General features: G+C 41.4%; 1 protein-coding gene across 7 annotated transcripts; it reads right to left on the bottom strand.

Moving 5' to 3' along the window:
* Positions 1-12,323: 12,323 nt before the first annotated feature.
* SCAF8 (SR-related CTD associated factor 8) lies at positions 12,324-109,610 on the bottom strand. Of its 7 annotated transcripts, none has more exons than XM_063124515.1 (21): positions 109,349-109,610; positions 84,286-84,369; positions 82,639-82,683; positions 81,535-81,696; positions 80,525-80,681; positions 75,618-75,748; positions 75,129-75,305; positions 73,881-73,963; positions 71,255-71,369; positions 68,432-68,563; positions 65,933-66,045; positions 65,636-65,829; positions 63,424-63,524; positions 62,973-63,086; positions 61,173-61,329; positions 60,295-60,428; positions 58,504-58,648; positions 58,052-58,105; positions 56,392-56,604; positions 53,753-55,409; positions 12,324-14,373 (listed from the first exon to the last, which is right to left on the bottom strand). In XM_063124515.1, exons 1-20 carry the CDS (start codon positions 109,376-109,378, stop codon positions 53,767-53,769), a joined length of 3,984 nt encoding a protein of 1,327 aa, XP_062980585.1. In that variant the 5' UTR covers positions 109,379-109,610; the 3' UTR covers positions 12,324-14,373; positions 53,753-53,766. The 7 variants fall into 7 exon arrangements, with proteins under 7 accessions (XP_062980585.1, XP_062980586.1, XP_062980587.1 ...); XM_063124516.1 differs by lacking the exon at positions 12,324-14,373 and adding an exon at positions 36,537-37,365; XM_063124517.1 differs by lacking the exon at positions 12,324-14,373 and having other exon boundaries at positions 52,800-55,409; positions 73,881-73,960.
* Between the last annotated feature and the right edge of the window lie 34,569 nt (positions 109,611-144,179).

Below are 144,179 nucleotides of genomic sequence, written 5' to 3' on the forward strand. Positions count from 1 at the left end.
GGGCTAACTCTTCTCCACCGCAAGTAGCAGCAGGAGGGTGAGAGCTGCAGGAAGAAGCACTGGTAGGAGGACGAGTGCTTAAACTGCACCCACCCAGACACCCACCATATCCCCTTAGCAGCCCCCCAACTGTTCTCCTCCTACTTAGGTTTACATATATTAACAGTTTTAATCAAGCAATATTCTCTTAAAATCCTGAAGAGTGATTAGTTCCCTATCCTGACTTTTAGAATTACCTCTATTACAGGAGGGCAGAACCTCTTTCAGCCCGAGGCATGAATTTATTTACTTATTGCATTTATATCCCACCTTTTTTCCTCCAAGGAACCCAAGGCGGTTCTCCTCTCCATTTTTATCCTTATCCTCACAACAACAACCCTGTGAGGTAGGTTGGGCTGATAGTTTGTGACTGGCCCAAAGTCACCCAGTGAGCTTCTGTGACTGAGTGGGGACTAGGACCCGGATCTCCCGACTCCCAGACCAACATTACAGCACACTGGTTCTCAATTCCATCTGGGCGGTTTTGTGAACCTCCCAGAAAGCTTCGGCTATTGGGCAGTATAAAAATGCAATAAATAAATAAGTAATCCTATTTTGGAGAAGAAGCTTTTGGGGAGCACATTCCACTGCTAGATGAGGCTGAAAGTAAAGGATGTAGGGCAAAAGGCAAAATGAGCGAGGCCTCACGCACACACGCATACACCCAGCATATATTAGCTTAAAGCTCTTGCTGCCAGTAACTAAACCTTAGGAGAGGCATTTTATTATATTCAGTGGTATGCAAACGTCACAAATAAATAAATAAATGTCAACCTTTTGGAACGGGGGAAAAAGTGCACAAAAGCTGGAAACCACCAAATGATCAGTTCTTGGGGGGGAAAGGAAAAAGGCCAATTGAGGAAGGCCAGAAGGTTTGACCCCCTGGGCTGGCCCTTCGGTGCCCCTGCCTTTGGCATCTGAACATGCTGACGTAGTGGAGAACTTGTAGGATGTGGAGAGGAAAAGGGTGAGGAGAGACAGGTTCAGGGCCCCAGATTTGGAAGATGAGCTCTTGCTTCCTTGCCTGCATCTGTTATCCTCCTGTCCCTCATCTTTAGCTAGCTGGTACCCCCTGCATCTTCACAAGGTCGCTGGCCACTCCCCCTCCCTGGTGCCATGGGCCATGGCAGCAGGAGTAAAAACTGCACTGAGGCACCAAGGCACTGGGCAGAGGTCAGGTGTCACGGATTTCATCTCCGCTGCGTGTGGTCAAGCACTAGCTCTAGTATTTAGGAAGCCCTTGTCTATGAGTAAGCTGTCAATGCCAATTTATACACTTCTGACAAAACGTACACCAGAAATTGCTGCACGTTAGGTTCAATCTTGATTTTGTACAAACAAGCATTAGTACGTGGGAACATCTTTAGATCCATTTTCAAATTTTATTAAAGAATCTAAATATCGTCGATAAAACATGACATCAAAATACAGCCATGAAGTCTAAAATAATAGCTCTTCACACATAAGAAATGCAAAAGATTCCCAGATCTTAATAGTTTAAAAGAAGAGAGTGTTTCCCAACATTCCTTGCCATCCAGGTTTTAAAAGGAGAGTTTTAATCTCTAGGTTCCATGTGTCTGACCCTGAATAGGTTTCGAGCTGGTAGATATGCATTGCAGACCTAGTGAACTTCTGAGATGTTCGAGAAGGTGATGTGCTCCCAAAATCAAAACATGTTTCTACATTTTCTACAACATTACTTCATTGTTTACTATCCCATACATTTTCACTCAGTCTTAACTCCTCAAAAAATTTCAGTGAGATTTAAACGCACAAAAAGAGGCTTATATCTTCTAACATATATCTTTCAGGCTAGACAAGATTGATTCTGAATCCTGGCACTTAGAAAGCAACTCCCATCTCAAAATGTAATACTTAAAGCCTAGTTGTCTAAACTTCCCCAAACATCTATATATCAATTTATATAACATTTACTGTTTATACCCTATGCGATATTTATTGACCATTAACTGATAAGCAAAGCACAGCTTTGACCTTGAGTAATTAAGTAATAAATTTTTTACATCCCAACAGATTTCAGATCAACATGGACAACAAACATTAAGCTTTACAGCTCTTTATTCCTCCATTGGCCCTTGCCCCCGAGTGATGGGGCATGAGCAGCATAAGTCCTTAGATATGATCCAGACCACTTTGCCAATTAGTTCTTGATAACAGTTCCTCAAAGTTCCTAATGGCCCTGCTTGTGCCTTTGTGCGTCTCCTCTTTAATACGACCACTATTTGTGCTAGTTTTAAGCGCTCCATCATGCCAGCATTTTATCACACTTTCGTCCTGCCTTGTTTACCGTTTTGCCCTGCGACCCTCACACAACGTCATCCCTGTCTTGCAGTCATCTTACCTCTTCCCCTCCATTATTCATGTTTTTGTGGGCTGGGGAAAGTGTAGTATTTTGTCTCCATGCAGGATAAAACTGCCCTTCCGTCCCCATGTATTGCCATCCTTGTGCTATGTTGGCTGCCTATACGTTCCCGAGCCCAATTCAAGGTGCTGGTTTTAATCTATAAAGCCTTACACGGCTTGGGACCACAATACCTGACGGAACTCCTCTCCCGACATGAACCTACCCATACACTGCCCTCAACATCTAAGGTCCTCCTCTGAGTGCCTACTCTGAGGGAAGCTTGGAGGATGGCAACAAGGGAGAGGGCCTTTTCAGTGGTGGCCCCCCAATTATGGAATGATCTCCTTGATGAGGCTCGCCTGGCGCCAACATTGTTATCTTTTCAGCACCAGGTCAAGACTTTCCTCTTCTCCCAGGCATTTAACAGCATTTAACAACATATGCTAAGGTTTTTTTTTAATGGACCCCAGAACTGTCGTCGTTTAAAATGGATACTGTTTTACACTGTTGTTTGTTTATTTATTTATTTATTTATTTATTTATTGCATTTTTATACCACCCAATAGCCGAAGCTCCTTGGGCGGTTCACAAAAACTAAAACCATTCAAAGTATAAAACAAACAGTATAAAAAACATGATATAAAATACACATTAAAAACTGATTTAAAAACATACCATACATCATTAAAACATCTTTAAAACATCCTTAAAACATCCTTTATATTTTTGATGGTTTAAAATTTGTATACTTTTTAATGTTCACTGTTTTAACTTTTGTAAACTGCCCAGAGAGCTTTGGCTATGGGGCAGTATATAAAATTTAAATAAATAAATAAATAAATAAATAAATAAATGAATGTTGCAGAATGACCCTTCTTGGGAGTGTGTGCATTGAAGAGCAGTCTTGATGATGAAAGAGGAGGGCAGTTCTCCTCCAGTCTGTAGAACTGCTCAACTGGGAAGGGGGAGGGAGGGTGTGCGAAGACTCCACACAGAAGGGAGCATCATCACACCTGTAAAAGCGGAAATGGCACCCAGCCGATGAAACGCTGAATCGCTAAAATGCTAGACAACCAAACTGGGGGGGGGGGGGGGAAGAGGCCACGCCCATCACAGTGTCCATCAACCACAAGAACCAATGAACTGGAGGGGGAATGAGAAGGGGATGAGGTGGGGCAGGTGCAATAGCGCAAGAGCAAATGAGTGAAAAGAGATTTTGCCAATACAATGGTGATACCAGGAAGGCACGTGAAAAGGACCAGCGCTTGATATGCTAATGAAACAGAGGTGGAAACCGCAGATTGTACCTGGGGAAAAAAGTAGGTGTGAGGGACTCCTCAATCTCCAAGCAGTGGTGGCTGGTGGCTCTGATTTCGGTGAGACTGTGAATGCATTCTTTGTCTGTGGCACCAGAAGGAAATCTCCAGTATCCTCTGGCTCCTCCAATGCCATCTAGGGGCCAATAGGTTTGCTCTCAAGGTATCATGAAGCATTTTCTTTTCCTCTTCACGTGACATTTTTTAAAGAAGACATTGCGGGTTAGCAGTTTTTTGAGCAGCCTTCCCAGAAATTCCAATGAAACTAATATCAGCTATTTTCTAGAAATATGTCGTGCTGGATAGAGCCACATTGCTGCAAATGGCAGGAGGAAATGAACTGTTCCTAAACAGTGGTGCAACCAGGTAATTTTAGACTCTGGAGATAGTACGTGAAGTGGTAAATATTATCCTCTTAGCTTAGATGGTAATATGCACCACTTCACTTACTACAAAATGTGAGAGGCCACCTCTGCTGCATTGGGGGGCTCTTTGGCTTAGTGAGGCCCTTAATCTCTCCCTGCCCCCCCCCCCCGCAAGTCCTGCTTTAGTGGCACCAGTGGTCCGAGACTATAACCTATTCCGTTTCAAGGGAAAATGTAGTATTTACTGGGTGTGTTTGTTTTTTCCTCCCTTGAAAGCTGCTACTTTCAGAGGGACAACATGAAGTTTTTCTGCACAACTAGGGTGACCATATGGAAAGGAGGACAGGGCTCCTGTATATTTAACAGTTGTATAGAAAATGGATTTTCAGCAGGTGTCATTTGTACGCATGCAGTACCTGGTGAAATGCCCTCTTCATCCCAACAGTTAAAGCTGCAGATCCAAAAGTGGGCAGGGCTCCTGCAGCTTTGTTGGAATGAAGAGGACATTTCACCAGGTGCTGCATGCAAATGACACTGGCTGAAATTCCCTTTTCTATACAACATTTAAAGATACAGGAGCCCTGTCCCCCTTTCCATATGGTCACCTAAGGAAATCCTGCTATTCCATTGTTGTCCCTTCACAGTGACAGTTCTAGAATTCACTTCTCTGTCCTCGCAATCTGTCTTTCACTTTGCCGGATTGAAATGGGATGGTATGTGCTTTCACCTCACCCCTGTTTCCTTGTCTCAAAGCATAGAGAGAGAAGCTAAGTAGTCTGCCATGACCCCCTCTCCTTTATCTGCGCCTATCCAAGCATGGCCTTTTACTTCACTGTTCACATTTACTTTTGTGCTTTGTCCCCGCATATCTCCACTTCCCAGTGTCTTCTCAAGCATATAAATTAAGTGCTGTAAGGCAAATCCCAGCATTATGGCTAGAACCGCTTTTCTGAGTATTGTGGACTTTCTTTTACTCCATTTCATGCCAACAGGTGGTGGTGGGCCTACTTAGTCGGCAGACCTCCTCTCTTTGTGGCTCATTGTCCAGCAGGAGCTAGAGAATAGAAACTCTTTGCAAATATACTACCAGCGAGAAACAGTAGAATACCGCGTTTGCAGGGTTTACTTTACTTGAGTTCCTTGTGCTGTGCAAGCACCACACCCCTGTGTAAGTGATCTGACAGGACTAAAGATCGTGGTGAAGAGCTCAGAACAATCATCCATGCAGTGCACTGAGCTGCACTTTGTACTGTATGTGGCCTATGTGTTACTGTTCTGCTATAGACAAAGGAAGTCACACCTATTTGGGCTCAAGAACTGGTTTCCTGAATCAATACTGGACGCACAAAGTTGTGATAATGGCCTGCTCCACACCCATATTTGCCGTCTTTGGATATGTCTTTTTTTTTTATAACTAGAAGCAGCCTGGTGTGATGAAAAAGCAAACGTCGCCAGTACGATCTTCAGCCTTGCAGTCAAACAGCTTGACTATTCAGCCGTTCCACGAGTAATAAAAGGAACAGCTTTTCCATGGCTTTGAATTCAGCCGCTTTGGAGAGGGCTGTAGCAGGGTAACCAAAGTACCAGTCGGGCTTCCAAATGTGTGACCTTTTACAAATCCGTCTTCATTACACTGGTGTTATTAACGCCCTATTCTAACTATTTGGATGGACGAGCAGTACCACAGCAGTTACAAGCAACAGCAATAACTAGCAAGGGACTGGAGGATTTATACACATAAAGAGGACCTCAAAAATTGAGAGACATGTGAGAGGACATATAAACCACCAGAAAAAAAGAAAACGCCAGCCATTGAATGAATTTCCACAGACAAGAAGAGCCAGGGAGAATTCACACTGTCAAGTCCTCTCTGAGATCTTGCATGTGGGCTACACTGTCACGGGGAGAAAGATTAGTTTGTACAAATGGGAAGCCAGCAGCCATTTTCTTCCCTGATTATGGATATCCCCCCCACAGCTGCCATCATGGAGGTAGCCCTCATATTTATTATTTATTTATTATTTTTAGTCTTCCCAATAACAAAAATTCTCTGGGTGGATTACATGATACTAAAAGAATAAAAGCACAATACATAACAAATAACCAATAATAAGTTGTTTTTATTCAAGCAGACCTTTGGTATCTAAACTGGTCTGTTGAACTGGGCTGTTTATTTTACGGATATGTTTTTAAAATTGTGTTACTAATGTATTTGTTTTATGATTGTTTAAACTACGTTTTGCTTAGAATTTTGTTTCCTATCATTGTTAGTCACCTCGAGAGTCACTTTCTTGGTGGAAAGGTGGGCTGTGCATGAAATAAATAAATAAATAAATAAATATCAGCTCAGAAGATAGAAGTACAATCTATCTATAATAATGAAAGAAGGTCTGTCTGTCTGTCTTTCTGTCAGTGCCATAGGCACTTGAAACTGGGCAGGCATATTAAGGGGACCCTAGGGGGTCTGCACTTCAGCGTTATTTGGTTTACACTAATTTAAACATGTCTCTGTGTTTGAAGCATGCAGTACCATCTTCAGTCACTAAGTGGCAGATTTCCCTAACCAGCAAATAGCTCTGCAGTCGAATTTGAAACTGGCCGAGTAGTCTAAGGGGCAGAGTTATATGACTGCCCCCTCCGCCTTCGTGTGGGACAGCCCACAACAAAGGAATTCAGTGGACAGAGCAGTCATCATAAGAATGTAAGAAGAGCCATGTTGGAGCAGAGCAAGGGCCCATATAGTCTAGCATGATGCTCACACAGTGGCCAACCAGCTGTTGACCAGGAACCCATGAGCAGCACCTTCCTACCCATGTTCCCCAGCCACTGGTGCACACAGGCTTACTGCTTCCTCTAATACAGGAGGTAGCAAATAGCAATCAGGACTAGTAGCCATTGATAGCCTTTTTCTCCAGGAATTTATCCAACCCCCTTTTAAAGCCATCCAAATTGGTAGCTATCACCACATTTTGAATTCCGTAGTTTAACTCTGTGCTATGTGAAGAATAGTTCCTTTTATCTGTCCTGAATCTCCCATCAATCAGCTTTATGGGATGACCCTGGGTTCTAGTATTATGAGAGAGGGAGAAAAACGTTCCCTATCCACATTCTCTATCATGTCTCTCCTTAGCCTCTCCTTAACCTCAGCTAAACAATCCCAGCTGTTGTAACCTTCCCTCATAGGGAAGATGCTCCAGTCCCTTGATCAGTTTAGTTGCCCTTTTCTGCACCTTTTCCAGCTCTTTAGGTATGGTGACCATAACTGTAAACATTATTCTAAGTGTGGTCGCACCATAGATTTGTATAAAAGCAGTATGATACTGGCAGTTTTATTTTCAATTCCTTTTCTAATTATGTCTAACATGGAGTTTGCCTTCTTTACAGCTGTCGTACACTGGGTTGACATTTTCATTGAGCTGTCCACCACAATCCCAATATCTCTTTCTTGGTCGGTCACCGCACAGTCTTTCTTCAGCACACAAATTCACTCCGGTGTGCCCCAGGCTTCCTTCATTTCAGCAGTATCATTTAGGGCAGGAGTCATTTCATTTCTGCTATTCCTAGATGAGCAAGGACTCAAGATGAGTCCTTGCTCATCTACTTCAGATGACCCAAAGACCTACCAGTTGATCTAGACCTCCGTTCTGTTCACTTCTACTGTAGTTTTCAATTAGCTGTGATTACAGTGCCAGGAGACACACTTAAGGCACAATCATATATGCATGTTTAGATAGAAAAAGTCCTACAACTTCCATATTCCACAGTGGAAAAAAGTTTTACAACTCCTAGCAGTGCTGGCTGGAGAATGCTAGAAGTTGTAGGACTTTTTTCTGTCTAAACATGCATATGGGATGGAGCCCTTATAAACCTAACTGAATCCTCGGTTGTATGAATTCAAGCCCAAAAGCTATAAACTGTTTTAAAACCATTTAAAAACTGTTTCATCTTTAAGGAGCAGGCGGCGCCTTCCTATAGATTCCTTCCATTCCTCTGAGTCAGATTCTGATCTGCATTTGGACAACGCGTCAAATAGTTTTAAGCTTAAATAACAACACTTGGATTTTGTCATCGTTCTTTTCTGGCATGTTTGGAACACAAGGATTGAGTGTGCCCAGGCCTTGTGAGGAAGATTCGAGTGGTATGATTAGAATAATCATCTTGCTTTGCAGGGCTGCAATTCACTAATTGAAAGGAAGAGCTCTTTGCCCTATTTGTATCTCAAACATCAACTAAAAGCTGATCATACAAGCAAATTCAAAGAAAACCAGTCAGCTGAGTTTATAGATATTCAAATGTCAACCATGAAAAATCCTCTGAGCTTTGGAAAGGACATTGGAAACAACTGGAAAAAGATTAACTGCATTGTACACATGGGTCGTGTGCTTTTCTTTCCTCTGTTGCAGCAGTGGGTAACTTGCGGCTCTCCAGATGTTTTGGCCTACAACATCCATCACCCATGACCATTGGCCAGGCTGGCTGGGATGAATGGGAATTGTAATCCCAAACATCTGGTGGGCACCAGGTTGGGGAAGGTGACAAATATTCTGCAGCAGTCCTGTGTAAAAGACAGGACGTGTGGGGACTGGACTTGTGCAAGGGATAAGGTTGGAGAAGGGCTCCCCTTGGTGGTAACAGAAGGAATCTCAATGGCACACAATGAAGAGAACTTTGGTAGGTTGCTGAGTGGTGCATAGAAGAAACGTCAGCCAGCTTCATAGAGAACAGGTCTAGCTGCAACAGCTGTTAGTCATGACTGTTAAACAGAGCTTCTGTGTTCAGAAGCAGTCTATCTCAAAGTCAGTGGCGGTTGGGGCCTCTGGTTTCAGTGCAGCTGTGATCCCATTCTGAGTTTCAGTCAGAACTCTAAAAGAACTATCCAAGGTGCTGAACCCTAACTCCCAAATTGGTTCAGGACCAGGAATAGTTCCTTTAGAGTTCTGGCTATTTCTGACTGAAACCCAGAGCGCATTGGATTTCTGACTAAAATCAGAGCCAGCAGCCTTCACTGGTCAGCATGATAAATGCAACAAGCAATGGCCATCAGCTTCATACCTTGCTGGTGAGCTTTTCTCCTGAGCCACACACATGTCTGTCCCCCAGCATCTTGCTATTGCTTCCTACACTCCCCTCTCCAACATCTGCTGTGTGAGTTCATCGCTTCACTCTGCCTAATGGTAGGACTGCCCCTAATACCTCTTGAGGCACTAGGACCCTGAACAGGCAGAGTATTATTGAGAGGAAAATGTGTACATTAACCTTAATTGAGTGACAAACTACTTAAACTAAGCTTATGGGGTACATTATACTAATTTGTACCTTTAAAAAAACAAACACCACCCATATTTTTATTTTATTTTCCCAGGCTTTTTAGTCTTTACTTTTTAAAAATGATTTTTTATATCTTTGCACTGCTGTTGGCCTTTATCTTGGTTCTATTATGTTCTAAGCTCATGATTTCTATCTTATGTTTTACTATGGCATTTTATTGTATAGTTTTAGGTTTTGTTTTGTGAACCGCCCAGAGAGCTTTGGTTAATGGGTGTTATAGAAATGAAATGGAACAAAGAAATAAGTAACTATGTAAGGGGGAGGGAAGGTCTAAACTATGATCAGAAAAAAATGTTTCAAAGCCACAACCAAGCAACACCTTTATTAGGGCCAAACAAAATATCATGAAGATGGGAGCAGGCTTTCAAGTTCTGCAGAACTCTTTAGCAGGTTGGATGTGAAACAAATTGCTGTGGAGAGAGAAAGAAAGTTGGGCTGCTGTTGTTGCCCCAGAGTCTGCCATTTCTAGCAGTCTACCTTCAGCTTTGCTAATTCAAGGACTATCATGTTTCTCTTTACAGAACTGACCACTCTAGCCTACAACCGTGGAGGTAAAATTAACCATGGTGGCTCATTCTCCCACCATAATGGCAGAGGGTAGAATAGCCCCAAATTGGATGGAGGTCTGCCCAATTTGGGACAATTCCCTCCTTCCTACCACTATTATTTGGGAGTGCTTCCTGATCCTCCAGAAAGGTATTGTTTTGCGGGCGCAGCCAGCCAGCAGGGGAGAGGAATGAATTAAACATTTTCCTTCTGTGAACTGCCTTTGCCCACTTATTTAGGATCCAAGTCAATGTCCACTCTGCCACCAGTGTAAGTAATGTGGCCTGAGTCCAATGTACTGACACAAACTGTTTTTTGAAGTTACTGACCATCAGGATTTAAGAATGGGAAGGCTTGAAATATATGTTTTTAGGTTTGGCTGACAGCTTATAGTTGTTTATATTTGTTTTTCGATGGATGCTTTTGTGTATACTGTATGTGTTGATGGTTTAAAATTTTGCATTATCATTTTAAACTGCTTTTAATCTTATGCAAACTGCCCAGAGAGCTTTGGCTATGGGGTGGTATAATAATAATAATAATAATAATAATAATAATAATAATAATAATAATATAGAGTACTCAGAATAAGAGTGTGCTTGGAAGCTTCCAGTTCAAGTTGGACCTCAGCCATGAGTTTGCTGAGAACACTCAGTATGGCTTTGAACACTTGGAAGGCTCTTGAAAGGCTAAGGGGTGTGTGTGTGTGTGTGTACACATGTATGTAAAACTCTATACAATTGATAGCCTGTACTTTATGAAAGTTTGGATTTGCCTCTTTGCTCCCCATGGTCTAATAATGTGGATTAGTCTAGTTCTTTATGGCCACTAGTTTTAACAACAAAATAGCCATGACATATGGCTGAGCACTAATCAATGCTATTCGAATTAATCCTAATAAAAATTAAAATTCACTGTCAGCACTGTTGAGCTCTCGCGAGTGAAATCTACATGTGTGAAGGTATGTTTTGTTCCAGCACTATCAGGTGTCAGTCCTGACTTCATCTTTGCACTTGTCAATCAATGTGAAAGCAGTGGATTGGATTTTTATCTCTAAAGTTCTAGCTGTAACCTTGAAGGCTCATTGGACTTTGAGGTACAACATATTTAACATCTAAATGATTCTGAATTGAAAAGGCTGCCTTAATTCAGATCGAGTCCAAAATTATGTCAAAGCAGATGTTCTTTTTTTTCTGGAGGGGGGGACTGCTCATTAAAGAACTGATCAAAAACCACCCATCTGATTTGAATGTGAACATAATATTGTTCTAATTGTGTAAGTACTGAATTGCTTCAACTTGTCAAAGTCAGCTAATATTATGTAGGAAGCCAGCCCTGCCTTGCATCAAAATGTCTGAGGTCCCCAGAGGACAATGACATTTGAAATCTTGCCTTTGAAACTTTGGGAAGGGAGAGCAGGAGGGTAGACATTGTAAATATTCATGCACATTCACAAAGACAGGCTTGTCCAGATGCTGAGGAGCGACAGCTTTTGCAAAGCAGATTTATACAAAGGACAAAAATGTCCAACCTAGGCCTTTCTTAGAATGCCATGGGATTTTCTCTCTCTCTCTCTGCAAATGATTTCTTCAACAGATGGGGCCTTGCTTTTGCAGCTACAGAGAATCACCTCCTGTTGAACACTATGACTTACAGGGTAGCCACAGCAAGAAATGGCACAAATATCAATAATATTAAAAAGAGAACTTTTTTTTTTAATGTCAGCTAATTTAAGCACTTTTAAGTCCTTTTGATTAAGTTCATGCTTGGTGTTTAAGAGTGCAATCCTATGCATGTTTAGATGAAAAACAAAATCTACAATTCCCAGCAATGCTGGGAGTTATAAGACTCCCCCCCCCCCATTCAAACATACATAGGATTGCATCTTAAGCCTCTCCGAAAACACTTAACTTTGGCTGGAGTTTGAACTATGTTGTTTGCTGAAAAGGGATTTCTATGGTGCTATTGGCATGTTTCTCTGCCATTTTTATGATTAAATAATGCCTAGGATTCTATTCCATGCTTGCTTCACTAGTTCCGTTTGTGAAGTTTCACCTTTTTGCTTATGGAAAGCCCACAAGCAGCACATGAGTGCAATAGTACCCCATCCCCCGCCCCACGCTCGTGTTCCCCAGCACCTGATATTGAATGGCAAATTGCCTCTGATACTGAATATATAGCCATTATAGAAGTATTGATAGCCTTATCCTCCATGACTCTGTCTAATCCCCCTTTAGATCCATCCAAGTTGGTGCTCCTAACTACAGGTAACAAGACATCATGTTCTCCAAATATTGTTAATAGACTCTTGAAAACAATGCAAACCAATTTAATTGACTTTTGCTACTGCTTTGTTCAGCCACACAAAACTATTATGTCAGATGGACAGCATTTTAATAGCATATCTACACAGATACAACTTAGAAAATTCAAATTGCACTCAACATAAGAGGTCACAAGTAAAATGACATGAATATAATCAGAAATCAGATCCCAATAAATGACAGCACGGTGTATAAAGTCAGGCACAGACAGTTTCAGTGATTTTCTTCACCAAAATATTAGTTGTACATTCTTTTCCTTAAAGAACTTAAAACAAACAACAGAATGCAGTGAAGATAGTTGGTCCTAACTTTGCTTTGGGAATACCCACAATAAGGCGATATCATTGTTAAGACCGACTAAAATGTCACAAAATACTGAGCAAGCTTACTCATTCTTCAGGGACATTTTAGTTGGCCCCCATTAATGGTCTTCCCATGCCGTAGATAACAGGAGAATGGCTATTGCGGTGTCACGTATCCCCTGCCAGGGAAATGTAGTGCAGTGCTACTGTGGTTGTGCTTACAAGCGCTCCGTTTCCTGGCCTTAACATGCTACTGGCCCTGCTACTAGAAGTTGGATAGTGATACATAGGCAAACAGAAAGCTATGACTGTAGCGACCGCAGGACTGAAAATAACAGGGAAACAGCACGGTGCTATGGTTGCACGGGCATAGGCAGGCGATATTTGGCCCATGACGGTTCACCCATGGGGAGTTGCAACTCGCCCTAGTTGAGCATGTTGTTTTGGAAGGCTAAATAAAGCCACACAACAAAAGGCATACTTTACAAGTCAAAGGAACTGAGGAAAAAAACAGAACTATGCATCTAAGCTTTTTTGTTTTGTTTTCATTTATTGTTAATACAGGTCTAAAGCTGTGGTCACCACCATGCAGGTACAGCATAAGGGGAATGATCTTGCTGAACGGTTCTGACTTCAAAAGATCATAAAGCACAGCATTCCAAGTGACTGGCCCTTTACTTCTGGCAGAACAAAACATAAATAGCAGGTAGACAAAAATGCCCTTTTCACATATGACGTATGTCCACACTCTTCTCTCCCTCTCCTTTTTCCTTCATAGTTGATCAGTAAACTAAGCCCGCATGTTTGAACCTGAAATGTAGAGTTTTTCTTTGGGAGCTTAGAGAGAACATTGCCTAATTAAGAGTATGCAAACTCTTGTCTGCTGAGTGCATTTTAAAATTAATTGATTATAATTTTCTATCTCATCATCACTTCCCTTTGCCACTCAGCTATGTAGGCATGAATAGGCAGTCAAAGGATGGATTTGACCAAATATTGGCCCAGAGATTTTAATTTCTAATTCTTCTGAAACTCTAAACATGGTGGGGTTCATCAACCTGAAAATGTTCAGGTCTTTTCTGGGCCTTGCAACCCAATCCCAAGACCGCCTGTGCCACAATTTAAGTGCTTAAGAAGAAGTGGTGTACTGACAGATCACAAAACATGATGTTGCTTTGGCATTGCACCTCTGACAGCGCAAATGTCTAGAACTAAGGGCACCAGTCACAACTCAAGGTCTACACAACAACAGCACATGTGGGGTTACATCAAATAGAGCTTCCTAAGGACACATTTTGAAATGACTGAAAGGGAAAGGAAATAGCTTTTTTTGTCCTTTTCTTGCAACCTCTCCTTTGATTACTGATATTAGAAGATACGAGTGGGTTTTAGTTATAATTTACAGTCCAGTGTTATCTTCTGGTCCTGCAGAAGAGCTTCTCTCTGTACTGGATGCAAAAACTGTTCATTTGAGCAGATCATCCTTGAAAACACACACACAAAAAAGGTATTTTAAAAAAAACTCATAGAGTTTATTGCTTTCAATTTATAAAATTAAGCCTGCTCCAGACAGGTAATACTGGTAGGTATGTTTGTAATCCCTGGTTTTTATCAGAAAGTGTGTACTGACACACAGTGCCACCTCAAAATGCAATGCCAGGTTCCTTCCTTCTAATACTTCACAATCAAGATCCGATGTGATGCCCATTAGAACACTGAGGTACTTCTTATTTAACTCTGTCGAGCCCAGCACACGGTAAGTTGCCACAACATCCTTCATCATATTGCCTGTTGACAAAAGGAATAATTACTAATCGTCACTGGAAAACAAATTCCCGAAAGATAAAGATGTCAACATTCAAAAAACAAACAAATCTAGATTACTTCTAGGTTAACAGTCAACTTTTTAGCATGCTAATAAGAAATTATGGAGCCTAATGATTAATACTATTTGTCTCCTTTGAGCTAGCCAGGCTAAATGGAGTAGCTATCTCTTCTTGGTGAAATGACCTGCTGATATTTAACTTCATTTTCAGCTACTGGTCACAGCTACTAGACTGCCAGCCATTTTCTACATTTTTCAGTCATATTTCTAAGAGCATAGATTAATATATATATATATATATATATATATATATATATATATATATATATAATGTTAATTCAGTTAAGAGCAGTGCATTTTTATAAAGACCATGTGATCAAGAAATACATTTTAACAGAGCTTGTAAACTTTCCTAATATCAATGTTCCTATCAATTGTGCTGATCACCTCATTACACATGAATGCCTTACCTGAGAAACTTAAATATTGCATCATTAACTCATTATAAAACACTCTCTCTCTCTCTCTCTCTCTCTCTCTCTCTCTCTCTCTCTCTCTCTCAAATGCTTTGTTTTCTCTATAGACAGAAAACATCTTTTAACATTGAACAAGAGCCCTGTGCATTTTATCTGGCTTGGAATTAATAACTGGTGGAGAGGCCTGTGATAGTGGAGTTACGTGGGACACAAATGCTGGGACTTTGACTACGGTTATAGTACTCTGGCAGAACAATCCTATACATATCTACTCTGAAATAAGTCCCACTGACTTCAGTAGGGCTTACTCCCAAGTAAATGATTATAGGATTGCAGCCTAAGTCCACTGTGGCGTCTATGATCAAACCTCTCCTTCTCTGCCACCCCTCTGTTCTTCATCTTCTAAAAGAATGAGGGAATAATAAACCTTTGTGTGTGCGTGTGCATTGTCCACCTGAAGTAACGCATATGACTGAGCAGATGTGGTTGTTAAAATAAAAATAAAGTTTATTCATATAGAAAAATGATTTTAAAAGACACTTTAAGATTATTCTACTTTATCCACATACATCTACCTCCCTCAACCTCCCAGGGAATACTAACCGCCTCCAAATCCTATAACCCCACATTCCTAATACTATCCTGAAACAAACCTCTACTAAACCCCATTCACTCCTACCCTCACTAGCTCCTTAACCCTGACTCTTCTAACTCTAACTCACTCTTCTAATTGCCTAAAAACTCCTTAACTGTCTCTCACTCCCCCTCCTCTCTCTTCATTCAAATCAACCAACCAATCAGATGACACCATTCACACTGCTCACTCTTCTAACTCCCCCCTCCCACTTACCATTTCTTGAAAATAAAAGAATTGGCCACAGCAAATCCAAACCTGAACCAAACACTTAAATGTACACATATAAACCAAAACAAATTATCATTTTGTCACACCCACATTTAGGGTGAGGACTGCAATGTATTTATCTAGCACATTCAAACCTGGCAAAGTATAATGTGCATGTGGCACAACTCCCAGTGGTCCACTGGAAACCTATGTGTCAGGCCACTGGAAGCGTGGACGGAACCATGCAGGTACGACAAAAAACTCCTACCCTAGATGATGAGAAAAGGAGTGCAGGATGGGTGGGAGTATTTAAAAAAGGAAATTTTAAAGGCACAGTTACAAACAATTCCAACAAGGAGAAAAGATAGAAGACAACAGAGGAAACCAATGTGGCTCCACAAAAAGCTTAGAGATGACCTGAAAACAAAAAAGGATACATATAGGAAGTGGAAGGAAGGCCAGGCTACAAAAGAAGAGTACAGACAGGTGGCGCAGAAGTGCTGAAATGGCGTCAGGAAGGCTAAAGCTGAGAATGAGCTGAGGTTAGCGAGGGATGCTAAAAGCAATAAAAAGGCTTTCTTCAGATACGTGAGTAGTAAAAGACAGAGGAAAGAAATGGTGGTTCAATTGCTTAATGAGGATGGCAAATTGATAACAGATGACAAAGAAAAGGCTGAAGTGCTCAATTCCTACTTTGCCTCAGTCTTCTCCCAAAAGTGGGTCTATGACCCCCCTGGAGAAAGTGAAGCAGAAGTTGAGGGGGCAGGATTGCAATTTGAAATTGATAAACAAATGGTCAAAGAACACCTAATTTCCTTGAATGAGTTCAAATCCCCAGGCCCCGATGAACTGCATCCTAGAGTAATGAAGGAGCTAGCGGAAGAACTCTCAGAACCTTTGTCTATTATCTTTGCAAAATCATGGAAGACGGGTGAGGTGCCGGACGACTGGAGGAGGGCTAATGTTGTCCCTATCTTCAAAAAGGGCAAAAAGGAGGAACCTGGGAACTACAGACCAGTCAGTCTGACATCCATCCCTGGGAGAATTCTGGAGCAGATTATAAAGAAGTCCATCTGTAAACACCTTGAAATCAATGCGGTGATCACTAGAAGCCAACATGGATTTGTCAGGAACAAGTCCTGTCAGACTAATTTGATCTCATTTTTTGATCGGGTAACCTCCCTTGTGGACTGTGGGAATGCTGTGGATGTCATATATCTTGACTTCAGCAAAGCTTTTGACAAAGTGCCCCATAATATTCTGATTAATGAACTACCTAAAAGTGGGCTAGATGGAACAACTATTAGGTGGATTCACAGTTGGCTACAGAATCGGACTCAAAGAGTACTTATCAATTTCTATACCTCCCAATAGCCGGAGCTCTCTGGGCGGTTCACAAAAATTAAAAACATTCAAAGTATAAAACAACAGTATAAAACCATAGTATAAAATACAATATAAAAGCTCAACCAGATAAAAACAGCAGCAATTACAAATTTAAAACACCAAGTTAAAATTTATTTATAGACTGTTAAAATGCTGGGAGAATAAAAAGGTCTTCACCTGGCGTCTAAAAGCATATAATGTAGGTGCCAAGCGAACCTCCTTAGGGAGCTCATTCCACAGCCGGGGAGCCACAGCAGAGAAGGCCCTCCTCCTGGTAGCCACCTGCCTCACTTCCTTTGGCAGGGGCTCGTGGAGAAGGACCCCTGAAGATGACCTTAGGGTCTGGGCAGGTACATATGGGAGGAGGCGTTACTTCAGATAACCTGGCTCCAAGCCGTTTAGGGCTTTAAATGTTAATACCAGCACTTTGAATCGGGCCCGGACCTGGACTGGCAGCCAATGAAGCTGGAAAAGGACTGGCGTAATGTGGTCTCGTCGGCCAGTCCCGGACCGTTTTCAAAGGCAGCCCCACGTATAATGCATTGCAGTAATCCAAACGAGAGGTTATCAGAGCATGGGTAACTGTAGCTAGGCTATCCCCATCCAGATAAGGGTGCAGCTGGTATATCAGCCTAAGCTGATAAAAGGTGCTCTTTGCCACTGAGTTCACCTGTGCCTCAAGTGACAGTTCTGGATCCGAGAGCACCCCCAAACTATGGACCCGATTCTTCAGAGGGAGTGCAACCCCATCCAGGACAGGGCAAACATCACCTCGCCGGACAGATGAACCACCCGCTAACAGTACCTCCGTCTAGTCTGGATTGAGTTTCAGTTTGTTAGCCCTCATCCAGTCCATTACCGTGCCCAGGCACTGGTTCAGAACAGCCACTGCCTCACCTGGGTTTGATGAAAAGGAAATGTAGAGCTGGGTATCATACGCATATTGATGACACCTCAGTCCACATCTCCGGATAACCTCCCCCAGCGGCTTCATGTATATGTTAAACAGCATAGGGGATAGGATAGAGCCCTGTGGAACCCCATGGCTTAGGAGCCACGGCACAGAGCAGTAATCCCCCAGCACCACCTTCTGGAATTGGCCATCCAAGTAGGAGCGGAACCACTGCAACGCAGTACCTCCAACTCCCAGCTCAGACAACCTATCCAGAAGGATACCATGGTCGATGGTATTGAAGGCCGCTGAGAGGTCCAGGAGAACCAACAGGGTCACACTCCCCCTGTCTCTCTCCTGACAGAGGTCATCCCACAGGGTGACCAAGGCAGTTTCCGTTCCAAAACCAGGCCTGAAACCCGATTGAAATGGATCTAGATAATCCGTTTCATTCAAGAGTGCCTGGAGTTGTCCTGCAACTACTTGCTCAAGCACTTTGCCCAGGAAAGGGATATTAGCCACCGACCTGTAGTTGTTAACATCCTCCGGGTCCAGGTTAGGCTTCTTCAGGAGTGGTCTAATTACCGCCTCTTTTAAAGAGGCTGGCACCACTCCCTCTCTCAAGGAGGCATTTACAACCTCCTGGACCCAGCCGGCGATCCCCTCCTTATTTGATGTAATGAGCCAAGAGGGGCAAGGGTCAAGCACACAGGTGGTCGACCGGACTTGGCCAAGCACCTTGTCCACATCCTCGGGCCTCAATAACTGAAACTCATCCAATAAAGCTGAACCGGACGGCGCTCTGATAGCCTCTACTAGTGGAGCTGCATTAAGTGTGGTGTCCAATTCATGACGAATCTGAGCGACTTTATCTTCAAAGTGCTTTGCAAACTCGTCACAGCGTGCTACCGAGGGTTCAACTATCTCACGCTCTGGCCCAGAGTGTAACAGGCCGCAAACCACCCGGAAAAGCTCAGCAGGACGACACTGAGAAGATGCAATGCTGGTGGAAAAGAACTGTCTCTTTGCCACCCTCACCGCCACAGAGTAGGCTCGATAGTGAGCTCTAACACCATGCATAGAATGTCCCATGTGAGCAAGGGCCACTGCACATAAATCTGATTACAAGAAGGATCCACCCACACCTATATTTCAGATGGACAGATAAATGTGATCAAGACAATATACAAATAAACAAATGTAAACTCTGGTTCCTACAGGCCAATCTAGATACATTGGCCTGGTTCGCAAGACACAACAGCCCACCACTGCTTAATTTACCCACAGGGGCTGTTGCATCCTGTGGGCACCATTTTTGCTTGGCACCCATGAGTACCCAGCTTGCTGTGGTTTGTCGTGTCATGTGAACCCAGGTGGCAGAGTTTGTTTGAGGGTTAGACAGCCCTCAAATAACCCCTGGCTTGTTTTATGGCTATCTGAGGGCTGCCTAACCCTAAAACAATCCCTACTGCCTGAGTTTGCACAACACGAAGAGCCATGACAAGCCAGGCACCTGTGTACCCATGCAGTGTGACAGTCCCAGAGGGCAAATTAATCTATGGTAGGTTGTTGGGTCATGCGAACTCGGTCAGTGTGTGTGTGCACGTGTGTGTGTGTGCATGTTGAAGGGTTAGGGTTAACAGGTTGCTACAAGAAAAGAAACACAACTATAAAAGCGCAGACCTAAATTGGAAAAAATAGCATTAACTCCTATGAGGTAGCAAGCCCGTTCATGATTGTGCCACTTCAGACTGAAAGCTTGGGCTCATATGAGTTGTTCTCCAAGGAAGGAAGGAAGGAAGGAAGGAAGGAAGGAAGGAAGGAAGGAGAGAGAGAGAGAAGTGTCTGGGTATCCTTCTCCCTGATATACCAGGTGGGATTGTGTCCAGCACAAGCTGAAACCTCTCAGCCCTCAGTTCCCTTTGAACGATCCAGTCTACAATTCTGATAGGCTGCAAAATTTGTGCTTCAGAAGCCATCTTTTCAGATATAATCTGAACTCAGCCCTCAGAACCAGGTGGAGTAACTCCCCCCACTCCACTAATACACATGTATTCAAGGAGCTAGCACTAATTTTATGAAGAGATACTCAAAAGAAACTCAAAAGGCATTAGACTGCAGTGTAAAACAGCCAAGGAAGCATTTCACAGAACTGCTACAAAACTGGTCAAGAATAAACAGCGGGAATAATTCCCTCGGAAAGTTTTAACTATATGAAACATAATCTGAAGAATATGTTTAAACAAATAGCAATCTTCCAACTCTCAGATGAAAATTAAGATCCATTAAAAACAAAACAAAACCATGCACTTAAAATACTGAAAAGCAATGCTGCCCAGCACATTAAAATATTTGGGTTAATTTCCTGTTCAGCAAAATTGCTCCATAATGACAGCTTATGGTCTTGCTTGACTCAATAAACACAGCTCCACAGTGCTTGTGTCAGCCCCTTTATTTCTGCATACTTCTGTATGTATGCAGTTGCTATTTTTACCAGAGCACACCTACTAACATTATATCCTCCCTCTTCTTTGTACCAAGGTTAAAAAGTTCTTGTGGTGGTCTTCTTGGGCATCACTGCTGAAGACAGCTGACCCAGCCCACCTGTGGTCCAAGGTCAGTGCCCAGGTAATTTAGAGGAGCTGAATGCCATATGTTTGTGTTTTCAAGTGCTCAAATTTCTTAGGGATTTCTAATGAGCTGGTCTGAAAGCTCAACTTGGACCCCAAATACGCAGCTAGAATGTTTATTCCATACACATGAGTTAGATTCTCATTAACATTTGTTGTTCTCAAACTTAATAATTGGCAGCTGGATGGCAAGTCCCACTCCTATCCGCCTCATCTGTGTATGTTCTTATGTTACATAAGAACATAAACAGAGCCATGCTGGATCAGATCAAGAGTCCATCTAGTACAGTGTTCTGTTCACACAGTGGCCAACTAGCAGTTGACCAGAAAACCACAAGCAGAACATGAGTGCAACAGCACCCTCCCGCCCATGTTCCCCAGCAACTGGTGTATATAAGCTTACTGCCTCCGATACTGGAGGTAGCACATAACCATCAAGACTAGTAGCCATTGATAGCCTTCTCCTCCATTTAGAACATCATGTGCATCAGAGCCTTCACATCATGAGTTTTCTTGCCCATGGCTTCAAACACTGGGTTGTTCATCCCTCAACAATCCAGAGTTCTGGGTTTGGACATCACAATAAACAACCCAGGGAATGAGTGTCCCTGGGTTGTTTATTGCAGGGGGAGTGGACAGGCACCTGGAAACCAGCAGACATGCTAGTTTCTACTGCATTTTCAACAACCATGTTTAACAAACCATCAGTTGTTGGTGACATGTGAACTGGATCAGTATTTTTTTAACTGGAAATCCTGGGAGTTTCAACCTGGAACCTTCTACATGCAAAGTATGTTCTCTGCTTGTGAAGGAGATTCCCAAAGATAGTATAGTACTTTCAAAGCAACTTTTCTCATTATAGGACAATAATAAAGATGCTTGGATAGGCAGAAGGTCTAGAATATACATATTCATTGATGGTGCAATCCTATGAATGCTTACTCAGATGTCAGTCCCAGCATGCTCTGGAGCTCCTGGGTAAGTATGTTTATGATTGCAGCCTTAAATTCCAATTCATTACACCTACTGGACACTTCCATTTAGTACAAAATAACCTTGTATCTTTAAGTATTTCCATTCATATTATTAGAAGTATGCAAGGTTTCCCCCCCCCCCCAAAGATGCCTTTTGTGAATTACTTTCTTTACATGTGCTCAACTACCAAATATTTTCCTACTAAACACACACAAGCAGTATACGGTATGTGTCAATGGGCCCCAATGGTTGTCAGTGCACTTCAATTCCACTGTGAAGCAGTAGTGTGGCTCCTGCCTTTTTTATACCACTTTCATGCTGCTTTCATAGTGCAATATCCTGCATGGTGTAGATTAGGACACACACACAAGCTGCCTTTGAGTACTTTAATGAGAATAGTTAATGGCCTTCTGAGTTTGTCATAGTTAAATCCATTCTATTTTAAATATAAGAAACAGAACTAGTATATGATCATCATCAATACAATATAGAAATCTCAGAATATGGAATCCCACCAAAAGAAAAACCAAGAAAAGGATTATTGCTTCTTCTAAATAACACCAAGCTTGTATCAACCAATAGGGATATGGTAATCTTGAAGCTTGACTACTGCAGTGAGGTCTATACAGAACTCCCATTGAAAACTGTTTGGAGGATACATCAAATGCAGAGGTGTGCATCCAGTTGAGAGGACATTACATCCTTCTGGTCACAATTCAAGGTACAGCACTCAACTTGTAAATTCAAAGGTTGAGGACACGTAGTGAGACATTCTTGATTGTTACTCCTGCTTTTAGAATTCACTTCCTCCAGAGGTTCTGCAAGACATGATTTTGTGCATCTGCTAGAAGGGATGAGGACTATTGTGTGTGTGGTGGTGGTGGTGAGCCTTTACCTAGCAGCAATAAGCAGGACATTCCTTTAATAGAGGCTTACTTTTCATGTATGTGTTCTATGTGACTGTTTTAAAATGTAGTTCTATTCATCACTGTTGGGAGTTGATGGTGCCTGTGTAAATAGCTGCGTGAAGCTATACATACTTTTGTTGGGCTTCATATTGCTCTCACCGGACCAGAGCATGATCAGGAGGTGAGAGGAACTGGTATTCTGCTTGATCATGCTTTAACTGATGGGGAACTCAGTTTAGGGGCAGCATGATTAAGCTCTACAAATAGGACTTGTGGTACAAATACATGAGTTGAAGTTTAAAACCTGTAAGATAGCTGAACTATGTGCTTGAAAACAAAGGTGGTGAACCTGCATGTGGGAGTCTGCCCACTTTTGGTTCTGAGCCTGCTGGAGTGTGGATCTTTATAACTTCAACTGAGGTTGTACAAACCTCAACATGGAAAAGATTCCCCACCCCAGATGTAAAGGCTCCATTAAACTAAGTGGGGTGTACTCCTAGGTGTTATATGCTCCCACCTTCTGGTTCCACATTGACAGCGGGGAGTAGGTCTGAGCACTTAACACTGATTCTGGCCCACTTGCACTGTGTGCCTGTATGTTTCCAAGCCAAATCAAGATGCTGGTTTTGACCTAGAAAGCCTTACATGGCTCGATGCTGCAATGGCTGATGGAGCACCTCTCACAGTATGAACCTACCTGTACCCTGTGATTAACATCCAAGACCCTGTTCTGAGTACCTCCTCTGAGGAAGGGTTGGAGGATGGCAACAAGGGAGAGGACCTTCTTGGTAGTGGTCATCTGATTGTGGAATACTCTTCCCAGTGAGGTCCACCTGGTGCCAACACTGACATGTTTTCAGCACCAGACTTTCCTTTACTCCCAGGCATTTGATGGCATATGATGAGGCTTTTAATATTAGTTTTCTACTATTGTGGTAGTTTTTTTGTTAAATGTTTTCAACTGTTTCAAATTGTATGTTAAAGGTTTTCTATTATGTTTTATCATGTTGTGAACCACACAGAGAGCTTTGGCTTTCAGGTGGTATAAATGCAATGAATGAATGAAATGAACTGTGCAATCCTATCCATGTCTACTCAGAAGAAAGCCCAGGTAACTGAGCATAGGATTGCAGCCTCAGACACAAAATTTGGTTATTTCAGAGTTCCAGCTCTGTGGAACTATTGTGGAAGATGACCAGTGTTGGAGGGAACTGATAACAGCTACTTCATTGTATTACAATGCAGCCCATATGGCTAATCTGAGAAGTAAACCCTACTAAGTTCACTGGGATGTATATGTACAGGCTTGAGCTGTATTGATTAATTCTGTGGCCCATCAAAAAGGTTTCTGTTACCTTTTCTGGGGCAGTATGGACTGTCATTTGCCCATTTAGCTGTGGGGCTTCTGAGTGGGAGGGAAGGAGGCTGGGCCACATATAGGAAACTGCTTAACACAGCTTCCCCAGTCTTCTCTCCTCCCATGGGAACACTACCTTTGCCCCATCTCCACGTTGTGTTTCTGAGCGTGGAGTTGTAGCCAGCACAGAGAGAACTGACTGGCTATGAGGGGGAGGGGGGAGCGCAGTTTCTAGGCTCCAAGGTTGGAGTCCTGGTAGTGACCTTGGATCCCAGAAACCGAATGATCATATGTCCCCCAGACGCTGCCTAGGGGATATAGGATTGTTCCCTGCATGACTTTCTGATCACCTTCAGTCCTACATTTTTGTAACAGACACGTTCTTCATATGAAAACTATGATGGTGGAATCTCAGGCTTAATATCAGATTTGCATTGCCTAGGTCTCTTTGAGCCTAGGATGAGCTGGGATATAATATTTGTTTGGCATGTATTTTCTTCTACTAAACATGGAAGCAATATAATGTGATCCCTTTTGAGTTTAGAATTAAGAATAATTGTTTTAAGATACCAGAGGACAAACATGTGTTAAATAATCCTGGATAAAATTGTAGCAAGGATGCTCTTCTCAGCAGACAAGGCCTTGAGGATGCTGAAAAGAACTAGCTGTGTGAATCCATCCATTGCCTCTTCAAAATAAAGCAGCCTGGATGGTAGCTCATGGGAAGTATCCAATGGGGACACTGCATATGCAACCTCTAGTGCAGCGCTAATAGTGCAAGCTGGCATTTTCCTGGTGTAAGGTCAACTGCGTAAGTGCAGTGGCTTCACTGGATACTGCCCACTGGCATTCTTACTTTACATGATCAGAAGGACTCAGGTTTAAGTTCCCTTAGCATCTCCGGGTAGGGCTGGAAAGACCCCTGTCTGAGAGCTGCTGCCAGTCAGTGTAAACCAAAGAGGTAGGCAATCAGTGCTCTCCAGCTGTGTTGGCCTACAGCTCCCATAATCCCTGACTCTTGGTCATGCTGGCTGGAAGATTGTACTTCAAAGCAATTGGAGGGCCTACCCCTAATGTAGACAATACTAAGCTAGATGGACCTATATGATATAAGGCAGTTTCCATTATTGCTAAATGCTTGCCATCAAGTTAATTTCTCTATACATGGCACATAGAATCATAGAACAGTAGAGTTGGAAGGGGCCTGTAAGGCCATCGAGTTCAACCCCCCATATTTGGCATGTGCCAAAATGTCCTCTACAGCAGATGCCAGTCAGAGCATACTGTGAGTGGTTGAAAAACAACTCATCAGCTTATGTCAGAAAATACATGTAAACCATACGTTTGAAAATTTCTTAAGCAATAACTTATTTATTTGTTTATTACATTTCTATATAGCCCAATAGCTGAAGGTCTTTTGGGTGGTTCACAACAGTAAATGGAATTCCTTGCTTTTACAGAAGACCCTGCAACACCTATCCCCAATGAAATAATTTTATTAGTATTATTCCTAATGATCATTTGTACTGTTAGAAATAAGAAACTAAAGACACAATCCTACACATGTTCAGACAAAGAAAGTCCTACATCTCTAAGCATTTCCCAGCCAGCCATGCTAGCTGAGGATGCTGAGAGTTGTAGGACTTTTTCTGTCTAAATATGCGTAGGATTGTGCCATCATATTGTCACTATCAGGATTGTGACAACTGCCTGTCTGAAAAAGATATTAGAACTGCAAGTTAGTACCGAGAAGGCTGGGAAAGTGACTGCTGGGATCCCAGCAATGAAACACTTTTTTATTTTTACAATAAAGGAAGTGACTAAGAGGTGATATAGCAGATCATAAAGAAGGAGCAAGTGCAGGACTTTGTTTATTTTTCCTAAAATGAAAGTGTTAGGAGATGTCCAATTAATTGATGACAGGCAAGTTTGAAAGAAAGCAATGTACTTTTTCATGGCATGAATATCTAACTTGTTTAAATTTAATCCTAGGGAATTATTAAGAGAAATAGAATATGGAGAAAAATTAAATTAAGTTAAGCTCTGGCAATGGTTACCAGATGATGATGAGGAAATGTCTCCTCCTCCTCAATGTATCCTTATACTCTCTAATCAAAGAGGATAACTGAAAGACAAGCAATGCCACATTCTAGCATTTTCAAACTACCTTCAGGGAATCCATTGCACGTGGATTTGTCTGAAATGGAACCCCTGTGAGTTGTAGGGGATCTTGTGGTGTGGTCCAGAGTGCATCCTCACTTTGCCTGTAGAGTTTGAGAGGAGACCATAGCATGTTCATTGCCAGAGAACACAGTAATTTCAGACAAGCAGTATTTCTGACATTACACATCCTCTCACTGAAGGGTCATGGGGCTGTATCCAACCCTGGGTACCTGCCAACTTCCCTCCAACTCCATGAATCTGTTCCCACTTCAGTGCCTCTCAACAGATATTTGAATCTGGTTTCTTGTACTTCTTCTTATACGCTGCCTAGTTATTTTAAGGTGTCTAATTAGAATCAACAACAATGGTGACAAAAACAGCAGCCCAACCCCATTGGATTCAATATTCCCATGCAATGCACCAGTCTTACACACACATACTTCTGCATTGAGACGATGGGATTCAACAACATCTCAACATATCCCTATACTCCTTTTTGATAGGAAATGGATTTACCTGGCAGAGCAACACCTGCCAGTGTAACACAGTGAGGTTCCCTTTCTTGAAGCAGCAAAAGCTGTTTATATGGACAGAGAACCATAGGAGTTGGTTGTAGGCCATTTATTCCTGTGCCTTCCACTTTGTGCAAGGAATTCAGAGTTAGAGCATGGTGGCCCAGTCTCTCTTTGAAGGCCTCTAACCAAAAGCAGTTTTGGGGCCTTGCTAGACCATGCTGGATAAGCTGGCAGGGAGGCGGGGCGACGGCACGCTAACTTTAGCGCACGCCGCCCCGCCTCCTACATGCACGATGCGCAGGGACTCTGGAAGCCCTGTAGCGCCGGCCATTTTTTTTTTTGTTGTTGTTAAAGGGGCCATGTGCGCCCCGAAGCCACTGGACAAGGTAAGTGCCTTTTTTAAAAAATTAAGCCCGCCCCGCTCCTGATCCCCCCCTGCCATCCCCGATGCCTCCCTGCCCACTCTTTCCCCGCCTGCCCTCCCTCTCTCCGATGCCATACCGGTGCCTGGCCTTCTACCCCCCCTCTCCTGCCCTAACCCCTAACCCTAACCGTTCCCCCCCCCGGCCCGATGGGTACAGCGCTCGTATGAGCGCTGTGCCCAGTCCGTGGCTTTTCCCGGCTAGTCACGAGTAAGCGAGTAGCCGCAAAAAGCCACGGACCTTGCTAGACGTTCTGCAGCCCTGGCCTCAGGCCAGGGCTGTGGAAAAGGCACGCCACAAGCGAATTCACTTATGGCGCGTTAAGGGAGGTTTCAGCGTGGCCTGACCCCGGATTCCCCTGTGCGTCATCTGCACGCACAGCAGGGAAACCGGGCCTCACAGCGCTCTAAGACCTCGTCTAGCAAGGCCCTTGGAGTATCAAGAATGAAACCCCAAACAAGCTCACAGCCACACAGTGGGAATTGCAATCTATCTTGCCATTGGCTTCCAACTGCCATGTAAAACAGAACAGGAGAGCAAGGGAGGATCAGCTAAGCAAAGAAGTCCTTAGAGCCTCCTCCAGCTGGACTATCCCCTTTCCCACACAAGGCCAATGGATACCAACTGTATGGCGGGAAGTAACACGAGGACATGCCTTTCCCCGTTGTTTGACTGAGATTTTATTAATGTAGTTTGATTTTACTTGCAAGCTGCCTTGGAAGGATTATTTATACATTTGATTTACACTTCACCTTTCCAACAAACAATAAATAAAAATGGTGCTCAAGATTAAAACATAGTTTTTGTACCCTTAAAGGCGAGAATATAAATAATTATAATCAATCCATCAATAAGGCCTGTGTCAAATGAAGAGGTCATCCATGTCTTGGATAGCTCAGTTTTATTAAGCCTGCATATACATACATATCCATTTTATAATATATTCGTGGCTAGAGAGCAGAAACACTTTCGTTTCTGGGCTAGCCAGACAATCCCTCCCAAGTAGAATTTTGTCAAGTATTGTACTAAAATCAGTCCTAGTGTAGCCATAATAGCACACCATCCTGTGTTCATAAAAGGGATGTAGTGTAAGCTTGCTGCAGGGGTGATGGTGTGCTTTAGGGGTGCCGGGGGTGGGTGGGGTGGAGATAGTTACTGCTTCTTATTTATTACACAGGAGGGATGGGTGCTTCAGTGCTGGAGAGAGCAAGCACGGGATTAAAAGAGACTAAAGCAGAAGCATTGCTGGGAAAAAAGAGGTGCACGTTGTTCACTCCTTGGCAGGATCTACACTACAGCTTTAAAATGGTTTATAACAGTACTGGCAGCTGTTGAAGCCCAGGACACACCCCATATAGAGTTTTCAAACCGTTTTCAAAGTGTCCTCTCCTGCTTGGTGTAGTTCTGGCCCTGGTTATTGTTTTTAAAGGTCTGCAGGAATTCCCCTTTAAAGCCTCTCTGTGTAAAGACTGTTTATTGCTGTTTTTATTTGGTTTCTGCTCTTTTTACCGTGTTTTTATTGCTTTTTAAGACTGTATTTTCTCAGCAACAAAACATCATGGATTCAATGGTGAGTAAGTAAAACTGTGGCACTATGTTTTAGGAAAGTTGTTTGGATCCCTGAGTGACAACACCTGACTGACAACAACTGGGTATTTACAGCTCAGGAAAACTGATTATCTGGGAAAGCCATTGGAGCCTAAACCTAAGGCAGAAATATTAATCAATTAAAATCTACACCTTTGCCAAAAAGTCCTGTAATTCTCACAGAGTACAAAAGAGTCCACTGAAAAAGACATTTAGTGAATGGTATGTTATAGGTTTACATGTATCTGTATATAATGAGTATTATTTATTTCACAGGACATAGAAACCCACTAAGTAATATATGTATCACATTTAAGGGTAAGAAATGTGTAGAGAGCAAATGAAGGTATGCTGGTTATCATGCTGCACATTTTTTTTAATAGCAAGGGTAAGGACAGTGCATACGGAGGATTTCCCACCCAAACACTTTCTCTTAACTCTAGAACAGTGGTCTTTAACCGGTGGGTCGTGACCCAAAAGTGGGTTGCAAGATCAGTCCAGATGGGTCACGGCAAAGCTATTGCCGCCATGTTGGGCAATTGTTAAATTGTGGAAGTGGGCCCATGTTGCAAATTGGGCATCCGAGGTGGGTCTTAGGTCTGGACCAGTTGAAGACCACTGCTCTAGAAAGTTCCAAATGTTGCTCTGTGCAGTCACAGAACCATATGGTGGATTATGCAGACACCGTGAAGGAACTTTTCAGTGGGACTTGCCTCTGGGGTCATGGCTCACAGCAGGGCATGCACTTTACCCTCAAATTCCATCTGTGGCAATACCAGTCAAGGAGCAGGTTAGGGAGAGCTGCTTCCACTCATAGTTGACAGTACTGATCCAGGTGAACCAAATGTTTAACTCAGTATCAGGCAGACAAAGCAAAAAGCCAGCCCTGAAAAGTCTCCTTTCATCTGAAGGACTCTGAAATGGCACATTGATCCCCTGAACTAGATTGGTGTTGAAGCATCCTACGAAAGATGCATACAATGCTAAGGCAACTTGGCTACAAACTCTAGCTAATCAAGGTTAACTATAACAGGGCATAACAACTAAGTAGGATTGAAACAAATAACCCAATAGTCTCAGACTTGATTTCTTGAACAATTTGTTGAGTGTTGTGGATGGGCTGTATTAAGGTGAAACAAAACAGCAATGGCATTGGGAGCAGCCCAATAGTACTACATTGGGTGGTATTCAACCCTGAGCATCCACGAGCAGAATGTCCCCCCCCCACACACACACAACTGCCCTTGCCTCTCCCAATCTGTTCTGGAGGTTTGGGCATAAAATCTCCTGAACAGATTTGAAAGGCACAGGGTGCCGCAGGAAAGCGAGCAAGGGGAAGTCCTGTTGTGTGAGTTGAAGCCTATTCGCATGACATTGGATTGGTATGTGGCTGCACTTCCCTAAAGAATAAAGTTTACAGCTTGGAATGCTTTTAGATCAAGTCCCTGCATCCCCCCTACCCATGGATGCCCATATGGCATCCATGGGTCAAAACGCTTTTCAGCGACTTCTACCGATATGCCAGCTGTGATGTCTTCTGAAGAAATACCATCTTGTCAGAGTTATCCAAACCTTAGTAACATCCAGATAGAACTAGTGTTTAAGTTGTATAAAGGCTGCCTATGAAAAGTCTATGAATATTGAAATTGGTTCAGAGCATGGTGGCCAGATTAACTGGTACCTACCATAGAGATCACAGTTAACCAGTGTTTGAAAGTTCCTCACTGGGCTTCTGGTTTGTTTCGGGAGGCAATTGGGAATGCTTATAGATAGAGAGAGAGATCTTCTGCTGAGGCCCAGAGGTTACCTGCTCTTATTTACATGTTAGTTTTTTTCCAGGCTCCAGATTTAGAAATTGTTCAAGTTTTTTTTTTAATTAAAATCAACAACCAAAAACAGAACCTTATCTTCTGCTGATCCATTACTAGCTTTTACATAGGAATGTATTCGCCTAGAAGAGTCTTGAGTCTGACATCAGGTGGAATACCATGGGGTCAAATGGCATTATTATATGTTTAAATGTCAGACTGGTCTTCAGTTGGCATTGCGTTCCTTGAGGTAACTTTATGCCCTTTAAAATGAATCAAAAGTATTTACAACAAAATAAATTGGTCTGCAAGTTATAGTAGCACTGAAAATACTCACAGAATGGCCTCCAAAATAATCATGTTGTGTGAACCAAGACAAAGGACAAAACCTCGGCCCGGGTGGGGTGGGGATTATTAAGATATAAAACATTACCTTGCAGGGTCTGCTAACTTGATTCTGAACAGTTCAATATATTTATAAAACTATAAGCCAAAGGGCAACAACACATATGATCAAATGTGAGGGTTCCAGTGCTGGCAAGAGGGCATGACTGATGGTGTAACAGTAGTGTTGGGCCCAAGCCCCTGCCTGGCGCACCGGATCTACACAAGACCCATAATATCATAAGGCCAGAAGGGATGGGTGTTCCTTACAGCTAGATTAGACAATGTCCCTTGGGCATTCGGAACATGCCAGTTTTTATAATGAACGATAGGCATTTGGTAGCAAGGTGGGCAACCTCTATCACCTTTGTTTTTCTCATCAAATAGGATCAGGGCTTTTCCTTCTGAAGTGTAAGCCACTCCTTGCACCTTTCCAGGTAACACTGATCGATATATTGGTTTATAAATGTTCGATGTTTTTAATCTTTGTAAACTGCCAGAGAGCTTCGGCTATGAAGTGGTATATAAATGTAAATCATCATCATCATCATCATCATCATCATCATCATCATCATCATCTAGCGGGGAAAGTTTACTGAATAGCTACAGCCATGATTGAAGTTGAATCTATCCCCACCCCACTGAAACAATTAAAGTGTGGTAGTTAATAGCCGTGTGTTATTCAAAAATGGGTTGCTCTACTATACAACACACACATTTTTAGGGTAACCTTATTCACTGCTCCATTCTAAAAGTTGGCCTAAAATGTGCATATTTTAGGATCAATAGGAAGCATATTTACCTGTACTGTGTGTGATAAAATGAGTCTAACACCCCATCCTGAATATGTATGATGTTGCATCTGCCTGTAGTTTCCAGCATAATGTTGCTGAACACTGGCATAACATCACATTTTTTTGGTATTCCATTGTTATAGCTGTTGGTTGACCCCATCCAAAGCACTTCTTGCACTGGATTGAGTAGACGGTATCATTAATCTTCCAATTCTATATATGCATAGCCTAGGAATGAACATCATTAGACATTGAACAAAGAAGTACTTTCTTAAGGGTACGCCTGCATAAGAGTAAGTCTGCACAGGTTGGCAATTCTTAGCATACAAATTTACGAATAAATCCCAGAGGAATCAGTGAGCAGAACAGCTCCATCTATGCATATTTCCTCAGAAGTAAGTCACACTTTGTTCAACAGTTTTCCTTCCCAAAGAAGTATGCATAGCATTAACTTCTGAGGGTTATTAGGATCAGGTTGCTAAGATAAAAGCCCCTAACAGATGGTTGGTGCTAGACAAAAGTTTCAGAGTGATGGGCAATTAATGGCTACTTTTTTCAATTCTGTGTTAGGAGCAGAATTTTTCAAGAGCAAAATTTGAAATGGTATTCATAGGGTACAAAAGAAAAGATGATCTCTTCCAACATTCAAAGTCTAGTTTATTGAGACAATGCACTGGCGTATGGCATTAAAACTTTTATTTGAGGCACCATGTAGAATACAGATGTTTTACAGAATTAAATAATACAGTTTCAAAGTTAATGTAAAATGAAAGCAGATGAGATATAGATGCAATGGGTTTTTAAAAGATATATACAAAGTAACTCTTACGGTGTTTTTTATTTTATTTTAAAGTCCACAAAACTGTGTCTCAAAAACTATAGATTTCATCTAGGTCAACTGTAATTTATTCTGAATCGTAATAGCATTGGGACAAAGGTCCTGCTTCAAGGCCAATTAAATTTACATTTTAAAACCTACAAAGATCATAGCATGCAGGTGGAAGAAAGACAAGCTGTTAGGCCAACTATCTAAAACAAACCCAGGAGAGCTGCTTGTTGTGTTGATTTCACAATGAAATCTCAATTGTCTAATATATGTGGAGGATAAAGTGAGTAGGATTTTGCAGCCAGACATTGGACTAGGTAACACTCTGAGCTATTTTCAGCTGTTCTCCAGTCTCCATTAAAATATAATCCAAATCACACCAAGGTCAGTGGGAGTCCCTCTCTTATATGGAATGAAAGAAAACAATAACACCCCATATTTATATACCCCCTCAAGCTTTTTCTAAGCTAGGGTGACCATATGGAAAGGAGGACAGGGCTCCTGTATCTTTAACAGTGGTATTGAAAAGGGAATTTCAGCAGGTGTCATTTGTATATATGGTGAACCTGGTGAAATTTCCTCTTCATCACAACAACAGTTAAAGCTGCAGGTGCCTTGCCCTCTTTTAAATCTGGTCACAGTATAGCTGCAGTATAGCTCCTATACTTCATCCTGTTGTGCTGAAGAAGGAATTTCACCAGATGCGACATGCATACAAATCACACCTGCTGAAATTCCCTTTTCTATGCAACTGTTAAAGGCAACTCCTTTTCATATAGTCACCCTAAGCTAGACTAATATTATTATCACCATATGGCAGTTAAGGTACTCTGAGTGTGGGGGAGGTGCTTGGACAACACCACCTATGGCGGGGTAGGCAATTTGTGGCTCTCAAGATATCACAAAATGGAAGCCATTTTGAAAATGGGCAAGCAACACCCATGGCAGCCATTTTGTGAGAGTGTCTATGACACACATTCAAAATTCCAAATGTGATCCAAAAAGTTTGGGGACTACCATTTGATACTCTTTCATAACACCCAAAATCTGCTGCATGAAGCAGCCACCTGGCTCTGCCTAATGGTGGGGCCAGCCTTATAGACCTGGATCTCCCATAGACCACCCAAAAAACAGATGTGCAAAGAATCTTGAAACTCATGAATGAACGCATGCATAAAGCTCATTTTGGTGGAAAAATATAGGTGGTGGTGGTGTTTTTTAGTCAAGATGTATAGAAAATCTACCCACTACTAGTCACTATTACTACCTATATGGTCTAGCAGATAGAATGCTGAATTAAGAGCAGCAAGATGCAGTTTCAAATCCCTGCTCTGCTTTGAAACTTGCTAATTGCATTTCAGCTAGTCACCATCTCTTAGATTAACCTAGCTCAACAGGATTGTTGTTAGCGTAACAGGAGGGGGTGTGTATACCACCCTAAGTTCCTTGGAGGCAGAGTAAAATAAAAAATGGAAGTAGATAAATATTTATTAACACTGAATCAGAGACTACATTCAAAGAATAGCATACGTTTTATTTTACAAGCATTTTTTTTTGTACTTTGGTTTGCTATTTAAGACGCATTTCACACTTGCATAAAGTATTGCAAAACTTTTGCATCTGCACATGGTTGTGTGGTATATTTTTCACCCACACATGGTCATCAATTCGTCTCATAATGGTATAAGGCACTGGTGTGTGTGTGTATGTGCACAAGACACCACCCACTTCTTCCCAACTGTAATCCAGCAGATTCAGCATTGTGTAGTCATGATCCAACAATAAAGCAACACTAACAAAACAGCGGATAATAAAACTATGCTAAAACCAGCAGCAAGGGGGGAAAATAGTGCAGTACATAATCAAACTAAAGACAAACAAGCAGAAAAATAAATCAGTCCACTACGTCAATTGTTAAAAAGACTGGGAGAATATAAAGGTCTTTACCCAACACTCTCTAAAACATCATGTAGGTATCAGGCGACCCTCCGGACATTCCACAGGCAGGGTGCCACCTCTCTCTTGTAGCTACCGGCATTCTCTTGTTTAGCAGAGGCAGCCAGAGGAGGGAATAGGACGATGATCTTATGGTCCAGGTAGCTAAGCATGTGAGGGTTTGCTTCTATATGTAACCTCTAAGGGCTTTAGAGGTTTAAACTAGCACTTTAGCCTGGAAGTGCCTGGACCATCAACAACCACTTTCTGAAGCATGTTGCCCAGGAAGGGGATGCTTGCAACCATCTTATAGTTGTTTTCATCTTCTGGGTCCAGGTTAGGTTTCTTCAAGAACAGCTTGATAATAATCTCTTTTAAAAAGGCTGGTACCATCCTTTCTCTCAAAGAGGAATTTACAACCTCTTGAAAACAGCTGGAATCACCTCCCTGTTAGATATCATAAGCCATGAGGGTCAGTGGTCAAGCATCCAAGTGGTTGGCTTCACATGACCAAGCACCTTAGTCATGTCAAGCACCTTGTCCATATTCTCAGGACTCGGTGACTGAAACTCATCCATAACAACCAGAACAGAAAGTGTTCTGGATACGTACATAACTGGAATCGCACTAACTGTGGAGTCTAAGTTGTGGCAGATGCAAACAACTTTATCTTCGAAGTGTTTTGCAAACCTGTCACAGAGTGCCACTGATGGTACATCTCTCTCTCTCTCTCTCTCTCTCTCTCTCTCTCTCTCTCTGGGCCAGGTTCTAACAGGCGCCTCATCACCCAGAAAAGGTCTAATGGATGGCACTGTGGAGATGCAATGGAGGTAAAAAGTAATTCTTCTTGCCATCATCACCACCATATAACTTGTGTTCAGTCAAATTGGTACCAAACATGCAGCAAAAATTGCACAGGCTTAAAATGTCTCACACAATTTGGAAAGAAAGATGCCCTATCATAAAAAGTCACTAAAAATGTTGAAAGGTATCTGCTGAGGTTGTGGACTAGCTTCCCCCAACCTGATGCTGGCTGAGGCTGATGGGAGTTAGAGTCCCAAACTACTGGATGGTACCATAATGGAAAAGGCTGGCATGGACGGTATCTGCAAAAGCGAACACTTTTGAAGAGCTAAGGACTGTTGAGCACAGACAGTTGAACACATCTCTTGATCTGCCACCAACCTCCATCTCCATCACAGTTCCCATCCAAAAAGCACCCAGCATTTTCAGAGAGTAAATCACCCTTTTGGAGCATGATGACCGAACAATTCTGAATCCACTGGGAAGAAATGTATGGTGTTTTGTAAAACCCCCCCCCCAAGAATTGATGATTATGTGTGGGTGCAAAACATACCACACAACTATGTGCAAATACAAGAGTTTCTGTGATTTGCTGTACTTTATGCAAGTGTGAAAAGCTGTGTCACAATAAGTCTTGAATAGCAAACCGAAGTACAATTTACTTGCTAGATCACTCGGGTGGAAATGGTGAGCAGTAATACCCATCTTAACTAAAACAAAACCCACTCCTCCATATTGCCACCCAAATTAGCTTTCTCCATGCATTTGTTCACGAGCCGTTGCATATCCCAATTCATGTGTCAGCCATCTTGGAAAATGGCAGCTACAGAGCACATGCACCAGAATGGGCTTGTCTACCAAAGTTAAATGTGTTCCTACATGAGTCTGATATGCATACAAACATCAAGATTCTCTGCACATCTATTCTTTTGGTGGTGTGTGTGTGTGTCTATAGCAGGTCCTGAACTACTAGCACTATGCAACTTATTTTGAAACAGAAATGTAACATAAAGCTAGAGATAAGTGCACCTCTCAGCAGAAATCTCTCTTTACTGAATTCAGAACAAAGTGATACCTTTTCTTTCCCAATCCCAGCAAAGGGTATAGAATTTCTGAGGAACATAGTGTGCATAATGTGACGACTTCCCTCTCCTATGGCTAAAGAATGTACCAGCTCCCTATATTTGTAGCGAAGTTGGTATTATATAAAGGCACAATCATATGCATGTTTAGACAGGGGGGAAATCCTACAGCACGGCTGGCTTGGAAACGCTGAGAGTTGTAGGACTTCTTTTCTGTCTAAAAATGCATAGGATTGTGTCCTAAAAAAATCAGTCACATTATGATGCAGGCGATCAATAAATGCCACCTATTCTCTACAAGTACAGAACACTTAGACGGGCTCTACAGAAATGTATAAGTAAATAAATAATAATACAGCTGCTTCATCTTTTTAGACTTGTAATGTGTACTCCAAAAACTGTAAACACACATATGCAATAAATACATGTATAGTTAACTCTGGGATGCAGCAGTGAGGACATGTGATAGAGAACACTTGCCACAGGAATTGCAGGGTAACTTGTTATGGATCTGACTACAGATTCCTTTTTCCAACATTATTTAAGGATGATATTTCAAATTTTATGCTTTGACTTGCTTTCCTCTGTCGGATCCTGAGGCTGCAATCCAGGGTTCACATACTGCAATCCAGACTTTAAGCTGGAGCCAAAGCAATGTGCTTGAGAAAGAAGTATAGGATTTTAAAATACACACAAGGCTAATCATTCCTCAGTTGGAACTGAAGTGTGCAACAAAATGAGGAACCATTACAGAACTATCTGTAGCTGCTTTTCAATTTCATTTTCCAAACCTGACATAAGTTATGGGTTGATTCAGAGGAGATTTGTGAGCCTTTTCGGCTGAAAGCCAAAAAGCTGGAAATCAGTGAAATCAGTGAATTACAGCAAATAATGTACATATTTTCTTTTCATATGGTATATCCTCTACTCAACCTGGAACGTTCATGAGCTCCAGGTGATGCAAAAGCTGCAGTCAGCTGCGAATTAGCCTTACATGTACAGTGTGTAAAAGCTATCCAACCATTCAAAAATTGTACCAGGTGACCCAGGCATCAGAATTTCACAACATCCATCTCACTACACGCCCAACACTTTGTCTTGTTTTAGTTCTTGCTTCTTTCCTTCTTCTTCATTGGCTCCAGTCTCAATTGTGGTATGCTTCAGAGTCTTGGTAAGATGATGGGGAATAAAGAGAAGGATCCCAAGTCATTAAATCAATTTTGCAGTTAGCCATTTGCTGGGTGGTAGTGGCGGCGAGAAAAATAATTACTTCCAGTTGAAAAGCTAGCCAAATGCTCTCAGTCAAGCTACCATGTGTATTTGCGTGTGTGCATTAACCTGTATCTGTTCCTGTAGTTATTTATAAGCTGTTTGAAATATGTGAGAAATGACATTTTATTATGAAATAAATTTCACTGTGTTAAACAACCGTAATCCTTACAAACTGTTTAGTAATCAAAGAAGATCGAGCAAATCCCCACATGGCAGCTGTTAGATGCTCCAATTCAGTGTGCCTGACACTCATGTGCTCATCTGAAAATAGTGTAAGTTGTTGAAGGCTCAGGGCAGCAACACTTTGTTAAGAGTCCTGGTTAAACCTCCCATAATTTCATTTTTGTGCCCAGTTTCTCCACTCTCATTTTGTGCAACACCTGCAGCTGAAGACGCATCGGAGATTCACGTTGCCACCAAGCTGCCCAGGTTCCCCCCACTTGATCCCACCCCCCTACCCAAACACAAAGACATGAGAATGAGCTCCCAAGTCCTCAGCACTGTACTGAGGAAGTGGAGGTGTCCAATCAGGCCTGACACAGCAAACAAGAGGAGCGGAACAGGTATGCTCCTGTCACGTGGTGGGGCTGGGAAGAAAGGCATCATGCAACAAACCATGGAGAGTCAACAATGACAAAGGAAGCCTAGGTTCTAAACCTTAGACAAAATTAGGCACGGGAATCCCAGACCTAAGGGAGCTAACAGTTCAAGCTGAGGAATACATTCTAAGAAACCAGGAAGGTTGAGTTCAGGAAGGGCTAATAGGTCAAATGCTGGATTAACAAGATGTTGGGGCTGCTAGTGCAGCCTTAAAATGATGAACTGGAATGAGGTGAGTCATTTGGAGGCCTTAAGTAAGACTGGTCTGTCCCATTAAGTAAGGGGAGTCTACATTCTTTGAGAAGAGGAAAATGCTGCTCTCCACCTGCAGTAGACAAAAATACTTGACCTTCAGCACCCTCTCACCGAAATCCAAGGTACTACCACCTCTACTGTGAGGGCGCCTTAATTTCAATGGAGGACCTTCCTCCAGTCATGGTAAAAAGATAAAAGCTCCAAATTGCTGGAAATAATCATTAATCATTAAAGGTTGATCCGGTAGACATTGTTTACTTTGACTTTCAAAAGGCTTTTGACAAAGTCCCTCCCCAAAGTCTCCAGAGCACATTTACCAGTCATGGAATAAGAGAGGTCCTCTTATAGATCAGTAACTTGTTAAAGAACACTATTGACATCTCAATGTGGGATGTAAATAGTGGGGTCCCACAGGGATCTGTATTGGGACCAATGCTTTTCAATTTGTTCATAAATGATCTGAAATTAGGAGTGTGCAGTGAAGTGGCCAAGTTTGCTGATGACAATTATTTAGGGTGGTTAAAATAAAAAGGAATTGTGAGGAGCTCCAACAGGATCTCTCCAAAATGGGAAAATGGGCATCCAAATGGCAAAAGTGGATCAATGTAAGCAAGTGTAAAGTGATGCACGCTGGGACAAAAAAAACCAACTTGAAGTATAGCCTGATGGGATCTGAGCTAGCGGTGACCAACCAAGAAAGAGATCTTTGGTTGTGGTAGACAGCTCAATGAAAATGTCAACCCAGTGTGCGGCAGCTGAAAAGAAGGCAAACTCCATGTTAGACATAATTAGAAAAGGAATTGAGAATAAAACTGCCAATTTCATACTGCTTTTATACAAATCTATGGTGCGACCACACTTAGGCCTTAGCTAGACCTAAGGATAATTCCAGGTAAATGGAGAGGTCATCCCTGCCTGCTCCTGGGATCCCCTGTGTGTCATTTGGATACACAATGATGATCCCGGGACGATCCCAGGATATAGTCCTAGTCTAGTTATGGCCTTAGAAAACAATGTACTGATTTGGTAACTACACCTAAAAAAAGATACTGTAGAGCTGGAAACAGTGCAGTAAAGGGTAACTAAAATGATCAAGGGGCTGGAGCATCTCCCCTGAGAGGGAAGATTACAACAGCTAGGATTTATTAGCATGGGAAAAGGGAGACTCAATATACAAAATTATGCAAGGTGCGGAGAATATGGATAGGGAGACATTTCGCTCCCTCTCCCATAATACTAGAATCTGGTGTCATCCCATGAAGCTAATTGGTTGTAAATTCAGGAGGTAAAAAGAAGTACTTCTTGACACAGTACATAGTTAATTAATTTTGCTACCACAAGATGTAGTGATGGCCAGCAATTCTGATGGCTTTAAAAGGGGGTTAAAAAAATTCCTGGAGGAGAAGACTATCAATGACTACTAATCTTGATGTCAGTATCAGAAGCTATATGCCTATGTATACCAGTTGCTGGGGAACATGGGTGGGAGGATGCTGTTGTATTTGTGTCTTGCTTGGGGTTCCCGGTCGACAGCTGGTTGGGCATTGTGTGAACAGAATGCTGGACTAGATGGACCCTTGGTCTGATTTAGCAAGGCTATCCTTATGTTCTTAATCAAGGAGTTACAAATTCTATGCATGTTTTTGGACTGAGTATGTACATAAGAAAAAATTTAGTATTTTTCTAACGTTTCCGGTAAATGAGTGTAATCTGTGAAGATCCCAGACTTCTGGTGGGATGTTGTGTGACAGACTGCAGCCCCAGGGATAAAAACTGAGGGAACAGGAAAGAGGCTGGATGCACTGCACTTCAATGACTATGAACGCCTGTATTTTTATATTATTGGTGGTGGTACAGTTGTTGTTGTTGCTATTACTATGCACATAACACCTTACAGAGTTACACTGGCAACATAGATAGGTCCCTGCTACCAAAGAGCTTACAATCTAAAGTGGACAGTGGAGTAACTGTGGACTACTTGGGAGGGAGTGTCAAGGGTGGAAGGATACAGTGTAAGGAACTGTTATTCATTATATATACGTAACATTGAAGTAAGCCCCAATCAAAACAGTAGTCTTACTACTGAGCAGACATGCACAGTGTTGTGCTGTAAAGGTTGGCTACCAGTATGAATATGTGCAAGACATATCACACACATTTATGTGTGAAGTTGGCAATGGAGAATATATTATTTATGGTTTGGAGAAGCATGGAACTCTTTTAACTAATCTTGTTACTCTTAAGTAAAATGGGACTTTTGTCCAGTGTATCATACGTTTCTGCACAACAAATGTCATACACAACAAATTTGTAGTAATGAGAGGTAGCAACAAGGCACCAAACTGCCCGGCAGAATATATTTAAAAAGCAAATAATGAAACTATGGTAGCAACACCTAAGCCATTAAGGGCACAATCCTATATGATCTGCCCTGGGTACTCAGAAGACCCCGAATTCCGAGGCTTACGAGTATCCTCTGCATAGTGGCAGGTGCACTGCGCCTGCTTCTCTGCATTTAAGCTAGACGAGCAATTTCACCTGTTTAGCAGAGACTTTGGGGATTAGGAAAGGAGTCTGAAGAGGTCACAGGATTCCTCATATGGCCAATGCTCCAGTCTGCTCCCCTCCCAGCCCATGGGAACACCTCCTTTTGCCATATTTGCACTCCGTTTCTGAGCGCAGAGATGTAGCTGGAGAGAACCGCACCTGCTCTGAAGGGTAGCAGGAGGAGGGGGGCATTGGCCATATGAGGAATCCCTGAACGTTGGCCATGCTGGCTGTGGCTGATGGGAGTTGTACTCCAAAGAAACTGGAGGGCTTCCCCTTCATGTAGACCAGTTTTCCCCAGCATGGTGCCTTCCACATGTGTTGGATGACAACTCTCATCTTCCCCCAGCCAGGATTATGCTTCATCACATCTGCTGCAAAATAGGTTATGTGAGTATCTAATATATGAAACTGTGGTCAGTCTTTTTTCTATATGAAGGATATCAGCATCAGAAAATTGTTTAAAGCAGTTTTAATGCTTGCTGTTGACTCACTGTAGTTGCCATTAAGAATTGGAAAAATGTTATGTCTGAGTTCTATCATGTCACAATAAGCTCAACTGCAGTTTTTTGTTTAAATTAGATATTGTTACACCATTTTTGAGTAGGACTTCAAGACCTAAGATATTAAGGAACACAGCTATGATGCTCAATTTCTTCTTTAAAGTAACACACACAATTTTAGAACATGTTTCTTCAATGGAGCAGAAATTGTATGATAGAACAAAGTATTTATATGTACACTTAAATCTCTCTTGATACAAAAGATCCCATTTTTTCTGCAACTGAACTTAAGTGTATCTCTCTGTTCCTCATTTTTTTTTTAAAAAAAATTATAAACTCCCGCTTCTCATTTATTATTGGGAGGTGAATTCTATTTTAACAGACAGAAAATTATTTCATAAAAAAATAGAAAGCAATTATGGGCAAACTTTACAGCAGCTACATTTTCAGAAGTAATTGAAAACTTAGGAATTGCTTTTGAGATCACATTCAGGCCATATTAGAAGACATTTTCCCCTAAGAGATGACAGTTTAATGCATACTTGGTTTGATTATAATGCTGGGTTATGTGCATTGTGGGTGGAATCGAGAATGGGAATGTATGAGAAAGCATGTACTATTTCTTGGATGCCTATCAAGTTTTTTTAAAAAAGCCTTTAGAACTAAAGTACAACACAATTAAGCTCTTCTATTTTTAGTCAAATATTGTACAGTTGGGCTGGCAATAAACTCTTGTGTTTAGACTGCTAAATGTTATTAGAAGTCTGCTGATTATTCTTCTGTTTTCACTTTTCATACTGAAAGTAGTGCTGGGTGGGGTGAAGGGCAGCACTTCCTTCATCTGTGGAAATTTTCACCTTTTCAATCCTCCATTGCCACTTGGTTTCCCAATCTGCTGCTGTTTTAGAGCCATTTTTAATTAACTAGGTGTTTTCTCTCCTTGCCAGAGAGATCTCAGCCAATCAGGGATCATGTAATGAACATGATGACATCATGCTGCTCTATATTTAATACAACCTGATGATGAGGACAAGATGCTTGCAGTTGATCCATGGCTAATTACCCTCATGGCTAATTAAGGCTAGTCAACACAGCTTGGCTGGTTAGGTCCAGGGTGTAGTTAATGCCTTGTTATGTGGAGATGCTAGTGCAACCACTCCTGAAGGCCACCCTTGACCCAAGGATTTGTGAGAACTACGCCCAATCGCAAACACGCAATTTTTAGGTAAGGAGATTGAGAGGATTGTGGTGGGACAGCAGGCATTCTTGGATGAAATTGATTATCTAGACTTTCCAGTCTGGGTTCAGGCCTAGTTTTCAGACTGAATTGGCCTTGGTTACCCTGTTGGATGACCCTGATTGAAAGAGGGTTAGAGGGAGTACAACCTTGCTTCTTATTCAGTCTCACTGTGGCTTTCGACCATGATGTCCTCTTAGATAGGCTTCAGGGGCACTCTACTTCAGTGATTCCATTCCTACCTACAGGATGGGAAGAGAACCACTGAGAGGAGTGTTGGGGGGAGTGCACCTCAAGCCCCTGGCACTAGTGCTATGGGGTGCCACAGGGCACTATTTTATCCCCACTGCTATTCAACATCTATATGATACCCCTGGGAGCAGTCATCCAGGGATATGAAGTTGGATGTCATCAGTATGCAGTTGACACCCAGCTCTCTCTATATATATCTGAATCAGGCATGGCCATGCAGACTCTGGCCCAGTACTTGGATGCAGTGGTGGGCTGGATGAGGACCAATAAGCTATGTTTGAATCCTGGCAAGATGGAATCACTGCCCCTGTTCAGGCGACATGCTAAACCACATTGGTTAAGCATTTAGTGTGTTGTGTGAACCATTCCTAAGAATGGTGGCTACATAACCATGGTTTAAACATGCTCACTAACCATTTGCTGCGAAAGGGTTAGCTGCCTAACCATGGCTTAACATATTGTCTGAACAGACCCACTGTAGGTGAGTGGACTACAAATCTGGGAAATATGTCCGTTGCCAGGTCTGAACGGGGTTACACTCCCTCTGATGGAACAGGTGCATAGTTTGGGGGTACTCCTGGATTTATGTTTGTCACTTGAGGCTCAGGTGGCCTCAATGGCTGGGAGTGCTTTTTACCAGCTTTGGTTGGCACACCAACTGCAGCAGTTCCTGGACAGTGATTGCTTAGCTGCAGTGGCACAGGCATTGGTCACCTCACAAATGGATTACTGTAAGGCACTCTGTGTGGGGCTGCCTTGGGCTTGTTCTGGAAGCTGCAACTGGTGCAGAATGCAGTGATGAGGCTGTTAACTGGGTCCTCTTCCCGACAGCAAGCTACACCCAGGCTAAAAGAACTGCACTGGTTTCCAATAAGCTACTGGGTCAAGTTAAAGCTGATGTTAACATAGAAGTCCCTAAAAAAACTTGGGACCAAGTTACCTTAGGGAGTACCTTATCCTTTATGTTTCTGCCAATCTCTGAGATCATCTGAGGGTGCCAGTGCTCCTGAAGTTTGCCACAGGAGCACTTGCAGTGGTGTGTTTAGTGTTGCAGTAACAACCCTCTGGAACACTTTCCCACTTGACATTAAACAGAACCCACAGTTCTAATGTTTAGATGTCATCTTAAAAGCCATTTCTTTACATGGGCTTTCCCTGAAGTGAGACCCAGTCAGCTATGGCTTATAGTACACAGTAGAGTGAAGTTTTACTGCTGATTAATTTTGTATTCTGTTGTTTTATTGTTATGTTTTAATGCCATTTTATGTTCCCTGCTTTGTGGAAAGCAGGAAATATATTTGAATAATAAAAATAATCTACAGCTGGTTTTGACTATATAATGTCATGATAAGCACAAAGCCAAATTGGCAAGGGCAGTGCTTCCTGGTCTAGCCATACAAATGATCCTAGCCAATCAGGGACAATGTAATGAACATGATGTCATTGAGGGAAAATGAACTCTATTTAGGGCACCGCTTCCTAAAGAGATGAATGCTTTTGTTATCTTTTGTGCTATTTCCAAAAAAAAAAAAAAAAAAATCACAAAAAGGAGACATTTTTCAATGCTGATGGAAGTGTTTGCAAAAACTGCCCTTCCCTTTAGCTCACTCTCAATGATAACATACAAGGCACAGGGGTACTGTGCATTATAGCTTCTGCAAAGGGACAGAAAGGCATGCTCTAGTAAGGAGCTATCAAAATCAGCACGCAAACGTAAGGAATAAAGAGGCAGATACAGAACCAAAAGTGAACTCATAAAAAAAAAAACCCACCTCACTATAACCACGCTACTGCTCCACTTGTTGCATTCACACATTTTTCATGAGTGATTTGACAATTCCCATTAGTCATCCTTCATGCGAATTTCACACTCAGGTACAAATCACATGGCTATTCTGTTCCCTTGCATTGTTTAATTAATGAGTTCCTTACTGCCTGCATCCTGGTCTCATGTCTCCTGACAATCTTGGGCTGTCAAAATTTAAGAGGCAATGGCCCTTTCCCATGTGTGTGAGAAAATCCCGGTTCCCAAACTCTGGACAGCTGAGGCACACTTTACTCTTATATTTGAAGGGGCTTAATTTTAGATTGTACAATAGGAATATTCCCTGAGGAATCCATTCCACATGGTTCTTTATGTGTCACTGATTCAGGTGAATCTGGAAAGGGCATGTAGTAGAGCACATGCCTTGCATGATGAAAGTGCCTAGTGCAATCCCCAGCATTTCCAATTAAAGGAAGAACTGGGTAGCAGGTGATGTGAAGGACCTTTCTCTGAAACCTGAGAGTGCCATGGGTGGAATAGAAATTTCTGGGCTAGATGGGCCACCAGCCTGACTCAGTATAAGGCAGCTTCTGTAGTTCTAACTTGCTGGGGAAGAAAGCTCATAGTGATTCATGCAGATGCTATAGGCAACCTTCCTTGGAAGATAGGTATTTCTGCTCTGGATTAGAAGTGATTGAATGATCAAGACACATGTGATTGAAATACAGAATTACCTACCCCTAGTAGAAGATGACTGAAGGAAGACAAGGCTGGAGCAGTGAATTGTGAACTGGCATTTTGGATTTGCAGAAGCCTTTAATGCATTACTTCTCACAGACCTGAATAGTTTACATAATGGCAATATGTGGTGTAGACTCTAAAGCAGTGCCTTTTCATCAGATCAGCAAGGTAGAGACGATGATATAGTTGAGTTCCCTACCAGGTTGGGAGTAAAATGGGGCCACCCAAAAATAAGGCATAAGTTTCTACATCCTTGGGTGAACTCTCCAGATATTCAGATGTATATTGGTTTGTAGTTTAAAGGGGATTGTTAAAATTGCCCCTGATAGTTTCTAGGACCTATCAAACGCTCAGGCCAGGTATAAGAAAATACTAACCCAAGCCAACTCATTTCTACAAAGGAAACAAGGGTTCATAATAAACACAAAAGTCAGGAATTCTAGTTTTCTGAATGTTATTGCCCTCCGCCTGAGCAACAGGTAACTCTAAGCTTCTCCTAACTGGCTCTCCATGTTTCTACTTTTTGCTTCCAGCATTCTACTTCCTCCCTACCCACCGGCTGAGATATTCCATCTGTAGCCATCTACCTAGCCTCTTTCTCACCCTCTTAGCCCACCCTTGCTGTAATGTAGCATTACTGTTGCTTTGATCTTGTGCATGGCTCTGTTCCTTCTTGACAGCTTTGTTGCCAATATTGTCCCAATATTGTTGGGACTGGCTATATCCTGCAGCTTTATCCTGACAAGAATGCTTAGGGGTCAAAGCATGGGCAGAGAGGTGGGCTATAACTGCTGTGGGTGCACTCACTCATTCTCTTTATCTGATTCCTAGCCAGGTCTATGTACTGCCATAAATTTCATTTCTCTCATTCAGAGTGATACATGCAACTACATAATGAAATATGAAATTTGCTCATTTTAATAGCCAAGGTATGTATTTTAGTTAGTATATTTGAAATAAACTCTGTAGCCTCACCTAGAATTTAACATGTTCTCTTTGAAGCATATGTGTACCTCAGAACTCCTACACCTGTAAGGAAATGTTTAAAAACTCATGACTTAACTCAGCGAAGACTATTAAGTTAATAATATAAAAATTTAGATGGAATTTTTTAAATTATTGAATATTTTTACATTAGTGGAAGTAGTTTTAGGCTGCATTAAACTAGGGACATAACATTCTGGGCCAATACATTGAAAAATCTCTCATTTTTGAACCAACAGCAGAAGTCCCTCTTCCTCAAACTCTTATTCCAAAGAACATCAGAAATCAGTGGAGTAGAAAGACTGGCATTTTTGTTGGTAGTCACAACTGTCTTCACCCAGCTAATTAGAAAAATGACAAATATTCATTTCCAGGAAATTTTCTTAACGGATAGCAGATCCATGGATATGCCCTGCTTTATTTCTTAAAATAAGTGTCTTTAGCCTTAACAAAGAATCACAATAAGACTGCTAGTTAGCTCAGCTTAGTTTTCCTCACTAGCTAAAGAAAAGCCAAGCTATGTTCAATAGCATGGATTGTATGGGACTGAAAATAATTTAAATTTATCTCAAAAATTCATGGACTCCTCTGTTATATAGATTCCCTTATCTTGGTACAACTGCACAAACTGATATGCTTGAAAGGATTCTTTTTTAAAAAAACATCGTCACATTTGTATGCTAGCCTCCCTTGAACAAGTTCAGGACAGTGCTTTAGCCTCACAACAGCCCTGAGAAGGAAGTCAACCTGAGGGACACTGACTTACTCAATGAACTATTTTATAGCTGAGTGAGGATTTTAGTCTGGGTTTCCCTTGCTGAAAGACACTTCTGGCTACAGAGCCACAGTGCATTTAAACAACGCCCACATTCAACACATTGTGAGCTCTTTCACCTTTCCTTCCAAATATTTTCATCTCAGGCTGTTTCTACACCTGTTTTTGTTCCAGGGATCATCCCTGGGCATGCAAATGACACAGGAGATCCTGGGAGCAGGCAGGGACGATGCCTATTTGCCTGGGATAATCCTTAGGTATAGAAAGGGACACAGACTCAAGGTATTGTTTTTAGGAGCATACATAAATTACAACTAGTAGAGGATAAGGCCATCAACAGCTACTAGTTGAGATGGCTACCTGCTACCTCCAGTATCAGAGGCAGACAGTCTGCCTATGTACCCAGGTTGCTGGAAACAAAAGTGGGAGGGTGCTATTGTGGTCATGTCCTGCTTGATGGTTTCTCACAGGCAGTGTGAACAGATTGCTGGATGAGATGGATCCTTGGTCTGATCCAGCACAACTCTTACATTCAAAAGCAAAAAGATATTAAAATTGTATTAATGCTAACATATTAATTTATACCAGGTATCTAATGTTTCTTACTCTCTATGGTTGCTGTAGCTGGATCTTAACTGTCAATTTACTTGCATACAGGAATATACTTTCAGCTTAGAAGTTAAATTCAGATGCTGCCTTCCTCAGTTCTGTATTTTTATATATAATTATCTATATACCAAGCCTGATATATGGTGCTCCTCTGCTTCAGTTTATGAAGGGCGTGGACATTTGCTTTTCTAGTTGTGGATGGGTGAATCTGTCAAGCTTGATCTTGTTCAGGTTCTCAGTTTTCCACCGTTAGGCTCATTCCATCCTGGTTCCATGTGAGCCACTTTTCCTGCCCCGTACAGAAACTCGTGTATTTTTCTGCACATTTTTCTTGTACATGCACCCACTGACTAAAGCATGTTTGTGCACATTTTAGAAATGTACATGTTTTTCCAATGTGCACAATGTTGTTTTGTGAAATATATCGCAAACTCTAAAAGACACAGATTTTGTGTTTGGGCCTGCATTCAGTTCTGGGAGATGTGCACTGGATAATCTCACATTAAAATGTGAACCATTCTTCCCTCCTATCTGATCTTAGAGAAATTTCTCCAATCCATTAAAAAGATTAGTAAAATGTAAGGTAAGAGGAATTCTCATTCACCATCTGCTCCTCTTCTTGTCATTGCATGCTGACTTGTGGGGCACCAGCAATATTTACAATAAAAGCCATTTTGGAGCTTCTGAGCTCCAGTAGACAAACCCCATGAATGCTCCAGCAAATGGGAGATTTGTTAAGACATAGGAATGTAGGAGTCCAGGATCAGGTGATCCCGAGTATATTATGTCCCATTCCTCCCCTCTTGCTGCCCTCGTTCCACATATTGAACTATATCATTGCTCTAAACATCCCCTTGCAAGTCGAGGGAGATGGTAATTGCAAGAAATCACATCAATGTGCTTAGACCACCTTTTAATTCTAACTTTAGAACTGTGAAGTTTCCATCCATCCATGCTACGGGAAGATTCCAATCTCAAGCATTATGGTAGAACTGAAAAACTGAGCTGTTACAAGAGAAACACAGCATTTCAAAGTATAAATACACATAGAATCTTCAGTCTAGCATGCTAAAGTTGTCCTGTGTCATCATTTTCACTTTAAAGTCTTTTTGTGGTTGGCCATAATTTCTAACGCTGTAAAACTTGATGGCACTGGCCTTAAAGAATTCATGTTGAATGGTTTAACTAAATTAAGCAAAGAGGGTAAGAGATTATATTTGTGTTGAATGAAATGTATTCAGCTGATCATAGTTGTGTAAATCAAACTCCTTAATATTGAATCTACAGGCTGCTTCACACATTTTCAAATGAACTTTGCAATTCTCACATTTGCAACTTTTTAGACCACACGGAAAGGAGGTAGTTAAGCACTAAGGGAAGTAATCAGGACTGAATTAGAGAAAGATGAGGTAAGGAGCATAAACAGCTTTTGAAAATAAAAAAAATATTTCATCATGGGTTGATGTCAGGGGCTAACCAACTCAAAGTTCCTACTCATTCGAGAAACTGTACACACACACACACACATATATATATATATATATGTGTGTGTATGTATGTATGTGTGTATGTATATATATATATATATATATATATATATATATATAATATCACATTCAAATACAATCTCTGGACAAATTCACTTTGGTAGGGAATCAATTTTAAATAGTTGCAAAAACTCATCAGATGCATTCCATAAAAAAGACTAAGCAAGTTTAATTTAAACGCGTACAAGCACAACCTCTGGGCTCAAATATCATTGCATTTCAAGGCTGCAATCCTATGTAAGTCTCACTGAACTCCTTTGAGTCAGTTCTGAGCACATATACGATCAGGCTATAAGAGAAACAACCATCTTCTCATTTCATACTAGGAACACAAAGAAAATAAGCGATAAATGCCAGAGATTTGTGAATTAAATAACCTAGTTGATGTCCTAAAATAACTTACACATTTTTAAAATCAATCTTTAGCATACTTATGATTTCGAAACAAAGGTTAGAGAGTGAAGAATACACTTTGCAGATTTACATTATTGATGAAAGCAAGGAATTTTCTACAAGTATCTATGATTTACATTAATTACAATAGCTATGCAAAGATGTTCCTGATGATTTACAGCTTTATGACTTGCAGTGGAATCAGAATTATGACAATCAGATGCCTGGATTATTTGTGTTTAAATGTTCTTAATGAGTAGATCAATCCTAACTGAGTAACAGAATTTACTTTTTGCAAACTTAGTTTCCTAAATATCTGTAAAATATTCCGTGTCCTATCAAATTATAATGCATTTTCATGGTCTCAAGTTAAGTTTCTCCTGAACAAACATAACATTTAATGAAGCTTCATATAATCTATAGAATTATAGATTAAATTAATTGATCAGTTAGATTTCTGTAACATTTTCTTTATCGATTTGGAAATCTGGAATATATTCATATTACAAAAAACATATCACAGCCAAAATTGCTTCAAAATTAACATATTAAATCAATATACCATTGCTGAAAGAAACAGATTTAAATGATTTCAACTGAGCACTGTGAGCTGGTTAAGTTGCCTGTAGTTCTTGTTGCCAAAAAGGAAAACCTTAGAAATTTTACTCTAAAATAGTAAAATATCTCCTAATTATGGGAACGAAGAAGGAAAAAAGTTTATTTTTCACAAGTTTTTTGGATAAGAAGAGGGGCTTGTGCAGCACATCCTCAAACTCAATAATTTGGGTGATAATTTTTAGATTTCTATTGAAGCCATTTAGTAATTTACCTATTAATTCCTCTGATTTGATGCTATCAGCTTTACTTTCACAAGGAATAAAACATATCTGGTGAAAAGCAGAAGATCCAGATACCAGACTTTGGGTTCTTAAATTTTCAATCTTAAGAATGTGCAGGTTAATTTAACCTTAACACATTAAAAGTTTCAGTGAGAAAAGTACATATTTATGGCTAATAAGGGATTCTATTCTACAGTGCAATCCTAAGTAGGGTCAAGAAGGAATGCAGAAGCAGATCTATTGCCTTATCCCAAGCCCTGCTGGTTTGCACCTGCCAAGGCAAAATGTGTGAGCGTGGTAGGAATTGCCAAGTCTGACAGATCTTTTTATTTCAAATCCCCCCCACTAGAAACAACCTACATTCACAGGGCAATGGAGTGAGTTTGGATCCAGTGGATCCAAAATTGGCTCTCATCTGTCCCATTTAAGGAGCCTTATACTTGCTACCGTTGGCAGGAACACCACTGGTGTTCTCTTTCCTCCCACACAGGTAGGTTGGTGGACTGGACAGAGCCTGCATGCTGGCAGAGCTCCTCTTTACAAGAGGGAGAGAGTGCCTTTACCCCACTCCCACTTTACCCCAGATCCCTCTAGCCAGCGGATCGGGGAGGGGGGGAAGGGCGTGCAACTAGTTTGTTATGTTCATGAGCTGCAGTATCTAAAATATACCATTATGTATGAAATAGTATTAATGAGCATGCGTTTTAAAATTAAAAATGTATGGATTCTACACTGTTACAAGACTTTCTCTTTTATAGAAATAGTGATACCAGAAGATGCTACATTAGTTTTTAGTACCACTTACAGTCTTAAAGACCTGCAGAATCGCTTAACACAGCTAACTACTTTGGCCAGACTTTATATCAAGAATGCAACCCAACACAAACATCTTACCAGATAACACCATTTCTAGATGTAGTATGTAACAATTGCTTTCCTAAAGTAGGGAAATGCAAAGATATTCAACCTATTACATTATTTCTTATTAGCACACAAAAAACTCAGGTATCTGCTGGATCAAACTTGTGTAAATAGGAGGAACCAGATTCCTTTACTCTGCTACAATATGTGAGGATCAATAATCCAGCGAATCTGAATCCACTGTTAACAGTCCGGTTCCTATTTTTGAATGCATATCGACAAGCAATAATGCACTAGCTACTGTTTAAGTATATAGGGATCAAGCTTCCAACAATAAATTAGGGAACCTTTTCAAATAGTAATTACTAAACCTCGTTGCAATAAAAAGATACTGTGATACATTACTGGCTGTGTTCTACAGTTAACTATGAATTCTTTTATGGCTATCACGTACTTCATGAAAGAAACATAACCTTGTAAATCCTGACAGATTAGCATTTTTAATATATAGCTCTCAAACTTTTCTTTAAATTAAAAACAGTTCTTTTCTATATAAAATGTTAGTTTATCAGAGCATAAGCTCTGAGATTATTCCATTCTTTTACCAAGTTTGTACTGGGAGATGATACATAAAATTGTAGAAATTTTAGAAGATATTTTTAATGAAAGAACCAAATGATACCAACCTGTCAAAAATTAAATTTTAAACATAATTTTATCACATTTTTAGGAACTAGTCTGGATAGACCTAAATATATACATTCCTAGAAGGCAGAACCGAATATTTAGGGGACTTGGCAACCAGACCCCTGGGATTTTTTTTCTAGCTTATTTTGAGAGAAGAAAAAATAAACAGATCAAATGAACAATAATTATTAATGTTAATTAATAATTAACATTATTATTTGCACAGCCAGTTCATTTTAATTGAGTGATTCTCTACAAGACTAGTCAGAAGTAGACATTGAGCTCAATGAAACCTACTCCCAGATAAGTTTATATAGGACTGTAACCTAAATTATCTTAATTTCTAACCACCAAATAGCCATTTTTTTGTTAAAAGAGAGAGCGTTTTGTACTTAAAAGCGATTCAATATATTTTGGGCAACAACTGTGGACCAGATATTCACTGCAAGTAGATAATCACAAAGTACTTTAATGCTACCACTTTCTATCCGGAACACTAGAGGTATTACAAAAAAGGATAATTCAAACATTTGCTTCCATTTTTGCTTCATACATATCCACACTTCTTTAAGAATCAAACCCTAAAATCTTACTGTATACCCTTTTAGAGCATACCGTACTCCACCTTCTAAAGTAATAAGACTTTAGAAGAGGAAATATTAATTTGATTTAACCTGTCACATCAGCTTCTAAAAAATTCTTGCTACCTAAAGAAGGTGAAAGACAAAACTTCATTTTATAACCTAATTCCATTTCAGTTTTATTTAACTGTCTACATTATTCTGTGAGTGTGTGCACATACACTATCACACACAGAAACAGTGGTATCTACATACAGTTTTACACAAATATTTACATACATATGTTATACACAAGCTAATGTGATTCCATGATTTATTTTTTAGTAGAAAGGCATATGCTTTTCTAGCATATTTAATTGTTGCACTGGTCTTACAAGAGTACTATAAACCTTTTGCAACAATTAGCTAAAGCAGAATTCATCCAGGATTTTATAGATTGTATATAAAAAATGCAATACCTAGAATGCTTATCAAACAAATAATGCTTTATTGGCATCTAAAAAAACATTAAAACGTTTGTTAATTTCCATTTTTTTTTAACCCACTGCAGTACGAGGAACAAATCACGGACACTTACTTTTGAGAAACAGAGACTATATCGCAGAAATTTCAAGAACACACAATCTCTGTATTATTTATGCTCCTTTTTTGTTTTTGGCCAAACTGCAGGAACATACAGTATCACAGCTCTGCCTATGCTTTAAAATTCTGCAGCATCCTAAAAACCTGGACAAGATACACCAGCACCTGTTTTCAAGTATAACAATTTCTATGGCCAACCTAATAGGAATATCTAAAATTTCCATTTCTTCCATAGGAAGTCTTTGTTTTGTTTGACAAGCTGTTATTTATCCTTGTGAAGTAAAAGCAAGTGGGGAAAGTTTGCATTTTGTCAGAAAAAATTGAAAAGAAAAGAAAGTTTACCTACCATGTTAAAATTAAGAACAATATTCTATACAGGTCAGTTGTACAGCTATTTAAGTGAAAGATGAACATGAACATTAGATTAACTTAATTCTGGCAGACAAAAGTGAACTACTAAGGTCCAGTCAGCCATTCATCTATTACAGAGAGAGATGACAACTTTACAAAAGGTATCTTTTTACCTACTGAGTGATGATTATGTCCCCTCAGTTTCTGTGCTTTCTACCACTGGTTCACTTCCTAATTCAGCTTCTGTGTCACTCTTCTCTTTTTTTGTGTCACTTGAAGGTGTCAGCTTTTCGTAAAGTTCCGATTCATCCTGTACTTGCACAGATGGCTGACTCTCAGTCTCTGCATTTTCACCATTAACTTGGGGCACACTGTCAGCTTTTTGTTGAGAAGTGCCACCTTCAAAATATTCAAATACTCTTGGATGCGGAGGGGGTATCCAGTTGTTCTGTATTCTCTCTCTCCCAAATCTGTTTCCATTAATTTCTCTGCCAAAATTAAAATCTCTGTCATCCCTGTCCCTCTGCCTTTCCCAGGGTCTACGGCGGTCATCAAAGTCTCTGTGAGTATCCTGTTCGAGTCCCCTATTCCAGCTAGGACCGCTTCGAGTTTCAAATCTGTAGTTTGTTTGTCGATACCTTTCTCGATCTTCCTGGAAGCCTTTAAGACCACCATAAACAGTAAAAACATGGTGCTCTCTTTCATCATAATCTCCTCTTTGTCCCCAGTGCTTATCTGAATTGAAAGCAAAATGGTCTCTCCTACCAAGGTTATCCATACCTGGTCTACCAAAGTTCTCTCTTAAATCTATGTGTGGCCTGGAAAGATGCTCTCTTCCATCTATTGGAGGTCTTCCTAGACCCTCTCTTGGATCTAGTGGTGGCCTTCCAACAGAATCCCTAATATCCATCGAAGATGACCGATTAAGGTTTTCTCTGTTTTCTACTGGAGGAAAACGGTAGTCTCTATCTCCTTCTTGCTGCATGCTGTCATCTCCAAGTGGCATTCTTTTATCAGGATTAGAAATATGATCAACATTTTGCCTACCAGAAGTTCCAAACGGCCTCTCTGTTTGAGTAAAAAGTTCTCCTGAAAGGAAAGGAGCTCTAGGTGGAGGAAGGGATGGATCAAGGATATTTGGAGGAGGGATATTACGCTGTGGTGGCATTCCAGGCTGTAGTAGTGGAAATCTTGGCCCAGGTGGTTGTGGCATTAGTCCTGAGCGGATATCTACTAGAGGCAATCCAGGCAACCTTTGACCAGCAATAGTTAAATGGGGTAGATTTTGGATTCCAGTGGGTGGCTGTAGCCCTAGAAGTCCAGAACCACTGGAAAGATTTGGTGGTGGTAATCCTAACAGTCCAGAACTACTTGATACAATTGGTGGTGGCAATCCCAGAAGGCCAGAGTTGCTTGATACAATGGGTGGCTGGAGTGCTGTCAAAAGCCCAGAACTACTTGAAACTATGGGTGGCTGAACTCCTGACAAAAGCCCAGAGTTACTTGACACTATGGGTGGCTGGAGTCCCATTAGAAGGCTGGAGCTGCTTGAGACACTCATAGGCTGGAGTCCTGTCAGAAGCCCAGAGCTGCTTGAGACACTTGGAGGCTGAACACCTGCCAGAAGTGCAGAGCTGTTTGAAGCACTCGGTGGCTGAACTCTTGTCAAAAGTCCAGAGCTGCTTGAGACACTGGGCGGCTGCACAAGCCCAGAACTACTACTTGAGACACCGGGTGGCTGCATTCCCCCTACAAGCCCAGAACTCGTTGAAACACCGGGTGGCTGCACTCCCCCAATAAGTCCAGAACTGCTTGAAACATCATCTTGAACTGAAATGCAAAAACAAAAAAATAAATTAGCAGGAAAAAAGTGTACATACTACTAAAAAGCTATTTTCTTTGTTTAATTAGTTATTTGTGGTCCTTGAAACTGTAAAAAAAAGTGCTTCAAGTCTGATTAAAAACTCTGAGTTTGATTAAACAGAGGTTAATAGGTTGGTTTCTAATCACAATTTAGAATAATATCTGCTTAGAAAAAAACATGTGCAGCATTTCTATGAAACAAGCATAGTTTAAAAAGAATTATAAATTATTCAAATGTTTAAGTTGGGGAGTTACACAGAATGAACACCAAAAGGAGACCCACTCTTTATTATAGGATTTCTCTGTCTCCACAGCTATTTGGCTTGAGATAAAATATAAAAGGCTTTTACATTTTTACTGTCATTCCTTGTAAAATAAAAATACAGTACAACAAAGAATGTACACAAGAATGCTACTGAAAGGGCCTGTGACACTATAATGAAAGCAAAATGTTATGAAGCCTTGAGAAAATACTTAAAACGGTTAGAAGAAATAGGGACTATCCTCCATTTGAGGCAGCAAAGCACTTCAGACATGCTGAACCCTTCCTCTACTCATCTAGCAGAAAAGTAATGAGATGCTTCTTGGTCTTATTGATGACAGACAAGATCAGCAGCCCCACATGATGTATCTGTTGCTAGACTGGAAGGCTTGAATGTTCACACATGTAACTAACAAACCTTCCTGTACATTCAAAACCATCACGTCAGGCCAGACTGTGTACCAGAAGTTTTTAAAATGGGAGAGCATTCAAGTTTTTGATCTCCTACCTCAATCTGTACAGTTCAGCAACACATACAATATGTGGATGTAGCTCTAATAATTCCCCTTTCCGAATATCCATATAAGGCAAGCACAATATTACTCTGGTCTGCACCAGCTTCATGAATTAAGTTTTACTAGTTCCAAGTAAGTGGGTACAGGGTTGCCATCTTATTGTACTACATACCAGCTCTGTTTTCACTAGATGAGATCTGAAGGTCTGCATGGTGAGATCCTTTTTCATCCAAGTCTGAGTTGTTACTTGAAAGAGGAGCAAAGACACTTCCAGCAGATAATGTGGGAGTGGTAAGACTACTAGAAACAGTACCAACTGGCAGAACAAGGCTGGTAAAATCTTTCATTGATTCTTGAGCAAGTGGTAGTGAAGGCTGTACAAGAGCTGTAAAAACACATATATACACAATTTACAGAATCAAGGACTTCTTACAGCACAATTCTACGTGGAAGTAAATTTCAGTGTGTTCACTGTGGCTTACTTCCCAGGAGGTGTGTTCAGAATGAATGCCACCCATAATATATATATATATATATATATATATATATATATATTACTTCCTTATTAGTTAAATTATTTATGAATCACTTTTCTGCCAAAAGGGCCCAGGATGATAAATAACGATAGAAGCAATCTCAAATTAAAACAAAAACATCGCAACCATCTTTAAACCACCCAGACAGTGGAATAACCTATTTAAAATGCATCAAATAGTGAAATTGATTTATAAGCAATAATCATAGCAATAACTAAATCTAGTATTTACAATGTCAACCCACTATTTACAGCAGCACGAAATTATTTCACATATAAACTGCTACGAATGAAAGTTGGATTTATCAAAGCTCATAAGGATACAACTGAATAATCACTTTTTTCTTGCAAACAACTTGCAATGTACTAGAGAAAGGATCATTTTATCTAGTACTAGATATGGTAGGTGTAATCAATAGAAGAATTTCCACTGATCTGTGCAATTTAAAACAGAACGTAATCCAAAGATATAAAAACACAATGCTCAAATTCTTTTAACTTTTGCCTATCAGTTGCTCTCCTAATAAACATACCAAAACTGTGTTTTAACCCCCAGCACAAATAAAGTTTAAAAAACTGTTTTACTGTTTGATGTAACATCTGCTAACTGGAAAAAGGTTTTCTCTGGTTTGAATGTGCTTTTTTGCAGTGTTTTGTCTTAGTGTGTGTGTTAAATAATTATTAATTAATAATATATGGTTTCTAATAGATAGTACTTCCATGCAAGAAATTACTTGGAAAGCAAATCTAGACAGTTATGAACGAAAACTATACATACATCTATTTTTTTTACTGTACCCTAGAGCTGAGGAGCAATTATTGGTCACAGTTTGTTAGCCTAATGCATCACATAGTACCATAGGTACATGTAATCATCACATAAGGCAATTCACTGTTTGCGTGGAATATATTATCTTTTGAGGAAATTCATTATGCCTGAAGTGATCCTCAACTTCCCAATCAGCAATTGGGGAGGATGCTAATTGATCAGTAGGAAGCTACTGATCAGAAAGCTTCAAACATAACTGGAATGCTTCTCATCAGAAAGTTTGTGATGCTCATACAGTGCTATCCTGCCATCATTTCTAATGGATAAGCCTCAACAACCTAAGCATGAGTAACCAATTTCAGGGCTGCAACTTTAACCTCTCTTTTGTAAGCCGCCGTGAGAGCCTTTTTTGGCTGAATGGCGGCATAAAAATCCTTAAATAAATAAATAAATAAATAAACCAGTGTAATGCTAGCATGGGCATTGCTTTGCTGGAAACATGTGAAGGAAAACAATAAACTAACTTACAAGCTGGGACTACTGGTGGTGGAACAGGAGGTGGAACAGGAGGCGGCATATAACCTAGAAGAAGCAAAGAACAATTATGAATAGACAAGCTGAGCAAAAATGATGTAGAGACCTTGTTTATAGCAAGGCAGCCTTCACTATTTATTTGTAACACCCCTCCCCCCAGTCAAACATGAAAAAATAAACACAAAGTTTTAACAGAATTATAAATATGATCAAGCAACATTTAAATCAAATGTTGAACTAAGCACTGTGTAGATATCGCAATCCTATGCCTGTATACTTAAAAGTAAGTCCCGTTGAATTCAATGGGACTTACTCCCAAGTCAATGTGCAAAAGGTTGTAGCGTAATTGAATCTTTTAAAATTAAGTACAAAAATCGTAGCCATTAGTTAAACAGACTAATTAACAAAAACGTTTATACGTATTATAAATTAAAAAGGTAACTTACCAGGAGGTGGCTGTGAAGGATTGAAGCTTGCTCTCAAAAAGGGAGGTGGAGGAATCGTGCTATAGCCAGGAGGAGGGACAGACATTGTAACAGGAAATGCTGGTGGAACTAAACTAACAGCTGGCACCGCTGAAGCTACAGGAATCTGTTCAGATGATGGGAAGGAAGAAAAGTATGTGATCTTCAATATTTACAAAATCCAGGTAATTTACTGAAGGTCAGAATTAGCTAAACGGGAGCTTTTATAGCTAAAGTTACAATCCTTTTCTGTAGTGCCTCGCACCTTTGGAACAAACTGTTCCATCAGAGGTCCGTCATGCACTGTTCTTGCTGTTTTTTAAGAAGGCCTTGAAAACATTTTATTTTATCATAGCTTTCTCATGATGAGTACTGCTATTGCCATTGTTGCTCTTCCTGATTTTACTGTTAGCTTTTTTGGTTTTTAATTGCTATGTTATTGTGTTTATGTTTTATTGCTTTTAATAGTATTTTATTGTTGTAAGCAGTCCTGTGAGGGCTTCCGCTCTGAAAGGTGGCCAAGAAATGTTTTAAATAATAATTTAAAAAATCCTATGTAGATTTACTTGGGAAGGATTTCAAGTGGATTTGGAAGCAGGTAATCCATTGATTAAATAAATAAATAAATAAATAAATAACACCAGCCCCACTGAATACGATGGTACTTCCGTCCAAGCAAACATGCCTAATATTAGGTTATAAAAGTAGGAATCAGAATCAAAATCATGCATACACTATGGTGTACAGACTGCTAAAGGCTACTCTATCATGCAATCAGCATACAATATCATGCCTGTTAATACAGTAGCTGATGCTGTTCAATATGCAATGGATTATTTTCCTCCCTGGTGCTTCTTGTTCTGAGCAGCACTGCTATGTATCTTGGCAGTGCACATACCCTTCTCCTCTATGGCACTGGTTCAAAGAAATATGTTTTTGTAGTTATTTAAAGACACAGAAATCTCAAAACCGAATGCCATTTGTTTATCTTTCCATTAATAGAGTTTATAAATTGAAAATCAAATGGAAAGCTTTGGTTTTCATCCAAAATGCTACAAAGAATCCCAGAAATAAACATAACAGTACTGCTAGCATTTGATGAGCAGAGGATTTGTGCACTTGTTATCATTCTTGGTCAAAATATAAACTTCATTCTATGTGCATTTAAATTAGGCAACTGATTGGGTGGACCACATTCTATTTATAGAACAGGGTTCCATTTGTAGAACAGTGATTTTCTTTGCCATCTCCCAACCTCTCGCATATCCCAAAAAGCCATTCTAAGGCTGGGGGAACTCTTAGGAATGAGTATGAGATACAGGGGGCTGCAACTGGAGGCAGCAGATTCCCCATACTTGCACAAGCATAACTATTCATACAAGGATCCGTTTATTCTAACTCAATGTTTCCAAGTTTATGGATAAACTACTGCCTTGACACGATACAAAAATTTAGGGACAAATGAAAGAGGAAAATTGAGTTAATGTGAATTTTTCTTCTGTTCTACTTAGGAGTGCTTCCAGATGGAGGCCTCCTAGCACCATCAATCAAAAGACATTGTGTAGCTATCCTGTATTTTCTAGATTTCTTTGTAATTAGAAAGAACATGGAAGAAGCAGTGGGAAAAGACTGAAGGGTAACAAGTTGAAGATGCTGCTGTCTGGACCCCCTGTAAAATGCCATGAATAAGCTTTTGAAAAGCATGACAAAAGGCTTATCTAGAACACAGACATTGGACGCGAAAGCCGAGAAACAATCAGGTACAATACTAACCTGTAACATGGTGACAGACTGTGTGTATGTTGTTTCTGTTTGTGTTGTGACAGCTGTGGCCTTGTCAACTGTTGTACTCTGAGTTGTTTGCACAGGCTCTTTTACAGGTTCTGAACTTCTTGCAGTTTCCCATTCTAAAGATACAGGATGGCAAGATATTATCAGTATTTAGTTAAAAAGTTAGAAGATATTGTTTTCAGGTTACTAGCTTAGAAACCTAATTCTTTGTTAGTGATTGAAGAATGAGATGTAGTGTTAAAAAAAAAAGTGTCTGGACACAGCCAATTCACAAAGCCTTTCAGGCATGGCAAGATGCAAGCTATTAAGCCGAATGTTGTTTTGCATACCCTTTCTCAATCCAATTTCAGAATCCTACAAAAAATCAAAAGAATGCTAGAAACACAGTAACTCACACTCAAACATACTAAATTGTGTGAATTACCTCGGCGATACCTCTCTGTATTGCTCTAATACAGTTTCAAAGAAGTTATGCTAAAACCAGATTGGTGAAAATCAGTATCTAGTGCTTCTAGGGTAGGAGCCAACAGCCCCGCAGGGCCCTGGTCCACACGCAGCCAGCAGTTTAAGATTTCAATGGGAGTAAGTCCCACTGAAATAAAATAGAATTTACTTCTGAGTAGACACATATAGGCTTGTACTGTTAAACTAGCAATCATTCTAGGGGAAGATTAATTGATTGATTAGTTTTACAGAGACCTAAGAACTGGGAACTCCGTGACTCAGCCTGACAGCCAACCTGCAATAACCTGCCATTATCATTCTGGCACATTTAGTATCCTGGAAAACATTTTGCTGTAACAAAACATGAAAAGGTGAAAATAAACTTCTAATTACGAGCCATTTTAAACAATCCTTACCACTATTTACTGTTTCCTGGTCAATCATGCCTCCTTCTGCAAAGCCATCTAAATCATCCAATTTCACTTTTTCCCAAGGTATATATGAAACTCCAAGATCCACATCCCAAAATTGTTTGTATTCGGTTTTCACCCCTTTATTTAAAGCCCATGCAATCTGAAAATAAAATACAATTCAGCAGTGCAGAAAATAAATCAAAACAAGCATCTCTATCAAGGACAACAGCCTTTTGTCTATGTCCAATCGTGCTAACCAATGGTCTATTTATCATGCAAAGCAATATTTGCAAGATAGTAGGACTCACTGCCCAAAAGCTTAGCAATATATTCAAAATAAAAGAAATCTTCTTTATTTCCCTAAAACAGATTCCAACATCATGTAATCCCCCCTTGAAAATTCTACAACTTCATTGCCAAACACTTTGAGTGTTCTCTGCTCTATGAAAATTGTTGTACGTTTGTCTAAAATTCTTCCAATATGCCAGTCTTCCCCTCCACACACAGCAATGCCCTACTGTTGATACTCTTGCCACCAGCTCTTGAGTTATATGACTAGATACTTAGCTCTGTACGTATTTTTAGAATACAAATAAGCAAATTTCCACATGTAAAGCTGATAAATACATTCATTTAATTTACCATTTAAGCAGAGAACAAGCACCTAATTCTTCTTCAGTTTCCATTAACATACATTACCTACACAGATTTAATTTTCTATATTGCTTATTTTATTTCTTCATCTAAAAATTCTATCATATATGGGCAAAATTCACATGTATTATAATTAACTAGTAGCAAACATAGTAGTAAGTCATCAACAATGGCAGGTTTCATTCTGCAAACTCAAATAGCACTAGTGAATCCTTTCCGTTGTATATTACACTAGCACAATTCGTTGTGTAACCACTTGTACAATTGTAATACATAACTGCTTGCGCAAAGGATTGTGCAAGCAAAATGCACAACTGTTTGCACAATGGGTTGTTCAACCATTCTCACAACCATATTTGTGCAAATGTAACTTTAATTGGATTCTCCTCTTGAGCACAGTTCGGAGCCTAGTTTCCAATAGCAGAAAGTCATTTGAGATAGTGGAATGACAAAGTAGGATACTGCCCAAGATATGCTTTTCATGGGATGGGTGAGAAGTGGGGTGGGCATTTGTTTATAATTGTGGTTAATAAATGGACTAAATTTTGGAACTGACCTAAAGAATTGTCTTCTTATTTGGGATCCTCATCTTCCTGAAATGTTTGGGCAGTATTCTCCTCAACCTCAGGCTAGCATTTAGCCTTAAGTTTCTCATAGAAGCACAGAATAGTAGAGTTGGAAGGGGCCTATAAGGCCATCGAGTCCAACCCCCCATAAAGCATGTAATCTAGCATAGAAATCAATCATTGTTTAATTTAAAGCATAGAGTTCTAGAGTTTTCTGCTTACTCATATCTTATTTCTGACTAAAAATTTAAGGACTATCACTTTATAAAGTAATTATCAGTTTTGTTTTTCCCTCTTAGAATTAGATTTGGTTTCTTCTATAACATCAGTGAGATTTTATTTGTTCTAGCATTTCTTTTTTATTATTAACACATTTTTCATTTTTGTTATTTTCCCCATTTTATCATTGCCTTGATAGGAAAATTCTTTTACAGGATTATCAAGGAATTCATTTCTCTCTCTCTCTCTCTCTCTCTCTCTCTCTCAATACTGCAAGCATCAACATTTCCATGTTTTATTCCTCATTGCACATAAAAGCACACAGTGTAATAAAATTCAGCTTATACTACTACCGAAGATGTACCTTAATAATTTTAGATCCAATCTTGTAGGATCCAGAGCTTAGTTTTTGAAGCGCACGATAGGCATCTTGTCTATGAACCATACAGACATATGCACAACCTCTGGGAGGGATCATCTGTATAAAAAAAGATAATGATAAAATCGAAACTAATGGCTGGGATCCAGAAATTCCCTTGTATGGATGACATGTCCATGTCAATTCCCCCTCCACACTAAATCCCATGCAGTTCTGGAGGGTCCTCTAACTTTCAGGAGCAATGTTTCAAAAGGTACAAATGGAGAGGGAGCCAAGCCCTGTTGAGTGAGCAGAACTCCAATCACACTTCTCTGGATTCAACCTGAATACTAACCTTTATTTTTAACTAAAGTGTATACATCAATTCAAACAAACTGAATTCCAACAATTCAATTCATTCTTTTTTTAAAAGGTGCAGGATAATTATTTCACTTACATTTATGGATTCTATTTGTCCAAATTCTTCAAATAAATTGGTTAAATCTTGTTGTGTGGCTTTTTTGTCCACCTGACCAACCCAAAGTGTGGTGCTGCATACTGTCAAGAAAAATTGCATAAATCAAATATTAGTTTGCTGCACTGGCCAAAGACAAGATGAAACAGGTTGGTATCTTGCATAAGGCATGTAATCTAGCATAGAAATCAATCGTTTAATTTAAAGCATAGAGTTCTAGAGTTTTAAGCGACTGCAGGGTAACCCCACCATTCTTGAGAGTCTCCTAGTTCTATGGAACAGATTGGATGGGGATGCAGCTGGAAGAGGAAATCAGCAAAAACTGTTTCCCCTCCTCTTCTCTTAGTGGAGGCATCTGCTAGGTCAGGGCTGCAAAAAGCATGGCCTGCAGCCTCCCAAGTCCAATCTTCCAAAACCTCCATCGTCTGGCACTGAAAAATATGTATACAGTGGTAGACTGGCAGTATGGTGTGCTGGCAGGATCACTGCTTTACTGCTGATAGCAGTGGTAAAGCAGCGATCAGATCAGGGTCCCTAGAGGTGGGGAGGAGGCTGCAGTCACTTCCCTCCCCAGAAGCAGCTGGCATCATTGTTTTATCACTGCCAATAGTTGGTCATGTTAGTGTCCTGGTTGTGTCAACTATTAACAAAAAACAAAAGGAGCGCATCCAACACAGGGCAGAAAAAGGAGAAATGGGTTCTCAGGATGCAAAATGTTTGTTTTAACAAAGCCCGATGCGTTTTGGCCTTTATTCAAAGGCCTTTTTTAAATCACTCTATGGCCCAGTTGCCATAGATGATTACAGGAGACAATTATTTTGCTCGAAGAAATTCCGCATACACGATCTGCTATCAACCTCGAGGAAGGCTTTTGAATGAAGTACAGGCTGAAACATGTTGAGCTTTGTGAAAATAAACATTTTGCATCCTGAGAACCCATTTGTCCTGTTTCTTGACAACTAATAACAGACACTCGATGTTGAATTTCTGATGTCCAGCTGCACTGAAGAGTGTATGATAGGGCCATCTTGTGTTGGATGTGTGCATACCAAAGCTTCTTAGGGATAGTTTTATGCAGAAGAGGAAGGAAAGGAAGCAAGAAGAACTGATTCATGCCTTTAGTTCTGTCCAGCTCTATGTGTTTTTCTTAAGTTCTGGAAACACCAGTCTTGGGTTTTCACAGGAGAATGGAGGATTTAAGCAGGGTGGAGAGAAATGAACCCACTCTTTGACCATTGGGCTGTTCCATAACTGTACCCAAAGTGTTTCCCTCCTAGTGGTCTGAAAATCAGAAATAACTCTGCTGGGAGAGAAATGACTCAGTTGTAGTGGTTTCAGAGTAAAAAGCATGGTTGAGTGAGGGGCTTATTTATTTAGAAAATGTGTATCTTACCTTTCAAGGTAACAATTCTCAAGAGGAAAACTAAAACTAAAATACTATCAGAAGCTTTGATAGAATAATCTGAAGGAGATATTAAGTGTGTGTCAGGGGAAAATATAGGATAAAATTAAATTAAACATAATCATAAAAAGTCTATCTAAATAAACAAGTCTTTAAAGCTTGCTTAAAAGGGTCAATGAACTGAGTTCGACAGACTTCACACAATTGTTTTTGTAATTTAGGGGCCACCATTGAAAAAGCCATCCCTGCAGTGACCATCAACCTATTAGAAGATGGATTTATTAGAACATTATTTGCACATGATCTTAAAGAGCATGAAGGTATATATGGGAGAAGATGCTCACAAGTCACAAAAAGCAACAGCACCTTGAATTTTGCCCAGAAACAAACTGGTTTCCCCCTTCCATTTCCTTCTGGCTTTACATAGATTGAGCAGGACCAGAGTCAATTTTGGGAAGATGCAATTGCAGAAGTCATTTTGCCCCGCGACTGGATTAGAGAGAACCATAAACTACAATTTATCTACAAAACAATTTAGGGAATTGTATCCCAAATTCAATGTTGGAGAATTAGTGAACAGAAAATCTCAGGCCAGAATGATAATATACTACAAAAATATTTTGGGGAGATGAATTGTTAAATATTACACAAAATGTCTCAACGGAAGACAGAGTAAAGGAGTGGCTGGCTGCTGACACTCAACCCTCTGTTTTATTTGAAAGAATGATTAATAATAAATGAGGTAACCTTTGGTGATTAGAAATTGCAAACTGCAAACAGATTGATACCTACCACTTAGTGTTTTGGATCGTATAGGGGGTAACCCCTTTTTCTGTCGTTCTTTTTCCCTTTCTCGAGCTCTTCTTTCACTTGAGTATGACCTTGACGACTTCCTCTTTCTTTCTCTTGATCTAGACCGGGACCGCTTTCTGTGCTTACGCTTTCGAGAGCCAGATCGCGATCTAGACCTTCTTTTTCTTGGAGACCTGTAAAACAATTTGTTTAATAGTGCACGCCATAGAAAGCACAACTCGTTTTGGTTAAAATGTTAAGTTAAAAATGTCAAATGGATTAAGGAAATTATAAAACCTTGAACGAGATCTTGAACGTGTTCTTGATCTTGAAAGAACTGCTGATTTCTTTTCCTCTTGTTCAAAAACTTCTTGTTCTACAACCTCTTGGCCTTCATCAATATCCATATCCTGAAGACAAAGGAAATTAGTTGGTCACACAAAAGTACTGGAAATAATATTCAGTAAACCTATATGCTGCGCAAAATCATAGAATCATAGAATAGCAGAGTTGGAAGGAACCTACAAGGCCATCGAGTCCAACCCCCTGCTCAATGCAGGAATCCACCCTAAAGCATCCCTGACAGATGCTTGTCCAGCTGCCTCTTGAAGGCCTCTAGTGTGGGAGAGCCCACAACCTCCCTAGGTAACTGATTCCATTGTTGTACTGCTCTAACAGTCAGGAAGTTTTTCCTGATGTCCAGCTGGAATCTAGCTTCCTTTAACCTCCCATTATTCCGTGTCCTGCACTCTGGGAGGATCGAGAAGAGATCCTGGCCCTCCTCTGTGGGACAACCTTTTAAATGGCTTGCTTGAGTAGGCCTTTCTTCATGTAGCCCTACATAAAAAAGTAAGCTGTGGGGGAAAAACTCAAAGCCAGAATTTGGGTGTGTATGGATCATGCAAGATTTATTTATTTATTTATTTGATTTGTGCCCCACCTTTCTATCAAGAAAATGGCACTCAAGGCAGCTTACAGTTACAAATAAAACTTGATAAAAAATAATAAAATACATTAAAACACAAATAAAATACAACAATAACAGAGTAAAATCATCATCTAACACAACATATCCACTTACACACCAAAAGCCCACTTGAATAAACAAGTCTACAAGTTCAATCGCAGCTTTTAAAGCTCAGCTAAAAACTTTTCTTTTTCCTAAAGCTTTTAAAACTTGAATTGTTCTGACTTTTATACTGCCTGTTTGGTGCATTCTCTTACCCTCCTTATTGCTTTATTATGATTTTATTAGAATGTAAGCTATGCGGCAGGGTCTTGCTATTTATTGTTTTACTCTGTACAGCACCATGTACATTAATGGTGCTATATAAATAAATAAATAAATAAATAATGTCTTTGCCTGCCAACAGAAGGACAACAGAGAGGGAGCGAACCTACCCTCCCTATGCAGGGACTTCCAGACAGGGAACAGCCACCCTCTTTCACCTCACCACCAAACAAGCTTCTGAAGGTGGTGGTCTCAAAAGAAGGGCCTGTCCTGAGGATCTTAGGACCCAGGTAGGCTTATATGGGAAAAGGTGGTCTTTCAGGTAGCCTGGTCCAAAGCTGTATAGGGCTTTAAAGGTCATAACAAGCACTTTGAATTCTGCCCAGTAACAGATCAGTAGCCAATGAATTGTAGCCACCATGCTTAGGAATGGTTCACATGACACACTAAGCCATAATATTTAGCTCAAAATGCTGAACCACTGTGGCTTAGTGCGTCTTCTGAACAGGGTCAAAGAGTGCATTACATAGAGTCCAAACATGATGTAACTAAGGAATACATGATTGTGGCCAGATCAGATGTCTCTAAGAACGGGTCCAGTCGGCACCCATGCCTATTGCGCAAACACACCCCTGGCCACTGCCAAAATCTGGGCATCCAGGTTTAAAGCTGAGTCCAGAAGTATACTCGAACTGTGAGCCTGAGTCTTCTGGGACAGTGTAACCCCATCCAGCAGTTTGAATCCCTACTCACCGATATGCCTTTTTACTAACCACAAGCACCTTTGTCCATTACAGACATCAGACACTGATTTAGTTCTGAAACAGCTTCTTTGGATTTGGATAGAAAGGAGAGTTGGGTGTCATAAGCATACTAGTGGCACCAAACTCTGGACAATCTCTCCCAAAGGTTTCATGTGTATGTTAAATAGCATGGGGGATAAATAGGCTAATGACAATGGTGTTGAACAGGAATCCCCCAGTAGCAGCTTCTAAGATCGCCCTTCCAAGGACTGGAACCAGCATATAACAGTGCCTCCCAGTCCCCTCTCAGATGGGACACCCAGAAAGATACCATGGGTGATGTACTGAAAACCAGCGAGAAGTCCAGCAAAACCAACTGTGACACATTCCTTCTGTCCAGTTCCCAGAGTACATCATTCACCAATGTGACCAAAGCAGTCTCTGTCCCATAATCAGGCCTGAAGCCAGATTGAAATAGATCTAGATAATCCGCATCATCCAGAATTACCTGAAACGGATAAGCCAACACACGCTCCAGCATTGATCTGTATAAACTATGGCATCCAAGTCAGCACAGATGCAATCAATTTTATCTGCAAAATGTTGGTCAAATTGGTCACAGCAGGCTATTATTAGAATTGTCAATGGTGATCTGTTCAGTAACTGGGGGAGAATCCTTGGGCCCAGTAACATCCTCATAGCACATTGCTGCTCATGAGGATCCTGATGTAAGCCCCTGCATGTTCTATGTTTTGCAGACTTTACATTATTAAACTAGTAATCATTGAGTTCATTAATATAAATAAAAATAGTGAATTTCACCTGTTGTTGAACATCCATTGAATTGTCAAGGTTAGTTTCCACTTCTAAAAACTGCTGGTGGCTACTGTCTTGTGAGGGTGAGGCTGAATGCTCAGAACCAAAATTTTCTTCTTGTGTTTCCTCAGGGCTTGCCTGCAAAGCAAGGTATTTTACATTAATCTTTTTGTACATGAAACTCTACATAAGAGGCAACACAATTTGGCATAAAAGGGAATAATCACCAGAATATTTTCTTACTTTATAAACAATATTGCTTTTAGATAGCTGCAATCCAAATTGGCCTATACAGTGGCATCTGCTCAGAGAACAGTAACATGAATTTGCCTTATCTTAAAACATTTCAGCATTCTGACAACCACTAAATAAATGCAACTGCAAAATATCAATTAGCAATCAAGTATTACAAACTACAGCTACCATTATGTAATCAATGAGCTATGTACTTTTTATCCAAAACTGAATATACACTTTGGTAATACAGTAAAGTCATAACGAACACATTTTATTACTAATTTCCCCCTCTTGTAACATCTTATTTTGAACTGATTTTAAAATAAGTGCATCAAGTTAGTTCTGCCTGAAGTTCAATGACTAGTACACAACAATTATAAGGATTATGTCTTAGATCTGTTACACTGTAACAAGCAATTAGTGTGGCAAACTGCAGATTTATATTTCGAGATGACATATAAGATTCAGAACTTAAGAGCTCTTAAATTCAAATAGAATTACATCTTAAATCTTACATGGTTAATTTGGAATGCAAAGTTCTGCATTTTATACAAGTGTTACATAAAAAAAGCTGGTTACACAGAAAGAGCTAATAATCATGTTGCTCTTTGAGGCTGCATCAAATGCCACTGAGGGCTTCTGGATGTGGAAACTCAACTGAAAAGATATTGTTATTTTTAAGCTACATTTAAAGAGCAATGCTTGAGGGCTGTCGTAAATCACCGGCGTTAGCGAGATAAGCAAGCTGGAAACGTCAATAAACAGTCCGTGGTCGAAAGCCAAAAGTATCCGTCAGAAGCCAAGTCAAACAATACTGGGTTCAGGAATGCGCCAAAGAGTAGTCAGAGTCCGGTCCAAGGTCAGGTTAGGTTCAGGCAAGATCAAGGAGCTGGTAAACAGCGAAGCACCAAGAGCAACAACTATTTCCAGCACTGGTCAGTGCTACTAGCTCTCTTCTTATAGGAATGTTGGTGATTAATGACTGAGGTCAGCTGCAGAGGCCTGAACTAGCCTCTGCCTGTTTCTGTGACGGGCCACCACCCAAACACTCCCAGGCTCAGCTGTTCCTGCTTTCTGCTTAATCCCTCAAACTGAAGCCCAACAGGGACATCAAGTGGCAAGACTATTCAGTTTTCTCCTGAAGAAGGCCTCTTTTTAATTTTTTATATATAGTGTTATTAAAGAAAATCAATATGCGCTCATAAAACTAGTTTGTAGGCCATATGCTGCATCTGATTTTTTTTTTATTTATTTATTTCATTTCTATACCGCCCAATAGCTGAAGCTCTCTGGGCGGTTCACAAGTTCTTTCATTTCAAAGTTTGCCCAATGTTTTTTCAGTGTCTTTACAGACTCTATTACTTCAATTTGTTGACTAACTATTATCTAAATCCTACTTTAGCACTGTTTCTGCTGTCAGGATCTTTTCTTACAAACTTCTGTCTTTTCCTATATTCCTATTCAGACACTGTCATGAAGTAGAAACCCACTTTGTACCATTACAAAACTGCAAACCAGGGTTGCAATGCTCAACAATAGATTCAAAAACTACTCTAGTAGATAGAGAAAATGTTAGGCTAAAAAGACGACGAAAAATAGATAGCTACAATTCAAAGATGCCTCAAACAACAGAGGAAAAAATGGAGACGTTCCAAACTGAGGTAGCCACAATGGCGGATGAAAGAGAACTGAGGGAATAAGCAGGAACCCATTGGGACATGTGCAATTGTGATGGGGGGATGGGTTCCTGCCTACAACGGCTCAGCTAGAGAAGTTTTTCCAATGTGAGGCTCCATGCAGGTGCAGAGCCTATATGAGTGACGCACCGAGACCACAAAGGAGAAAGGAAAGTTACCTACTAATAAGGTCTTTTCTAAATTATGCCTAGGATTATATACACTGTACCACAAAAGGAGAAATGCATTCTGCACCAAATTAACCCAAAGCCTGTATTCTAATTAAACAAACCAAGTTTTTATTTGTATTAATTTATTCATTTGCAAAATTATTTTTTCATTAAGGTTAAGCTGTGGACAGTTTTATGAACATTTTGACAGTGGCAAGAAGTCCTTATCCCCTTTAATGATTGATTTGAAAGGGGTCAAAAGTGTTTGTTTATCCAGAGTGAGGGCAATAATGCATTCTGAATTTACTTAGTTTGTAAGAACGTTAAGCATGGCTTATGTGTGCAACCCTCTGCCTCCCTGTTTGAGCTTCAGACATGGAAAGCTGCTTAAAAGGAATGTCGCAAGGGTGTGCATCCCACTTTCCCACTACCTAATCTAGTTTCTCTTTAAACCACTTTTGCAAACCCCATAAACTACTTTAGAACTCAGTGAAGTGCCTCTAAGTGACAATTGATGAGTGGTAATCTCTTAAAAAAAAAAGCTTGTGTGTATGTATTTCTCTTTGAACTACTGACTCCAATAGCTGAGAAATGTTCAAAAGCAAATCAGTTATAATAGTTTTCTATTTTATGTAAAGAACATGTAGTATATCCTATCTTTTGCTGATTAGAATCATCAACATAATATAAAAGAAATGAAAAAAAGAATCAATTACACGTATTGTCCAAAAAGCAGAGCATTGTACCTTTGGAGGCTGCTGCTCTAGAAGCTGCTGACGAAGATGTTCGATGTTTTGTTGCTGTAATTGTTCGGCTAGTTGATGGAAAAGTGAGTTGTTCACAGATTCAGATACAAGGGGCCTAAAATGCACAATTAGATTAGTCAACTGTTCCTTAAATAGTTCACTGTTGACTATCGTGTCGTCTGTCAGGCAAAAGCCACACCACGGTTGGGTATTTCCAAAAAATAACCAATGAAGATAACCAACGGTTTGCAGAGTTGTTGTTTTTGCACAACTGTTGATTATTGGGTCATGTGGCGCGCTCCGTTGATTATTTCCCCTGCCGACAGAGTCGCAAGGCAAGAGCAGCAGAAACCCCGGCTGCTCTAGCCCGGGGGGGGGGATCCTCTGGCAGGGGAAATAATCCCATGCTGGCAAGTGCTTGGGCAGCTGTCAATCATCCCGTCCGTTGGTGAGGTGGCATGATCCTTGGTTCCCCCATGTTCTTCCTGGCATGGGCACATGCTGTCCCCAGGTGGGGCACCACCAATCGCGGGACCCCACATGTTCCCATAGACGTGCACAACCCTTGCCTCCACCCCCTGATCCTTCTATCCCCTTGAGCCGATCCCCAAATGGATCACGGAACAGGGGGGGCAAAGGATGCCTCCTGCGGCTGAACATAAAACGCTGAACCACAGGAGAAATCCATCCGCCAATATCAGGGCGGGGGATGAGCGTGAAAAGATCCAAGCTGCTGCTATGACAAGCAGCATGGATTCTTCTGCGTCCCCTCCCATCTCCATTCACGAGAGCAGAAGGGCAATCCTTTGCTGAAGCAGGGGAGTCGGACATGCAAGCTTCCCTCCTGCCTCAGCAAAGGATTGCCCTTCTGCTCTCGTGAATGGGGATGGGAGGGGAAAGAATCCATTCTGCTTGTCACAGCAGAAGCTTGGATCCTTGCGCGCCCCTCTGCCGCTGTCATTTCCATAGCAACGGGGCAGTGGGCAGTGTTGTTGTAGCCAGCCCCGTCCCTCCTGCTATGGAGACGAGGGCAAAAGACACATCAGCGTAGAGAGAACTTCTCTGCTGAGAGAGCATCAGTTGTCTTGCTGCAGCGTCTTCCATCCCCCATTTAGTTTCCAGGCAGAGAGTGGAGACAGCTGTGATCCTCAGCTCTCCCTGCTCTCTGCCTTGAAACTAGATGGGGACGGAAGAGGCGCCATCGAGCCAACTAATGCCCTCTCAGCAGAGAAGTTCTCCCCGCGTGATGTGTCCTTCGCCGGTGTAAGCCTTTTGTTAGGTGACACACAAGGAGAGCGCTCTGGAGCTTCCTCCTTCTGTGGCAGGGGCGTGCCAGCGTTCCTTGGCACGTACCCACCGCAGAAGGAGGAAGCTCTCGAGCACTCTCCTTGCATGTCAGACAAGAGGCTTCTGCCAGCAAAGAACATATCAGCACCCAAGGCGCCCCTGTTGCCTGTCCCTCCACGCCGGGTGCAGTGAGAACCTGCGGGCGTGTCGCCTCCAATGACTGGAGACAGCATGGCCGTTGCTGGAGCACTGGCTGCGGATGAATCCCAGCTCCTGTCAAGAGGAGAGATGGCTTTGTTGGAGCTTCTTTCTCCTGTGATGGCCACTGCAAAAAGACATGCCGTGGCTGGAGAAAGAACCGCCAACAGAGCCATCTCTCCTCTTGACAGGAGCTGGGATTCATCCGCAGCTGTTGCTCTGGCAACGGCCATGCCATGTCTCCATGCAGTGTGTCTCTCCTTCCCCCGTTGCTCCTCAACACAGAATAGCAGCATCCTGATAAGGTAAGCTGTAACCAGCAGCACCATTTGGTTGGGAGAGCCAAAGGCGGCGGGGGGGGAGACGATAACTCAACTGAGTGGGAATAGTCCGCTTCACGGAGCAGCACTTCCGTGTCACCCAAGGGCACCCCGCATATAGCCTCTGTGAAGTGGACTATTCCCACTCCGTGGACTAAAGTGTCATCCGAACGCACCCCCTATTTCTCCACCTATCATAATTTGTAGACCTGTTTTGAGAATGAAACATGAGGAAAAGAACTTATGTAACATGTACTGAGGCCCTAGGATAGAACAGTAAAATTAAAGCACGTAAAGCTCTTTGTTAATGTCAGATTCTTCCCCAACATAAAACATGTTTTATGTTGAGCTTTTTACTCATTTTAAATTCATATGCCTTGAAATAGGTGCTATATAGAAAATACCTAGCAAAATCTTCAAATTAAATTTCTAATACTGAGGCCCATGTTTTGAACATTGGGATTCTTTCCTGCTAGTAATCAGAAACATGCCAATAACGGCAAACACAACTGTTTCACTAAAACAAAGGCTGGAGGCCTTTAAGTAAATTCCATTAAAATTTTAATCCACTGCAAATCTGCAGTAAAGATTTATTAATATGTGGGAATTAACCAAACATTAGACACAGTTAGCAGTAAGAAAACAAATTAGTTTGTTTATATTCCTTACAAAGACTGAAAAAACAACTCTTAGAAAACATGACAATTTTTTTAAATCATGATCCATAGAAAGGTAGTTGGATTGCAGATGCACTTTCCAAACTATTTCTAGTTAACATATTAAATGAAGAACATTTACTTCAAACCAAAACAAAATCTTACAGTTGAGAAGCTGGCGTTTCTTTTTTAGGCTCTTCATTAATGTCAGGTTCTTCCCCAAAATCTCCAAACCTATCCATCAGCTTCTAGGAGAAAGCAAATCATGCATTAGAAATGCTCCCTATACACACCACTAATGGCATTATTTTAAAAGAATGTCATTTGTAAACCGCCCAGAGAGCTTTGGCTATGGGGCGGTATATAAATGCAATAAATAAATAAAAAGAGGAGGCATGCTAGCTGCATCTGTTTAATCAATTAGATATGTACACTTTTGGATGTTTCAGATACTGACCTGGTTCACATGATCAAACAAACCCTTGATTAACAAACCATGGGTTGTTTGTGAGCATGCTGGCTCCTGACTGCTTGCCCACTTCCACTTTGCTTTTTATCGTGACAATTCTGGGTTGTTGAGGGAGAATCATCTAGTGTTTTAACCTGTACTTTGTTTTGGGATTTAAACTCTGGGTTGTTTGTTCTTCAACAGCCCAGAATTCTGGGTTCAAATGTCATGGTGAATAACTCAGTTCTTGGGTTGTTTAGCAAATGGAAATGGGCAAATGGTCAGGAGCCAGTATGCTTGCACCCAACCAACACATGATTAATAAACTGTAAGTTAATTGTCCAAATGAAGTAATGTATTTATTGTAGTTGGCATGTGAAAATGGTAAAAATACAGGTAAGCTATACAATAGTAGGAGAATAAAGAATATAAAACAGAGCTACATCTTAAAACTGGATTAAATGTAATTTGGATTTTTTAAAAAAACACCACCACCACCACCAAACTGTTACTCATGTGCAGCCAGTGTAATGTTTAGATTGGGTTACCTATATATGTTTCAGGTTTCCATTATGCTAGTGTACTAATGAAAAGGCATCAGTAAACTAATGCAAACATGGTACCAACCATATGGATCCTTGTGTTGTTTTACATGCCTGAGTAAAGGTTTAAATCAGACTTCATAAACTAGTTTACTGATATCCAACAACAAGCCCCCAGGTTTGCAAGGGAAAAAACTCATAATATAGTCTTTTAGCTACAAAAGTTGTATATGGTATTTGAGGGAAAGGTTGATGGAATGATCCAGCACTCAGGACCATGCATGCAGTTCCCAACATGAGATAAAGAACTGTAAGCGGAGCACTAAACAGATGGTGATAACATCGATTACCTGCTTGTGGGTGTGTGAAACAACACAAATTAGAAACAAAATGTTTCTTCAAAGTTGGTAAATCAACTTCTACCTTGTTAAAAGAGACACTCTGCTCTAGTGGATTAAGTGTATTGGTGGCAGCGGCCGCAGCTGTAAGTTGTGCAGTGAGGGCTTGTAACTGAACAACGAGACCAGCATCCAGTGCTTGAAGTAGTGATGGCTGTGGTTTCTGCTGTTGCATTTGCAATGTCTGTATTAACTGCTGAAGCTGGAATGGGGTAGAGGAGAAAAATGACAGAATTTTTGCTAATATCATCTACATAATCCTGAGTTAAACATCAGTTCTGACATTGGTAATTAAAGTGTGTTGCATGCTCAGGTACTCTTAAAATGTGTTTTCCATAGACAGAAATGGGGAGGGGGGAATCATCCTTCCAATAAACTAAGAATCAAAACAGGGTTAAAAAATATATTTAAATTTAAATTATTCTTATATCCTTTATGGATGATTAAAAAAAGCAGGGGAAAATCATCATTATTCAAGTCTGAAGAAATTTTTGAAAAGGCAAACACATCTTACCTGTTGGCCTTGTGGACTCTGCAGGATCTGTGCTACAGCAGCAAGGGTATCTGTATTAGTTATCTGAGACACCCAAGGATCGGGTAAACTTTGGATCACATTGGCCGGCGTAGCAGGTGTCACTGGAGTTCCTGGAACCAATGAAAAAAGGGAGGAGGTTCTCTTCATGTACTTGTTAGACAATCGCAGCAAATGTCAATGATACAAATCAACCAAACTTATCCAGATTTTTACAGCCAAGCATGTGAAACCTTAATGCCACTTAAGCCAGATATGGGCAACCAACAGGCTACATGTAGGCCTTGGAGGCCTTCTATGTGTCCTTCAGTAGGTGTCCAAGCTGCCCCTGCCACGCCACCACCAAATCTGCCCCCCTTGCCCAAGCATCACTGCTGCTGTTGCAATTTTGCTCAAGAAGATGCCACGTGAGAAGAGTCATCTTGGTGCACCATCTTCCTCAGGTGTTTGGTGGGCTGCTGGGAGCATGGTTTAACTAGAGAAGATGGTGTGCAGGGGAATCATCCCCTCATGCACCATCTTCCCCATTTAAATAGTGTGCCTTCTCCTGCTGCCCATATTGTGCATGTGCATTTAGACGGTTGCGAGCAGAGGCATGGGAAAGACTGTGCATGTGTGTTTGTCTGAGTGTGGGTGCAGTGCACAACCTGCTGTAATGACATGTGGCAAAAAAGTTGCCCACCTTAAGCAGTTGGCCATGCTTAATTAACCCTCCACTGACAGGTGGAATCAAATACACCCCAGGAGCACTGGGGGAAAATATACATAAAACTTTTATGTTTTCTACAACTCTATGTTCCAGTTAGTCCTCAACCATGGCAAAGTGTGAACTGTTTCAGGGATCCCATCCTTATTTAATGAAGGAATTAATGTTTTTATTCTTATGGCTTAGAGAATGACTGAGACAACTGGAAAACCATGCACCGTGCTAGGGGGCAAAGTCACCCTGCCAAACCCAGATTAAATTTATTAATTATTCATCATGCCTACAGATGCTTCATTTACAGAAAGATCTCTGCAAAAAGTATTGAGAGTTGTCCTGAAAACATCCACGACACCATGTCAATGGTCTCCTAAAAGAATCAATAAATTCTTCAAATGTGATGATTGGTTTCAAAGACGAACTACCATGAACTACCAATGTAAGACACAAGCTTGCCCCTATATGCAACCTATGGAATATGTTTGCTAAGACTCTTTCACAATGCTTCGTGCCATATCAGAGTGTTACAACTGATGAACAATTAGTCCTATTCAGATGAAGAATGTAGCATGACACTTGTAACCAAAGGGCCGTCACATACACTTCCAAATGCATGATCAAATGGTGGCCAAGAGTTTTTTTCTTCTTCAAATATAGTGGACATTGCCTGCGTAAATGCCTAAATACCTATATTGTTTGGAAGTTGAACAATCGATGATGGTGTAAATATCCCAAATCTAGCTCTAAAGCTAACCATATAGTATCCTTGGTGGAGTCTAGGGTAGGGATGGGAAACCTCCAGCTCCCTATCCCTCCCAGAGGCTTGGGCTCCCTCCACAGTCCCCTCCTCCAGACCTGGAGGCTACCAGGGACTGGGAAAGGAATCCTCAATTATCTCTGATCACAGATAACAGAAGGATCACCATTATAGAGCACACTAGTCTCCTTCTGTACTGGGAGAGGGAGCAGCATGTCAAGTGCTTTGCCTGCTCCGTGTCCTCTACCATAGGGTGGGGAAACTGGTTCCCGTGGACTTTCCCCAGCATTCCTTGGCTACAGAAAGCCAAGCCAAGCCTACTCAGACCCCTTTGCTCCTCTATCAGAAGGTGATGGAGGGGCAAGGGGACTGAGCTGGCTTGTCTTTGCTTCTCCCCTGTGTTCCTGTGTGGGGAATAGTATGGAAAAGTTCACTCTGTCCCCTTCACTCCTCTATCCTTCTGACAGAGGAATGAAGAATTGAAAATAGAATATTTTCAGCTGAGGTAAAGTATACCACACACGAGAAGTCTCCACAAGCTGTTGACCCACAGGAGGTTGAAGAGAACTGAGGGGATTAGGCGGGAACCCCTGAGCATGTTTAGTGGACGGTGGGGGAGGGGTTCCCGCCTAAAAGTCTAGGGATATAGCCACTTTGCTTGGGATTTCAAGCAAGACAGTCTTAGGAGTGGTATCTCCTACCAGTTATGGCACCAAAAAAGTAGAAGTGTCATCTCTACGGGCAATGCTAAAAAAACATAGCTATGATGAGCTATATGTCTGTCCTATTCATGAAATGTAGTGATTGTGCACAGACTGCTCAAGTTGTGCTATTCTAGGTGGCTGTCCCAGGGCTCTGGAACGCCATTATTTATTTATTTATTTATTTATATAGCGCCATCAAGTTTTCATGGTGCTGTACAGAACAAAATGAAACAAAATACAAAACACCCTGCCATATGTCTTACATTCTAAAATCACCGTAACAAACAAATAGGGAGGGGAAAGGCCAAACAGCATGGGGGACAATAAAACAAATAATAAAAACTAGTGTCGTCACACTACAGATTATAAGCTTTTGAGAAAAGAAATGTTTTCAAATAAGATTTAAAAACTGTGATCAACATTGCGGTTCACAAATGCACTGGAAGAGAATTCTAGGCATAGAGGGCAGCGAGCGAAAACGGGCGAAGACGAGCGAGAGAAGTAGAAACTCTTGGGCGAGTAAGAGACATAGTGTTATTAGAGCGAAGGGTGCGAGCTGGACAGTAAAGTGAAATAAGAGATGAAAGATAGGGAGGAGCCAGACCATGACAAGCTTTAAAAGTCAAAAGGAGAAGCCTGTATTGAATTCTGTAGGAGATAGGGAGCCAGTGAAGGGATTTTAGAAGCGGGGTGATGTGATCAAAATGACGAGCCAGAAAAATAAACTTAGCCGCAGAATGATGAATGGAAACCAATGGGGAAAGATGAGAAGAAGGAAGACCAGTCAACAGGAGATTACAATAGTCCAAGCGGGAAATAACCAAGGCATGAATGAGAGTCTTGGCGAAAGAGACCGATAAGAACAGGCGAATTCTAGAGATGTTAGACAAGAAGAAATGACAAGACTTAGCTACAGCCTCAATATGGGAAGAAAAAGAAAGTGAAGAGTTAAAAATAAAACCAAGACTACGAGCTTCCTCAACAGGATAGAGTATAACATTATTAACTGTGATAGAAAATGGGAGAAGAGGAGAGGGTTTAGGAGGGAAAACTAGCAGTTCTGTTTTTGCCATGTTTAGTTTCAGGTGATGCCGAAGCATCCAGGCTGAGACATCGGTGAGACAGGCCGAGATATGATCCTGAACATCGGAAGACAAATCAGGAGATGAAAGGTACCATCGGCATACAGATGGTATTGAAGACCATGAGAATGAATAAGATTACCCAAAGATAATGTATAAAGAGAAAACAACAACGGGCCAAGCACAGAGCCTTGTGGAACCCCGACTGAAAGGGGAAAGGAAGCAGACGAGAGGCCATTAGCCAACACATTAAATGACCGTCCTGATAAATAAGAGACGAACCAGTCATAGACTGAATCTCGAAAACCAAGGTTGCGAAGGGAGTCCAACAGAAGATCGTGATCGACTGTATCAAAGGCCGCGGTAAGGTCCAGAAGAATAAGGACAGAGTAGAGGCCTTTGGACTTGGCAAGAAGAAGATCATTAGTAATCTTAGTAAGCGCGGTCTTGGTGGAATGAAGATGACGAATACCAGACTGAAAAGGATCCAAAGCAAAGGTAGTAGACCACCCGTTCCAAAACTTTTGAGACAAAAGGTAACAAGGATACAGGACGGTGAAAGCATGTCAAGAGATGATTTTTTAAGATTAGGAGAAACTGTGGCATGCTTATAGACAGATAGGCATGCTTCCCTTCCCAGGGAAGCTAGACTGGCTCCCTCCCTGGTGTGTTTCTGGAAGCAGGCTAAAACTTTTCTGTTCCGCTGGCCTTTGAGGAGTAGTCTGAACCTCTATTTATGCATTGTTTATATATTGGATTTTTTTTAAAAAAAAAGTATTTTAAATGTTTTAATATTGTAGCAGGTTTAATTATTTTTAAATTTTTGTATATCTCTGTTTTAACCGAACATGTTTTAATTTGTAAAGCCATCTTGAGTCCCAGTATTGGGAAAAGGGCAGGTTATAAATAAATAAATAAATAAATAAATAATATGTTTAAAAAATTGTGGGGTCCAATGTACCGTATTTCTTCGATTGTAAGATGCACACTAATTTCAGTACCACCAACAGAAAAAAAAACCCTAAGACACACCCGCGATTCTAAGACGCACCCCATTTTTAGAGATGTTTATATGGGGAAAAGTGTGTCTTAGAATTGAAGAAATAGGGTACTTTACGTTGCGCAGTGTTATTTGTCCATGATGATTTATGTGGAAATACATTGCTTTACTGGGAAAAGAAAGATGTCAATAAAGGCATGATTTTTTACTTGCAAGTAGGGCCATACTTAATAACTACCACCAGGTGTTTCATTTGTATGGCTTTCTTGGGTGCATTTGATCCTGATTTGACACAGTTTATTTTTCTATCTACAGAGGGTTAAATGAGAAAAACTACAGAGAGATTCTTCCTAAAGAAACTACTTTTATCATCAACTTATAACAATTTATCATAATACTACCTAAGAGTCAAAACACCAGGATTAAAATATCAATCCAGGGAAGTAAACATCCATACTTCAGACATAAAACAGTCATTGGATACACCAAGAGAGAATGCACAACTGTAATAAATTAATTACGCAGAAGTCACATATCATCCTTTGCCAAATTAAAGCCACGATAAAGCATTAATAAACAGATTTTGAACATGGACAATGACATGAAGGTAAAAACAAAACAATACAAGCATGCATTTTATTACCTGGTGTATTGTTACTCATCGTAGCAGTTGTCCCAGGCAAGACGGGGGTCACAACTGGGGGAGGAATTCCTGCTGCCATATCCAGTAGAGGCTGGATAATTTCACTTTTGAACACATTGTTCTTCTGCCACAAGTTGAGGACTCTAACAATTTTGCTCTAAAAGGAACAGCGACACAAAATTTAATACTGTTATTTGCATTATATAAACCTCTACTATTCTGAACTAAACAGATTTCAGAGTAAAGTATGTGAGCCTATGGCTCAATTTGGACAATTCTCCAAAGCACTGTTTGGAAGATAAGGAACGTGCTGCAGGCTTATGTGCTCCCTCTTGCCCTCTTCAACATTAATTTCCTCTTCCATTTCTTCCTTCCTCCATTTCTAGATTGTTTGCTATGTTGGTGATGTACTGTAATTTGCAAACCCACTTTAAACCATGATTTGGAGGTTAGAGTTCATCATAGTTTGCCCTGTTCAGATATCAAGGCAAACTATGGTTACAGCAACCCAGAAATGCATGAAGGACACACATGCATACACATCACATGCCCCCATCCACCCCCTATCCATTCTCTTTTCTCTTTCACCGACCCCTTTATCCATCATTGCGCTTTTTATACTGTATTTCGTAATTGTGTTTTAACCTGTTGGGTGTTTTACTGTGGTTTTAATTTTTGTGAACCGCCCAGAGAGCTTTGGCTATTGGGCGGTATAAAAATGTAATAAATAAATAAATAAATCATGAATACATGCACGTACGTACACACACACGCCCGTCCCTTCTCCTCACAGCAAGCACATGAGCTAGCATTAAGGTCGGTGAAAAGATTATTGAGATACTTTCCCCACAAATTATCACTGGCAACTTATGCCTATTTCTCAGGGTTATTGTCAAGAAAAAATAGATGCATAGCTGGATTGCCTATAATACTAAAATGAAATTTACATAAGCTGAACTATAGTAACTGGGTTGTTTACTTCTGGAGGAAAAATATAAAAGATATCATACCTTGTCATCTCCAGGGCAACGGTATAAATTCTGGAAAGTGCTAATGATGTTATTGCTAAATCTAGGAGCAAACACATCCTTTTCTTGTCCAAACTGATGTCGAGATTGGCGAACGATAGAGTCAATAACATATAATCCAGGCACCTTGTATTCTGGTTTACACTATAAAAGAAAATAAGAAGAATACAGTGTTTTTATACGTGAACAATTTCCTGTCTATGGTTTACATTATAGAAATCTAGGTAGGGGAAATTATAATAGCAAATTGGAACTATTGACCTAGCTGCATTCAAAGTATTTATAAAATTGCAACAAAATTGAAGATACTGTTTTAGTCTGTAAAATTTTCTAATTCTTTTATTAACCTTGTATAAAATTGGGCTTAAGTAGCTTAAGCCTTCCAAGAACAGACTAACTATCATAAGTAGTGTGATGCTTGTTCAGTGTTTTCTTTTAGTACAGATGACTATACTGCACCGTGTGCATGGCACAACATTATTCACAATGTAGAATGATGCATGATTAAAAAGCAAGCTTTCATTACAACTTCAGCTATTAGGAAAGTTTCACACAACTTTGGACAACTTTCACTTCCAAAATGATGGTAAACATATGCTGTATGTATTAAGTTCAAATTATATAGGATGAAACCAAATCGTGTCCATTCACCAATGGAATGGACAAAATTGGTGGAACTTAAACCCCTTCCCACCCCCAAACTCTGCTCCAGAAAAGAAACATTTTGCGAGCAGAATTCTGCTCAGGTTATGTTGGATGGAACCCATATTGTTTACATACTGTAGAATTATAATGCTTGAAGCTGCCTTAGGAGTGTGTTACCCTAAAAGTTGGTGTTCACATCTTTTAAATAAATGAATTCTTATTTAACACTAAAAATGAAACCGCTGCCTCAGCATGAAATGACTTTCCTTGGTTATCTTGAGGATTACATTTTTAAGGATGTGATGCTATACACATACTCTATGAAGTAGATTTCACTAACATAAATGCCACTAATACCTTTTATCTTTGAATATCTAGATTTATATGTGCTCAAAATACTACAGCCATAATGGGACATCTGTATTTTGTTTAGTAACTTACCTTTTGAATGAATTTCTCAACACTTTGTACAACATGCTTGTAGAACTAAAAGAAAACAAAAAGGATTTTTTTAATATAGTGGGTGCAGCTTTATCAAAATTCATCCCCCTTCTTGTTTTAGCAACTAGCTACAGTTATCCATGCTCTGATAACCTCTCATTTGGATTGTTGCAATGTGTTATATGTGGGTCTGCCTTCGAAAACAAACTGGAAACTTCAGCAAGTATAAAACAGTCTGTAAGACTGTTAACGGGGATTGACCAACATGATCATATTATGCCAGTGCTTTTCCATCTGCACTGGCTATCTGTTCATTTCCGGTCCCAATTCAAAGTGCTGGAATTAACATTCAAAGCCCTAAACGGCTTGGGGCCAGGTTATCTGAAGAATAGTATCCTTGTACCTGCCTAAGATTGTCTTTAGCAGTCTTTCTCAAGGAGCCTTGCCAAAGGAAATGAGGCAGGTGGCTAACAGGAAGAGGGCCCTTTCTGCTGTGGCTCCCAGTTGTGGAATGAGCTCCCCAAGACTTTATTTTTCCAGGCATTTTACTCTTTTAGTTCTATTGTTTTAAATCTGTTATTGAGCCTGTTCGGAAGACACCTTAAACCCTGCTGGTTAAGGCTTTTGGTTAAGCAGCAGGGTTTAAGGTGTTTTGCTAAAATCTGGTCACTTTCTAACCCCGGTCGGACTGTCTGCAGCAGGGTTAGTGGCTCTAACCGTGGCTTAAAGTGTTGTGTGCGATGCACAGCTTGTGGTCAGCGCTAACCCCAGAGAACCACAGTTTTGCTAACCACAGAGCCTGAAGTGTCATCTGAACAGGACCGTTGCATTTTAAATCTCTGCATTGCTCCTACGTTTTATTGCAGTTTGTATTTTATATTGTAGATTTAAAGTTTTACATTTCATATTGTATTTCATGATGCGGCTTGTTGTTTTAATGGCTGTGAACCGCCCAGAGAACTTTGGCTATTGGGTGGTACAGAAATGTAATAAAATAAATATTGTTAGTTTTTCTGTATTGATTATTTGATGGGCATATACTGATGACAAGTATACAAGTATAGGACAAGTATACAAGTATGGGATTGTGCTGTAATAGTTAAGAATATCAGGGTGGGGGGAGAGAACTGAAAAATTGAATAATTATATAATTAATTACTCGCCATTCACCATCTTCTGCGAATCAAATAGCATCTATTTTAGTTTTCAATATTGCTTAGAAATCCTGTGACCATTTTTCCTTTTCCCTAGAATGTAGAGTTGATAAATACTTTCCCCTTTTGTTGTCTGGATTTTTTTAAGTGTTTTGATTTTTTTGTGAAGAAATTTCCTGTTTTGTCCGTTTTTAAATTAAAAAACACATTTAAAATGAATGAGTAAATGAAACAAAGAAACCTACTGGGCTGCCTGAATGTCTGATTTATAATGCTTTACGTGTTTCCAAGCAAATTTATTTTGTTCAGAATGAAGAAAAATACCATGATCATAGTCAGAATGTCAAACTTTACATATTAATTAGAACATTATTTGGCACTATTTTTTTTTAAAGTAATTGAAGTAATGATCTGGAAAATATATACACTGCACTCTATTACCAAAGTCAACAACAAGCTAAGAGACATCTGAAAGCAGTAGCCAGTGTCCTACCTTTATAGCCTTGATTGCTGCCTTAGTGATCTGTGTCATTTTAGCCTTCGAAATAGGAGGTTTGTAGTCGTTCAGCGAGTACAACTGAAAGAAAAGAAAGATGACTATAAACCAAAATGGAAATAATCTTTTTATAGTGTCTGTAAGCAGAGTTTTACATTCCTCCTATGCACACTCTCTCTGTCATTACAGAACACTGCTGTTTAAAGCCAGTGAACGTGAGAGCTTGGGCAAGAGATTACACATACATTGTATGGTTTCCTGCACTGAAAGAGCAGCATTCACTGTCCAGGAAGTCCTCCCTGACTTTTTAAATGTCAAGACATGCACCTGAAGTAGAAGCCATGTTAGAAGTTGCTGATCTGAAAAAAGATAGTCAGTATTTCTCTTGTTGCTGCAGTAAGCACACAGCAAGGAAGAAGACATGACATTCTGTTCTCCTACCTCTAACTCACTGGTTCCTCCCAACCCCAGTACCACTTTCTAGAAATTATTCCTACAACTGCCCTTTCTGCTTGTTCTAGCCTGGCTGGGTTCCCCCCTCTCCCTACTACTGCAGACTTCCCTTTGAGATCACTCAAACCTTAATACTATTTCTTGCCCTCTCTCTCAACACTAACAGATAGGAGAAAGGAGCTGTATGGTAGTAGAAAGTGGGAGACAGATGTAATGTGTCTCTCAGTTGCTTTCCTGGAGGGCAAATCCTACTCGCCCAAGAAAATGGAAAACTGCATAGCTACATTTATCTGTTTTTTTTACTGCACAACTGTAAAATCCGGTATCTGGCATTACATTTGAGTATTAATTTTTCAAGTAGCTTCTAAAACATAAAAAAATCTGGTGGCACATAAGAAGTGCTTTATCCTGAACAGTCAACTATCTTTTTGTCATAGTTGTTTTCCTTACCCTACAGCCGTAACATGTTCTCTAACCCTACACTCTATTCCACCAACACATTTGATTCTACTCCATCCTTGCCTTGTAAAACAAAGGTGAGCAGATTTCAGGCTTGTGGGATTTACTTTGGGTTTTTTACTAGAACCCTGACATCCACCAACCAGAACCTTGTAAAAAAGACTCATCCCAAAAGTGTTGGATATAGATATGGTGCTGAAAGGATTCAGATTAATTTAAAATATTGCAATATCTAAGTTAAATGAAATTTATTTATTTAATGAATTTGTGTACTGCACTTCAATAAATGTTTCCAGGGCAGTTCACATAGCGAGTGGAATCAGTAATGGACTAGATGAGTGCCAATAAACTGAACCTTAATATTGGCAAGATGGGGGTACTGTTGATGGAGTGTTCATTTGCCCTGGGAGGTGGTGTTCAACCTGTTCAAGATGGTGTGCTCCTCCTAAAAATGATCTCATTTTTTGATAAGGTAACCTCCCTAGTGGACTGGGGGAATGCTGTGGATGTTATATATGTTGACTTCAGCAAAGCTTTCGACAAAGTGCCCTATGATATTCTGATTAACAAACTAGCTAAAAGTGGGCTAGATGGAACAACTATTAGGAGGATTCACAGCTGGCTACAGAATCGGACTCAAAGAGTACTTATCAATGGAACCTTCTCAAACTGGGGAGAGGCAATGAGTGGGGTACCGCAGGGCTCAGTCCTGGGCCCAGTGCTCTTCAACATTTTTATTAATGATTAGGACGAGGAGATACAGGGAACGCTGATCAAATTTGCAGATGACACAAAATTGGGTGGGATAGCTAATACCCTGGAAGACAAAAACAAACTTCAAAGTGATCTTGATAGGCTGGAGTGCTGGGCTGAAAACAACAGGATGGAATTTAAAAGGGATAAATGCCAAGTTCTACATTTAGGAAACAGAAACCAAAGGCACAGTTACAAGATGGGGGATACTTGGCTCAGCAATACTACAAACGAGAAGGAACTTGGAATTGTTGTAGATCGCAAGCTGAATATGAGCCAACAGTGCGATATGGCTGCAAGAAAGGCCAATGCTATTTTGGGCTGCATTAATAGAAGTATAGCTTCCAAATCATGTGAAGTACTGGTTCCTCTCTATTTAGCCTTGGTTAGGCCTCATCTAGAGTATTGCGTCCAGTTCTCGGCTCCACAATTCAAGAAGGATGTAGACAAGCTGGAGCGTGTTCAGAGGAGGGCAACCAGGATGATCAGGGGTCTGGAAACAAAGCCCTATGAAGAGAGACTGACACGTCTGGGCATGTTTAGCCTGGAGAAGAGAAGATTGAGGGGAGACCTGATTGCACTCTTCAAATACTTAAAAGGTTGTCACACAGAGGAGGGCCAGGATTTCTCCTCGATCCTCCCAGAGTGCAGGACACGGAATAACGGGCTCAAATTAAAGGAAGCCAGATTCCAGCTGGACATCAGGAAAAACTTCCTGACTGTTAGAGCAGTACGACAATGGAATCAGTTACCTAGGGAGGTTGTGGGCTCTCCCACACTAGTGGCATTCAAGAGGCAGCTGGACAACCATCTGTCAGGGATGCTTTAGGATGGATTCCTGCATTGAGCAGGGGGTTGGGCTCAATGGCCTTGTAGGCCCCTTCCAACTCTGCTATTCTATGATTCTATAAGAGGTGTGCTCACTGTGCTCCAGGTTTGTTCACTGGAGGCCCAAATGGTGTTGATGGCATAGAGTGCCTTTTCATCAGCTGAGACTGGTGCACCAATTGCCCCACCTGGACAGGCATAGCCTGGCCATAGTTATCCATGCTTGAGTAGCCTCCCAGGTAGGATTACCGCAGTGCTCTACATAGAGTTGCCAAATGCTTTTAAATGGAACTGGCTGAGGGGAACTTACCTTGCCAGCGTTTAAAGTAACTACTCTGGCTTCTGGCCTGTTTCTGACTCTAATTGAAAGTACTGATGTTAGCTTTTTGAAGCCCTACATAATTTGGAACCAGAGTATCAAAGAGACCATGTCAACCAGCTGGTGAACTGAGGTCATCTTCACGGGCTCCCTTAGGAGAGCTGTATGGTGACAGGGGGAAAGGTCTTCTCATTGAAGCACACCACTTTGTGTTCCTCACTCCAGGAAGGCTTGCCTAATGCTTAAATATATTTCCATTGCATTTACTTAATTAAATTAATATATTTCACTGCATTTATTTCCTCAGGAAATAAATAAAACACCACCTCCCAGAGCAAATGAACCATCCATCAACTGTACTTCCATCCTGCCAATACTGAGATTCAGTTTATTGGCACTCATTTAGTCCATTACTGATTCTACTCACCATTTAGCACTTTCAATGCCTCACCTGTGGCAGATGTAAAGGAGAAATAGAGCTAAGAATCATCAACAATACTGGTGACACCTAACTGCAAAACTCTGGGTGACCTCACTGAGTGGTTTCATAGATGGAACAGCACGGGAAAGAAAAAAGAACACTGTGGGACCCTGAAGCAAAAATGCTACAGGGCCAAGCATTACTTCCCCAGCACCTCTCCTTGTGGAATTGGCCCTCCAGGTAGGAAATGAACCACAAAAACATTTGTCCCCAATTCTCAAACAAGGCAGCTTAGTCAGAAAGATGCCAGTGGTATTGAAAGCCACCAAAAGACACAGGAGAACTAGCAAGATTGCACTCCTTCTTGTCCTCTTGGCTTAGGTCATCTATCAGGCCAGCCAAGGCAGTTTCTATGCCAAAAGCAGGGCTGATAGCAGACTGGTATGGACTGAAGTGAATCAGACTCATCCAATACTTACTGGAGTTGCCTAGGTTGGAACATTTTCAACAGGCCAATGATTTCCCAATCCTCAGAGTCCAAGGAAGCTTTTTTTAGGAGTGATCTTACAACTGCCTCCTTCAAAGTGGTCAGGACCACCCCCTTTTGTAACAAAATACCTATCACCTCCTGTACTCAACTGGCCAATCAACGTTTGCTAGATGTCATAAGCCACAATGGGCAAAGTTTGAGCAGGGATGCTGAGCAGCACATTGTCCAAATCTTGAATCCATACAATAACTGAAAATCATCCCACAAAGCAAGACCAATGGCAGGCCAGAGAAATCCCTTCACTAAACTGTGGAATCTGTGGAGTCCAGGCAGATAGGAACAATGTTATCAGTTTGACAATCTCCCCCCTCACCACTTTAGCTTCCCCTGCTCACCATGTCAAGGGGTCAGGCAGGCTCTGATGAGCAAGAGGAGCCCAAGAATTCCTCCAAGCCCTAGAGCTATAGAGAAGCAGGGATGAACCCCATCTCCTCCCCAGTCCCAATGTTCAGCTATAGACTCGGATTTGTTTTGGCTCTGCATTTGCCGGGCACAAATACAGACCAATTACAACTCTCTGCCTCCTTTCTCCAGTTCTGAGTTGGAGATGGAAAGACAGAGTCATATGGGGCTGTCTTTGCATCCGATGTGTATTCTGAGCACCTACTAGGTGCAGAGGCAGGGCAAGCCAATACATCTCTGCTTCTGCTCCGTGCTGAAGGGGAGAGGTAGAGGTGTGGATGGACGTGTGTCTGTGGCTGATGGGTTCTCCAAGTGCCTGGCAAGTAGAGTCAAAGCAAATCTCTGTCTTTCCCCCAACAAACTCTTGGGGTGGGGGTAGAGGCTTGCTTTTGCATTCAACAAAATCCCTTTTCTCAGTTACAAGCTTAGAACTAGAGAGCAAAGATTTCCCCCTTACTCTGTGCTGCATTTCAGAGGCACAACACAATGTCAGGGACAAGATCCTTCCCCTTTGGGGGGGGGGGTCGTCTTGATAACAAGTAGCATTTGATTGGATAATAAGGCTAGCCAAAAATGTGTTGACCCCTTCCCTCAGGTTTATCCTCAAACATATCACAATGGACCTTCAAAGGTTCTTTTGCATCATCCTGTGAACCAGAGTGCAGCAGGCCCTGAACCGGTGGAAAAGGCTCACTGGATAGCATCCTACAGATATAGGCTTGATCATATGTTTTGTCAGGTCACATTTAGTCTTCTAACCCCTGTATTCTAGCAACCCCCTTGCCTGCTTCATTAATTCAAAGTTCCAGGAAACCCAAGGGGCCAAGAAGCTCTGTATGGATGCTTAGGAACAATCATGTCTACTGAAATATAATTTACATATCTTTCAAAGAGAGGAAGGCATCGACAGGAATGTCAGGCATGCCTATAGGAAATTTCCTGAGAGTATTCAGGAATCCCTTAGATTCCAGAAGACCTTTAGCTAGGCCATCATAATAGGTTCACCACCGCTGTGAGGGAGATAGCTGCTGAAAATCCAAACCTCAGCAGAAACGGTCTGATCATGACAAAGGAGCTAAATAGAAGATACCCAACATTCAAATCACCATCACCATGGTCATTCAAGAACATGAAATACCTAATGAAGACTGCCACATGCATAGGATTAAAAGCTACTAGTCTTGATAAATATGTGGTCCCTCCAGTAGCAGAGGCAGTAAGCTTATGTACACCAGTTGCTGGGGAACATGGGTGGAAGGGTGCTTGTGTCCTGCCTATGGATTTCTGCTCAACAGCTGATTGGCCACTGTGTGAACAGAATGCTGGACTAGATGGACCCTTGAGCTGATCAAGCAGGGCTCCTCTCATGACATGTTGGGAAAGCCCCATGACAGTCTTGAGCTACTCCAGACAAGGTACAGTAGCCTTAGTATGGATGCTGACATTCCCTAGATGTCACATCATTTGAAAAACTGAATTTTAGAATTATGCAAAGGACAACTATTATTTTTGTTGTTTATGATATAGTAAGCCCAACATGTAGGTCATCATTTTCAAGCTGTCTATTTATATGTGCTAATATGTACTTAAATAGCAGGGCAGCACAACAAAGACTTAGTCTAACTATTTGGCAGTGACTGGAACACCAACTTTCAGAATCCTGTCTTACACAAAGTCAAAAACCTAGAAACAAAACTAGCCCATGCAGAGGCACAGTAGAGTCCTGGTTCCCTATTCTCCTGCCCTCAACCTACACTCCTACAGGTTAACTGCTAACCTATGCGCAATGGTCCCAAAGGGCATGGCAGAAGCAAAGGCCTACGCACAGAAAATTCCCACAGTACTCAATAGCTATAAACTCTGATACCTGAAGTGTGAATGATAGAACTCTTATTCCCCTAATAATTACCCTTCAAAATCAAATCTCATTTCCATGTTAGTCAAGCCTGAAGTTTCTTATAGGTTAACTATAAATCCATCATTTAGATTTCCTAGTACTGTAAATTCTAACGTATAAAACATTTTACTTGCTTTCTAATATCAAATTGTATCAAACTGTGTTTGAAAGCATTTGCTCAGCAAATGGTTTTCTAGAATTTTCAGAAATAGGAACTTGGAGCAAGTTCTGGTTGGATGTACAATAGTGGCAGGTGGTTCTCCCAGCTAATCTGGATAAGGAAGCCAAGCCAAGGAGAAACCCAATGTGGTAAAGAGGAGCTATGTTGGTTTTGGACATGATAAACTCAGTTTTAACATCCTCCTTAGTTATGAAGCTCAGTGGGAGGCTCCCATACATTTCACACCTATGGAAAAAAGAGTGGCGTTCAGTTTTGCCATAGCAGTGAATGCCAGCCATTTAGTTTATTTGAGTAAATAAAAGGGTGTACACAGGGATAAATATTAGAGTGGAAACTAAACCTGCTTCCTTCCCTAGTGGTCCTACTGTCTGCAGCAGGTGCAAGACCCGCCCCCACTGCACTGCCCAGCAATCAATCTTCCTAACTGAACCATCACTACTTTGTTCCACCTGTAAAACAGTGGAGATTATTATTGTTTACAGTTTTCCATACATTTAAATCCATGTACAAGTATCCTCGTTGCTATTACATACATAGAATTATCTCCTATTTAGTATATCGAGAGTTATTAATTCTGGTCTGTACCTATTCCAATAACTAATAAATGAGCTCTGGGGTTTTTAAACATCTATCATGAGTACAGCTTTCCATTCCACAGCCATTTATAACTTATTTACTGTGTAATCTGTACAGCACCATGTACATTGATGGTGCTATATAAATAAATAAATAAATAAATAAATAATAATAATAATATTACTTTATTCAAGAGCATGATCGTATATATCTTATTTCTCAATTGGTCAACTGAAGGTACCTGCAAAATCCACACTGCAATTAACATGTACATTACCATTACAGTATAATCTATAGGCATCTAATCTTTAATATGAAACAAGAGATCATTATAATTCAACACCGGTAATTGCTTTTATACTACTTATGTTCTCCTTCCTATATTGTCTAACCAACAAGTAGGAGAAAAAATTCTCCTTATGTTCCTACAACTCTAACATAAATCTGTTGCCACTGGAAACATTCTATTTTCAGTGGCGAGAAAAAGTCTACGAACCCCTTAGGATTGCCACGTATTTCTAACCTAAAATATTATTAGATCTAAATCTAACCCCATAATCTATATATATAAAAGCCCAGACGGCTCCTCCAAGCGAGTTATAGTTTTTGCCCTCTGGTGCCATCTAGGGACATTCCTCAGAACTGCAGCCTTCTATGGAAGTTCCAAGATCCAAGAAATAGTTTTTGCCCTCTGGCGCCATTTAGCGACGTTTCTTGGAACTGCGGCCTTCTATGGAAGTTCCAAGTTCCGAGAAAGATAACTGCCAGGACCTTCTGGCCTAGCAGAGGGGCCAAAACCCACTAATCTCCTCACCAGACTGCTCCTCTACACCTGTTGTACGACGGGCTTTTTTGCTAGTCCTAGATAAAGAACAATAGATAACCCAACTAAACAAATAACATATGAACATGATGCTTTTTCAACATTATTTATCCACAACTGATATTCACATAGCCATGTGTGAAAAAGAATGTGAACCTTTAGATTCAGTACCTGTTGGCACCCCTTTAGGCAGCAAAGACTTCAAGTAAGCGATTCCTGTAACTGTTGGTCAATCTCTCACATTGGTTTTGAGGAATTTTGGCCCATTTCTCCATTTAGAATTGCTTCAGCTCAGTGACATTTGAGTGTTTCTTTGCATGAGCAGTTCACTTCAAGTCCTGCTACAACATTTCAATGGGGTTTAGGTCTGGACTTTGACTACGTCAGAAGGAATTCTTCACAGCCATGGTTTTGTAGATCTGCTCGTATGTTTAGGATCATTGTCTTGCTACATGATCCATTTTTGGTACAGCTTCAGCTCATGAACGGATGGCCTGTCAATAATGGCAAGTCATCCAGGTCCTGAGGCAGCAAAGCAGGCTCAAACAGCACATTCCCACCACCATACTTGTCAGTTGGGCTGAGGTTCTTCTGTTCAAAATCAGTGTTTGTTCTTCACCAAACATCACGTTTGTCTCTGAAGGCAAAAATTTCTACCTTTGACTTGTGCGTCCAGAGAACATTGTTCCAGGAGTTTTGGGGATCATCTATGTGATCTTTAGCTAATTTCAGATGGGCAGTAATATTCTTTTTAGAGAGCAGTGGTTTCCTGGTTATCCTCCCATGAACACCATTCTTGTTCAGTCTTTTTCTAATCATTGAGTCATGAACATCCACATTTGACAAGGCAAGAGTGGCCTGCAGATCCTTGGATGCTACTCTGGGGTCCTTTTTGACTTCTTGCATGATGCACCGGTTTGTTCTTGGAGACTTTGGTAGGACGACCGTTCCCTGGTAGAGTGACTGTGGTCTTGAACCTTCTCCATTTGTAGCCCATCTGTATGACAGTGGGTGGCAGAGCCCCAAATCCTTAGAAATTATTTTGTAACCCTCTCTAGACTGATAAGCAGCAATAACAGCTTTTCTGAGGTCCTCAAAAACTTCTTCTGAATGTGGCATGGCATGCTTCCATACAACCGTATCATGAAGAACAAACTCACAAAGCTTCTGATTCTTTTATAGATCTATCAAATTACTTAAACACTTGATGCTAATTATTTCCTTTAATTAACCTGATGTAACCAGGAATTCACTTATTTTGCACATACCCCGACTCTTAAGAACTCATTGTTTGCCTGATTTATACATTGTTTATTTCACAAGACACAGAGTTGGCTAATATAAACCCTACTGGATATTTAGAAAACGTCTGGTTTTGATTCACAAAGGCAGGCATGGTATAATTATGGAAATTAGCGTTCACAAACATTTTCTCATTACTGTGTATGTCGTAAATAATACATTTTTAAAAAAATATTTTGAATTCACATCTGTGTCTAAGAGCATTTGCACACAGAAAATTCATAGGATGTTGTGAATTCTCTTTCCCAGTTTTGTTTTTTAACTATCTCAATTCTTCTGTTGCCTGTATCAGTTCATATTTTAGATACTTTTGATTATAGACTTATTTTATGCAATAATTTCTCAAAAGTAATATAATATCTAGCCATATTGTCCCCTCTTTAATTGCTTCATGAATATAGTTTCTAATCTGCAAATATTGAAAAAAATTAAGATGGATATTAATATTTTTCTGAACTAATTTTCTGAGAAGCAATAACCTCCTGAGAGATAAAAGTCCTTAAATGTAACCAGCTCATCTTTGAAATAAACCGAATAGTTCACTAACTCTGAAAGCTAACCTATTAATTACTGGGGATAGAGGGCAGATTCCAGGTGCCAGAACAGGTCTATATTTTACTAAGATTTTTTACAATTTTATTTCTAATTGCATTTTGCTGAATCTTCCCTTTTTCTTGATGGCTAAACCATATCCAGTTTCGGGTATCAACTCCAGTTTGCACTCTAGACCAGGGTGGCATACCTTTAACTGCTTGAAACCATTGTGCCATTTACCTCAAGTATAGCTGTTTTATCATAACACATAACACTGAGTGCTGAAAGTAATGCTTTACATTCCTCTTTTTGTAATACTGAATTTTTTGGAACTCGTCACAATTATAGGGAATTGTTTTCATTTATAAGCCATTGTCTCATCTGGCTTGGATTTGTGATGTGCTTCATAAATGTATGTAATCTCCTCCTTCTTTATTATCTGGGTACCCCCCATCAATATCTGTTTTAAAATGTTCTCCCTCCATCATGGAATTGCTTCAAGAGCTAAAAAAATAATAATGAAGTGATCTTGGTTTGTCAATTACACTTCATTAAGTTTTGATACTAGCAGGACTGCACCATTTTCACTTTCTTGATTAAAATATGTAGTATGCACTGTCCTCTTCTAGCATTGTCAAGCACACAATTTTCAGAGAAAACTGAAACTGATTTCCTCTGTAGCAGGAGTGAACAACTTGTAGGCCAAAACATCTGGATGTCCACAAGCTGCCCACTCCTGCAGGAAGGCGATCTAGTTTAGCATGTTTGATTTGTATTTAGTAAACAAAACTAAAAATGGACCCATGTTAATTTTGTTTTCCAATATACCACAACTATTTGTAATTGGCATACATTTTTATTAATGAACTTATGAAACTGAAAAATTTCCATGGAAAAATAAAACACTGGACAATTTTTTGCCCCACATCACTGTCCATGGAAAGTAAGAACTGTCTTCAGTCAGAGAAGCTTCTGTGGACTTGGAGACAGATGGTTCATTTTTAAATTTTAAGTTCATTAATTTACCAAAATACAGAAACATATGAGCAGAGGTATATTCACTGCTTTGTATATAAGTAAATTTTATTTCCACATCTATTTTAAGAGTTTACTACTGAGATGCAACCTTCTTTTCCTGAATGCAATGGAATTGTTTAAACAAGACTATAAAACACATGGTCTTCGATGTCTATATACGAATGCCCAGAGCATGGGAAACAAACATAACTAACTTGAACTCTTATTACATGAAGGCAAATATGACTTGATAGGTATAACTGAAACTTGGTGGGATGACTCCCATGACTGGAATATAGCAATTGAAGGATATAACTTGTTCAAAAAGAACAGAAGAAATAGAAAGGGAGGTGGAGTTGCACTATATGTTAAAAATACCTATCCCTGCACAGAAATACAGGCGGATCAGACTGGGAGACCCATCGAGAGTATCTGGATTAAAATAAATGGGGCAAGGAATAAAAAGAACATGATAATTGGAGTCTACTACCGACCACCCAATCAAGGAGAAGACGAGGATAAAACTTTTGAGAAACAAATTGCCAGTGTTTCAAGGAAGTGTGATGTAGTAGTGATGGGGGACTTCAATTACCCTGATATCTGTTGGGAGACCAATACTGCCAAAAGCGGCCCTTCCAAGAAATTCCTCACATGTGTGGGTGATAACTTTCTCCTACAGAAAGTGGAGGAAGGAACTAGAGGATCGGCAATCCTTGACTTGATAATGACCAATAGGGATGACTTAGCGGATAAAGTGACAGTTACGGGAACTCTGGGAGAAAGTGACCACGTCATACTTGAATTCTTGATTATGAAGGAGACAAAAGTTGAGCGTAGCCATACACGTACTCTGGATTTTAGGAAAGCTGATTTTAATAAACTCAGAACTATGATAAGTAAGGTCCCATGGCAAATGAGCCTAATGAGAAAAGGAGTGCAGGATGGGTGGGAGTATTTAAAAAAGGAAAATTTTAAAGGCACAGTTACAAACAATTCCAACAAGGAGAAAAGATAGAAGACAACAGAGGAAACCAATGTGGCTCCACAAAAAGCTTAGAGATGACCTGAAAACAAAAAGGGATACATATAGGAAGTGGAAGGAAGGCCAGGCTACAAAAGAAGAGTACAGACAGGTGGCACAGAAGTGCAGAAATGGCGTCAGGAAGGCTAAAGCTCAGAATGAGCTGAGATTAGCGAGGGATGCTAAAACCAATAAAAAGGCTTTCTTCAGATACGTGAGTAGTAAAAGACAGAGGAAAGAAATGGTGGTTCAACTGCTTAATGATGATGGCAAATTGATAACAGATGACAAAGAAAAGGCTGAAGTGCTCAATTCCTACTTTGCCTCAGTCTTCTCCCAAAAGCAGGTCTATGACCCCCCTGGAGAAAGTGAAGTTGAGGGGGCAGGATTACAGTTTGAGATTGATAAACAAATGGTCAAAGAACACCTAATTTCCTTGAATGAGTTCAAATCTCCAGGGCCTGATGAACTGCAATGAAGGAGCTAGCGGAAGAACTCTCAGAACCTTCGTCTATTATCTTTGCAAAATCATGGAAGACGGGTGAGGTGCCGGACGACTGGAGGAGGGCTAACGTTGTCCCTATCTTCAAAAAGGGCAAAAAAGAGGAACCTGGGAACTACAGACCAGTCAGTCTGACATCCATCCCTGGGAAAATTCTGGAGCAGATTATAAAGAAGTCAATCTGTAAACACCTTGAAATCAATGCGGTGATCACTAGAAGCCAACATGGATTTGTCAAGAACAAGTCCTGTAAGACTAATTTGATCTCATTTTTTGATAAGGTAACCTCCCTAGTGGACTGTGGGAATGCTGTGGATGTCATATATCTTGATTTCAGCAAAGCTTTTGACAAAGTACCACATGACATTCTGATTAACAAACTAGCTAAAAGTGGGCTAGATGGAACAACTATTAGGTGAATTCACAGTTGGCTACAGAATCGGACTCAAAGAATACTTATCAATGGAACCTTCTCAAACTGGGGAGAGGCAACGAGTGGGGTAACGCAGGGCTCAGTCCTGGGCCCAGTGCTCTTCAACATTTTTATTAATGATTTGGATGAGGAGGTGCAGGGATCGCTTATCAAATTTGCAGATGACACCAAATTGGGTGGGATAGCTAATACCCTGGAAGACAGAAACAAACTTCAAAGTGATCTTGATAGCCTGGAGTGCTGGGCTGAAAACAACAGGATGAAATTTAAAAGGGATAAATGCCAAGTTCTACATTTAGGAAATAGAAACCAAATGCAGTTACAAGATGGGGGATACTTGGCTCAGCAATACTACAAACAAGAAGGATCTTGGAATTGTTGTAGATTGCAAGCTGAATATGAGCCAACAGTGCGATATGGCTGCAAGAAAGGCCAATGCTATTTTGGGCTGCATTAATAGAAGTATAGCTTCTAAATCACGTGAGGTACTGGTTCCTCTCTATTCGGCCCTGGTTAAGCCTCATCTAGAGTATTGTGTCCAGTTCTGGGCTCCACAATTCAAGAAGGATGCAGACAAGCTGGAGCGTGTTCAGAGGAGGGCAACCAGGATGATCAGGGGTCTGGAAACAAAGCCCTATGAAGAGAGACTGAAAGAACTGGGCCTGTTTAGCCTGGAGAAGAGAAGATTGAGGGGAGACATGATAGCACTCTTCAAATACTTAAAAGGTTGTCACACAGAGGAGGGCCAGGATCTCTTCTCGATCCTCCCAGAGTGCAGGACACAGAATAACGGGCTCAAGTTAAAGGAAGCCAGATTCCAGCTGGACATCAGGAAAAACTTCCTGACTGTTAGAGCAGTACGACAATGGAATCAGTTACCTAGGGAGGTTGTGGGCTCTCCCACACTAGAGGCATTCAAGAGGCAGCTGGACAAGCATCTGTCAGGGATGCTTTAGGGTGGATTCCTGCATTGAGCAGGGGGTTGGACTCGATGGCCTTGTAGGCCCCTTCCAACTCTGCTATTCTATGATGTCTTTGATGCTCATTTTTAATGTCATACTACTGTGGTCAAAAAGAGATTTGCAAGAAACTAGTATAATAATAATAATAATAATAATAATAATAATAATAATAATAATACACAGTAATGCATTAGTAACCCTCCTATAAAGCATTCTATTCTGTACTAATGAATACCATTTAAATACTAGTTTTGAAATAACAGTGGTTTGATGACACATTTTTCATGCAATGTTACTTCAAATACCCCATGGAAAGGCAGTCTATGAGTTTCTCAAATTTAAGCCAACCACTTTCCGTTGCTGAAAGTGAAGTTATGATAGCCAAGGTTAAGAGTGATTTTAACTGTGTGCTGTCTGACTTTCTTCACATGACGTCTAGCTGTTTTAAATGTGTGTTGTTGTTGTTGTTGTTTTTTAAAAAAGCTGGTTCCAGACAAATTCATGGAAAAAGGTGAATAAGATTCTGCCAAAAGAGTACACACAAAATTTAGAGACAAACATTTACTACAGTTATTAACAGCATGAAGATATATGCTATATTTGTACCTAACACAGAATCCTGACTTATTAAATCATAATATGAATGAGCTGCATGTGCAGCCTGTTCACTCCAGCTTTACTGCTCCCACTCACACAAGAGGGTAAGCAAACTAAGCAGGAAGAGTTTAGCCTAACAGCTGAACCTGGGAATATAGTCTACAGCACTGAAACAAACCAAGATTCGTAGTTAAACAACAAATCCTAGTTTAAAGCTGGCTTACAAAATGGCTTCTTTGAGTGCAAATTTCAAGTTGGGATGCTGCTCTGTTACCACTGCTTGGTTAATTTACCTATGAGCGAGAGGCAGAAACAGGTTGTGTACACCAGCATGCCACTTGGTCACACTGGGGTTTAATAAACCAGGGTTCCTCGCTTATTGATATGTGCAAAAATGGCCAAAAATGTAATGAGAATCTACAAAGCAGTTGCAATGTGATGAACACCTTGCTGCAATTAGCCTTCCATGCCAAAATTATTTTATACATAATCTCTGCAACTCACAGAAAAGTTATGTTTTTAAAAAATCCATAATAACTCTACTACTCCTTTCCACCCAATTCCAAGGAAGTGGTTTCTGTACTAAACATGTCTGTTGGCAGTAATGGATTGGATGAGGGCGAACAAATTGAAGCTTTATCCAAACAAGACAGAGGTGCTCCTGGTCAGTCAAAAGGCAGATCAGGAAATAGGGGTTCAGCTTGTGCTGGATGGGGCTACACTCCCCCTGAAGACACAGGTCTGCAGCTTGGGTGTACTTCTGGATTCAGCCCTGAGCCTGGATGCCCAGGTTTTGGCAGTGGCCAGGAGTGCATTTGCACAGTTAAAGCTAGTGCGCCAGCTGTGCCCGTTCCTAGAGATGTCGGACCTGGCCACGGTGACACATGCCTTAGTTACATCCCGATTGGATTACTGTAACGTGCTCTATGTTGGGCTGCCTTTAAAGAGTGTTTGGAAATTTCAGCTGGTTCAAAGAGCTGTAGCCAGATTGTTGACCGGGGCTAATTACAGGGAGCATACAACTCCCCTGTTAAAACAGCTCCACTGGCTTCCAGTCTGTTTCCAGGTTCAATTCAAAGTGCTGGTTATGACCTATGAAGCCCTATATGGCTAGGGACCAGGTTACCTGAAAGACCATATTCTCCCTTATGAGCCTGCCCGTGCTTTGAGAACTTCTGGGGAAGCCCTTGTTTTAGTCCCACCATCTCAAAGACGCGCCTGGTGGGAACATGGGAGAGAGCCTTCTCAGTGGCTGCTCCAGTGCTCTGGAAATCTCTTCCCAGGGAAGCTAGACTGGCTCCCTCCTTGATGTGCTTTTGGAAGCAGGCAAAAACTTCTTAGTTCCAGCAGACCTTTGGCAAATAATCTGGACCTCTGTCTATGCTAAGGACTTCTAAAATTGTCATGTATTTTAAATGTTTAATGTTTTAATATTGTAATATATTTAATATATTTTTAACTTTTGCATATTTCTTTTCATAGGTTATAAAATGTATATGTTTTAAATTTTGTAAGGCCACCTTGAGGCCCAGTTTTGGGCAAAAAGCAGGATCATCATCATTATCATCATCACCACCACTAGTTGACACTGCTTCCAAGGTAGCTACATCCCTGCTGGCTTTCCAACATAATGCAGCTCAAAGTGATATGAAGTAAGCACAGTTGTACTTTAATTAACTAGCAGGCACCAACAACCCATTGTGGTATGACACACAGCTGATTGAGAGAGGTCACCAAGCCAAAATGCTCATGACTGTGTACATTCGATACAGCAAAGTCTGGCACAAAGACAAAATGGCACAAACAGCAGTCACTCAGCAACTGCACTATAGTTTGTGGGATGGCGGGGCAACTTACTCATCTGATAATGAAGAGCAAAAAAGGGCTACTATCGCTGTGTGTCAGTTTAACTTCAACTGTCAACATTCTGATATGGTAAAAAAAATATGCTGCATCTCAGCATGAAGTGGCCAAAGAACCTACATTAACTCACTTGCTAAGTTAGCTCACTATTGCCCTTTAACTTTTCTATTCTGTATAAAGATGTATGTAAAACCCAAAAACATGATACTTGTGAAATACATAAAACAGATATTGTATGATTCATCTCATCCTACAAATTCTTCAAGTATTCATTGCCACACTATTTCTACTAAAGACTCAGCACACACAAAAGAAGAAAATTCCACAGAAGCAGCAGCAGAGAGCAGATAACCACAAACTATCTACAAGCATTATCATCTCAGAAGATTGAGGGGAGACATGATAGCACTCTTCAAATACTTGAAAGGTTGTCACACAGAGGACCAGGATCTCTTCTCAACCATCCCAGAGTGCAGGGCACGGAATAATGGGCTCAAGTTACAGGAAGTCCGATTCCGACTGGACAGTAGGAAAAATTTCCTAACTGTTAGAGCAGTACAACAATGGAACCAATTGCTTAGGGGGGTTGTGGGCTCTCCCACACTAGAGGCATTCAAGAAGCATGACATGCACAGAACAGGAACAGATCCACAAGGTGATACTCCTGAGAAAAGCTTTGAAATACAGTAAACAGAAAATATTTGTGTTTCATGTGAACTGACTGAAATCAGGGAATGTGAAGATAGAAAAACTGTTTCAAAATCTCCAAACAAATCTTACAAGTCTCTCACTTGCATGTAGTTGCTGGCAAATGGAAACTTAAACACATGTACCATATGTAAGTATGCATTTTGTATATACATATGCCATACTATTTATATGCATTTTGTATTCTGACATGTTATCCCATGTACCAAAGTGAAAATTATGAAGTGTTTATCAATTTTTTCATCCCTTTGAAATTATAGAAACAGTTATGCAACTAACATAGTAACATAAATTGCAGGAGTGAATATATAGCCAAACCCTTGTGGACTAAAAATCCAATGGATTATCTAAATAAACAAATGATGACATGCCACCAATATCCAGACAAAGCCTTGCTAGCATGATAAGAATTTACTCCTCCCTTGCTAAAGATCAAGAAGATAAGTTAAATGGTTCACAAAAAACATTATAGAACCTGCATCTACTAGAACAGGTGATATACAATGAAGAAAAAGTTTCCAACCTTATATAACCTTATTTGTTTCCAAACAATGTCATTTCCAAATCACTGTGAAGTTTCTGGAGCTCTTATGGATCTCCTCGGATATTCTTTTCAGAGACTTTAACTATCAGACTACTTTGACAGTACAGTAAAAACAAACAGGACATCAGAAGCAAACAGCAGGTAACAGATTATCAAATCAAGTAGGCAAAAAAAGAATATCAAACTGGAGGTGGTTACTGCAGGTGCACTCTAAATATGCATTAAGGAATATGAGAAGAGATGGCACCTGCAACCCTCCTGTTAACCATTTAGTGTTTTGTGTTGGAATCTCTAGTACATGTGAATGTACAGCTAAAGCAAAGTAAGTTAGCTCTAGATACATGGGATACAGAGAAGAAAAAAACAAACCCACCATTACATATTTGCAGTGGCTTAATTATTATTCCCTTTTAAAACATCCATTCCATTCTCTTGCTGCAATGCAGGATGACCCGATATAGAATCTGCCTGCCCCAAACATGTACACATTGGTCAAATTTATATAAATTGGACTTCAATGTATCACAATCAGAGAACCAGTATATAAAAGAAGAAATATTCCAGTTCATCAAAAAAACAAAACAAACAAAAAAAACCCCTCCAAGCCACACACTATTGCAATGCCATGCATATAAATTGTTAGTGTTTATGCAGCAGAACTCATTTCTTGCTTATTTTATGCATAGGCTCTAATTATTATTATTATTTACAGTTTTGCTATGTAATGCTGGAGGGCAGTTGTTGAAAAAGTTTATATGAAGATTTTTGTTTATGATTATATACACAATGCAGTTTAAAAAGCTATCAGAACAGCAAAACAACAAGGATCATTAGCCAATTTTACCTTGGAGAAAATTATTTTACAATTTCAAATATTCTGTGTTTTTCTTTCAGCTTCATATTATGATATAAAAGTTTGCACATTTTCCCCAAATTGGTAAAAGGACACTACCAGTAAGGGCACAATCCTATGCATATTTAGATAGAAAAATATCCTACAACTCCATGCTGGCTGGAGAATGCTGGGAGTTGTAGCATGTTTTTGACTAAATATGCACAGAATGTAATATTAGGAATATTTATTCGTGAGCAAAAGCCGTACAAAAGTCAACACGCATGGAATTAGGCTGCCATCCCCCCTTAATACACTTTGAATTATGTCTCTTTCAAAAACACCCTTTTTGCCAAAAAAAAAGAAAAAGGGGGGGAGCATTAATTCCTCTCTATACTCAATATCTAGGATTAGTACACCTATAAAATATGCAGTTCAAAGGTACTTCCAAATTTATTTATTCCACAATAAGTAGCTTCAGTTAGACCTGTAGAGCAGATGATGTAGCAGCCCTGTTGAAACTAAGTGTGTCTGGGTTTGGATGGGAGACTGCCCGGGAACCCTATATATGTCATAATGAATTCCCAGAAGGCAGTATATAAATTAGATAAATAAATCTTATGCTTTGGGGGTGAAAAATGGAATGGCTCTGTTTGGATGTAACGGAGGCATCCAGTGGCAATTTGTGGGCTAGTTAATCCAATAATTGAAGGGGACACTCTTTCCAGTAACAACCCTTGAATGTGGCATTCAAGGATTGTTACATGACGTCTGAAGCTGAGAACCTGGGGTTGTTCATGGATTAAACAACTCCAAGTTAACCCAAGTACAAGCCATGGGTTAACCTGAAGTTGTTTAACCCACCAACAAACCCAAGTTCCCAGTTGTAGACATCACAGTAACAAACCTTGAATGCAGCGTTTGAGGATTGTTCCTGGAAATAAGAAGCGGCTTGTGTGGATCCCCACAATTCCTGGGTTAATTAACCCACAAATTGCTACCAGATGCCATTGTTACATCTGAACAGGATCAAAATGTCCCAAGGCAATGATGATACTATTCAACAAGACTCATACTTTACAAGAGTATGAATTACGGCTATATGTTTGTTTAAACAATGCACTTCCATTTATTTACTACATTTGTAGGTGTTATTTTCAGTTATTGTTAGTACTTCACAGGTGACAATATGTAAGATACTTATGCTTATGTAGAATCAGTGGAACAGTTTGCAGGCCCACCCTGACTCTCTTTAGTAATAGAAATATATTTGCAATTTTGCTTCTACAATCTCAAGGCATATATATTTTTGAGGCTGCAGTCCTATGCATGCTACTAGGAAGCAAGCTCCACGAAACAGTGTGGTTCTTACTTCTGAGTGAACATGTATAAGTATCTTTTATGTAAGTGGTCTTGGGAAGTCTTTTATTCTCAAAAGTTGACCCAGAAAAATATTTAAATAAACAGGATGTCTCTCTAGATATGCCAAATAATCAGTATATAAAATATTAAATAATAATGAGGTATTTTATGTTTTTAAGTAAGTAAAATAATTTTAGGTTTGATAAGGCATTAAGTATGCATAATTTCAATTTCCTCCCAAATTTCTGTTATATAAAAACACACGCACACAAAACCAGGAAAAATGGCTTCGAGATTTCCAGAAATTTTACAATGTTACTATTAATTCTGAAAGGATTGCAGCCCTCCCACCAATCAGGAGTGGGGGGAGGGTGACACAATGAACAATCCTGCACTAATACAGATCTGCATGATTTTTTTCCTGCATCAGATACAACACAAATTCTTTACTACTCCTATTATCTTCCTAATATGCTCCTAGGCCTATAGTACTTCTTCTCCCCACTAAGCTCTAATTTTCATACCTCCATTTCATCCTAAACATCATTCAACCACTATTGCTCCTTTTCTATTCCCGTAGCCTGGTCCGTAAGGATTCCCTTTTTGGTATTCTAGAGGGTATTGCTGCCATCATGTCTCCCTCTTCTGTTTTAGGGCTGGAATGGAAACATCCCCTGCTGGCTACCCTGTTGGGATTTAGCTGGAGGTAAGTCCCACTGAACTCAGAGGGATTTACACCTGAGTCAACCTACATAGGATTTTGCTGTTAATTTCTTAATCATGGCTAAGGGATCGGGAGTGTGCAATGAGATCATGTGCTACCTGCACCAGTACCTTTCTTCCCTAAAGCAAATACCTGCAATACCTCCTGCCATTTCCCCAATAGCCTTAACCATCTTAAAGTTTAATGCTAACCAAGATTTCCATTTTAATCAGAATTCGAAAACAGCGTTTGAAGCAGATTTGCAACTCCTGACAAACTTGATTTGTGTTAACCACGGTAAAGGTCAGTGCAGATACAAAGCAACCTTTAACAATAAGAGAAGGAAATTCATAGTGGAGCTGCAATGGGAGGAAGTATTTGTACTTTATGCTTCCAACACCTTCAGCAAAACTACATCAGGTCAGAAGATGGTCAATGTGGTTCTGTGCAAAAACAGCATCCTGTAGGTTCGAGCATGGGATCCTGTGGATGGCAATAGGGAACAATTTGCTAGCTCTTGACAGCACTACATCCCAAAAAAAACCCTTGGAAATGCTTTTCTCCACTTCTTTCCTAGAACAGTTGTACCATGCAAAAGTAACTCTGCCAGATGGATGGAGCAAAGCCTCTCCCATATCCTTTTCATGGAACCTAAGGGAATCAATAGTCAGTGTGCAAAGATGCACTGAGCAAAATCAGAGTTAAGATAAGAGAAGCGATCACTCACCCAAACTACTAATCAACTTTGGAGGTTGAACTATACACACTATCAAGGTGAGAATATAGCACAGTATTCAATAAAAAATTTTGCTATTTTTTTTGCTTTTTTGATAGCTCTTCTCACCAACAAAACAGCTTCAGTCAACAGAATGGAGAGGGGGTGATTCCCCCCTCCCACCTGCAGCCCTCTGGAGCCTCAACATCTGCTCCAGAGGTTGGGGAACCCCCTAGTACAGATTGGGGGGGGCTGCACGGGATGAAGGGGAAGGTTCTCTTGCACAAGCAGAAGTGCACTCATGCAGCATTGGATTTCCCAAAATGTGACATTTAGAGTCCATCCATAACAATGACAAGAACTGGTAATTCATAGGCTCCAGAAACAACTGAAATCATTTCTTTGGCTAGTGTCTTTAAAATGAGAGATCACCTCAGATGCCTCTGCAATAAAACATAGGTTTCCTGGTTGACCTTTCATTTCATGAACTAGTTTGAACACACTCATACTGCCTTCCCTGTATTGCAGACTTCTATTCAAGAACTAGCCTGAAATCCATAGACAACAAGAAATTGCAGATAGGCAGAGGACGGTTCGTCCGCACTCAGCATGGAAACCAAGCATGTTGACAGAGGAAAGACCCCTCTTCAGTCAGATTTCTCTATCTCTCCTTTGCCATCTACCAGCAAACTAGTAAAAATGTTTCCAGACTAGTAACTTTTCTGAATTTATTTACTAGGTTGCTGTTGTCAAAGCTTTTCAAAAAACATTACTGGGGCAAGTATATTTATACACTTGTAAAATCCACTTGTTCTGCACAGTTTAAACTGCATGTTTTTGTAACCATCTTCCTATAGACAGAGGTATCTAAATGGCTGATTTTGTAAGCATCTCCCAATAGAGTTAAGGTTGATTTCACCTACCTGCACTCTAATTTATTGTATTAATTTAAAAGAACATATCCAGAGACCTCTATGCCTATACCAATATACCGAGAGGTAGTGAATGACTTCTAAAAGAATTATAAGCAACTGGAATTCATTCCTTATGTTTCTAATCCACAAACCAATTAAGCCAACCCTCTTGACTTAACTCATTTCAGTTAATGTATTTGTGAATTTAAAAAACACACTTTCAAATTGCATATGCAAGATGCGGTACTATTATGTCCTCATTCACAAATCTTCATACAAGACTTTTAATTCTGAAACTTAAGAACCAAATATTTTTCCAAAGCAAAAATCTATGTATGCATCTTATGAAGTCTATGCATCTTAGACTTCAAAGCGTTCAAACAATATTGCATATATTATTGTGTTGTAATGCTTAGAATAGCCCTGTAGGGTAGGTAACTATTATTATCCTTAGTGTAAATCAGGGCATGATGCAGAAAGGTTGTGGACTGTTCAAAGTTAGCTAGTGAGTTCATAGCTAAAGCACCATTCAAACCGGATACTGCCTGATTTGTAGTTCAATTAGAGCTCAATCCTATGCATGCCTACTTGGAGATAAATTTCACTAGGTTTATTTATTTAATGTATTTATTGCATTTATATACTACCGCATAGCTGAAGCTGTCTGGGCGGTTTACAAAGATTAAGCTTCAATGGGGCTTGGTCCCAACTAAGCAAAATCCTAGGCATGTTTACTCAGAAGTAAATGACTTTATTTATTTATTTATTTATTACATTTCTATACCACCCAATAGCTGGAGCTCTCTGGGTGGTTCCCAAGTATACATAGGATTTCAAACCACAACCCTATACATATTTATCTGTAAGCACCATTGAACAATTCTGAGTAGAAATGTATATGATTGTACTGTTAGATGCTGACAATACATGTGAATCTCTTTGAACACTTGAAAGCCTTTCAGATGGTGCTATAAATAATGAACAAATGTTTATTATTATCATCTCTAATAAAAATACATATACACAAGAAGTTTGTTTTGGGAACAAAGCATAGATTCTTCATTTAGGGAAGACATTCCTACAGAATTTACTATCCTATATTCCCTTGGAAGTAAGTCCCATTGTTTTCACTGTTAAGTATGCCTAAACTACAGCCTTTTAGCCCATTCCTGGCTGAGCGTACAATGGATCACAGCCTTCCAATATAATGTATCATATAATATCATAAGCACAGAACTAGATAATTTGTGTAAACTGAACGTGCATACCGATTTTAAAAGCTGTAGCTCTAATGTATAGAAGTTCCGGGCAATTTGTAGCCTAGCCCCTGGCAGATAAGAAACAATAGTGTTTAGGGACTAATCTACACCAAGCAGGATATTGCACTATGAAAGTGGCATATAAAAGGCAAGAGCCAAGCCAAGTAGAATATACACTATGAAAATGGTATATGGTATGTGTCAATGGGCCCCAACAGTTGTCAGTGCACTTCAATACTGCTATAAAGCAGTAGTGTGGCTCCTGCCTTTTACATACCACTTTCATAGTGCAATATCCTGCATCTAGGAAATAGAAACCAAATACATAGTTACAAGATGGGGGATACTTGGCTCAGCAATACTACAAATGAGAAGGAACTTGGAATTGTTGTAGATCACAAGCTGAATATGAGCCAACGGTGCAATATGGCTGCAAGAAAAGCAAATGCTATTTTGGGCTGCATTAATAGAAGTATAGCTTCCAAATTGCGTCAGGTACTGGTTCCTCTCTGTTCGGCCCTGGTTAGGCCTCAACTAGAGTATTGCGTCCAGTTCTGAGCTTCACAATTCAAGGACGCAGACAAGCTGGAGCATGTTCAGAGGAGGGCAACCAGGATGATCAGGGGTCTGGAAACAAAGCCCTATGAAGAGAGACTGAAACGACTGGGCATGTTTAGCCTGGAGAAGAGAAAATTGAGGGGAGACATGATAGCACTCTTCAAATACTTAAAAGGTTGTCACACAGAGGAGGGCCAGGATCTCTTCTCCATCCTCCCAGAGTGCAGGACACGGAATAATGGGCTCAAGTTAAAGGAAGCCAGATTCCAGCTGGACATCAGGAAAAACTTCCTGACTGTTAGAGCAGTACAACAATGGAACTAGTTACCTAGGGAGGTTGTGGGCTCTCCCACACTGGAGGCATTCAAGAGGCAGCTGGACAACCATCTGTCAGGTATGTTCTAGGGTGGATTCCTGCATTGAGCAGGGGGTTGGACTTGATGGCCTTATAGGTCCCTTCCAACTCTACTATTCTGTGATTCTATGGTGTAGGTTAGGCAAGTCTTCCTTGTATTATAACTCAAAAGAGAGCTATTACTTTTTCAATAGTATCAAATCATTTCCTAAAAAAACTGCATAGGGTTTGTACAGCAGCATATTAAAAATATATAACTTCTAATATATATTTTTCAATTGAATTTATTCCAGGAAATGAACCTGTATTTCCTTTCTGTCCATATCAAATATTTTTCAAAGTAAAACAAAATAACCAAGTTCCACTAACCATACCAAAACCAAGTATCTTTTGTCATTCGCAATGTAGCTTTTCTGATTCGCCAATGACATTTTCTGCAAAAGTGACCCCCTCCCCACCACACTCAAAAATAAAATAAAATAACGTTTGGCAGAATCTCCTGCATATATTGCAGGAAGCTCATTAGGTACCCTCCTGAGGAGAGGGATGTGCATGTGATGCTGTTGCTTTAACAGGCTAACGGAGATGCAGACTTTTAGGCCTCTTCCACCATCTGCAGTGTTGCTGTCTCGATATCCCAAACACAACCTACGAAGCAAAGACTTGGTACAGTGGATTTTAGTTTTTGACTGCAGCAGACACCCATTGGGGAGCATCCCTTGCGTTTCTCCCAATAACGTAGGCCCGTCGTGATCATGGGGCGAGGAGGGGGGCAGCGCCGCGGGAGGTGCACGGTCGGTATTTAAACGGGGCAACAGGCGCGGTAGGGAGAAAGGTGAAAAGCTGCAGCGGGTGGAAAGAAAAGGGAAGACAACCAAGCAGGAAGGAGCGAGGGCGAGCAAGAGAACAACCTGGGCCGGAGAAGGAAGCGGCGGGTTTGTTCTTCCCCTCCTCCCCAATGCCCCCCCCCACACTCCCTGGGGTTTCGTCGGCATAGGAATCATGGCTCTCCCACCCTAAGAAAGAAGCCTCCCCCTCTTCTTCTCCCACCCCCCCCCGCTCCCCTTCTCCCGATCCCACCGAAGACACGCGGGCCTCTGTTCATCCGCGCTTCCGCAGAGAGGGGAGAATATAAGAAGCCGCCTCCCTCAGGCGACAGGGGAGGAGAAGGAGCGTCCCCCACCCGCCGCCCGTCCCCGAGGAGTCCCAGCACAGACCTCGCTGTTAAAAGCTTTCACGGCCTCCATGTTGTGGCGGAGGGAGAAGGCTGGAGCCGAGCCGAGCGGGAGGCGGGGGCTGGTTGGGTCCCTGCGGTGGTGACGACGGCGGCCGGTCTCGTTCAGGGGCCGCCAGGCCTCGTCGCCATGGCGGGCAGACGGGTTAGGGAAGGGGCTCCTCCCTGCTCCGCTGGGCTGCCCCAGGGCAGGCTCCGTTGGCGCTGCAGGGACAAACACGCAATAGCTGCGGCGCGGGCACCAATATGGCGGGCGGGAGGGCTCTCCGCTCGCTTGCAGCAGCGCAGTTCTCCCGGAGAGCAGCCGAGACGCCGGCCAGAGCGGCCCCTAGCGGGCGAGAGGGCGAACGCCCCGACAGGCAGTTGAGAGGAAACGCGGCCACCAGCGAGGACGGGGAGGCAGAGTGTCGCTCCGAGTTTCCCTAGGCGACTTATGCACAGCTCGGTTTGAGAACGAGCGCCCCTCGCAGGAGAGGGAAAGGAACTGCAGCTGGTGGGCGGCGGCGGCAACAGAGGAAACGCAGGCTTCTGTCATCTCTGGCTGCGGCGGGGAAAGTGTTTGTGTGTGCGATAGATGGAAGGAGCCAAAGAAAGGCCGGCAGTCTTAGGTGCTTAGTCTTATACGCCTTTCTTTTACATTCAGAAGTTTAAGGGTGCAGACTTAGGAATCCTAATGTGAATTACTAAAAAGAGAACAAGGTCCATTGAAGGCAGCTATACTTACTTCCGAGTAAACATGCCTGGGATCGCGCTCTTAGCGATTTAACTACAATGGGGAGCAAGACACCAGATACAATAAGATAGTGGTTCTAAATCGCGTCTGATCGCAAGGCTGGCTGGGGAATGCTGGGAACTGTAGGCCTTTTTTTCAACTAAATATGCATAAGATGTTTCTTGATACTGAGGATCATTTTCAGCCAAATCCTACATGTGTCTCACTCCCCAGTACGTTGATACACGATTGCAACCTTAGTTAATTTATATTTGTCTGAATCCTACAGTCTTAGATTGTAAGCCTTCTGGGGATCCTTGTACCTAGAAAACTTTATAAACTTTTATTTCAATGTCTATCCTGCTTTTCCACACATGGTACTCAAGTGGGCAAGCAATAAAACAAAAACACAGTAAGATATTGATATATATAATATATCCATAAAAGAGCAAATGGAATGGCAGCCATACCTTTTGTCAAGAACGTTCCTTCTTAAGATGTGGAGCATTTTAAAACAGGAAAGACTTGGGGGGGGGGAATTCTGAAACATATCTGGAGAAAGTTAAGTGGCCCCCTGAGGGGAAAAAATCCTTTCTGAAACACATTGGGCATATTAAAAAAATAAATAAAAATCAGACAGCTGAGAATAACTTCTGGTTTGGAACACGAGTGCCTTCCCCTCTTGCTGTTTCCAAAATGTTTAGTAGTTGTTTTCTGAGTGGTTAGGAATATCTGGAGAGCTTGTAAGTTTGAATAGAAAGGTGTGAGAGAGGCCCTCCTTGAAGGGGAGGAGACTCATGCAATCAGTGTGTGAAGAAATGGTAGTCTTGGGGTAGGTGGAGGATGGCTAGATGCAAAAGAGGGTGGACTTCCTGCAGCTTGAATAGCTACACCTGCTGGAATTCCCTTTTCTACACAGCTGTTAAAGGTGCAGGAGTCATGTCATAGGAAATGGCCTTATACTGAGCCAGACCATTGCTCCATCTAGCCCAGAATTATCAATACTGAATGGCAGCAACTTTCCAGGGTTTCAGGTGGGGTTCCTTTCCTCACCCTACCTGGAGAAGTCAGGGATCAAACCAGGGACCTTCTGTCTGAGCTATGGCATCACACTGTCCTCTTTTGCATTTAGCTATCATATTTGGGGCACAGAGAAAAACAGATATAGACAGCTGTGATGTTGCCAGAAAGCTAACGGCACCTAGTGGGATGCTTGGCTGTAGCGTGCAGATGTTGGGCCTCTCAAGAGTGTGTATCTGTAGCTTACTTCTACCTAAACTTTACTTGTGGAGAGCATAAACTGAGTATTAAGTGCCCAGTGTTCTCTCCTTCAAAATAAACCAAACCCTAAGTAGTGCTCCCCTGGAACTTGTCACTGCTGGTCAGAGAAGTGAGGAGGATGAAATCATAATTTGCACAGAAGTTCAGGTCATTCACACAACCCTTTGAGCTGGTGTGGCAGACCCTCTTTTTAGTCTACTTTTAGCCACAGAGGCGAAGGCTGAGCCAATCACTTGAAAGAACTGAGTCCAAATCAGCTTTTTGAATGCCCTTGCAACTGCTCAAAATGCTGTGGTTGTGATGCGATGGCATGCACTGAGTAACTTTCATACAACTGGCCCAACGTGGCAGCAAGAATGCCACAGGCACAGATATGTTAATAGATACTACTGCCAAATGGACTTAATTCTAGTTATGCTACATGTACACAATCATTCAAATGGGATTAACACTCACTGGTTCCATACTCAGTTGTGTGGATTAAAAGACCATAAGCATGGACTAAAAGGATGGAGAAGAGTCTAACCTATTTACTATCCTGATGATTAATGTGCCAGAATTCATGTGCAGAAATGGCCACTAAAATGAGGGAAGGTTACAACAGCTGGGGTTGTTTAGCTTGGAAAAAAAGGAGGCTAAGGGAAGACATGATGGAGGTGTACAAAATTAGGCAGGGTGTAGAGAATGTGGATAGGGGAACATTTTCCCCCCTCTCAAAATACCAGAACCCGGGGTCATCCCATGAAGGTGATTGGTGGGAGAATCAGGAGAAATAAAAGGAAGTACTTCTTCACACAGCATGTAGTTAACTTATGGAATTCACTACCACAATTATGAAATTCACAAGATGTAGTGATGGCCAACAATTTGGATGGCTTCAAAAGGGGGTTGGATAAATTCCTGGAGGAAAAGGCTATCAATGGCTACTAGCTTTGATGGTTCTGTGTGGAGATGTGAAAGCCTGGAAAAATTTGGGGGGGGGATGGTTCCCCCCCCCTGTTTTTTCCCTAAGCTTTTTTGGGTTTTTTTCCGAAAAATTGAAAAAAATGAAAAAATTGATTATGGGATGTTTTATTTTAGCATGATGAATAAGATGTTTAAGACAAGGTGTTCAGATATTTACTTCTCCAAATGATTTCTACAAACTATGTACAGTATTAGATTATTACAATTTCTGTGCACCGAGGACAAGCGAGTCCTAGGTTGCAAATTGAGACTACAACTATCAAATGCAAGAGGAAGATGCATTTCTGCTTCTAGGGTGCACTGCCACTGAAGCAGAGACTGAAACTGATAGTGATAGCTATAGGTCAGAAAATGAGTCTGATTAAATTTCATGCATATTCATTGAATCTTGGTCCCCCCTTTTTCTCAGTTCTTTTTATGGGAATGGGTGCTTTATGTCCGCTTGACACTTTGGAGCACTAGCGGAGTCATAAATAATTTTCTTTGTTACTAATGTTGATGGTTTCCTCTGTTGTTGTTGTTTTAAATTATTTTTTACCTGCTCATAAACTGGCAAAACCAAAGAGATTCCTTACAGTTCAGGAGCTTGTAGCTCCATTTGTTACCAAAAAGGTAAAAAAAGAAAAAAGAAAATTCATTTTGTAATAATTGTTTGAATACACTGTACTTTTAATATACCAAATGTAATAATTTTATGCCAGACCAACTTGGATATAATTACATTTTATGTTCCTAAAGTAACAAAGTGACTTCAATCTGTAAAAAGTGCTAATATTGCATTATTTTAATTTTTCTGAAAATTTCCGTTTTTCCCCGAAACCCCTCAGAAAAAAACATTTTTTCACCATGGATTCAAAATTTCTGGAAATTTTACATCTCCAGTATGTGCTACCTCCAGTATCCAAGGCAGTAAGCCTATGTACACCAGTTGTTGGGGAACATGGGTGGGAGGGTGCTGTTGCACCATGTCCTGCTTTGTTGGTCCCTGGTCGACAGCTGGTTGGCCACTGTGTGAACAGAGTTCTGGACTAGATGGATCCTCGGTTTGATCCAGCATGGCAGTTTTTATGTTCTTATGGCTGAGCTGATACGGATGACCAGCCTTTGCAGAAATGCCCTCTTCTACACACAAAGGAGCAGGAGCCCTGTCCTCTTTGGCACCTGGCTACTCCTAACCATGTGGCCTCTACATAATCAGATGTGTTGTGGGTAAGCCACCAACTTATCAGGTGAATCAGAGAACAGGTTAATGAGCCAAACTTATGAGCTGCTTCCCTGGCACAACAGCATGTAGGTTCAGATGGCTACTAAGTTTTCTGCCAGGAGGGAATTCCTATCAGTTTCAGACAAAGACGAATTCCCATCCATGTCCCCATTCAAAACAACAATACAGTGGTGTGCTGTCATATCTTAACAGCAAAGGCAGTTTAAGAGTAGTAGAATAAGCCAAGTATAGGATGTGGATGCAATTGCTAAAATTAATCCCTAGGATTGTGCTTTCCAGGGGTTCTGGGTCAGAACCAAGAGGTAGATTCCACCTGAAGAGAATATTCATAAGAACACAAGAGGAGCCCTGCTGGATCAGACCAAGGGTCCTTCGAGTCCAGCATTCTGTTCACACACTGGCCGACCAGCTGTCAATGGCAAACCCACAAGTAGGACATGAATGCAACTCTCCTGCCTAGGGTGACCATATGAAAAGGAGGACAGGGCTCCTATATCTTTAACAGCTGTTTTGGAAAGGGAATTTCAGCAGGTGTCATTTGTATGCTCGCAGCACTTGGTGAAATTCTCTCTTCACCACAACAGTTAAAGCTGCAGGACCTATAACAGAGTGACCAGATTCAAAAGAGGTCAGGGCTCCAGCAGCTTTAACTGTTGTGATGAAGAGAGAATTTTACCAGGTGCTGCATGCATACAAATGACACCTGCTGAAATTCCCTTTTCAATACAACTGTTAAAGATACAGGAGCCCTGTCCTCCTTTTCATATGGTCACCCTACTCCTGCCTATGTTACCCAGCAACTGATGTACATAGACTTAATGCCTCTGATACTGGGTCATCCATTTAATAGCATGACATCAGTGGGATGAGAGTAGGGTGGTTATATGCAAAAGAGGACAGGGTACCTGTAACTTTAATCTTAAATAAGAATCTGTACCTTTAATCTTATATAAGGCTTATTGAGATCTACCAGACCGATTTTGCTCATTTTTATTTTAAACTGAAGCTTGAGCAGTGTAGACATGCAGAAAATTTTGAAACTTTGAAAAAGTTGAAAACTTGAGCTTTGGGCAGCTAAAGAAGAGGCAAAGGAAAGCTTAATCCATATGCTCCACACTGTGCATGTAATGTAACATGTGTCACAGTGTGTGTATGCACATGTAATAATGCTTACTCTTGTGAACTCTTAGACTGCTGGGCCAATGAAAGGGCAGGCACAGAATGTTGGGAAAGTGGCTGAAGAAAAGTCAGTTCATGTTAAAGGAGGTAGAGAAGCTGAGGAGAAAGAGCTAAAGGGACACCAGAGGGAGAAGTGGGAGAGGAATCTACATCACATGTATTTGACCTCAAAATTCAAGAAATGTTATTATTATTATTATTATTATTTATTTATATAGCACCAAAGGATCTTTTTAAAAAGAACATATTTTTCACCTTTTCTGGTTTATTTGTTTATTTATTTTAAGAGTGAAGTTGTTCCAGTTGTAAGGGAAACAGGGAAACATATTGTTATCTAATCATTCTCAGACTACTAGCCCCTGTAGTAACATGGGATTTGTACTGGTGAGGGACAAGCTCTAGCTGCTGAAATTCTTTCTTCTACACAACTACTAAAGGTACACAAACCCTGTCTTCCTTTGAACATGTCCCATCTAGGGTGGTCTGATGCAAATAACGAGCTTAGCTAAGAGCAGAGTATTTTTACATGATGTTTTCTGCATATAATTGATTGCAAAAGCAGTTTTTTAAAATTCCTGTACATAGGGGTTGAGACAGAGAGTACAAAGGCAATCGGGATCATAAACGAGGGCCTGTAGTTCAAATCTCTCTCAACATTGTATCTAAGATGTTAAAAGCACATTTATGTAATTTTTCCTTATGTTTTCACTGAAGCTGGAAACAGGAAGGAAACTATTAGACTGTGGAGTAAATATGTTTGAATAGTGCCATGAAACATTAGGTGAAAGTTGATCAGGAACTCTAAATGTGTGTTTACGGTGTTACAGTCCCTCCCACTTTATTGTTCAACCAAAGCTTGTCACAATATGTGGTGCTAAAAAACTCCCTTTCTCATGATCTCCATCCTTCCCACTTGGTTTTATATATTCCCTTCACTTCACACTCACATACACTTCAAGCCTATTGCTTGATTTCTTGATTGGGTTTCCCCCGCCACCCCACCCTACCACACATACAGTCGTTTGCCCCCTTGTTTTATGAATTTCTAACTTATCCCTTTCTGCTGTCTTGCATTCTCGAGCTTTCTCCACCCTTTAAAATGTCCATGCACTTAGGAAAAGGAGAGAACTAGTACCTCCTCTTCTCTGAAGACCCAAGGAATGTTCCCCATCCGTTCCAAAGTGCCAAGAAACTAAGATTAACTCTTTCCTTCTACCTTACCAACTAAATCTCCCCTTGCACAAAAGGAAAACCATGTCCAAAAGTAACCCAATTGTAGCGCCCTCTAATAACCTCTTTCAGGGAGCAGGGGCGCTGCCTTAAACGTCCCCCACCCCTGTTCGGTCTTCCTTCCACTTTGCCCCCAGTCTTAACCCATGTCAGGACTCAGCCCCAGAGCCTGTTTGCAAGGCCAAGGCTGGAAGCCACAATATTGAATAAAACAATAGTGCCACTGAGCATGTAAAGAATGCCTTCCCCTCACTAATGAGCAAGTCTCCAGATATCTGTTATTAGGGAGCTTGGCCTTTAGGAGAAGCTGGCATTTTCTTTTAAAGATACACCAGCACTGCCCACCAGAGCACCTTGCTACCCAGCTTCTTTATCACCCCAATTCCCCCTCTCTTTATTAGAGCATTTTGCTCTCCCTGCTAGCATACAGGAGATGTGGTGCAGCTAGGTAATGGGGCTGTGGAAATCATCTCATTTACCTTTTGGAAAACATCTTAAGAACATCATCATCATCATTATTATTATTATTATTTGCATTTTTATACCACCCAACAGCCGAAGCTCTCTGGGCGGTTCACAAAAACTAAAACCATTCAAAGTATAAAACAAACAGTATAAAAAGATGATATAAAATACACATTTAAAACTGATTAAAAACATACCATACATGATTAAAACATTAAAACATCTTTAAAACATTCTAAAATTTCACTGGATAGGCCTGCCGGAATAGATCAGTCTTTATTGCTTTTTTAAAAAGACCGTCAAGTTGACAAATTTCCTCCGGCAGGCCATTCCACAGTCTGGTAGAACATAAGAACCTAAGAAGTGCCCTGCTGGATGAGACCAAGGGTCCATCTAGCCCAGCACTCTGTTCACACAGTGGCCAACCAACCATCGGCCAGGGATGAACAAGCAGGACATGGTGCAACACCATGTTCCCCAGCAACTGGTGCACACAGGTTTATTGCCTCAAATACTGGAGATAGCTCGCAGCCATCAGGGCTAGTAGCTATTGATAGCCTTAGCCTCCAGGAATTTATCCAACCCCCTTTTAAAGCCATCCAGATTGGTGGCCATCACTACATCTTGTGGTAGTGAGTTCCGTAATTTAACTATCTTCATGTTGCTCTGTCCACTCCCACAGCATCTTATGATGTGTGAATTGCCTCAGGATCTTACAGTTCTCAGAAAGGTGTTTACAAAACTTAGCTAAATACCTGGTCATTCCCAGAAATCTCTGGGCTCTCTTGACACCTTGAGATCATGGCATGTCTTGAATAGCTCTTACCCTACCTTCAGACCCCTTGAGGTCAGTAAATGGCCAGTGTATGGTACTTCTGTGATTCTCCGTCTGAGTTTGTCCCTGTTCAATTTGATATTCCTTTCTTTGCATCTTTTTAGAAATGTGATCATGGTCCTGCTGTGCTTGTTGTAATTCATCACCATCCCCCACGATCAGCTATGGGCCAAATTCCTTCTAGACTTGTGTCAGGGCTTGTGTCAACCTGTTTGAAATACCTTTATTTATTTATTTTTATTTATTTTATGTATTAAATTTATATACCGTCCCATAGCCGAAGCTCTATGGGCAGTTTAAAAAAGTTTAAAACAGTGAACATTAAAAAGTATACAAAATTTAAAACCATCAAAAATATAAAAACGTCAGTATAAAACAACAGTATCAATTTAAACAACAACAGTTCTGGGGTCCATTAACAAACATAACATATGTTGTTAAATGCTGTTAAATGCCTGGGAGAAAAGAAAAGTCTTGACCTGGCACTGAAAAGATAACAATGTTGGTGCCAGGTGAGCCTCATCAGGGAGATCATTCCAAAATTGGGGGGCCACCACTGAACAGGCCCTCTCCCTTGTTGCCATCCTCTGAGTTTCCCTCGGAGTAGGCACTCGGAGGAGGACCTTAGATGTTGAGGGCAGTGTACGGGTAGGTTCATGTCGGGAGAGGTGTTCCGTCAGGTATTGTGATCCCAAGCTATGTAAGGCTTTATAGGTTAAAACCAGCACCTTGAATTGGGCACGGAAATGTATAGGCAGCCAATGAAAGCGGGCCAGAATTGGTGTTATATGTTCGAACCTTCTGGTTCCAGTTATCAATATTACCCACATGTTTAGTTTTTAATCGGCTTTTAATGCTTTATATGTGTATGTTCTGTGTTTTAGAGTTTTAAATTTTGTATACTTGTTTTTACCTCAATTTTAGAATTTCTGTAAACCGCCCAGAGAGCCCTGGCTATGGGAGCAGTATATAAGTGTAATAATAAATAAATAAATAAATAAATATGGCTGCTGCATTTTGCACAAGCTGCAACTTCCAAACCATCTTCAAAGGCTGCCCCACGTAGAGCGCATTGCAGTAATCTAATTTGGAGGTTACCAGAGCATGGACGACTGAAGCTAGGTTATCTCTGTCCAGATAGGGGCTTAGCTGGGCCACCAAACGGAGTTGGTAGAAGGCACTCCGTGCCACCGAGGCCACCTGGGCCTCAGGTGACAGAGATGGTTCTAGGAGAACCCCCAAGCTACGAACCTGCTCCTTCAGGGGGAGTGCAACCCCATCCAGAACAGGTTGAACACCCACCATCCGGCCAGAAGAACCACCCACCAGCAGCATCTCAGTCTTGTCTGGTTTGAGTTTCAGTTTATTAGCCCTCATCTAGTCCATTGTCGCAGCCAGGCACCGGTTCAGCACATCCACAGCCTCACCTGATGAAGATGAGAAGGAGATGTAGAGCTGCGTCTCATCAGCGTACTGATGACAGCGCACTCCAAAACTCCGGATGACCGCACTCAACAGTTTCATGTACATGTTAAGCAGCATGGGGGACAAGACTGACCCCTGCGGGACCCAATACTGGAGAAGCCACGGGGCCTTGCAATGTTTCCCAAGCACCACCTTCTGGAGCCGACCAGCCAAGTAAGAGCAGAACCACTGCAATGCAGTGCTTCCCACTCCCAACTCAACCAGATGTTCTGGAAGGATACCATGGTCGATGGTATCGAAAGCTGCTGAGAGATCAAGGAGAATCAACAGTGTCACACTCCCCCTGTCTTTTTCCTGACATAGGTCATCATACAGGGCGACCAAGGCTGTTTCAGTGCCAAAACCAGGCCTGAAACCCGACTGATGCCCACTGGAATTCTTAGCCAGTGCTGTCTCCCAAAGGCTGTGGTAAATGTTGTCAAATAACAGAATTCTTCATCTAGCTCGATATGCCAGTATCCATTTTTGACATATATCTTCGATAGTGGGCAAAGGAAAATGATTTCTTCTCAGTGTTTTATTTAAGGACTTTGGATCTGTTCATATTCTAAGTTTCCCTGATGGTTTTCCAATCACCACCAGCCTGTTTCTGTACTTTCCCCCACCATTGTAGACTTTGCAACACTTTTTTCAGGGACTGTACTAAAGCTACTGGTACTTTGCTCTTGGGTCATGGAACTAGCGTCACACTTCTATCAATGTCTAGTTTATAAATTCCATCTAACTGTCCATCTCCCTCAAGCATATCCTGGAATTCCTTCTGAATCCTTTTTTGATTCCAGCTTCATCTGAATTGTTCATCACTCCGTTATTCACTGTCAATGAGGCTTTTTACATGAGGCATTTATCGTGTGCTCATGAAGCTTTACTCACAGAAGTTCGCGGGTCATTTTCATGACGTTGGTCCCTCTCTCGTTGTATTTTAGGTTTATTCCACAATTTTATAAATCAATGAAAATGCAGTACTTTGTTGTTGTTGTTGTTTTTTAAAAAACCTGCCAAAAACCACCATGAAAGAGTGTGTAATACAAGAATCCCATGATATTTTAGATATCCTGCAGCACCATCTGCTGGCCATATCAATGAAACAGATGGGATATGCCCACAAAGGAACCAGGAAAAACAAAGGGGTTGTGGGGGTGTTGTCCCTATCATAAACTCGGAAAGACGAAGCCCCAGTAAAACAGTATTTTCCCTTAATGTAGAGAAGCTCATTATGAGAGATTCAGAACAGATAAGAGGAAGTACTTCTTCACACAGTGCCCTGTTAAACAATGGAAATAGCTGCCACAAGATGTGATGGCCACCAACTTGGATGGCTTTAAAAGGGGGGGGGGAGGGGAGGGTCAGACAAATTCATGAAGGATAATAAGGCTATCAATAGCTACAAGTCCTGATGGCTAAATGCCTGCTCCTGTGTCAGGTGCAGTATGCCTCTATATACCAGTTGCTGGAGAACATGAACAGGAGGGTGCTGCTGTTGCACGCACTGTTTCTCACAGGTAGCTAGTTGTCGACTGTTTGCATAGAATGTTCGATTAGGTAGGCTTGTGGTCTGATTCAGCATGACCCTTGTTAGGGTGTTAATTCTGTTTGTTGTTTTGCCTGGAGCGAGATCTTAACATTTCCTGGTTCTCTGTGAACTGCTGCCCCTCGCCAGCTCTTCCCATGCTCATCATATCTCTGCCAAGGGGCATGGCACATTTGTGTGTGTGAGAGAAGCTAAATGGCTTAAATAGGTGAGTGATACACCAATGACTGGGTTTGTGCCAAAAGTAGGCAGTGCTATATCTGCACATGCTCTGCATGCAAAAGATCCCATGTTCAGCCCCTAACATTTCTGAGGAAGACTCCAATCTGAAACCCAGGAGAGCCACTGCCAGTGAGTGTAAACCAGCCTTTCTCAACCCAAAATGTGCTGGACTGGAGTGATGGGTGTTGTAATCCAACACATCTGGAGGGCACCAAGTTGGGGAAGGATGGTGTCGACAATACTGGGCTAGTATAAGGCAGTTTCCTGTGTGCCTATGCATTTGTAGCCCCACCCCACTCTTGGTGGTACATGTTACTTTTAATGATTGCAAAACTACTGGGGGGGTATCTTGCTGCCATTAAGCTGAGCGGGTTACAAATGTTCATGCAATTCTGCCTGGTTTTGGTAACCTTTGCCACATCAGCCCTGTAATTCTTCAGCCCTGTAATGAAGACCTTTTTATTCTCCCTGCATTTTAACAGTCTATAAATAAATTTTAACTTGGTGTTTTAAATTTGTAATTTTGCATTGCTGCTGTTTTTATCTGGTTGAGCTTTTATATTGTATTTTATATTATGGGTTTATACTGTTGTTTTATACTTTGAATGTTTTTAATTTTTGTGAACTGCCCAGAGAGCTCCGGCTATTGGGCGGTATAGAAATGTAATTAATAAATAGTAATAATAAATAAATTCTTTATCTTGTAAGCCTATGCGGCAGGGTCTTGCTATTTACTGTGTTATCTGTACAGCACCATGTACATTGATGGTGCTATATAAATAAATAATAATAATAATAATAATAATAATAATAATAATTATTCAAAACAGGCATAACTGGTGGCTACCCAAAAGGGTTTCAATAAGCAGCAAGGTGGTTTTCAAACTGATATCAACAGGCCCACTAGATCAGCACAAGGCCACGTTTGACCTGCGACTCCTATCAGGGATGTCATGGGCATAGCTAGATCCTGCTGCTTTGGACATAGAATAGCAGCAGTGGAGTTGGGTAAAACTCCCTCTTCCAAACCTCTGTGGGTGTATTGGTATTTATTGTTAGAATGCAAAACCCATTGCAGCATTACGCTTTAGACTGTAGGTGTGTCCCTGATGGACAATAAGTATTATGCAGCCCAGTATCACTGTGCCTTATCAGTGATCCGAGAAGGGTTTCTGTTTTGACATCAGGGCTTGCAGTGAACTGAATCTGGCCTTTTAACCTTCCATGAATGTGCCGTTGACACGCTGGCAGGACGCACTAGGGAGATCACCAAGGAATGAATGGTTTGGCTGGTACAGGAAAGCCTCCTTCCATTTTCTCCCTTTGTTGCACTCTCCATTTCCAATCAGAATGACCTGCCTTCACATTGTTTACATTTCTTTTAATGTCAGATATTCCATAGAGCCATTATTTAAGGGTGAAAAGAAAAAGGCATACAGTGCCAACCGTTAATAGCAAGGCCAAAGCATTGAGAGAAAACCCAGTACATAGAGGTGGGGCCACCCAGTATGTTAGAGTTTCCTTAGCAACTTCAGAAGACTGTCATAACATTGAAAGCCAGTTCTTCATAAAGGAATGCAGAGATCACAGAGCTGCCAGCCCCTGCTCTTCCTGGTCTTCAGGTGGGCCATTGCTTGCAGCTGGATCTCCTCCATCCTCCCAAGTACACCCTTCTCCCTGAGCTGAATTCGGGCAATAGAGCCTTCTCACAGCTAAGCAGGTGCTCTCTGGGCTTGCCACCAGGTCCGCTGCCACCTTCATTCTTGAGGTCTGAGAGAAGGGGGAGAATTGGGAATCAAGGCAGGGCTCAGGATGGGCCTGGAGTTATTGGGGGGCCCAGATGAGGCAGCCCTGAGATGGGGCTCTTCTGGCAACTTTGGGGCTACTGCAGGTTCCTCCTGATGTCTGTCTAAAGGCTTGGAAAGCCCCGTGGGGGTGTGCGTGGGGGTGGTTATATGATGCTGCTGTAATCGCATACCCACCCTGGGGCTTTTCCGCCAAAGCTGCAGAGAAAAAAAGTTGGGGGGCTTACCCTGACTTTTTTCTCCAGAGCGAGGCGAGGATGCGCAAGACGGTGTCAGGACAGCCCCAAAGTCTTGCTCCGGAGTCACAGCGTAGGTGTGGCTGGGTGGTGCCTGGTGGAAGGTGACCTGCAATTGGTTGCCTTCCACTAGGAAGAAAGTAGGGACAGCTCTAGTCCCCAGATGGCCACCCAGAAACCCTGCGCTGCCTTCTCAGCATTGGGATTACCTGACACCACGCCAGGGGAGGGAAAGCGCAAGGTGTGAGAGGGAGGTCGTGCCAACCTGGCGCCATGAAGACAGACCCCCTGGTCTTCATTTGGAGAGGGATTCTCCATGGAGTCTCAAGACTATTCCTCTGAAGAAGTTTCTCCAGGGTCAGACTGACATCCAGCCATTATGCTCCTGTGTAGTCTGAAAGTGAGAGCAGGCCCTTCATTGCATTCACAAAAGAAAAAAATGAAGAGAGAGAGAGAGAGAACAACTTTATTATAGAATCTATAATATTTATTCTAACTTTATTATAGAATCTCCTTCTGTAGTTGCATAGGAAAGGGAATTTCAGAGGTTTATTACAACACTAGGGCCCTGGCTTTGTTGTCCCAGAGTCTTCCTACTTGGAGAGGTGAGTTACCTACTATAACAGTATGTAGAGTGAAGCAGTTTGCTTTTTTGTGGTGAGGAGTAAACCTTTGGCTGTGATGTCTTGGAATGTTGACAAATACTGCTGAGAAAATTGTGATTTCAGTGATGAAATGTTTGCAAATAGTCACTCTTCTGTGAGGAAAGTGAATGGTCATTTTGACCGAGGGAAAAGTCGCACACAGGTCCTGGACTGAAGAGCAGCCTGGGTGGGGACAGCTAGTAGAGAAGCTTTTTACAGGAAAGATGAATGGAAAGAGATTCCAAAACGTAGGAAGCTAAATTGAAGGGACCCCAGAATCAGGGTGGCTGCATGAAAGGGGCAGAGCAAGAAGTCCTGAGGGAAGAATACATAGAGGGTATAGGGTGCTTAAAAGACCAAAGGAAGGGACTTGAGGAAAGGGAGAAGCCAATAATAGGTGGTGGTGGCCAAAATAAAGGTCATTGGGATCTAAGGACAGGAGAAGTTTCATAACGGCGGCAGGTCAAGTAGTTGAGGGAGAGGTGAGGCAAACCAAAAGTGGCTGAAGGAAAATGTACAGAGAAGGCAGTGGCCTAAAACAGAGGAAACAGAGGAAAAGATGAGTGATGGAGGTTTGGATTTGAAGAAGAGAGAGAGGCAAAGAATAAAACTGGTAAAACCATCACCAAAGGATCTAGGAGGTAACAGTGGTGGCTCCAGGTGTTGAGGGCCTCTCCCAAATGGATTAAAAGGGTTGATCCATTTGGGAAAGAGATCCTGAGATAACACGAAGCCTACCAAACCATCACCTAAGCTCTGCCATCCATGCCAGCTGGATAGAGGACTATAAGATCTCAATGATGACTGCCTTGCTGGTTGAGAGGAATAGAACTTCAATTTTAATGTGTTTTATATTCACTGTTGTTCCCCACCTCGATCCAAGTGGAGAGGCGGGTAAGAAATATTATTATTATTATTATTATTATTATTATTATTATTATTATTATTATTCTACTAAGAAAAATACTAGCCACATTCTTGAAGCCCAGAATACTCTGCTGTGATTCATATAACTGTTGGAGGGTAGGTTCTGTCCATATAGCCTCTGTTTTCTCTCTGGGTCAGGCAACTTACAGTCATACCTGTTCAAGGAAGAGAAACAGTCTAGTCAGATGGAGCAGGAATGGGTCTCCCATCTCAAGTGAGTCTACCTTCTGAACACCAGGGACACCAGCTGCTATTGTTCCTCATCATTGATATCACTTGTTTGCTTGAGACACAGAGCCAGTGAGCTAGCAGGCACCCACTGCTCCTCCATCTCACCATGGCCATTGTCTGGGCCAGAGCAAGAGTCAAGGGAACAAACAGTTGCAGTGGAGAAGAGGAGGAACAATTCCAAGAGGCGACTGTCAATGAGCCCCTGCTGATGCGTGGACCCTCAGCAGGTGCACAACCATGCCTACTCTTGACACCAACCCTGGAGGTGAATGTTGGAAATACCACTGGCTTTACATTCTTCCTTCTGACAACCGTTGATGTTTACAAGTGCGTTTTGCTAGACATAGCTAGCGCTATGCCAAAAATTTTGATTATTCCATTTTTGGCATTTCATGGGGAGTGGGGGGGGGGGGAAACTCTGTCAAAAGAGGCTGGGAGAGGTGAGAATTTCAGAGAATTTTTCTCGTTGGGGAGAAGGATAGGGTTTCTACGTATCTTTCTGTTTTGAGGGGACTTCTTTCGATATATTTTTAAATACCCCCAGCACTTGCAGGAGTCCTTCCTGAATGCCTATTGGAGAGGTTGAGGTCACATGGTCTCCAATAGGCATTCATGAAGAACTGGGCTCCTCCAAGCGCCGGTGGTGGGTGGGTTTTTTCTGCTTGTATGTTTTTTGTTTCTAAATAAAGATAGAAAGAAGACCCATAAAGAACTGGCTACGTGTTTAAAAGATATGTGGAAATGCTGACCCCCTCCCCAGAGGGTAAATTCTCTGAAATTCTCCCTCCCCATGAAAAAAAAACAATGGCTCTTTCACAGGGAGAGAAAAAGTTCCTGAAAATAGGGGGCAGAATTCGACAAAACAATAGACATAACAGACTGAGAATAGCTTCATTGTATGCTTTCCAGCTGAGAATCTCTAATTTATTTGACAGAAATATAAAAATGACCATGTTGAGAATCGGTAAATGTACACATAAGCAAAGCATTTTGCTTGGAGTTCCCTCCTTCCCTTATTACATGTTACCTATTTTGTGCACTAGGTGGCAGTATTACTACTGGAACACATAATTATCAATCTATGTGAAATTGTCTGCTATGATGGAGAAAATAAATCCGTAATGAGAACTAATGTCCAAAGTAGTTTATTTTCTAATCTTACTTGGGATAGTCAGGCTAGTTCAGTGACAGCAACACATCATTCTTGCATTGTGGTGGTTGTGTGGCTATAATCCTTCTCAAATTTAAGAACTTGCCCAAGGTTCTCTTTGGAAACAATTGATGAACATTCAGTAATAAGCCTTCTTCTCATGTAGATTTTTTGATAGCACTAAGGCCCTGGTCAGCCACCTACACCTCCCACCCACTTTTTGAAATGAGATTGATTGTTTATAAAAAAAACTGGAGTCACCTTTCCAACTAAAAGTGCTTGAGGTGAATTATATAAAAGGGGAAAATACAACAGACAGAATTGAAAGAAACGAGAGAATGACTATGAATAATCATCTTAACAAATGTCAGGGTAATAGTGGTGGTGGTGATGATGAAGGGAACAGAAGGAATGTCTTAAATTCTCTTTGGAGTAAATTTCAGAGGATAGATGCCACAATGGAGAAGGCCCTGCAATGTGCTGTCTGTGAACTTATTTGAATACAGGCAGAATATGGAACAGAACTTTAGGATGCAATCCTGTGCATGTTTAGACAGGAAAAAAACCTCCTACAACCCCAGCATTCCTGCTGGACATTTTTCTGTGTAAACGTGCACAGGATTGTGCCTTTAGCTAATCATCTAAGGCAGCAGTGGCCATTCCTTTTGACCAGTTTGTCGCACACCCAGACCACGCTAGGCGATACTGCCACTCTTGCACAATGCATATGCCTACGTTGGGGTGGTTTTGCCTCTAGTCTATAAAATCAGACGTAGGCCCATAGGAATCCATGGGTCCTATCCAAGCATGCAACAAACTGCTGCGGCCTGTGTCATTTGTGCCACTGAGAACAGCAGGGCTGAGCAATATATAATCCAGTGGCCCAGTGAGACTCCTATGAGCAAAGAATTTCACTTAGCTGTGCAGGATAAGCCATTAACAGTACAATCCTATGCATGTTTACTCAGAAGAAAGCCCCGCTTGGTAGAATGGTAAGTGTGCACAGGATTGCCGCTTCAAAGCTTTAAGAACCAAGGCCAGGCCCATGAATTGGGTTGAAAAGCTAATTGGTAACCAGGAGGACAGCCAAGTCAAAACCAGTCTATTCTCTTTAATCCCTTCTCACCACCAGGCAGGTCGCCTAGCTGTAACTTCAAGGGTGCATTCGAGTCATTTACATAAGACCAAACCAATTCCAAACCACAGCAACTTCCATCGGGATCAGCCAAATGCTTCCAACATCCCAAGGTCAAGGTCACTCTTGTTCTTCTCCCATCGTCTCATTCTGCTTGCAGCATTTTTGGGACACCAGAGCTACATTCAGTTCGATCAACCTCCTATTCACTAGGACTTTTTAGAGCCAGCTGGCTCAAGATCAGCTTCGATCAATGGTTTAGATGGGGTATGCAATGGAATGGAAAGCCACTTGACTATCAAGTGCCTGTGGGGAAAACGCCCTTCCACTTTTCCCGTTGGTAGGAGAAGTTATTATTTGGACCAAGTCAAAAGCGGAGCCCCATATCACAGGGATGGGGAACCTCTTTCAGCCTGAGGGGCGACTTCAGTTTCAGAGATGCTCTTAGGAGCTGCCTTCCAGGGATGGGCCAGGCCAAAGTTAAAAGGGGCAGGGTCCAAGCCACCCCCAAATTCCAGCCTAGTGTCATTTAGAGTTCTTATATTATCTTATTTTGATTAGGGGTGTGCACAGACCCCCCGCTCCGCTTCACTTGCAGATCCGCCATTTTCCGGATCGGGCCGCTCCGCTCCGCCCACTTCCGCTCAGCTCCGTCCGGAGCTCCGGATCCGGATCCGGAGCTCCGTTTCCCCCCCCATAGGCTTGCATTGAAAGCTAAAAAATTATACAACTTTTTTTCTGTTCAAGTTAGAAACCTCATGTTTGGCACCATGACACCTCATGGGGATATACACACGCATGCCAAGTTTCAAAGCAATCCCATCATCCCCTGATTTTTGGCGAATTTTTGAAAATCGGGCACCCCACACACACCATCCCTGCGAGGTGGGCAGGGGAGGAGGGAGGGAAGGCAGGCAGGCATGCAGCTGGCATTTCTGGGGGCATAAGGAAGTGAGCCAAGGATAAGCCAGTAATGCATATAAAATGGAATAAATCAATCAATAAACAAAGGAGGGGTGGAATTAAAAGCAGCAGTGTTGCTCAATAAACAACAAGAAGAACTTTTTTTAAAAGGCTATATCTGTCTTTTACCAGCAATAGGGGGACGTGCCTGGGGGAGGGGGAAGTAGCTGCCAGTTCAAGACACTGACAGCCACAGCTCTGAGAAGAAGTAAAACGCTCACTTCGACTCAGAACAGGCATTGCTCCACCACTGAAAAGTGACCATTCACTTCAACTCATGATAGGCATTGCTCCACCGTTTTACTCTCTTTGGAAGGCTCTAATGGCCTTCCAGTGCAGGAGAGAGTGGGGGCACGTCCATGATGAGATGCCCTAGGGGAGCTCATCCCCTTGCACCACATCGATTCAGTTGTTCACCAAGGTTAGGGTGGGGAGCAGTGCTGTGTTTCTATCTCTTATTCTTGGCTTAGTATATGATTTCAGGTTGTGTTTGTGCATTTGGTGGGGCTACTGTGTTAAAAAACACGGGGAAAAGCCCGTTCAGATGAAGAAAGAGAAGTTTCCCAGAATCCCAAGTTACCTGTTTTGCCTATGCCCTCCTCCAACTTTGGGATCATCATGACCGGGAGCTGACTCTGCCCCTCAGCCCTTTGAAAAAGGTATTTTTCCCGCCGATTTTTTAAAAACGTCTAGCCCGCGACCCGTACGATGCAGAAAGTTGAGAGTGGTATCAAAATGACCCCCATCCACGACTCTCTGTGCACAAGAATTTTCAGAACGATAGCTTAACCCCCCCCCAGTTATCCCCGATTCTTTCCCTCAATGCAATCCTATGGGCGAAAAGCCGAAAACGCAGTTTGAGCCGCGCGGTTGACCCAATTTTCACAAAAATATAGCCCGCGACCCGTACGATGCAGAAAGTTGAGAGTGGTCTCAAAATGACCCCCATCCACGACTCTCTGTGCACAAGAATTTCCAGAACGATAGCTTAAACACCCCCCCCAGTTATCCCCGATTCTTTCCCTCAATGCAATCCTATGGGCGAAAAGCCGAAAACGCAGTTTGAGCCGCGCGGTTGACCCGATTTTCAAAAAAATATAGCCCGCGACCCAGACAACGCAGAGAGGTGAGAGTGGTCTCAAAATGACCCCCATCCACGACTCTCTGTGCACAAGAATTTCCAGAACGATAGCTTCAAAAACAACGTAGTTATGCGCGATTATTTGCCGCAATGCAATCCTATGGCGAAATGTTTTCAAGATGGCGACCGGAGCGCTCCGCCTGAACTCGGAGCTCCGAAAAATGGCCGCTTCTCTTCGCCTTGCTTCTAGGGGGTCCGCGGTCCGCTCCTACTCCGCCTCTGGGTAAGGCGGAGCAGGCCAATCCGCTACTGCTTCTACGCTCCTAATCAGAGCGGAGCACATCCCTAATTTTGATGATGCTCTGTTGGGCTTCAGGGTTCTGCTATGGATCAGAGCTTGAGCAAGGATCAGGTCAGGTTCTTCAGGAAACGAGGCAGAACGAGTACAGCACCCCAGAATGCTCCAGCTGAGGCTAGAAGTCAAACATGGTTATCTGTATGTTGCTCCAACTAAGGTCAGAGTAAGGCTGAGGCTTAAATAGGAAGTCATCAGCCTTTAGGCTGGTTAGCTCTGCTTCTACGTTGACTAAGCCAGTAATTCTTAAAGAGGACCAGTTTGTTATAGAAACTTCAGGCTGCGATGATGTGGAAGTGGTCGTGGCATGCTACTGTCTCCATGACCCAAGCTCTCAGAGTCTGAGGACAATAATGCAACTTGTGGCTCCGATTCCGGTGGGGCTGTGAATCCATTCTGAGTTTCAGTCAGAACCAGCCAAAACTCTAAAGGAGCTATCCCCACCTTTGAGAGCTCCTTTAGAGTTCTGGCAGGTTCTGACTGAAATCCAGAATGGATTCACAGCTCCACCGGAATCGGAGCCACCAGCCTCCACTGTTTAATGAGCCGTTTTCTCTGGGTTGTGTGACCTGACATTCCTAGTTTCCAGAGCTCAGGGGACACCTTTGATTCCCTTGAAATACCAGGCAGGGATTGAACTGGGACCTCTCTGCATGCAAAGTGGATGGTCTACTAATGAGCTACAGCCCTTCTGACTGATATGCATGGAAAGAAAAATGCTGTCATTTCTCCATGAAGCATCAACAACTACTATATGATTGGTGTTGTTTGTTCCCTTGTTTATAAAATCCTAATATGCCCTTATGCAGGGTCATATGACAGCAAACAACTGCAGTTTTAAAATGATAGCAGAGCAATCACTATTATGGGCCAATTCCCCTTTTGTAAAAATAGACACATAAAGAGCTGTGTGTGTCTTCCAAACAATTACTTCTGTTTGTGTGCAGTCCATCAAAGGTCAGAAAATAAGCACAGTGGTTACTTTAGCTTCTGCACTTCAGTCAGCTAACCACATGTTACCCAACACATTGCAGGAAACCAGTGAGTCATCATTGTTAGGACAATAAGGAAAGCCCAAACGTTTGATTGTCCCTGTCAGAAGAAGAAAAGAAGAAGAGCATTTCAAAGTTAAGGATGTGTTTTGTTTTCCATGCTCTTTATTTGGTCTGCAAATTACACAAGAGTAGTTTGCGGGGAGGGGGGCTAAGGACTCTGTTTATGTAGTTTAAAAGACTCATAAATTACAGGTGACAGTGATGTGAATTGTGTGAATGCAATTAAGGCCGCAATCCTATGCATGTTTAGATGGAAAAAAAGTCCTACAACTCCCAGCATTCCCCAGGACCCCACAGCATTGGCGGGGGGGGGAGGGGGGATGACTTGCCAGAGAGTGGCTGGTGCAGGGACTCACTGAAGCTAATGTTGCTTGCTGGAGCATCTTGTACATATATATAGTACAGTTAGGGGGTGGTCAGGCAGGCATGTACATGATTAGCAATGCTCATTTTATTATGTCAAAATGTATTCTCATTTTCTACAGCATGGGGCTTACTCTCAAGTTAATGGTGGGTAGCATCAGGGCAGCAGAAGCAAAATGCATAGTATTCCTATGGTCATGATAGTGCCATGATTTGAGTGAGTTTAAAATGTAAAACTACACATGCCGAAACAATATAATTTTAAAAGCAGGGTAGGCAAACAATCTTTGTTTGTTTCTTCTTGCTAAAATGTATAAGAAACGTAGAAGCAGTTGTAAAGCATGAAATTGGTGGGGTTGGAGAAGAGGAGGAGTAGAGCGGCGTTAGTTGGCATCTGAAGGCCCCCCCTGTAAGACAGTAAGTCCAGGGTCCAAAATTACCTAACTTCACCACTGCCTCCAGATGTTTTAGATGTCAACTCCCATCAACTCCAACTAGCACAGCCAATGGTAAGGATGACAGTTGTAGTCAAAAACATCTGGAGGGCACCAGGTTGGGGAGGAATGAACTAGATCATGTAAAGAATCCAAAACTGATTCACACATTAGGCTAATATGAATTTTGGAAGCCTGATTTTAGCTTTTGCCAGAACCGTGTTGGCTTTTGATACCATTCGTTGGACTCTTGTCTGTAAGCCAGGTCATATAACTTGAGGGCTGAGGTGAGTCTATTCCAGCCGTAGTTGTTTTTAGCCGGTGCTGATTTGCAACTGTCCTGCCCTGGGCTGAGCTGGGTTTGAGACTGCTGACATCATGTTCTGAACTCATTGCACAGATTGGCTTTGGCCATTTTGACAGGTTGTGGTGCAGTGCCAAAATTGATCTATGCTGAGGTTAAAGCTCAGCATCAGGAATCACCAGACTGGCAAACCCATGCAAGGGTGGCTGAAAGTCGACAACAGCTTAGATAGATTCCTTTACATTCAAAGGGTGGCTGCTTGGCAGCTTTTGTGAAGGTCACAATGAAATCTAAAAATGAACAACACATGCTCTTAAAATATAGTGCTTCGTTGAATTTTCACCTTGAATACAGCCCGGAACAGGCCTTCAAATCTTGCTGCCCGTCTTGCACCCTCCTGACCACACTGAAATCTGAAAGGGGACTCTTGATTTCAGGTGCCTGCATATTTGTCCTTAGGTTACACATTACCTTGGAATGGATGTATCTCAAACTGTTGACCTTGATCTCGGACAAGAGTGGACGACATGGAGATTCCGGGTCACATGAGGCCCCCTTTGGCCTTTTTGATGCTCCCATTGCTGCTGCTGAATTTGCCACCCCAACAGCGGTGGGAAAAAGGAGATTTTCTTTGAAGAGAAGAAATTGTGATAGTTTGTTTAAAAGTGGGGTCGTTCTCCTGGAGACTTTCAGGAAGTGTGGTTCTGTTTTGCTGATTGCCACAGCAAATCCGGAAGTCACCCACCCTTGACCTTGGACCATTTCAGACCGGAAAACGGGTTCTTATTACTGACACAGTTTGCATATGCTGCACTATTGTGAGTTAATCAATCCATGAATTGGCAGGCATGAGCGGGAGCCAGCAAGTGCACTCACTTCCGCTCTCTGTTAGTGACCTACGATCACCCTGTCCCTAGCTTGTTATCATGACATCCGAACCTAAACACTCTGGGTTGTTTAGGGGTCAAACAACCCGGAGCTAACTCAAGATTAATTCTAGATGCAGCGCATGTGCTCACTCACACTTGTGCATGCCAACCCATGATTTAAATGACCCATGGGTTGTCATCATTTTCTCTTTTCCAGCTCAGATTAGAGTTCTTGCACAAGGGCTCCAAAGAATGGCCAGAAAGCACATGATGCAACAACCTTGCTGAAGCCAAGTAAGTCTAGATCTGACCAGTGTTTGGATGGGAGACCACCAATTCTATATATACATTCTATATTCACATCCTTGAGTTCCAACATGGCAGAAAGGTGGGATATAAGCATACAAGATGTGAATCAGGAACCGACAGAATACTGCAGCAGCCATATCTATGACCAGCAGCTTAAGGCAGCGGATCTGAACATGTCAATCAGTTCTTAAAGCAGGTATGCCCAACCTTCTGAGGCCTTTAAGACTCCAAAAGCAGAGTCTCTCGCCTGTCTTTTAGGAAGTATTTAGAGTGCTTCATGACAGATTAAGCTGCCAATTTGTAAAGTTACTCTTCAGATCACTTGACAGTTTGGGGGAGGGGGTGGTGAATGCACAAAGATCTAAAGGGGGGGAATGAATAATTCGTATCATTCAATCATCAGCTAATCTAATCGTCCTCAGAAATCTTTAGACAAGATGATCAAACATATCCAGTTTCACTTTGTACTACTTCCATGATGTTTAGGTATTTTTGCCCCCAGAAAATTAATACTTGATAGATTTTTGTTTTAAATTATTGAAAGAGATTAAGGTGCAGGATATTTTTTTTAACTTTTTTTTTTTTTTTAGAACTGAGAGTTCTAGTACATCTTTCAACATATTTTTAATTCAATTTTCCCACAAATGAATTCCTGGAGAAATTTCTTACAAATATTTAAATAGTTTCTTCTCTCCAGACCTTTGTAGGGATGTCTTCATTCGTTCAACTGTGCTTCTTACATAGGACAGTGCTTACAAATAGTTTACAGTGCAATCCTATACATGTCTACTCAGAAGCAGGTCCCATTGAGTTCAACGGGGCTTACTTCTGGGTGACCGGGTAGAAGACTGCGGTCCGCTGCTGCAGTCCCACTAAACACAATGGGTTTTCCTTCTGAGTAGAGATGTGTAGGATTGAATTGTGAGAGTATATCCCTCTCTGCACTCCTTGATTACTTTGTCTCTTTCTGTGGCTCTAGCATGTGTTCTATTTTCATTTCTGTGTAGATTCTTGCAGTGGAAATTGGTTGGATGTACACTTACCTGGGCCTAAATTGCATTGAACGCCTTGAGAAGACTTGTATAGGATTGCACTGTATATCCTGTACAATTTTTTATTATTATTATTGCATTTATATCCTGCCTTTTTTCCTCCAAGGATCCCAAGGTGGCATACATAATCCTCCTCCTCCTTCTCTCCCTTTTATCCTCCCAACAACAACCCTGTGAGGTAGGTTGAGCTCAGAGTCTGTGACTGGCCCAAAGTCACCCAGTGGGCTTTCATGGCCGAGTGGGGACTAGAACCTGGATCTCCTGACTCCCAGTCCAACACTTTAGCCACTATACCACACTAGCTATCTGGTAATGGTAAAAACATGCAGCTTATGTCCAGAGAGATTTTTTCTTATGATTGAAACTGTGCTGAAGAGGATACAAGCATAGAAATAACACATTACTTCTCCTTCGCTCCTGAGACCAAACCAGCAAAGTGACCTAGATGGGTATCATGGCTGATGGAACTGAAAGCCAATGGAAGGTCCAGAAGAACCAATCAGACTGCAGTCAACCTACCCAGTCCCTAGTGCAAGTTTTCCACCAAGGGAAGCAAGGCTGCATCCTTCCTGAAACCAGGCTAGGATCCAGATTAGAACAGTTCCAAATAATTCATTTCTTCCCATTTTACCTGGAGTTGTGAGGCCACCAAGTTCTTTGCCATCTTGGCCCAGAAAGGAATGTCAAAGGCTCAGCTATAGTTGTTGCAGTTCATCAGATCTAGGCTCAGACCTCACTATTATTTCCTTAAGTACAGCATCCCTTAAGATGTCCAAGACCTAAAATCTCCTAATCTTCCAACTTTCTATACATCTAAGCCCAGAACGCATAAAAACCTCAGTACACCAAATCAGAATCTAGCTGTCCAATCCACAAGAGCAAAAGAACACTAATGTTGTTCTTACCCATCCTTTAGATCAGCCTGGGAGGCTAATTTGGGTGTCTTGCCTGTATACGAGGTACTTGATTTTGTTCTGACTTTATACTGTTAGTTTTACCCTACCCAGTGCCTGTTTACCCTACCCTGTGCCTGTTTGCTTTCTCTTCTCCTCCTTATTGTTTTATTATGGTTTTATTAGAATGTAAGCCTATGCGGCAGGGTCTCGCTATTTACTGTTTTACTCTGTACAGCACCATGTACATTGATGGTGCTATATAAATAAATAAATAATAATAATAATTTTGGTGAGGACCTATGAGAGAGCCTGTGGCTGTGGCTCAGTTGTGGAGTTCCCTTCTCCCTGACACTTTCTATTACCTTCTCAAGACATTTTTTTCCATTCTAGCAAGCATTTGATTTGTCTGGTTAAATCTTGATTTGGTTCTTTATCTGCTATCCTGCTGTGTTTAATACTTCAAATGTTGTTTTTTTAAAAAAGACAAAAACAATTTCAATAGCTGTTTTGATTGTTTGTAATTGCTTCCTTGATTTGGACTGTCGGCTGCCAGCTTTTTGAAGTACAAAGGAGGAATAAAAATGTGCAACAAAAATGAAATAAAGATAAATAAATTGCCCAGGCAGCAACTCTAGTAGCACAGAGCCAGAGTACAAGCATGTGAGGGCAGAGGGTGAATGACCCAAGACTATGATCATTTTGTTATTAGGAACTAAAAGGAATCAGAACTTTATGGCATTGAAAAGGTAAAAAGAAAAGGATAAACAAACTTTTAAAAAATGCAAACGGCATAGAAATAGAAAAAAACAAAAACAAAAACCCAGAAGTTTCCTAAGCTGCCTGACCCCAAAACATATTTGGTCAAGAAGGACTCAAAAGAACAGTGTTCTAAAGTAAATGCTTTGTTCTCAACTTATTTCAGTCCACATGGCAACTCAGACAAAGCAGGAAATTCAGCCCAGCAGCACCACATCACCTGGAACCATAGACAAAGGAGAACCGCCTCCTATTTCAATATTTCTGCAGGACTGAAAACTCCTCCAATCATTGGTTTGCATAAAGTGTGTTTTTAGAAGCTGATAAAAGGATTGAAGACTTGCAAATCACTAATCATAGAGGAGTATGCAAATGAGTTTTCCATATCTGATGCTAATATATGATGCTGATGACCTTGCCTGGTTAGATGATGAGCTTTTCTACATTAGAGTGTTAATCCACTATATCTACTTTCAGTTTCCTTGCGGAATAGATATTGGAGCTCTACACAAAGAGCTTTTCTTTTCTTGCTTTTCTGCTACATAACCTCTAGGTGGCGCTATGCTATAGGGCAGTAAGACCCAGGTAGGAAAATAAGTTTTCTTTTGCTTTCACAAATAATTGTTCATTTTTTCGCTCTATCTCCCCCACCGGAAAGTGCTCTTTAAAAACAGAAGTAAAATTGGAGGGTTATGACATCATCTAAAGAACTCGTAAACAACCCTGAATAAGGAATTACAAGTGCACAATAAATGCCACATGTAAAAAAGATTTATGTGTGAGACATCTGTGGAATGAGAGTCCTCCCACAGGAAACTAAACTATACAATCAAAGAAGTGGGAAAGGGGGAAGGTTTTTGGCTTTAGAAAACTGGTGCTTGTTTAATTAAGCTGACAAACCTTCAGCATCCAGCCGACTTTCATCATCACAAAAAACAAATATCGGAGGAGAACACATGGGAGAGGCACAGAATGGGACAAAGCAAAAGGAAAAGTACAATCCTACATATCTCTATTCAGAAGTAAGTCTCATTTACTTCAATGGGGCTTACTCCCAGGTAAGAGAGTATAGGATTGCAGCTACAATGGACCTAAAATGATGACAGAATCCAGGCAGAAGTATCATCAACTGAGGAAAACCCAGTGGTCGCAACCCCCTTCCCACAAGTATGAAGATACAGCATTCAGTTCGGAGATGACCAAGTTCAAGTTTTCTTAATGTAGGGTCACCATATGGAAAGGAGGACAGGGCTCCTGTATCTGTAACAGTTGTATTGAAAAGGGAATTTCTACAGGTGTCATTTGTATATATGGAGAACCTGGTGAAATTCCCTCTTCATCACAATGGTTAAAGCTGCAGGAGCCCTGCCGTCTTTAGAGTGACCAGATACAAAGGAGGCAGGGCTCCTGAAGCTTTAACTGTCATAGTGAAGCAGGAATTTCACCAGGTGCTGCAATGCATTCAAATGACACCTGCTGAAATGCCTTTTTCCATACAACTGTTAAAGATATAGGAGCCCTGTCCTACTTTCCATATGGTCACCCTACTTAACGTCAAACCAAATGTGGCGAGCAAAGATCACAGACAATAGAAGAGAGTTCCTTCATACTGCAGACGTGTCCTCTGAGCAAGGGTCAGCCGTTGGGAATATCGCACAACATGCTAAGCTCTGTGAGATTTCCTGTTTGCTGGCAAGAAGACACTGGTGATGTTCCCTTATGGCCCCTCTGCCCTTCTTCTTTATCATTTCATACTTCCATGTGTAGTGGAAATTTCAGGACATCCTTTTTACAGGGCCATTTTCAGTTACCTCAGCCTAAAAGAAAAAGTGGAGCATGGCTGAAATGCCAAAATGGACATTCTCCAGAAATCTCTCAGTAATTCTGCTATCCGGCTCCAAAACTGAACAGTGTGGCCTCCCCCACAGCAATCTGATAGCCGCTTCTCCATGGTGTGGTACCATGTTGCTGAGGAACATGCATGGATATTGCAGCCACATAGGTGGGGCTGATTGCATGGGTCTTTCCCACATAATCACTACAAAGCAGTTTGTGGGAGGTGATTTGGATAGGAGAAGGAACAACTGAAGAAAGGGGTACGTCTCCCCTCCTTCTGCCCTTTCTGCACTCCAATTTGTCACCCGTCAGCTGTTTCAGTCTGAAATAATAACATAATCCATTTTAAAAGAATTTAATTATTATAACTTTTCCCACATTGTAGTGTCTGGGAAGTGTTGAAAATTCTCCTGTGATATAGTGATAAATTTTGAAGTGCAGGAGTCCCCATAGCCCTTTAAGGGCAGTCGAGCATCATAGCCAATTTATTAGAATCAGAAGATCTTAATCAGTAGATCCTTCTGCATGTTCCTACTCCTCTACACCAGTGATTTTTTTTAATTAGAACTCAGAAAATTATCATTCCCAGGGTTCTGATAGGAGAGGGGGAGAAAACAATGGCAGAAATTTCCTTCATATAGAGCCAGTGAGGAGGAGAAGGAGGAGGAGAAGAAATAATAATAATAATAATAATAATAATAATAATAATAATAATAATAATAATAATGTAATAATAATGGTTTAGAAGATAAACTAGTATGAACAGATTCTGTCAAGCAAATATCTACAAAATTCATAAAATAACAAGTGTATAGGTCTTTATGGTAAGTCCAAATTCTTATCACTCAACCTGCCACTGTTCAGGAACAGGCATAATTGTAATAATTGCAAGATGGTAATCCTTCATAAGAAATGCAATGATTTGGAAACTCTATTGACATCAATCAAATGTACGATACATTGACATTGGGAAGACGACGGACTCTGTGTGCACTATGATGAAGAAGCTATATTGCACCAGGGGCTGGCAACTGGTAGACAGGATTGATTCACAGGAACGAGCACTGGAGACCCTGGGCTAAAGCTTATGCAGCGTGCTTCTGCCTGTGGCCCTGTCTTTCCCACATGGCTGGCTGACACAGCAGCTTCTTGAACTAAGTATGACAAGGGGGCATCATGCAGGGCCTGCCTCTTCCCTGGGCCACAGCACTGAATAGGAACCATCTTGCAAAACAGGAGGTGGCGGTTGCTTTTATCTGGCTCAATCCAGTAAAGGGATCTGGAGGTCCGGAAGAAAGGCATGCCGCACCTGGCTTTTAGACAGAAGAGGTGAAAGGCAAGGATTACCCAGACAAGGACGTCTTGGATTTTTTCCAAGAGTCTCCTAGGATTCCACCTCTTGCGTGCTGTTGATGATTGTTTTATGGTTCTTTGAATATTGCTTTGAACTCTGGTAAGCGGGAAAGAAGGACATACATTATTCCAATAAATAAATAAATAAATAAATAAGACTCATCCTGCATCATTCATGGAATTTTGCAAAGCGGGGAGGGAGACGATCCAGACATTGTCATGTTCCATTTGTAACTCTCCCTTGTTTTCCCACTGCTTTGTCTGTTGTCCTCATAATAAAAACTCTGTTAAGAAGGGAAAGATAGAATAGCTGCATGACGTTTGTTTGATTGGCAGCTCTAGGAGCCATCCATTTGGAAGCCCCCTCTGAATCAAGCTAGCTCCAGGTTTTTGAGGGCCCTTGAGCAAGACGCCCTGAAAGCCCCCCTTCTTACTGCCGTTGCCCACCAGCTGCTATTACTCCTCGTCATCTTTCTCATCATTGCTACCACTTGCTTGCTTGACAAGTAGAGAGACAGTGAGGAAGAAGGCAGGGGCATTTACTCCCCTTCCTCTCACCACCACCACCACCACTTTCTGGTCCAGAGTAAGAGGCAGGTGAACAAGCAAGCAGATGACAGTGCTGATAAGGAAGGGGGGGTCTTGTTAGTGGGCCCTGGGCAATGGCTCAACCATGCCTTCCATTGATGCCAGCCCTGCTCTGGATCCCTCTAAAGCAATTGCAGGGTGAATATTTTGACTGAAGAATCTGCCCTTTATTGGATGGTCAGACTCAGCGCCCTCTTTGAGAATCTCTACTCAGACTGTTTCATGAGTGCTTTTCTCTGATGGGGGAAGAGAGAGCAATCAGTCTGCTCCCAATGCTCAAAGCTAATTGAGTTTGCATATGGAGTAGCCTTCCCCAACCAGTTGTCCTCCAGATGAGTTCAACTACAACTCTCAGCGTGTCCTAGCCAGGGTAGCCACAGGGAATGGTAGTCCAACACATCTGAAGGGCAGGGTAGGGAAGGCTGATGATGATGCCATGGGGGCTGGTGGCTCCAGTGTCAGTGAAGCAGTGAATCCACTCCAGGTTTCCATCAGAACCAGTCAGAACTATTGCACCTTGGACAGCAACTTTAGAGTTCTGACTAGTTCTGACTGAAACCCGGATTGGACTCACTGCCCCCCTGACATCGGAGCCCCCAGCCACCACTGGTTGAAGCTCTCTAGTTCAGGAGCCTGCCAAAGTTGCTATGCTTTGGCCAGCCCCTTCCTTTGCTACTTATTGCAACCTATTTATATTGCTCATGCTGCATAGGAGGAAATTGTCATTTGTGGGCAAGAAGTCCTACCCCGCTTTTATGGCTTTCCTTAGCAACCATGGCGGGGCTTAGTTGATCATGATTTTAAGAACAATGTTTCAATGATCTTTCATATTTGAATAATATGGTTTGAACATAAGTCATTTTAGCATAAAAAATACTATTATTACTACTGCTCTTGGCAGTTCACACTAATTCAAATAGTTTAAAATTGTTTGACACCCCCTCCTAACCCCAAACAAGAAGAATTTCTTTCCAGCTGCTACTACAGTATGAACTGTGAGTGACTTTACTAGAACTCTTTTATCCCACTATCTTTTAAACGTAAGACTTCAGGTTGCCATCAGTGTGAAAATGGGCTTGACCCTTGGGGTTTTTGTTACTGTTTGTCACCTGTCCAGTTTTACCATTCATTTCAGCCTTGAGACAAAACATTTAATATCCATTAGCCCATTCAGATGAGCAAGAAACCAGCTCCCATCCTGTTTCATTTCGACTGACAGCACAAGAGAATTTCACAGCGGCATTGAATGGCCACGCTTTCACTTTGAAGGCTGTGTCCTGGGCTTCCACAGGCTTTCCCAGGGCTCTAGCTGAAAAGCCATCTACCTACAGAATTCTCCAGCCTTAATGAAACAGATTCGAACCAGTTGCATACCCTGCCAAACAATCGGAAAAAGAAGCAGGATGTCAGCTGATGGGGTGATGGATTAGCAGGAGAGAGTTTTGTTTTGTTCCCAAAAGCAGGCGGATTAGCCCAAGCCCCAGTTGACTGGGGCTAGGGGATAGAAGGCAATAATAGGGCAACTGTTCCATGATTGTTTTCCATGACTGCAGACCCTTCCTCTTGCTCTGATCATAACAATGTAGTAAATACAACTCCAACAATTTGTAAGGGGGAAAGGAAGAGTGTTTACAATGGGATGAAACTTGTACGAGGGGAGCACACCTGCAGCTGTCGTGATGGGCCAAATTCCAGGTAAAGTAAAGTGCATAGATGCAAGTTCATTTGTTTTTTTAAAAAAGCACATGTAAATAGCAGTTGAGAACAGCTCATCAGGACCACTTTTTCTTGAAAAGGGATATTGTTTGTTAGTTAGGTTATTACATTTATATCCCACCTTTTTACTCTTGCAAGGAACCCAAGGTGGCTTCTATGGTCCTCCTCCCCCACCCCCATTTTATCCTCACAATAACCCTGTTGGTAGGTTAGGCTGAGATTCTGGTCCGAGTCATCCAAGGAGCTTCATGGCCAAGTGAGGCCTAAAACCTGGATCTCCTGAGTCCCAGTTAAACACTCTATCCACTACACCACTCTGGATAGTGAGAAAACTAGTGAGCAACTTCTTGGGATATTAAAAACAAGAACTAGGATTTGTTTAATGTTGACGGGGGCAGGGAGGAAGAAAAAGGAACATTGAAATGAATAAACAATAAAACAGAGGGTGGATGGGGTCATCTTATAACACCTTTCTCTGGCTATGCAGTCCAGGGTTCAGAGGTAGAGGTAGACCTCAGTCATGGACAGTGGATGGTGAAGCAGCTGCTGAATGAAAACTGTAGGAGAGCAAAATGATACTGCTGCTTCCGCTTTCCTTCCCTGCCTTCTCTTGGAACTCCTCAAGATTTCTCTTCTCCATCTCTGTCCCTGTCTTCCTCAGAACCTCCCAGTCTAAGCATAGCTCATCAGCATCAAAAACGGTTGAACTCTGGACCTTCCACCAGAGGGCTGCTCTGCACATGGTTACACAAGTGTGACACTGTTGTTTCCGCATGACCTTACAACATCTCCCAGTTGCAAGAGAGATCAGAGGACGACTATGTGGAAATCTAGGAGTAAAGCCTGCAAAGAACACCTGCAAAGGATGTGCTGAGTGGCAGGGCCATTTCCATCAGCTGAGCTTGGCAAACAATGTCTTCAAACACTGTTTTGTTATGTTGCCATTGAAAAATCTGGCTATGGACAGATTTGATTTCCCCCCTCATTTTCCTGGGAAGTTGAGTATACTTTTAAAGCTGGGGTGCAGAACCTGAGGCATGGGGGCCAAATCCAGATGACTTGGGTTCCCAATTTGGCCCTCTGTGGCTCCCCAGATGACCACAACCCCTCCCCCCCGCATTTGGTGGCTTCCCTGCTTTTGCACAGTTTCTCTCCCCTCCCCAACCCCATTCTAAAAGGTTGAAATACCCCCACCTAAGGCTTAGTTACTGGCAGTAAGAACTTTAAGCTAAAATGTACTGGTACTTTTGTTCCTGTCTCTTTTGCCTTGGGCTATCACCACCACTGGAATGTGCCCCCTGAAAACTTCCAAACCTTGGGTGAAAGAGGTTCTGGAAAATTTTAAAAAAGATTAAAGTCGCATTAGCCTCATATGCTCTGTTCCAGTGTTCTCTGACCTGGAGCCTGCTGGATGTGTCAAACTACAACTCCCATCAGCCTCAGCCAGGATAGCCAATGGTCAGGCATGCTGGGAGTTGTAGTCCAAAAGACCTGGAGGGCACCAGGTTGGAGAAGCTTCTATTTTTTATCACCACATTCAGACTGTTCTTAGGGCTCCATCCAACGAGCGTTTTACTGCATGCTCATTACTGGGCACTCACGGATTGATCACATGATGTCATCTGCCTCTTGCCCATCTTCTGCCCCTTCTGACCTTCCTTGTGTTGCAACCACCCCACCCCCCAGAAAAAGCCCAATTGCTGCTCTCTCCTACTGACTGAATGGGCCTAATTACGTCCTGTTTTCAGGAAGCGACTTCACAGCAACGATAGAGAAGCATCAGGAATCGCATGTTTCAACCTGGATGTGATGGGGCTTTAAGAATGCTTGCAAAAGGAATGCTGGTTCTCCTCCACCCCCACCCACCCTTTCCCCAAGGGGTTTATTCACTGTACTTGGAAGCTGGCAATGGATGCAGGAAGCCACAGTTGTATCAGTGATGTTCTGCTGCCAATATTTTATGAAAGGGTCCCACGAATATTGTCCCCTGTACGTGAGAGAGGCCAAGTACAACATGTACGCAAACACGTACCAGCAAAATCATGCTTGCAAGGAAAGGGACACGTCACCAAATGTCTTGCCTCCTTCCCTTCTTTAGCTTCAATAAAACGATTCTTATTACTGTATTTAATTAAGGAGGCAAGCACGAGATTTTTTTTTGAAGTTTATTCAAAGCAGGGATGTCAGTGAGTGTGGATTTCTATGAATCCGACATGCGGGTTCTGCAGCAGACTTTTTCCAAGTCACACAGATTCCACAGACTTGCAGGTCGGCTTTTCTTTCTTTTTCTTTCTTTTTTTAACTGGGGGCGGGGTTGTAGGCTCCTCAGTTTCCCGGTGGGGGGTGCATGGGGCTAAACCTGGGAAAGAACGCCAGCCTTATTTGTTTACATTTATGTATATATTTCTATTCATATTTCTGGAAACCATCCTTCATCAATGGATCCTAGAATGTTTAAAGCCACATATTAAAATAACCAGTACTCAACAAAAATGTTACATTAATTGTAATATTATGATAGTTTACTCACTACCCCACCATCCATTATCCTATAGCATCCAGGCTGAAGCCCAAGATAAAAATCAACAAACTCTTTTTATGAATTAAAACAAATTTATTATAGCTAACCAGAGGGAGCACTGAAGGGTAGATAACTAAGCAAAGAACCAAGGAGAAGAAATACATTCAGGATATGCCCTGCTGCCAGACAGCCTGTGAACTTACTGATGTTACCTGGTTGGGCATTGCCCCCACCACGGGAAATCCTGGAGGGGGGTTGAGTCCTCCTTATAGTTTATGCCCCTTACTGGGGGTGGGGGGAGGGGATTTGTGCAATTTCATTCCTTTGCAAATGCACATTGGTGCTAATGCACATTTATAACTCCCTTCCCTGAAATCCTCATACAAGTCAATGAGTGGGTGACAGAACAACAGACATGAGACAGTCTGCAAAACACAGACAGAACGAGTTAACAAAATCCACATATCCCCCAATACAAAGATGTACTTTTTCTATTCTTGTCAAACCCTATTTACATGGATACAGCTGGAGACTTATCTCAAAATTCTGCCACAATTCTTTATGGCCTTTCTGGACCCATGCCACATTTTGCCAATACTTTGTCATTTTAACCAATACCCAGTCTTTCCTTGCTGTGGCATTGCCACCCAGAAGTGTTGCCTTGTCAGGTTGAGAGCCAGTGTGGTGTAGTGGCTAGAGTGTTGGACTGGGAGTTGGGAGATGTGAGTTCTGGTCACCACTCAGCCATGGATGCTCACTGGGTGACTTTGGGCCAGTCACAGACTCTCAGCCCAACCTACTTCACAGGGTTGTTGTTGTAAGGATAAAATGGAAAGGAGGAGGATTATGTATGCTGCCTTGGGTTCCTTAACAAGGAAAAAAGGTGGGATATAAATATAATAAATAATTAAAATATAATAAGGCTTCAGGACATCTGGAATTTCTTCTGCCTCATTCTTCCATTGGTCCTTTTGCTCACTATCATGGAGGAGTATAGGTTGAGGTATCAATGGAAGAGGATAGATTAAGGTATCAATGGAGGATAGATTATGGATTAAGATATCAAGAGGACAGATTAAGGTAGCAGCGGAAGAATGGGGCAAG

Source organism: Elgaria multicarinata, chromosome 4 (assembly GCF_023053635.1).
Source record: "Elgaria multicarinata webbii isolate HBS135686 ecotype San Diego chromosome 4, rElgMul1.1.pri, whole genome shotgun sequence".
Taxonomy (NCBI): Eukaryota; Metazoa; Chordata; class Lepidosauria; order Squamata; family Anguidae; genus Elgaria; species Elgaria multicarinata.

Excerpts from the sequence above, each read along its gene's own strand:
- SCAF8 (XM_063124515.1), bottom strand. The coding sequence starts at position 109,378 with ATGGAGGCCGTGAAAGCTTTTAACAGCGAG. Across the intron at positions 61,330-62,972 it reads TTGGATCTAAAATTATTAAG|ATTGCATGGGCTTTAAATAA; the intron begins GTACATCTTCGG and ends TTTTATTTTCAG. Across the intron at positions 55,410-56,391 it reads ATCTAGTGAAAACAGAGCTG|TTCAAGATGATGTTTCAAGC; the intron begins GTATGTAGTACA and ends TTTGCATTTCAG.